General features: G+C 59.1%; 8 protein-coding genes across 9 annotated transcripts; 4 read left to right on the top strand and 4 right to left on the bottom strand.

Moving 5' to 3' along the window:
- The first annotated feature begins 26,110 nt into the window (after window positions 1–26,110).
- Window positions 26,111–28,812, top strand: EGR4 (early growth response 4). Its single transcript, XM_053975293.1, has 2 exons — window positions 26,111–26,567; window positions 26,871–28,812. Exons 1-2 carry the CDS (start codon window positions 26,429–26,431, stop codon window positions 28,199–28,201), a joined length of 1,470 nt encoding a protein of 489 aa, XP_053831268.1. The 5' UTR covers window positions 26,111–26,428; the 3' UTR covers window positions 28,202–28,812.
- Window positions 28,813–31,327: 2,515 nt separating this feature from the next.
- Window positions 31,328–34,520, top strand: LOC128806864 (splicing factor 3A subunit 2-like). The gene is made up of 4 exons (XM_053976697.1): window positions 31,328–31,529; window positions 31,665–31,947; window positions 32,177–32,525; window positions 34,359–34,520. Exons 1-4 carry the CDS (start codon window positions 31,328–31,330, stop codon window positions 34,518–34,520), a joined length of 996 nt encoding a protein of 331 aa, XP_053832672.1.
- FBXO41 (F-box protein 41) lies at window positions 31,494–51,826 on the top strand. Its single transcript, XM_053975291.1, has 13 exons — window positions 31,494–31,947; window positions 34,359–35,286; window positions 38,712–38,940; window positions 39,663–39,742; window positions 39,833–40,140; window positions 40,248–40,516; window positions 40,901–41,016; window positions 41,252–41,404; window positions 43,291–43,386; window positions 44,576–44,694; window positions 45,724–45,882; window positions 46,498–46,613; window positions 47,408–51,826. Exons 2-13 carry the CDS (start codon window positions 34,565–34,567, stop codon window positions 47,468–47,470), a joined length of 2,430 nt encoding a protein of 809 aa, XP_053831266.1. The 5' UTR covers window positions 31,494–31,947; window positions 34,359–34,564; the 3' UTR covers window positions 47,471–51,826.
- A 753-nt stretch (window positions 51,827–52,579) lies between these two features.
- Window positions 52,580–68,512, bottom strand: CCT7 (chaperonin containing TCP1 subunit 7). Its single transcript, XM_053975292.1, has 12 exons — window positions 68,405–68,512; window positions 66,680–66,833; window positions 64,663–64,769; window positions 63,875–64,000; window positions 63,205–63,257; window positions 61,505–61,676; window positions 60,374–60,538; window positions 59,313–59,501; window positions 58,729–58,826; window positions 57,963–58,095; window positions 56,135–56,341; window positions 52,580–53,350 (listed from the first exon to the last, which is right to left on the bottom strand). Exons 1-12 carry the CDS (start codon window positions 68,408–68,410, stop codon window positions 53,132–53,134), a joined length of 1,629 nt encoding a protein of 542 aa, XP_053831267.1. The 5' UTR covers window positions 68,411–68,512; the 3' UTR covers window positions 52,580–53,131.
- Window positions 68,409–71,630, top strand: PRADC1 (protease associated domain containing 1). Its single transcript, XM_053976696.1, has 6 exons — window positions 68,409–68,440; window positions 68,616–68,746; window positions 69,685–69,785; window positions 70,097–70,206; window positions 70,816–70,983; window positions 71,229–71,630. Exons 1-6 carry the CDS (start codon window positions 68,409–68,411, stop codon window positions 71,347–71,349), a joined length of 663 nt encoding a protein of 220 aa, XP_053832671.1. The 3' UTR covers window positions 71,350–71,630.
- Window positions 71,631–71,738: 108 nt separating this feature from the next.
- Window positions 71,739–81,717, bottom strand: SMYD5 (SMYD family member 5). Of its 2 annotated transcripts, none has more exons than XM_053975294.1 (13): window positions 79,644–81,717; window positions 79,357–79,465; window positions 78,328–78,467; window positions 78,015–78,136; window positions 77,321–77,390; window positions 77,057–77,161; window positions 76,574–76,636; window positions 76,333–76,403; window positions 74,909–75,015; window positions 74,631–74,687; window positions 74,271–74,365; window positions 73,940–74,010; window positions 71,739–73,473 (listed from the first exon to the last, which is right to left on the bottom strand). In XM_053975294.1, the coding sequence occupies exons 1-13, from the start codon at window positions 79,707–79,709 to the stop codon at window positions 73,290–73,292; spliced, it is 1,260 nt and encodes a 419-aa protein (XP_053831269.1). In that variant the 5' UTR covers window positions 79,710–81,717; the 3' UTR covers window positions 71,739–73,289. The 2 variants fall into 2 exon arrangements, with proteins under 2 accessions (XP_053831269.1, XP_053831270.1); XM_053975295.1 differs by having other exon boundaries at window positions 71,739–73,412; window positions 79,644–81,703.
- A 382-nt stretch (window positions 81,718–82,099) lies between these two features.
- On the bottom strand, window positions 82,100–84,389 carry LOC128806066 (homeobox protein not2-like). Its single transcript, XM_053975297.1, has 2 exons — window positions 84,098–84,389; window positions 82,100–83,306 (listed from the first exon to the last, which is right to left on the bottom strand). Exons 1-2 carry the CDS (start codon window positions 84,227–84,229, stop codon window positions 83,148–83,150), a joined length of 291 nt encoding a protein of 96 aa, XP_053831272.1. The 5' UTR covers window positions 84,230–84,389; the 3' UTR covers window positions 82,100–83,147.
- Window positions 84,390–98,971: 14,582 nt separating this feature from the next.
- Window positions 98,972–100,954, bottom strand: LOC128806065 (homeobox protein not2-like). The gene is made up of 3 exons (XM_053975296.1): window positions 100,756–100,954; window positions 99,677–99,861; window positions 98,972–99,206 (listed from the first exon to the last, which is right to left on the bottom strand). The coding sequence occupies exons 1-3, from the start codon at window positions 100,952–100,954 to the stop codon at window positions 98,973–98,975; spliced, it is 618 nt and encodes a 205-aa protein (XP_053831271.1). The 3' UTR covers window position 98,972.
- Between the last annotated feature and the right edge of the window lie 10,503 nt (window positions 100,955–111,457).

Below are 111,457 nucleotides of genomic sequence, written 5' to 3'. Positions count from 1 at the left end.
CCCCAAAGCCACGGGCTGTGACACTGCCAGGGGCAGGGACAGGAGCCCCAGAGCCACGGGCTGTGACACTGCCAGGGGCAGGGACAGGAGCCCCAAAGCCACGGGCTGTGACACTGCCCAGAGCAGGGACAGGAGCCCCAGAGCCACGGGCTGTGACACTGCCCAGAGCAGGGACAGGAGCCCCAGAGCCACGGGCTGTGACACTGCCAGCCCCAGAGCAGGGACAGGAGCCCCAGAGCCACGGGCTGTGACACTGCCAGCCCCAGAGCAGGGACAGGAGCCCCAAAGCCACGGGCTGTGACACTGTCAGCCCCAGGGCAGGGACAGGAGCCCCAAAGCCACGGGCTGTGACACTGCCCAGAGCAGGGACAGGAGCCCCAGAGCCACGGGCTGTGACAGTGCCAGCCCCAGAGCAGGGACAGGAGCCCCAGAGCCACGGGCTGTGACACTGCCCAGAGCAGGGACAGGAGCCCCAGAGCCACGGGCTGTGACAGTGCCAGCCCCGGGGCAGGGACAGGAGCCCCAGAGCCACGGGCTGTGACAGTGCCAGCCCCAGAGCAGGGACAGGAGCCCCAGAGCCACGGGCTGTGACACTGCCCAGAGCAGGGACAGGAGCCCCAAAGCCACGGGCTGTGACACTGTCAGCCCCAGAGCAGGGACAGGAGCCCCAAAGCCACGGGCTGTGACAGTGCCAGCCCCAGGGACAGGAGCCCCAAAGCCACGGGCTGTGACACTGCCAGCCCCAGGGCAGGGACAGGAGCCCCAAAGCCACGGGCTGTGACACTGCCAGCCCCAGGGCAGGGACAGGAGCCCCAAAGCCACGGGCTGTGACACTGCCAGCCCCAGGGCAGGGACAGGAGCCCCAGAGCCACGGGCTGTGACACTGCCAGGGGCAGGGACAGGAGCCCCAGAGCCACGGGCTGTGACAGTGCCAGCCCCAGGGCAGGGACAGGAGCCCCAGAGCCACGGGCTGTGACAGTGCCAGCCCCAGGGCAGGGACAGGAGCCCCAAAGCCACGGGCTGTGACACTGCCAGCCCCAGGGCAGGGACAGGAGCCCCAGAGCCACGGGCTGTGACAGTGCCAGCCCCGGGGCAGGGACAGGAGCCCCGGGCCGCGCAGGTCCCAGTGGCAGCAGCTCAGTCACTGTCCCCAGTCCCCGAGCTCCATCCCAGCAGCTGAACTCTCCTGCTGAGGTATCAGCTCTGCATCCCGCTGTGCCCACGGATCAGCTCCAGGCTGCCAGCCCTGTGCCCACACAATCAATAACTGCACAGGTTTGCGCCCTCCACGAGCAGGGAAGCTGAAGTAACTGGAAAATAAAGGTACTTCCACAGCATTTCCTTCTCCTGACGTCTCTGTTCTGCTCGGAGCAGCTCTCTGCCCTGGATCCAGCAGAACATCTCCCAGAAGGCAGCGTCTGCACTGGCTCTGCAGTGATTTGGGTGTTATTTTTCAGCACTAGATAAATGTGAATGCTCAAATACAGCAGGGCAAACATTCCTTAAAATAATTAAGCTGCTGACAAGAAAATGCAGCTTGATATTCAGCCCCATCTCCTGTTCCAAATCCAATTAAATGTGTTCGGCTGAGCCTGCCCCAGTGCTTGTTTATCCACATCCTTTAAAGCCGTCCCCTCGGAAGTGATGGGAGAGGCTAGAGGGAGCAGCACGCGTGGGGGTCACTGCGGGGGGAGAGGAGAGGCAGCGATCACAAAGCAAATGCCGCTGGAAGAGCAGCGATCCCACGCTTTATTCCCCTGGCAGTCCAAGGAGGGCTGTGCTCGGTTCCAGCGCCGCTTGGAGCAGCTGAGCGCAGCTGTGGTGCTGAGAACAGCTCCCAGTGTCACCTGAGAGGAACCTGCCAAGCGCTGCCACTGACTGAAGGGCTCCTCTCGTCACACGAGCCCGAAATTCTGTCACTGCCTTTATTTTTAGCAATTCACAGGCAGGGAGGGGAGGAGGAAGGGTTGGCTGAATGTTTATCGCTCGCACATCACACGGGAAGCTGTTCACATTTTTATTAATTGACTAACAATATCCAGAGACTTACTCAGGCTGAGATGGAATATGCTCAAATCCTTTCCAGTAAAATGTCACTTGAAATGAAAATGGCAGAGGAATTTTTAGAAAGGCCATCGCTGGGGGAGATTCTTGGAGAGAGAAGAACCTGCCTTCCCCCAAAACTCTGTCAACCTCAGGGGCTTTTAAAGGTGACATGCAGTCTATTAAAATACAGGGATTGATTAATGTGCTAATTGCAGGGGAGAATATAAAATACAATCGTGACTTCAAATACCTTGGAAAAAAAGGAATGTTTGAACATCAGGCCGTGGCTGGTGCCAGTGACATGTTAATTGCCAAGTTTTCAACGTGAGGATTTCTAAGCTCCAGGGTGGTTGGAAACTCATCATTACTGGGATCTGATCAACAGGATTCCTCAGCTGCTCTGGAAAACAAACCTCAGCCGGTTTAGTGTCTGTGTATTTCAGCATCAGGTAACTTAGGAACATTTACACCTGACTGAGCTTTTTCCCCTGGTTTGTGATTGAAAAAATGGACGTGGTTCCACATGTGAGAGATCCAGGTAATCTCTACATCCAGCTCCCATTAAAAAATTGAGAGGAAGAGGCAAGTGAGGGAAGATAAAGTGTGCCAGGAGGGTGGGCAGCGAGGAGCACAGCAGCGGTGATGAGGCAGGAGATTCAATTAGCGAGGGGCAGGGGGAGTTCCCAGCTGAAGGAGGAGCTGGATGTGTATTATCCGTGCCAGGGAAGGAGCTCGCTCCGGGGCTGCGGGACATGAAACCAGGAATTAGGAGAGGATGCTGCTGACAGGCAGAGCTCCTGAGCAGAGCGCAGGCTCGGGGAGGAAAAAGGAGAAAAAAGGGAATGAAAGCATGAATGGGGAGGCTGTGCTCCGTGCTGGGAACGCTGGGACACAGCAGCACAGGGCAGCCCGGCCTGGGAGGATTCCAGGCAAGCTGGGAGCACATCCTTCCCAGGGAAAGTGCCCTGCTTGCTGCAATCCGAAGGCTGCAGGGTTTATTGGCTGATTTCAGCTAAATCACATTGAGGGATAACTGGAATCTGGGCTTAGCTGAGGTTTCTGAGCTGAAAAGAGCAAATCAGGATTAAACCAGGCAAAGAGTTTAATGGGATGGAGTGAGGTGAGGAACTTGGGCTCAGCATCCCTCCACTGGCTCACACTGGGGTATTGAAGGGGCAATGGCAGCTGCCTGGCAGTCCACAGCAGGGGAGAGGATCATGGAGTGGTTTGGCTTGGAAAAGACCTTAAAAACCACCCAGCGCCACCCCTGCCATGGCAGGGACACCTCCTGCTGTCCCAGGCTGCTCCAAGCCCTGTCCAGCCAAGCCTTGGGCACTGCCAGGGATCCAGGGCAGCCACAGCTGCTCTGGGCACCTGTGCCTGTGTCCCTGTGCCATGGGGAAAGTGACTCCGAGGGTGCAGTCTGTGAGGGGACACAGCTCCTTCCAGTGAGCCCAGAAGGTGCCCAGGAAAATCACCCACCTGCTTTAGGTACTCTGGTAAGATGCCCAAAATTAGGGTAAACAGACACAGCTCTTGGGAACCTGGATCTAGAGAAAGCTTGGGATTCCTTCCTGTGAATGGTGTGTGAGTTGTTTAACATCTTATTCCATGTGCAGTGATGAAAGCCCTGCATTGGCAAGGCCTGGACCTGGGGGGAAAACACCCCCAGGAGGGGCCTGGGGATAAGCAGGGAGCCTAAGAGAGGGAGCAAGAGGACACAGCCCCAGTGAAGCTTTACCCTGAGGGCCAGCAGGCTCCGGGTGCAGTTTGGGGTGTGAAAGTGTGTGATGGTTTGTCAAACCAGGATGAAGTGTCAGCTGGGATGGGAGAAGGAACTCCAGCACTCTCCTGGGTAATGCTGAGCCCCGATTCCAGACAAAAGGGGAACTGTGGAGTTCCTCCTGTGACCCAAAGTGGGCTGGGAGCTGCTCTGAAACAGCTGGCCTGCCATCCAGCACAGCCCCTGCCACAGCTTCGGGACAGGTGTCTTGACTCACGTCTTATGCAATCCCTCTTCTCCCCAGGAAGCGAGAAGGAACCGATTAAATCTGCCCACACAGCGTCTCTAATGCCTGAGCTGAAAGTGGTGGGGAAGTATGATGGATATATGAAGCCCTTCCCCAGGTTTTCGGGCAAATCAGGGGAAAGTTCCTTCAAAAAATGTACAGCTAATTATGGATTTTCCAGCTGCGATAATGTTTGAAGGTCTAAGTCTTTAATGAAATCAGAGGTTTACGAGTGAGCATTCCTGGTAGGAGTCTGTAGGGAGTAGCCTTTGAATTGGTAAATCAGCTCCTGAATAAACCAGTTGTCAAGCTGAAACACTGCGTTCCCTGAGTTCTGTGCTAAGTTTAAACAGGAAAATAACTGAATTTCATGGAGATGAAAAATGGCAGTGCTGGGAGCTGGAGATTTTCTCTCACCCTCAGGTGCCGTGTAGCTCCTGCAGAACACTTTCTGTCTGTGCCACCCCATCAGCTGCTGCCAGTGCTCCAGCAGTGGAATCATTTGTGCTCCATCAGCCTCTGCTCTCTGTGCTGCCCCAGACACATCCACAGCCCCTGATTCCCTGTGAGGGTGTGAGGCCCTGGCACAGGGTGCCCAGAGCAGCTGGGGCTGCCCCTGGATCCCTGGCAGTGCCCAAGGCCAGGCTGGATGGAGCTTGGAGCAGCCTGGCACAGTGGAAAGCATCCCTGCCATGGCAGGGGTGGCCCTGGATGGTGTTTGAAGTCTCTTCTAACCCAAACCATTCCATGATTCTCTAATTGTACTGGAGCATTTTAGGCACTTCACACCCAGATGTGCCAGGACTGCCCACGTCCTCGGTCTGACCTCCCTGATCCAGCCTGCAGCAGCATCAGGGCTCTGGGCTGGGCCTGGGGAAGCCACAGCATCTGTTTTCTGTCTTTTATAGCTCTTTTATATCTGTTTTCTATCTTTTATATCTCTTTTATATCTCTTTTATTGTTTAATGCCTGAAACATTGACAAGTGTTGAGTTTCCAGCGTGCTCTTCCCCCGCAGCCTGACCAGGCTGCCCGTCACACCTGTGCCCTGGTGGCACTCGGGCTCAGAGCTGCAGAGCACACTCTGGGCTGAGTTCCCCGAGTCCTGGAGCCAGCTGCTCTCTGTCCTCACTGACCATCAGCCCACGGGCAGCGTGTCCACACTGGCCACGTGAGCAGCGTGGGTTCTGTGCTCAGCCATCTCCCCTCTGCCTCGTGCCCTACCTCTGACTGCCCTGTCCTTCTCCATCCCAGTCCCAGCTCAGCCCTGGAAGCTCTGCTCCATGTCCCGTGCAGGGAGTGTGGCTGGATTGGAGCACGGAGCTATGGAAAGTTCAATTCCCCCAGCTCAGACTAATCCGAACGCAGCTATGTGAGCTCTCTTTGTAATCTGTGGGGGAAAAGCAGAGTCTTTTAGGGCATGAGTCAGCTAATCTGTTTTAGTCTCTATTTTGGGAGGAGATGAAGCATGTCCTCAAATTTGCTGTTCTTCTCTGTTGACTTCAAAGGGAGCCCAACGTGACATGCTGGAATGGAGGTGTCTGTGCAAGGAAAGTCTATCTTTGGGCAGATGGATCTCACATTGAAGGGGAAGGGTGACTTCATCCATCATCTATGCATTCTTTTGAGGGATCCACTCAATTTCAAGCTCTGCTACCTGGCTGAGGCACTGCTCACTCCTCGGGGTCCCTTTCTTTGCTCTGCTTCTTGCCAAGGACAGGATCTCAACTACAACTCCCAAGGATTTATGGACAACATCTGTGGTGACCCTTCCCTGCCCTCCACCTGCCTCCCACTCTTCTCCTCCTGATGTGAGAGTTTCCTGATGCTCCCACCCTTCCCTCAAGCACCTCACGCTGTCTCCTCTGCTCTCCCTTTCGTCCCTTCCCTGCTCTGCCCCACACCCCATCTGTGACTGGAGAATTTCTGAGGAGAATTTCTCCTCACAGTCACACTTAGGTTCTCTCATGGCCAAAGGCCTCCACTCTGAGCCCCACCTGACCCCTCCATTCCTGCCCCACCCTCCTGTCTCCCCTCCAAGCTCCCTGAGCACAGGGAACATTGCTGCCACACGCTGAGGAGTTCCAGGGCTTGGCAAACCCACCTGCATCAGACTGCTCAGGACTTTGTCCAGTGAAGTTCTGAATGCCTCCAAGGATGGACATGCCAAGCCTGTCCAGGATTCTTCCAGTGCCCGTCCCTTCCAAGAGCTAAGGAATGCTCATTCCAGAGTCCCTCATGAAAGTTAAATCAATAAAAGGTTAAAAAGTTAAATCTCAAAACCAGAGCTTCATCCTCACCTTCCCTGAGCTGTGAGTCAATTCCAGATCTTGAAGTCTTGTCCTTCTCTGGAATCTTCTTTTTCTCAAGTGCCTCCTTAGGGCAGATGCCTTCAGTGTGGGCTTTGGAGGATTTTCTCTCCCCTTTAGGAGCAGGAAGACAACTGGACCTGCCCAGGCCGTGTGTGCTGGGACAGAGACCCCCCAGGCCAGGGCTGATCCCAAAGGAAAGGTGGGAATTGTGTCCCTGTGCCCCTCAGGTGAGAGCCCACCTGCAGAGCTGCCCCAGCCCTGGGGCCAACAGCAGGAGGACGTGGAGCTGCTGGAGAGAGCCCAGAGGAGAACCCGGAGCTGCTCCAGAGCTGGAGCCAAGCTGGGAGAGCTGGGAATGTTCCCCTGGAGAAGGGAAAAATCCAGGGAATCCTCAGAGCCCCTGAAGGGGCTCCAGGAGAGCTGGAGAGGGACTGGGGACAAGGGACAGAGGGACAGGAGCCAGGGAATGGCTCCCACTGGGAAAGGGGAGATTGGGCTGGGATCTTGGCAAGGAATTCCTGGCTGGGAGGGTGGGGAGGGGCTGGGCTGGAATTCCCAGAGCAGCTGTGGCTGCCCCTGGATCCCTGGCAGTGCCCAAGGCCAGGCTGGACACTGGGGCAGGGGCAGGCTGGCATGGGGGCAGGTTGGCAGAGGGTTGGAAGCTCCTGGTCCTTGGGGTCCCTTCCCTCAGCCCTTGCCTGGTTCCCCAGCAGCCCCAGGCTCTGCTCTGCTCCCCCCCTTCCCTCCGTGCTGCTCCAGCCCCTCCTGCCCTTCCCCAGTCCCCGCTGTGCTGCCGTTCCTGCAGGAGTCCCGGGGAGCAGAGCTGCCTGCCCTCCCTGTCCCCTCCCTGCTCCATCTGTCCGGCCCCATCTGTTCTGCTCCTCTGTGAGACACAGACTGTGCTTTTTCCTTCTGGCTCTGAGCAGCCAGAGCTGCAGCCTGGCCTGGCCGGGAGCTAACGGGCACCTTCGTGAGGAAATCCAGTAAATAAACCATTCTTTTATATCCTTTCTACAGAAATGAAAGTTCCTCTCATCGAACCCACACCACTGGCGGCCTGCATGAGAAAGAAGAGAAGCCTTGAATTTGTCCAAGACTTGACCTCCCCAAATCCTCCCCAGGGTAACGAGTGACTACCTCAGTTTTAACCATCTGATCATGCTGAAATTGCCAAAGTTATAATTATAAACCTCCAAAGTAAGAGCAATAACGTGCAACTGGAGCTCATTTTCAGACTTGGCTGAGAAAAGGCTGTAACCAGACTGAGCAATTTTAATTTAGGTAAATTAAGAGTTTAAATTTAGCCTGGTAGCTAAAATCCCACAAATCACAAACCATCGCCCCGTGTTAATTGCATGAGCATCCTCTTATTATTTCTTGGTTTCTGACCAGTCAGAAAATCCTCATCCCAGTATTAGTCATGCCCTGGGTGTCTGGGAACTTGTAATATTTTACATTGTGTTTCTTTCTTTCTTCATGGAAAGGTTTTTTATTGCTTTACTATTAAAGTACAGTACAGGGCTATTTTGGGACAGAAACCTTTAAATTAACTGAGTTTTTATACTTTGTAAAATGAGACCTACCTGAGGAACTATTTCAATGCTCATTCTTCAATTTAGTACTGAGTACCTGAAGCAGCAAAAGATTTTGCTCTTAATCATATTAATGAACTTGATTATTTTAGGAACCCAGGCTGCCAAGCAGGTTATCTATTTCAGTCTGTAACTGCATCACAAATTAACAGAGCAATTAAAGCAAACGTGGAGCCAATAACAAATGTGTGAAGGGTTTCAGAGCTGGGGTGGCTGGGCAGGGGGCTCTGCTGTGAGAGCAGCAGAGTCCCAGGAAGGGGTTTCAGAGGAACCAGTTGTCCCATTTGGTCATTCCCAGTGCAGGAACAAAGGAGATGGGATTTCCTTGCAAGGAATTGCAAGATGCTTTCTACACAGGCTATTTCTTTTATTCTCTCCTGAAGGGGTAATGGCTTTAAACTGAAAGAGGGAAGGTTTAGAGCGGATATTGGGAAGAAATTCCTCTTGTGAGGGTGTGAGGCCCTGGCACAGGGTGCCCAGAGCAGCTGTGGCTGCCCCTGGATCCCTGGCAGTGCCCAAGGCCAGGTTGGACACTGGGGCTGGAGCAGCCTGGGACAGTGGGAGGTGTCCCTGCCATGGCAGGGGTGGGGCTGGGTGGGCTCTGAGCTCCCTCCTAACCCAAACCATTCCCCAGTGCAATAATTAGGAAGAGTTCCAGTGGCTCCCACAGTGGGAATGCAGAGGAAGCTGCTCCCTAAAGCTTGGTTTGGTGGTGAAGCAAAACTTCCCAGGACTTTTGAACAGCCAAAGCCCCTGGAGAGGTGGCTGTCCCCAGCCCAGAGTGGAGCTGCTCCTGGTCCCGGGCTGTGGGGGAGAAGTGAATAACAAAACCCTCCTCCTCCCCTCAGCACTCTGCTGCTGGCTGGCACTTTACAGCCACAGACATAAATATTGCTTTTATTAGTGGCTTTCTCTGGAGTTAATTTGTATCCAAAACGTAAAACATTTCTGGGATAAGTACCCACAAATATGGAATCATGGAACGGTTTGGGTTGGAAGGGACCTTAAATCCCCTTAAAGGGACAGCTGCTCTGGGCTCCCTGTGCCAGGGTCTGCCCACCCTCCCAGGGAACAATTCCTGCCCAATATCCCATCCATCCCTGCCCTCTGGCAGGTCACCCTCACAAATTCCACCCAGCTGTGCTTGCAGAGTCCCCGGGGCTCTGCAGACATCGGCTTCTCCTGCAGCTCAGAGCCCAGAGCAGGGAGCCTGAGCTGTGCTCTTGCTGCCCACAAGGCAGCACCCACCTGTGTCCCTCAGGCAGCATTTATGTGGCAGTCCCAGTGACCCTCCAACATCTCCTGAAGGTAAGAGAGGAAATCATCCTCCTCCACCACAGCAGTTCCCAGCTCTAATGAAGGAATTCCTGCTGGGGAATGGGGAATGTTCCCATGGCAGTTTCCTCCCCACAGCCCCAGCTCCCCTGGAGCTCTGCCCGAGCCCAGAGCCTGCAGGGCTGTGATCTCCAGGCCTCAGCCATCCTTGTTCTAAACCATTCCTGCCCATCTCACGCCCCAGACGGATCCCAGAGTTTTCTACCCCGGGCTCTGAGCTGCCCAGGAAGAGCTGGGTTACTCACCCGTGCCACTGAGAGGTGATGAACGCTCCTAGCACTCCGTGCTGGGCTGCCAACCTTGAGCTGAAGGGTGATAAAAGAAAGATGAGAGGAAATGAAATGTGAGATGATTGATAAAAATATAATTCCGCTGATAATTCCTCTGTCAGACTAATAACTCGCTCGTAATGTTTTTTTAATAATAATAACTCCTGCTTACATAACAGCTCCTATATGTGGCTTTTTAAGTCGTTTGTAAGTATTAATTAAAGCCCAAAGCAGCCGTGTGAGGCAGATGGGAATTCACATCCCCTCTCCCTGTCTCCACTCCCGCGTTCCACAGGCAGGGAAGCCGGCAGGGCTGGCTGCAGGCGACATGCAGGTTGCTGTGAGCAGAGCAGCTCCTGTCCCCGCTGTGCAGGGACCCGGGCAGGAGCCAGGAGCAGGAGAGAGGGTTTGGGATCCCCTGCCAGCACTGCTCCCTGCAGGAATCAGATCCAGCAGCCCCGGGGTGACACTCGGCCCTGTGGAGCCCTGGGCACAGCTGGATGGGCACAGCTGTCCCCATCCTGCTGCCCCATCCTTGTTACCACCACTAGCATCATTATTTTTATCTCTGATGTTGTTCTTGGGTCCTGGCCATGGTCTAACAAAGAAAAGCTTTCCCTTGGGTTTCGGGGTGCAGAATACAGCTCCGCGTCACTCGGCCCAAGCTGAAGCAGAAGAGGCACACAGCGTGAGCAGCTGTGCTGGCCAGCACGTGGCTGTCCCTCCTGGATGGCTCTGAGCTGCCACATGGCCAGTGGAGCCTCAGGAGTACCCACAGCCCAAAACTGGCTAAACTGGGTCCTAAGCTGGGCCCTAAACTGGCTAAACTGGGCCCTAAACTGGCTAAACCGGGTGCTTCTCTTTGCTGGGCTCCTTTCACCCCACCTGAGCAAATCAGGGCACAGACACAGAGCCCGTGTGCACCAGCACAGAACTTCATCTCCTGATTTAAAATCGGATTTGTCACTGCCCTGTGCAGGTGCTGCTGCTGAGCCAAATGCCCCCAGTGAGTCCTTCCAGGTTCTTTTCACCCGCAAAGACAAAACTGCAGCCCCCAGTGCAGCGTTGGGAGGGGTCACACACTGATCCACAGCGGCGGCTCCTGGTTCGCACCCCAAAAGCCAGGCCTGGATTTGCACCCAAAATCCAAGCCTGGATTTGCACCCCAAAAGCCAGGCCCAGATTTGCACCCCAAAAGCCAGGCTGAGATCTGCACCCCAAAAGCCAGGCTCAGATCTGCAGCCCAAAAGCCAGGCCTGGATTTGCAGCCCAAAAGCCAGGCTCAGACCTGCACCCCAACACCAGGCTCAGATCTGCACCCCAAAAGCCAGGCTCAGACCTGCACCCCAACACCAGGCTCAGATCCCAGCTTTGTCCATCCCCACCCGGTGGCACTTTGGCTGTGCTGCCCCAACCTTTCTGTGCTCTCCCCCGCTCCCTTCGATACAGAAACCAATCTCAAATGGGGACTGATTTAAAAAGTGCATTTCATTTCTCTCCTGCCTGTTCCAGTCCCAGGCTGGGCCTTGCACACCCCTGTCAGAGCTGTCAGCAGGGACCTGTGATGGGACGTGTGTCTGGGAGGTCGTTCTGAGCGTGGGGGTGTGAAGCAGCACCTGGCAGGTGTCACCCGTCTGTCCTCATGCCCGTCTGTCCTCAGGGGCTGCCTCGGAGCCCCTGAGCTCGGCTCCCTTGGAAACCAGGCTCGGGTGGCTGCGCCTCCATCCTCTGCTGCTCGCCCTCCACGCTTCAGAGGAATAAAAGCAATACCTGGGAGCCTTGGGCAGCTTCAGCCACGGGCCACGAGGATGAGGAAGGGTCCAGAGGGAACCCACGTGAGGGATGGCTGAGGGCACGTGGGACGTTCAGCTGGAGCAGAGGACACTGAGCTCAGCGGGGGCAGCTCCCACCTCTGGGACAGGGAACGCTGGAGCTGGGCCAGGGCAGGTCAGGCTGGATAAAAGGAAAGGCTCTTCCCCAGAGGGTGCTGGCACTGCCCAGGCTCCCCAGGGAATGGGCACGGCCCCGAGGCTGCCAGAGCTCCAGGAGCCTTTGGACAGCGCTGCCAGGGATGGCCAGGGTGGGATTTTGGGGGTCTGGGCAGGGCCTGGGGTGGCACTGGATGATCCCTGTGGGACTCTCCCAGCTGAGGATTTTCTATCACTTTATAACCCAAATGTTGTGAATGTCCCAAGCATGGGACGATTTTTGTAGAGTCTCTTAATGAGAGCCCTAGGAAGTATCAGGGGACCCAATTCAGAGCTGCAGCTCTGCAGGACCTCAGACCTCCCTGGTCTCCCTAGCACTGCCCCCTGTTCACTCCCCTGCCCATCCCCACCTGTCCAGGCTGACATTCTCTCATCTCCCAGACCATTCCTTATGTGAGAAGTTGCCCTTTCCACCCCCATCTCCTTCTCAGCCCCACTTTCCCTCCGTTGCCCTTTTCCCTGTTGGGCTCCCGTTCCCTGACGTGCCCACGATGTGCCAACCCCAACCTGAGCTCTCTGGCACTGACTAAAGGGGCCGAGCTCTGAGTCACTGCTCCTGGCTCAGCACGGATCCAGCACCACGTCACTGCTGGACTCAGTTACAGCAGGAATTCCAGGAGCTGTGTCCCCTCAGTGGCTTTTCCAGCTGCCATTTTTGGCTACGGGATCACCCGGGATGTGCCAGTGGAAAATCAGCTCTGGTGGCCTGAGTGCTCTGGGTGTATGGGACTTTTCAGCAGTTCTGTCAGCAGGGTTTCTGTGCCTTCCCACCTGTGAGGGAAGATGCCCTTGGCTGAGCTGCTTGCCATCCACCCTGCTGGGATTTTAGAAGCTCCTCTGAAAATCCCTGTGACCCGAATTTGGGGTTTTCTGTAGCAGAACAAAGCCCAGGTCTGGAAGAGCCTGGAATCCCAGGAATTGCCTAGGAAGGAGAAGTCCCTGCCTTTTGGGACCTTTCCCTGCTGCAGTGGAGCTGAGCCACAAGGGTCACAATGTCCAAGGGACAGAGCAGGGCAGGCAGGGACCGGGGCAGCTGCACAGAGCACACAGGGGGATGTGCCCTACGGGGAGTCCCAGGATGGCTGGGGGGGAAGGGACCTTAAATCCCCCCCAGAGCCACCCCTGCCATGGCAGGGACACCTCCCACTGCCCCAGGTGCTCCCAACCCAGTGTCCAGCCTGGCCTGGGACACTCCAGGGATCCAGGGGCAGCCCCAGCTGCTCTGGGAATTCCAGCCCAGCCCCTCCCCACCCTCCCACAGAACCACCAGGCTGGAAGAGACCTTCAGGACCATCAAGTCCAGCCCAGCCCCAGCACCTCAACCAAACCCTGGCACCCAGTGCCACACCCAGGCTTTGTTAAACACCCCAGGGATGGGGACTCCACCACCTCCCCGGGCAGCCATTCCAGAACTTTCTCACCCTTTCTGGAAATCACTTTTCCCTCATTTCCAGCCTGTATTTCCCTTGGTGCAGCTCCAGGCTGTGACCTCTGGTTCTGTCAGTGCCTGGAGAAGGAGCCCAAGCCCAGCTGGCCACAGGCACCTCTCAGGAGCTGTGAGAGTGCTGAGGTCAGCCCTGAGTCTCCTTTTCTCCAGGCTGAGCCCCCCCAGCTCCCTCAGCCGTTCCTCACAGGGTTTGTGTTCCCAGCCCCTCTCCAGCCTCGCTGCCCCCTCTGGATGAGCTCCAACATCTCAAAGTCCTTCCCAAGCGGAGGGGCCAGAACTGGGCACAGTTCCAGCCAGGAATTCCTTGCCAAGATCCCAGCCCAATCTCCCCTTTCCCAGTGGGAGCCATTCCCTGGCTCCTGTCCCTCTGTCCCTTGTCCCCAGTCCCTCTCCAGCTCTCCTGGAGCCCCTCCAGGCCCTGCAAAGCCCCAGTGCTGCTGGTACAGAAGGGAAATGTTTCCAGTGATGTTTCCTGGATGTGAGGCTGATTTATTGTGCCCTGCATGGACAGCCTGCTGCTGCCTCCTCCTGCTCCAGCTGCTCATTAAGGCATCCTGGCTTTTCCCTTTTCCAACACCTCCTTCCAGCTCCTCAGAACTTTTGCCACACTAGAATTGTTTGGACAAGTATTTTCTGGGACAAATGTTCCTCCCCACCTGAGATTTTGTGTAAAGTTTCTGATAAAACGGTTCAGTGGTTTTTCAGGAATGAAAGGAGGAGGAAATAAATGTTGTTTTGCCAAATTAGAAAACGTTTTGGAGTGCTCTCAAATGTGGACACCTATCCCAGGAAAGTCCAGCTTTGGAAAACCTGGCTTTTCTCCTTGCTCAGCCGCTCCTGTGGCAGGTGTCCCTGCCACGGCAGGGGCCAGGCTGAGATGGGCTTTAAGGTCCCTTCCAAGCCAAGCCATCCCGTTCCTGTCCAGGACTGAAGCCTGGTGGCTCTGTGAGAATGCCCAGCAAACACAGGCGTCCTGCACTGAGCACAAAAGGCTCTGAACATCTCTGGGGAGCCACAGCCCCAGCGTGGCTCTTCCAGGGAAGGGTAACTCAGCACCAGCCAGCTCCGTGAGTCAGCCCCTCTGTGTCAGATGGCTCCAGGGCCTGCCTTGGCCCTGTGATTCCGTGGAAATGGGAATGTATTCCCTGTTTCCCATGACCTTAACCATGACAAAGGGGAAGTGAAACCTGGCAGTTAACAAACGTTCCAGGCTCGGCTCAGGCAGGAGCCTGACGCTTGGAAAGCAGCCCAGCATTTTATGGAGCACACAGAGAACCAGCAAACATTATCCATCACCTCATTCCCGAGTGCAGGGAGAGGCTGCAATCACCAGGAGAAAATGCCCACTCACCACCTCCAATGTCACTCCTTCAAACCTTGCACCACGGGAAGGTCACAGCAGTGCCAGCAAAATGTGACCTCATTTCATCTCCTGCAAATCAGGCACGCGTCTTCCTCGGAAATCCTCGAGCTTCCAGTGCTCCCTGGGATTTACAGCTTTTATGATCAGTGTTTGAAGATGAAGTCAAAAAAAAAAAAGAGGGAAAACAAGAAGAAAATGCCATGTGGAGGTTAAAACAGAAAATATTTAAATGTACTGTAGCAGAACCAGTTGTTTCAGAGCTAAGAGTAAATAGTCACGAGCATATTCAGACCCTGAGGACACAGGGATTATGCCTTGGACAAAGCAGGAAATTCAGAAAATGGGTATTTCCTGAGAAATCGACAGTATTTCTTCCACTGGGAAAAGAGGAAAGGAGAATTTCAGTCAGTCACTGAGGAAACACAGCTGTGCACAGCACCAGACGTCTGTGTGCGAAGTCAGAGGCAGGGCAGCATCATCCCAGGTGATCAGGGCTGGAATGGATGTTGGACATCACCCAGTCCAGTTCCAACCAAGTCCCCATCCCTGCTGGGTGGGGCATTTTCACCCCACAGTCCCCTCTAAAACTCTTCTCTGCATTACTGAATTAAATCTCACTGTGTTCCTCTGCACCAGGGCATCAGAAAACCTTCCTGGGTCTGCCCAGAGCAGCTGTGGCTGCCCCTGGATCCCTGGCAGTGTCCCAGGCCAGGCTGGACTTTGGGGTTGGAGCACCTGGGGCAGTGGGGGTGTCCCTGCCATGGCAGGGGTGGCTCTGGGTGGGATTCAAGGTCCCTCCAACCCAAACCACTCCAGGATTCCCTCCCAAAGCTGTCTCAGGGGAGGTGTCTGGAGCCTCAGCCGGCGGGGCTGGATAACCCAGGGCTCTGGAGCACTCACCTGATTCCCTCTCCAGAGGAGACAGGGCCTGGAGTGAGGATGTTCAGCCAGGTCCTTTCCTTTCCTGGACTGAGGATGTTCAGCCAGGTCCTTTCCTTTCCTGGACTGAGGATGTTCAGTCAGGTCCTTTCCTTTCCTGGACTGAGGATGTTCAGCCAGGTCCTTTCCTTTCCTGGACTGAGGATGTTCAGTCAGGTCCTTTCCCCTTCTGGAGTGAGGATGTTCAGCCAGGTCCTTTCCTTTCCTGGACTGAGGATGTTCAGTCAGGTCCTTTCCTCTCATGGACTGAGGATGTTCTGCCAGGTCCTTTCCCTTTGTGGAGTCAGTATTGTAAAGGCAGGTGAACCCAGAGGGAAGAAATGCAGATGTGTGACCCCAGTTCAGAAGGCTGAATGATTTCTTTATTATAACTATGCTGTAATCCATTAATATAGTATTTAAAGGAGATACTAAAACTACAAACCTACTTTTCTAACTACCAAATTTAACTCACTCACAACTCGTGACCCTGAGAGTCCAGCCACAGGTGGGTTGGGTTGGCCACCAGCCCCAAACAATCCTCACCAGAATCCAACCAAGCAATCCCCCCAGGTAAACAATTCTCCAAACACATTCCACATGGGAAAAACAAGGGGCAGGAACAGAAATTGTTTTCTCTTTCTTTCCTCTGTGCTGCTCTATGAAAAATCCTGAAAGAAAAAGAAATGGGCTTGCCACAGAGTGAGGATGTTCAGCCAGGTCCTTTCCCCTCACAGAGTGAGGATGTTCAGCCAGGTCCTTTCCCCTGGAGCACCAAGGCACATCCAGGTGTGGGACAATCCTGATTTCATCAGCAGAGCCCTCGGGGCAGGTCCTGCCCTGCGGGGAGGGTGGTCCCAGCGACCCTGGGATCAGCCATTGCTCTGGAGCTGAAATCCCTTCAGGAAAGGGCATTCCCAGTGCAGTGGGACACATCCACCGTGCCACTGAGCTGGCTGGCTGTGTCGCAGGTCCTGACACCCCCCAGAGCTCCCAGCCCACGCTGGTGCTCAGGGATGGGGCAGGGCCTGGCCAGGGTTCCCTGCAGCAGGAGCTGGGATGGAGCCAGAGCATGGGAGAGACACGAGCCAGGACTTCCAGAGGATTTCCCAGTTCAAATAAAGCCTCTGCTTGGCACAGAGGGACTGCCTAACCCAGATTCTGGGAATCACAACAGCCAGGGCTGAGGGTGAGCACTGCTCCCAGACCTGGAAGCAGAAAGCATTTAAAAATGGGAAATAAAATTATTTTATTCCTAAGCAGACCCAGCAATCTGGGGAGTCACCTTTGTGTTACCTGAACACTTTGGGTCCACAGCTCTGACTGAATCCTCATTTCTGGGTATTTCCCTGTGGTAAGGGAGGGAAATGTTTGTTTTTCACAGAGAATCACTGCTTGGTGATTTTTCCCTGGGCAGAGGCTCAAAGGGCCAGCACTAAAAAAGGTGATCAAGCTTTAGAAGTGTCTCCCCTCAGGAACATCACTTTTTATTTTTTATTTATCTATTGTCCCAGAATTCCTTGAAGCAGACTCAGCTCCTTCTCCTGTTTATTTTTAGTTGTGAACTGGAGCAGGGAAGGAGAAATCAGCGTGAGCTGAGCCTGCATCTGTCATCCCTGGCTGTCCCATCACCCCAGACCTGTGTCTGTGCCCTGCCCGCACCCAGCAGCTCCTCCAGCGACCACATCCCGCTTTCCTCAGGACAGCAGTGCCACAAGGGAGCTCAAGGAAGGAACTTTACAGCATCAACAGGCTCCAGCACTGCCCTTAAACCAGCACCAGGTTCTCCTGCCTGGGGTTTCCATGGAGGCACTCTGTGCTTGGGGCTAATTCTGTTTATTTGTGTTGGCAGAGGGCAGCGAGGGCCAGGCCCTGCTCTGTCCATGTGGGGTGACCCAGGAGCCCCCCTGAAATCCTTGTAGCCCAGGAGTCCCCCTGGAGCCCCCCAGCAGAGCTCTGGGCACAAAGCAGGGGGACAAGAGCATTTCCTTCTCCCTCCTGGAGATCTGATCAGGGCTTGGAGCTCCGGGTCTGCCCAGAGAGGAGAGTCCTGGAGGGCACCTGGGAGCAAACCTGTGCTGTGCCATGGTCTGCTGGGAGCTGGAGAGTTCCTGAGGGAGCTGGGAAGGGGCTGGAGAGTTCCTGAGGGAGCTGGGAAGGAGCTGGAGAGTTCCTGAGGGAGCTGGGAAGGGGCTGGAGAGTTCCTGAGGGAGCTGGGAAGGGGCTGGAGAGTTCCTGAGGGAGCTGGGAAGGGGCTGGAGAGTTCCTGAGGGAGCTGGGAAGGGGCTGGAGAGTTCCTGAGGGAGCTGGGAAGGGGCTCAGCCTGGAGCAAAGGAGGCTCAGGGGGAACCTTGTGGCTCTGCACAGCTCCTGCCAGGAGGGGACAGCCGGGGGCTCGGGCTGGGAACAGAGAACAGGGACAGGAGGAGAGGGAACGGCCTCAGGGGAGCCTCGGGGTGGGCACTGGGGAAATTCCTCATGGGAAGGGTGCTCAGGAATTGGGATTGCCCAGGGCAGGGGTGGAGTGCCCACCCCTGCAGGGATTTCACACCCTGTGGATGTGGCCCTTGGGGACACGGGGCAGTGGTGGCAGTGCTGGGGGACTCCACAGTCTTGGGGGGCTTTTCCAACAGAAACATTCCCGTGATTCCAGCCCCAGAGCCCGGAGGGTGCTCAGTGTGTGAGCACAGCAGGAGGAGCTGGAGCAGCCCGGGGACATCTCCTTGTCCCAGCACCTCGGGGATGGGGGCAGGTCCTGCACAGGGTCCATCGCTCCGAGTGCAGCTGAGGACAGAGCCAGCCACTTCCTCACCCCATGGGACTGTGGGGTAGGAAATGCCCTCTGGCATTTACACTTTTCAGCTGATGCTTTTCCCCTCTCCCCAGGCTTGGGCAGCCCAGTGGAGTGAGAGGGGAAATTCTGCTCCTCTTGTGGCTGAACCACAGGACAGATTTAATTTGTGTTCATTCACATCCCACACTAGAGCTCAGAGTTTTCCTAATTACACACCAAAGCAGCTCATTTGAGGAGTTCCACGGATATCCCTGCACTCCCAACCCTTGGCATGAATATCATTGAGTTTTGTTAATGTAATTAATGCTAAAAAAAAGGACTGCTCTCATTTCACTCCTGGATTCTGGAGTCGAGTCAGGATCACAACACTGCAGCCACAAGCAATCAGTCAGGGCTGGCTGGAGGACCTGCCTTGGTTACAGCCTTCAGATTTGGAGGAGGAATTGATGGCACAGAGCTGCCTTCGGAGCCTGATGGGTTTATTGCACGGAGAGCAGAGTTAATAAATCTCCCTGCTGCCCTGATTAACGATTCTGGAGAGCTCCTCTCCACATTCTTGGAAGCTTTCCTGAAAAGGAGCAATGAGCTGGTCAGGGAAGCAAATAACTCTCACAAATGAAAAGCTGCTGGATAAATTCATTTCCGAGCGGGGCCGGGCCAGGTGTGTGTTCCCTCCTTGTGATCCGGGGGGGGTCCACGGGCACCCCGGCATGTTCAGGGACGTCCTGGGCAACCTGCAGGACCTGGCACAACCCCCTCGAGCCTGGGCAGGAGCTCCCTGCTCATCCCCAGGCCGACCTCAGTTCCCAGTAATCCCCGTGGGCACTGCAAAACTGGGTGTGGAAACTGGATGGCTGCCCGGGCAAGGTGGGCAGGTGGGGACAAAGCCACCTGGAGGCTTTTTCCTGTCCCAGGCTGAGGAAAGGGCTCCTCCCTGTCTGCCCAGCTCAGCTTTTGTGCCCTGTCCCTCGCCAGGGGCTGATTCCGACGGCTCCTTAAGGAACACCTTGATCTGATTGCGGGGCTGGCGTTGGCATCTCACCCGGGCGGTGTCCCTGTGCACCTCGGGGTCCCCACACACCTCAGTGTCCCTGTGCACCTCAGTGTCCCCACACACCTCAGTGTCCCTGTGCACCTCGGGGTCCCCAAACACCTCGGGGTCCCCAAACACCTCGGGGTCCCCACACACCTCGGGGTCCCAGCACACCTCAGTGTCCCCACACACCTCGGGGTCCCCACACACCTCGGGGTCCCCACACACCTCGGGGTCCCCACACACCTCAGTGTCCCTGTGCACCTCAGTGTCCCCACACACCTGTGCCATCCCAGCACACCTCAGTGTCCCCACACACCTCAGTGTCCCCACACACCTCAGTGTCCCCACACACCTGGGCCATCCTGACATACCTCATTGCCCCTGTGCACCTCGGTGTCCCCACACACCTGTGCCATCCCCACACACCTCGGTGTCCCCACACACCTCGGGGCCCCCACACACCTCATTGTCCCCAAAACACCTCTGCCACATCCCAAAACACCAGTGCCATCCCCACACATCTCATTATCCCCACACACCTCATTGTTCCTAAAATACCTCACTGTCCCCAACACACCTGGGCCCTGCAGCACACCTGGCCTATCCCAGCACACCTCATTGTCCCCAAAACACCTCTGCCATCCCCACACACCGGTGCCATCCCAGCACTTCTCACCTTCTCTCCTGGCAGCCCCAGGGTCCCTGAGCCCCTGCCTGCCCTAAAACCCCTGCCCCAAAAGCCCTGCCCCAAAAGCCCTGCCCTAAAACCCCTGCCCTAAAACCCCTGCCCGGCGGGGCCGAGCAGGAGGAGCCAGGGGGCACACACAGCCCTCGTGGTTTGCATCCACGGGGGCACTGGGGGGCCTGAAGCTAATTAGGAGCCTAACGAGGCCCAGGGCTCGCTGGGGAGCTTCAGCTGAAAACTAAAAAATTAAAGTTCAGCGTTTTGCTCCGGGCTTTTTCTAAATAAAGCAGTCCAGTGATTTGGTTTAAAACATGGTTTATTTAAAAATATGCACAATTTGTTTAGAGGTGATTAAAATCAGCGTGAGATAAATGAAGAAAGACCTATTTGGGGCTCAATGAATCATTTCATTCAATCTGAAAGTCATGGAAATGCTTGCAGCTTCCCAGTCATTCCATCCAGGCACACAAACTCTCAGGATAAAAGGTGGTTTTAGAAAGAAGGTGAGAAAATTATCCCCTCCAATTTCTGACTTTGCTGGAGCCAAATCCTGGCGTTCCTGGGAGCCCTGGCCTCGGCCCCGTGCTCACCCTGGTTAATCCTCCTGCCCTGGCTGCTGTGTGCAAAACCACGCTAAAAGCACCGGGGTTAGGGCGTGTGGGGAAGGAGGGAAGAGGAGCCCCGCTCCTGCTGCCCCTGGCTGATCCAGGGCTGCCAGAATCAGCGCCGTGCCTTTAGCCCGGGCTGGGATTTGGTAGTTTGGGGGGCAGCAGAGATTATTTCTGACTGTTGCCTATTTTTAGGAGCGCTGCTTTGCCAAGCTGCTCTGCCATTCCTGTAGTCAGTGTCACTCCAGAACTGCAGGCAGCAGCCACATTTCAGGGGTTTTACCCCAAAATCAGCAGCTTGGGGTAAAAAAGCAAGGGTGCAGTGAAGGAATCCGTGAATTGCAGGGGCAGGGAGAGCTGTGGTGGCCAGCAGAGCACCCGGAGGATGTAGAGAGGTGCAGCAACCTAAAACCAGGAGGGAGATAACCATCCAGCCTGACCTGCACCTGGCCCGGGCTCTGAAATTCCAGCCTCGTGGCCAGTAATTAAAAATAAAGGGCCCCTTTGGGCAGGCATTTCACAGAGCCTCACGTGCTGAATCTGCTGAGGCTGCCCGGGCAGCCTGAGGAAAATCCTCCCGGGAAAAACCCTTGGAGCATCCCTGCCTCCCCCTGCCCAGGGCTGGGGACAGCGGGAGGGGGCCGTGAGCCCCCGGGCCAGCTCTGCAGGGTGTCTCCCGTGCCTCTGGAGCATCCTCTGCAGCACCAGGAACGGGCCCGGGGAGCCGCTGGGCCTGGGCCAGTTTCCATGGCAATGCCGAGCTCTGCCTTCTTCTGGAAGTTCTCCGGGAAGGGGAGATGGATGGAGCAGGAGAGGGAGGGCGGGGAGATGAGATCCGCACCCCAGAGGGCTGGATGGGATCGTGGGAATAAGGAATTCCTGGCTGGGAGGGCGGGGAGGGGCTGGGCTGGAATTCCCAGAGTAGCTGTGGCTGCCCCTGGATCCCTGGAATGTCCCAGGCCAGGCTGGACCCTGGGGCTTGGACCCACCTGGGGCAGTGGGAGGTGTCCCTGACCTGGGATGGGGTTTAATGTCCCTTCCCAGCCCAAACCATTCGGGGCTTCTCTGATCCAGTGCCCCATCCCTGAGCTCTCCGTGGCCACCCCGGCAGGAATCACTGTCACCGTGTGCCACCCAGCCCCTGGGACATCCATGGCCAGCTCCCAGAGCTTGGAATCTGCTCCTTCCCTTCTGCACCCCGAGACCCGGCAGAGGCAGCTCTGGGTGCTCACTGCAGGGTTTGGGCTCTGGGCTTGGCTTTGGTGTGGCTTCGGTGGGGGTGGCACAAAGGAGATGTTCTGGGGGGTGGGAAGGGAATTCCAGGGTTGGGTGCAGCACCCAAACAGCAGCTGCTGAGCCGTGGGTGCTGCAGGGCCCCTTTGGGTGCCCTCCCCTGCCCCTCGTGCCACGGGGGGAATCAGCAGCACTTCCACGGGAGATTCCTTTAAAATACCTTTAAAATAAAATAAAATTCCTTTAAAATGCCATCGGCTGCTCCGCCCCCTCTGCAGAGCAAACCTGGGCAGGGGCAGAGATTCCAAGGGACGCTGTTCCAAGAGGGATGGAAGTGCTGGGGAGGTGGGAAGTGCCGGGGGTTGCTGTCTTTCCCTCAGCTTCCAGGGCCAAAAACCACTTTGGAATTCCAGCAGCATCCTCTGGAATATTGAGGACCGGCAGCTCAGAGCCAGCAGAGCTTGTCTTGTCCGTGGGAGAAGCCTTGGAAGGGCTGTGTGTTCCAGCAGGGAATTGCCCAGCTCTGCCCAGCAGCACAGAGGGGTTCTGCTGCCCTGGAGGGGGGCACGAGCAGCCTGGATCCAGCACACAGCCGTGGCTCGGGGGCTCTTCTGAGCCTGCAGGGCTGGGAACACTGGGAACGCTCCAAAGGCACAGAAACAGGGATTTCTTCACACCTAAACCTTGCATCATCTCCCAGCACAGGAAATGGAGAGGGTTCCAAGAGGAATCAGGGGGAAAATGCCCTGAGGAGCGCTGAATGTGGGGCATGGGGTGCTGCAGAGGTGCCCGAGCCATTCAGAGCCTGGGGAAGACACCTGGGATTTGCACCTTTCCCCAGCTGCCTGTGCGCTCTGGGCACACAGCCCCGAGTTTGGCTGCCAAAGCAGCACTGCCGTGAACCAACCCTCAGCCCATCCCTTTGGAAAAATGAATTCCAGTCTCACATCAGCACTGCCCGTCTCTGCCCCTGCCTGGGGCTCGCGTTCCAGTGGGAAAAGCTATTCCAGAGCTTCCCCCGGCTCCTCTCTGACTCGTGGCAAGGCAAGGTGGGGGGAAGAGGATGATTCTCCTCCTTTCCGTGGTAGATTCTCCCTTAAACAGGGCTGGGAGTCCCGGGAGCATCCAACCCCTGCCAAAACCTGCCGGGTTATAACCAAGCCAGGCCTCCAAAGATGAAAACCGGGGGAGAAACCAGACAGAGCCAAGAACTGGGGCTGGATTTCCGTGCTGGAGCCCCGGCTGGCAGCACGGAGGGAGCTGGGAGGGAAGGAGGCGGCTGTGCCATCGCAATGGGGTGGTGGCAGCACAGAGGTGACCCTGGGGCCCAGCTGGCCCCGCTCCGGGCCAGCAGGAGCAGCGAGGAGCTGGCCAGGCAGGACCCGGAGGTGGGCAGGAGCCCAGCCGGGTGCAGATGGCCGCACCGGGGGAGCCCACGGAGCATTCGGGAGGGCTGGAGCCGCCCGAGCCCCTGGAAAGCCCAGAGACCCCCAACTCCATCTGGGGCACAGCCAGCCCCTGCTCTGGGGGCGTTCCGCTGCCCCACGGACGCTCCCAGCTCCCAAATCCCCGTGCCCGGCCGGCCCTGGGCTGGGAGCTGCCCCAGCGCTCTCCAGAGCCAAACACCTCGGCCAAAGCCTCCTGCAGCGTCCAAGAGAGGGAACCCCAAAAACCGAGCACAGCCCGGGCCTGGCCCCCGGGGCGGGAGCGGCGGGGGGAGCGGGACACGGCGCGGATTTCCTCCTGCTCCTTGTGACGACACAGTTCCCCCCAGGAAGGCAATCCCGCCTCCTCGGCAGCCAGGAGCCCCTTCTGGCACGGGGATGCGGTGCCAGAGCCCGAGCCAGCCTTGGCTCGGCCGCGGTCACGTTTGCCCATTAGCTCACGCCTGGTGTCACCTCCACGGCCACCCCGCTCCCGTCCCACAGGGACACTCCAGGCTGGTTCAGGGCTTGTCATAAAAAACACAACATAAAAGGCTTTTCGATAGAAATCTCTATTTATACCGGGCTTAAAGGATGAAAGCATTCATCCAGGGGGGGTGGGGACATCGGGCAGGGCCCTTGCAGCCCCTCTGCACAGGTTTATAAACCACACAACGAAGGCTGATTTTCTCCCCTGGGGAGCTCAGCCACTGCCACTGTTTCAGGACCAGCTCGGAGGGTGAGGGGAGGTTTATGAGAGCTGCCCTGTGGCTGTGGCAGGGAGGCTCCCGTGGTGCTGTCCCAAAGGAAGGACACTGTTTTCCATGGAAGGGAAGCTGCTGGCAGCAGAGCTGTCCCAGGGTGTGCTTGGAAAAGACCCAGACTGGAGACCCTGCAATCCTCTGACATCCCTGACAGGCCAGATGGGCACAGCCAAATCAGCCAGAGTGCCCGAGGCCTGGTGGCCCCAGCAGTGCAGCCAAGGAGAGGTGGGGAAGAGTTCCAGGACCCACAGCAGGTTGGGCTTGTCTTCAGGGGCCACAGGGGAATATTTCCAACCTGGTCACCATCCTGGTCCCCATGATGTCCTGAAGCTCCAGGGCCACCGAGCACTGCAGGGTGAAGTTTTGCCTTTGATTTACTGAAACCCATGGTCTGGCCATTGCCCTGGGCTCCCCTCATCTCCTGTGAGGGGACAAACGGGGAATGACGGGATGCCACTGAACACTTCCACGCTCTGGTCATTGCCTGCATCTCTCCATCCCCTCTTTTATTTCCAGCCCAGCCCTCAGGGCTCATTCCCTGAATGCCCAGGGGGGGTTTGTTGCCTCCTTGCCTCTGTGCCGGGGCTCTGGGTGCGATTGCAGAGGCAGCAGCTACCCGCGGTGAGGGGAGGTGCTGCGAGACACAAATCCCGGGGATCTGCCCAAGGTGAGGCCGTGACTCATCCTGGAGCCAGGAATAGCTCGGGAGCAGAGCCCTTCACCTGCTGCTGCCAGCTGGGCCGGGCCTGGCACGGCCCCGGGCACGGGGCACAGCCCCAGCACATCTGGGGCACAGCCCCAGCACATCTGGCCTGCCAGCAGGGCTGTAAAGCAGGGAACGGGCATTTCGGGAGGGGCCCCTCCTCTTCTCCAGCACAGCCCCCCCCCTGCACGCCGAGCTCACCTGAGCTGCTGTGTGCAGTATAAACAGCGGGTTTGCACCCCAAATATTTGTCTGAACATCCTTCGCCGCGGGTTTGAGCCCAAGCAGCCAAAATGCCCAGAGCAAACCTTCCCCTCCCCACCGCAGCCCTGCCGGGGGCCGGTGACAATCCGCTCCCCACAGCAGCCCTGCCGGAGGCCGGTGACAATCCGCTCCCCACGGCAGCCCTGCCCGTCCAGGATCAGCTCCAAAGCAATGCTGAAAGCTCCGAGCAGCCGAGCAGGGCAGGCGGCACGGCCAGGCCGGCTCCCCGCAGAGCCTTCACCCCGGCAGGGCTGAGGATGCTCGGGGGTGGAGGCGCTGCCAGGATCCCTCCCGATCCTGCCGAGCCCGCTCGGAAAGCTTCCCCCTGGGAGCCGGTGGGCTTTGCAGCACGGATCTGCCTTCCGCAGCCCAGCTCCGAGCCTGCCTCACGCCGGGCTGGGTGGGAGCCCTGCGCTGGGGTGGCTGAGCGCTGGAGGGAGGCAGCTCCTCACGGCCTTTGCCTTCTCCTCCCGGCCGCTCGCTCTGCCGCGGGAGGAGCCGGCATCCACCTCCCGCTCCGCAGCCCGCAGCCGCGACAGGCCGGCGGAAAGTATCGCAAAATCCGGCCGGGAGAGGAGCGGAGGGGAGGAAGGGGGGGAGGAAGAGCAAACCCGGCACCTTTGGCGCTTCTAGAAGGAGCAAGAGCAACAAAAGGGGGAAAAAATAGCACAGGGCGAAAGAGAGCCTGGGGAGATGCAAATCCGAGAGAGGAGCAGCCCACGGTGGGACGGGAGCCAAGGCTGCGGAGCAAGGGCCGGAGCCGCGGGGATGCCCCGCAGCCTCCCAAAAACCGAGGGAAAGCAAAGGCTGCGAGCGCAGGCTCCTTCCTGCACACCCGGGGCTTGCACACGCGTGTGCACACCCGCGTGGGGCCGCGGCTGCGGGAGGGGATGCTGGGCGCACAGAGCAGCAGAGATTTGTTAAAAATATCGCGATTATTAGTTAAAAAGAGAGAAGGAAGGGGAAAAAAAAAAGAAAAACAGAGCGAGAGAAAAGGGGGAGGGGAGGAGGGAAGGGGGAGGGAAGGGGCATCGCGTCACGGGAGAGATTTCCTTATTGGGACTCCCTAGCCTACATCCTGAGTCCATATATGGGCATTTACGTCACGGCAGCCTCACTGGGGACTCCAGAAATGGCTGCGGCGGAAGGTCGGAGCAGCCCCGCTCCCGCTATAAAGGGGGCGGCGGGGAGGGAGCGCCGGGTGTCCGCTCGGGCTGCGCCGCCGCCGGGCCCTGCCTGCCCCCCCCGCCCCGGCCCTGCCCCCGCAGCGCCCCCGGAGCGCCGGGGCCCCCCGCCCCAGCACCCCCCGCACTGCCCCAAGCACCCCAGAGCATCACCTGCAGGGTCCCCGGCACCTGCCCCGAGCATCCCTCGGAGCAGTCCGGGCTCCCCGAGCGTGGCCCGGCTCATCCCCGAGCATCGCTCGGATCGGTGCGGGCACCCCGAGCGTTCCCAGCTCGTCCCGGGCTCGCCCCGAGCATCCCCCGGCTGGCCTGGAGCACCTCCCGCCTCGGCCCTGAGCATCCAGCGGCTCTCCCTGGGCATTCCCCGGCTCATCCCGAGCGCCTCCCGGCTCTCCCCGAGCATCCCCGGCTCGTGCCAGCCCTGCCCCCTTGCTCCGGCCGCGTCTCCAGGGAAGATGCTCAACGTTATGGATTTCTCCTGCCCGGATCCGCTTTACTCCAAGTACGAGGAGAGCTGCGAGATGAAAACCGGAGACCTGCAGGGCTTGGGGCAGCCTGAGCAGCAACTTCTGGCAGAGGCCGATTTCCTTGGAGGTAAGGGCGGGCGGGAGCCGGGCAGGGATGAGGGACCCCGCTGGGAATGATCGCTGCATCCAGGAATCGGGAACCTTCCCTTCCTCCGCCCTCAGCCCCGGCCTGGCGGTTCAGCAGTCCCCGCTAGCTCAGGGCGGGGGTCCTGAGGGTCCCGCTGGGGGAGGGGGATGAATCCCAGGGCTCCCTGTGCGGTTTCAGGGACGGAGACCTCGCAGTGACGCAACAGCTCCCGCTGCTCCCTGCATCCCGCCCCCAGCCCCGCATCCCTCCAGCCCTCTCACCACGGTCTCCTCTGTTTCCCAGGTGAGCTGCTGGGTGTCCCCGGCAGCGGCGGGGCCGTGGATTACTCCCTGCTGGGCAGCCAGCCCTCCCCTTCCCTCAGCTACACCGGCAGCTTCTTCATCAAGGCGGTACCGGAGCACCCGCAGGACCAGGAGTCCCTCTTCAACCTGATGTCGGGGATCCTGGGCATCTCCCCCTTCGCCTCCCCCGAGGGCCACCAGAGGCACCTGGACGCTCTTTACCCCTGCCCCGAGGTGGCTCAGAGCCAGCTGGACCTGTACCCGTCGTGCCAGCCCGAGATGAGCGGATCCAGCCCAGCCCCGTTCCCGGAGCCGGGCTACGGCGCCTTCGCCGCGGCCGAGGGCGCTCAGCCCCTGCAGGCGCAGCCCGCGCTGGGAAACACCTCCCAGTGCTTCTTCCAGCCCAAGCTCCTGGACAGCAAGCAGGACATCAAGCTGTCCTCCGGCTCCCCGCCCCTGGACAAGTTCAAAGCCACCTGTGCCCAGTGGGAGCCCATCTCCCAGCAGCACCAGGCCTACTTGCCCGCCGGCTTCCACTCTCCCGAAGGCTTCCCGGCCACCGAGAGCGGCCAGGGGCTGTTCCACCCTCTGGGCTCCAAGATGGAGAGCGTCTTGTCCGTCAGCTGCCAGCCGGAGCTCGGCAGCCTGGCAGAGGACGCCGCCTGCTTTGGAACCCATCTGGGCTTCGGCTGCGAGCCAGAGAACTTCCCAGCCCGCGGGGACTTCGCCGACAGCAAGATCCACAACCTCCCCGCGCCGTTGCTGCCGGACTTCGACGCCTCCCTGGCCCAGCCCGACGTCCTGCCGGGCCTGATGAGCTCCGCCGAGCTCCTCCATCCCCACCCCTCTCCTTCCGTGCCCCCCACGGACTTTCTGGGCCACCCCACGCCCTCCTCGCTGCCCTCCCTGCTGCCCGCCAACCCTCCCGCGCTGGCCGAGCCCAAGAAGAAGACGCGGCGCAGCAAGTGCTCCTCCAAGTGCTTCTGCCCCAAGCCCCACGAGAAGGCGTTCGCCTGCCCGGTGGAGAACTGCATCCGCAGCTTCGCCCGCTCCGACGAGCTCAACCGGCACCTGCGCATCCACACGGGCCACAAGCCCTTCCAGTGCCGCATCTGCCTGCGCAACTTCAGCCGCAGCGACCACCTCACCACGCACATCCGCACCCACACGGGCGAGAAGCCCTTCTCCTGCGACACCTGCGGCCGCCGCTTCGCCCGCAGCGACGAGAAGAAGCGCCACAGCAAGGTGCACCTCAAGCAGAAAGCCCGGACCGAGGAGAAGCTCAAGGGCTTGGGGTTCTTCTCGGTGGGGCTCTCCTTCGGGACACTCTGAACCTCCGGCCTGAGCGCTGGCAGGCGGCGTTTCCCGAGGTCCCCCCGAGCGTCTCACGGGAGAGCCGGGGTGGGAGCTCCCTCCCGGGTGGCCCCGGAGGAGAGGCGGCGGCGGAGCAGCGGAGCGCCCCGCGGGGAGGCGAGGCGATGCCGCGGGGCCGGGCCGCTCCCCGCGGGGATGGCGCGGGGCAGCCCCGGCCGGCCGGAGCCGCCTCCGGAGCGCGGGGACTGAGCCATCTCACAGCTCCTGTTGCAAGGAGGGGGAAGGAGAGCCCGTGTACAGACAGACATCGCCACCGAGGTGGGTGTTGTGGACACTCGGCGTTCGTAGCGCCCGGCTGTGATTTCCCAAGGCAGCGCTTCGCAGGATGTTCCTGCCTGGAGATTTTCCGGCGGGCACGGTCGGGGCTGCGGCCACTCCCGTCCTTTCTCCCCAGGGAGAGAGACCCCACCGGGCTCTGGCAACTGGTGCTAACAGGCCCTTAGGAAAGGTGATTTCATTATTATTATTTATTATTATTATTATTATTATTATTATTATGTTTGTAAAAAGAAAAGGCCTCTATCAGGAATATTTAAAATTTGTGTCTATTTTTCTAATTAAAGATTTGAGCTGATCCAAGCCCTCGCTGAGGTTGCTCTCTGCCTCTCCATCCTGTATTTCCGTTCGGTTTTTGACCTCTGCTGCTGCATTTTGGGAAAGAAAGGTGCTTCCATAATTAGCAGGGAGAAAAAAAATCCATCCGTGCAGAGAGCTCCTGAGCGTCCCCAAAGCCCAGGTGGGAGCTCATCCCGGGAGGAGGGTTTCATCCCGGGGCAGAGCAGGGATCCCTGCTCCCCGTGCTGGGTCTCCCTCCAAGCACAGGACGTGGCTCTGGGTTTGTTCTGATGGGGCTGAGTCCTGGAGGAATCTGCCCCTCTCCTGTGGGGACCCCAAAGCCCAGCCCAGAGCCCCCATTCCAGGATCCTGCTTCCCAGTGCGATGTGGATGTCCCCTCCCACAGCTTCACCCTCGGGAAATGGGATGAGGTCCCCGTTCCCCGTTTCCAGCCTGGCTCAGCCCCGGGGTTGGAGAGATCCAGGCAGGATGGGGACCCCTGCACAAAGACAGGCTGTTTGCTCCCTCCCCTTTGGGATTTTGGATGGCAGAGGGATGCTGGTTCCCCTCTCCTGGGAATGGCCGGGGCTGGATGGCACAGGAGATGCTGCTGCAGCCAGGAATGTCCTTCCCATGGAAGAACCTCCCTCTTCTGGTGGTTAAAAATCAGTCTCAATCACGAAATCCCAAAATCTCGTCCTTCCAGGGGAGATGCTTTGGTCTCCCGAATCAGGAGAAGGTGCCTGTGGCAGTGGGGGCAGCAGGGCCAGGGCCATTGTCATGGATGCTCAGGTGATTTAGGGGCGATGCTCCTTTGCTGGCAGAGGCAGGGAAGGGGCACAGCTGCAATCTTCTCTTTCCTTTCCTGATGGGTTTTGTCCCCTCCAGCAGCCCTGGAGGGGGGGATCTGGCCCCCAGCCTTACTATGAAGGAGAGAGGGGTAACCCTGTCATTCCCTCATGCCCCTCAGCCCTTTGTCAACATGTGGGGTGGAGCATTCTGGGCCTAAACACCTGTAATCCCAGCAAATCCAGGGTCCCAGTAATCCCAGCAAATCCAGGGTCCCATGTGTCCCAGCAGAATCCGAGGCTGTGGAAGCCCTGTGGATTTGGGGTGGGAAGATGGGCAGGGCATGGGGGGTTCGTAGCAGAGATGGGATGTGGGAAGGGGCCAGGAGAAAACCTGGCTGAGGGGGAAATCCCAAATTTCCCCTCAGATGTGTCCCTAAAATCTCACACCCGATAGCACCCACGGGTGCTCGTGACCCTTGGGTGAACCCTCCCAGCGTGTGGGAGCCTAATCCTGAGCCAGGACCACGCCAAGGGGTGCAGGTGACCCCAGACACCCAGGAAAAGGTTTTTCTAGGGGGACAGCCCAGCTTTTATGGTCAGTAAGGACCCCAGGTTTCCTTTGGGAAGGGCCTGGGTTGCCCCTCTCTGGGGGATGCCAGATCCCGCCGGGCAGCAGAGCCGAGCTCTCCCTGCACCGCTGGCCATGAATGATGCAGGAGGCCTTGATTAATACCCCTCAGGAAGCCATCCATAATTGATGGGAGCCTGGAAGCTCTGCAGAGGCACCGCTCCAGCCTCGGCCCTCTGCTCCTCTGGCCAGCGCTGCCAGGGAGGTGGGAGGGATGGGACACACCCCAGAGCCTCCCCACAGCCACCCCACAGCCTCCCCACAGCCTCCCCATAGCTCACTCACAGCCACTCCACAGCCACCCCACAACTGCCCCACAGCCTCCCTATAGCCTCCCCACAGCCACCCCACAGCCACCCCATAGCCATCCCACAACTGCCCCACAAACCACCCCACAGCCACCCCACAGCCTCCCTATAGCCATCCCACAGCCACCCCGTGCCCACCCCGTGCCCACCCCGCAGAGAGGAAACACGGCAGTGCTGGATGCCTTTGGCACGGGCACCAGGCTGAGGGGCTCAGGAACTGGATTGGGATCAATCAATCAAACCAGAGGGCTCGGGGACCATGTGGGGAGTGAGCCAGGGCCAAACCTGGATATTCAGGGGTTCAGTCAGGACAAAGGCAGGGATTAACCAGGGCAGCCTTGGACCAGGTCAGGACCAAGCTGGGAACCAGCCCAGGGTACTGAGGGACTGGACCAGGATCAAGCCAGGGATTAAGCCAGGATGATCAGGTACCAGCTCAGGACCCGGGCAGGGACCAAGGCAGGGTGTCAGGGACTGGAGCAGGACCAGGGCAGGGACACAGCCAGGGTGCTCAGGGACACAGCCAGGGTGCTCAGGGACACAGCCAGGACCGAGGCAGAATGCTCGGGGACTCAAGTGGGATCGAGCCAGGGATGAAGCCAGGATGGTCAGGGACTGTCCTGGGACCAAGCCCGTGTCCTGGCACCTGGGTGCCCAGCCCGGGATGGGGCAGGAGCTGCACGGGTGCCCAGGCTGGGCACACGCCCGGCACTACAATCCCCGGGGAGGATTCTCCGGGGGATCCCGGCCAGGAGCTGCCAGGGGCGGTGGGGGACAAGGGGGTCTGGGCCCGGGGGCTGCCATGGCAGCCGTGTTCGTGGGGAGACAGGCAGAGGGAGCTGTGCGGGAGGAACCGGCGGCGAGGCAGCCCCGGCTCCGGCTGCAGGGGAGGAGGCGGCTGCCGGCGCTCGCCCTCCGCCCTCCTCCATCCCTGCATCCCTCCCTCGCTCGCCATGCTGAGCCCGCGCTGAGCCCCCAGCGCCCCGGGGACCGCCATCCCCAGGGTGCCCAGAACCGCCACCCTCCCACCACCCCGCCGGGGCCTTCAGCCTCGGCCTCCTTCCTTCCTCCTCCTCCCCCGCCTCCTCCTCCTCCTCCCCCCACCCCGCAGCCAGCGCCCTCCCTCCCTCCTTCCCCAGGGCCTGCCTGGCATGGAGGTGCTGGCCGCGGGGAGCCGGATGCTTCCCGCGGGCTGCATCCCCCGTGCCCCGCATCCCTGTGCCCGCATCCCCCGTGCCCCGCGTCCCCCCGCCCCGGCACAGCCCTGAGCCGCTCGGCAGCCGCCTCCTTTGTGCGGCGGAGCGGCTGTGCGGGCTCCGTCCCCCTCCGCACCCCCCGGCTCGGGGGTGGCCCGCGGGCGAGCGGGAGAGATGCTGCCCTCGCCGGAGGAGCCCAGCGCGGCAGGTCGGCGGCCAGAAGCAGGTATGGGGCGGCAGGGGATGGGATGGAGAGCGGATGGTGCCCCGGGAGGCGGCGGCTTGTCCCCAGGATGCTCCTCACCCAGGGCCCCCGGGAGCAGCGGGACGCAGCGGGGACAAAGCCGCTGCCAGGATGTGAGGACGGACCCGCCGCTCCCTGCTCCAGGGGCTGGGGGGACAAAAAATCCATCCGGATTTTCATGCCCACCTCCCCCGAGCCCTCTGCGCCTCAGCCCCGGCCGTCATCGCCCACCACGGTGCTCCCAACCCCGCTGGAGCGCCGGGGAAGGATGGGACCAGCGGCACGGGCATCAGCCTGCACCCGGCATCAGCCTCACCCTCCATCCCGGCATCAGCCTGCACCCCGGCATCAGCCTGCACCCCGGCATCACCCTCACCCTGCACCCTGGCATCACCCTTACCCTCCATCCCGGCATCAGCCTGCACCCCGGCATCACCCTCACCCTCCATCCCGGCATCACCTCCACCCCGCAGCAGCCCCCACCAGGTCCCCTCTCCATCCCCCCTCCCTCTCCAGCCAGGCAGGGGAGCTGCCTGCCGCTGGTGTTTTTTGGGGGGTGGGTGGGCAGGAGATCGTTAGACAATGCGAAGGAAGGCTCCATGATGGATCGCAGGTGGCGGCGCTGGAGCAGCCCGGGGATGCTGCAGTCCCGGCGGTCGGCAGCGTTTCCCGGCTCCGGATGCCCGTGGGTTTTATTAGCGTACTAATGACTCCACGAACCTTCCCTCAAATCCTGCTTGTTGCCGTGGAGATGGGAGTGAGGAGAGGTTTGCGGCCGCGCTAGGACCTGCCCAGGACGAGGAAGCTCCGTGTGCTTCCCGATCCACCTGGGCCGGATCCTGCCTTGGATTTCGGCCGGGAAATTCGGGCTGAGGCCGCTCGGGTGCCCCGGGAGACGCGGGCAGGGATCCAGGCCTGAGGCACCACGGCACGATTCCCCATCCCTGCGCTGGAAAAGCGCTTTCTCATCCCCCCGGCAGCGGCCGAAGTTGCCGGACGTGCTTTGTGCTCGCCGCGGTTCGGGTTCCGGCCGGGCCGAGCCGGTGGTCGCCCGGGGGGGGGGGTTGATGTGGGAGGGTGTGTTTGGTAACGACCCCAAAACGCAGCCAAGCGGGTCACAAACCCTCCCGGCTCATCCTGGGTTTATTTCTGGCATGGATTTCTTGCCGTTGCTGATTTTTCCCTTAAAAAAATGGTTTCCCAGCCTCGTGGCCTGGTTGTCCCTCTGAGGGGATGCTGAGCCACCAGGGATGCTGCCCTGGGGACCAGCAGGGATGGATGGAGGTTCCGTGGCAGTTCAGGGCTCACCAACTGGTGGTTATGGGATGCAGGAGGGCTCTGAGGGTTTTTAGGGTGGTGGGAAGAGCCCTTTGTGGGATATTGCAGAGGGATGAGCAGGGGATTCTCCCACCCACGGGTGCCCTCGGTAAAAGCATGGCCGTTTTCATGTTTGAATGACAAATGAATGGAAAATGAAAGCATTGTGCCCTGAGGTGTGTCTGTGCCCTCGAGGCTGGAGGGGACCTCGGCAGCCTCCCCTGGGCAGATTTTCACTGGTTTATCCCATTTCACAAGGGTGGGGTTTCCCCCAGTGGTGTTGTGGAGGATTTTGTGAGTGGGGGATGAACCAGGTCCCACAGGGACCCTCACCCACCCAGGCAGGAGAGGCCACCATGTCCCCTGCACTGGACAGCCCAGGGATGGATGAGCACTCTTGGGATGAATCCCTCTCCAGGCTTCATGGGCTGATCCAGCAGGAGTGGCTTGGCCTTCTCTTGGAGAAGGGAGATCCCAGCACCTGCTCCTGGTGTTGGGCACAGGGATGGTCCTGGCCCTTGGGGACCCCTGATGCTGCAAGAGAGCAAAAGGGTCACCCCTGCCACCTCCTGTGACAAGCTCAGGGTGGATGGAGCGAGATTCCCATGGGATGTGCACCTTCCTGGTGGCTGTGTTCCCCCAGGTGGTTGTGAACCTTCCCAAGGGGTGGGAGGCCTTCCCAGCCATTACAGATCTTCCCGAGGGTTTGTAGAACCACAGGATCATTCAGGTTGGAAGAGCCCTCTGAGATCATCAAGTCCAGGAGCTGTGGAGCTTCCCAAGGGCTGTGGAGTTTCCCGAGTGCTGTGGGTCTTCACGAGGGTTGTGGAACTTCCCAGTGGCTCCGGAGCTTCCCAGGGCTCTGCACATTCCCAGGGCTCTGCACATTCTCAGGGCTCTGCACGTTCCCAGGGCTCTGCACCCTCTTTAGCACCATGTGCCCTTCCAAGGGACGCACGTGGGTGGGAGGAACACGGGAGGGTGGGATGCAGGCACAGAGGGCGCCCAGAAGAAGGACCAAGGAGGGATTTTTGGGGACCCCCCACCCCCGTATCGCTGACCCCCATCTCTTCCAGCGCCCGGTGCCGCTCGATGCTGACACCCCCCCAGGACTGCCGGATCCCCCGCGCTCCATCCCGGGCCGTCCCCACGCCATGTCCCAGCGGAGCCGCCACCCCTCTGCCGGGGGCTGCCCGGCCGGCCCCGCGCGTCCCCGGAGCCTCGGCGCCGCGCCATGAGCGGGGCCCCGCGCGTGCCCCGCGCCGGGGAGCAGAGCTGAGGGATGGCCTCGCTGGACCTGCCCTACCGGTGCCCGCGCTGCGGCGAGCACAAGCGCTTCCGCAGCCTGTCCTCGCTGCGCGCACACCTGGAGTACAACCACACCTATGAGACCCTCTACGTGCTCTCCAAGACCAACAGCATCTGCGACGCCGCCGTGTTCCCGCTGGCCGCCGACGGGGCCCTGCTGGCCCCGGCCGCCCGCAGGGACTACTTTGAGAGCACCTCCTTCCAGGGCAAGGACCAGCGCTTCTCCTGCGACCTGGTCCCCGCCGACGAGCTGGAGCCGGCCCCGTCCTCGTCGCCCTCGCCCCGCTATGTCCACGAGATCGAGATCCCGCTGACCGAGATCTTCACGCGGGGCAAGGCCGTGGCGCCCGCTCCCGTCCCGCCGGCCGCCATGGACTCGGCCTACGAGGAGGGCCTGGCCCGCCTCAAGATCCGCGCCTTCGAGAAGCTGGAGGTGGACAAGAGGCTGGAGAAGCTGACGGAGGAGGTGGAGCAGAAGATCGCCTCGCAGGTGGGCCGGCTCCAGGTGGAGCTGGACCGCAAGAGCTCGGAGCTGGAGAAGGCCAAGCAGGAGAGCCTGCGGCTGAGCCGGGAGAAGCAGGAGCTGGAGGACCGGGCGTCGGAGCTGTCCCGCCAGGTGGACGTCAGCGTGGAGATGCTGGCGTCCCTCAAGCAGGACCTGGTGCAGAAGGAGCAGGAGCTCACCCGGAAGCAGCAGTGAGTCCTTGGTCCCTGTCCCAGCCGCGGGGTGGGAGGAAAGGGGTGCCTGGCAGTGAGTCCTGGAGAGCCTGTGGCTGCCCCGTCCCTGGAGGGGTTCGAGGCCAGGTTGGACAGGGTTTGGAGCATTGGGGAATAGTGAAAGGTGTCCCTGCCCATGGTAGGGGGTGGAATGAGATGAGCTTTGGGGTCTCTTCCAATCCAAACAATTCCACGAGTCCAGAGGAGCCCAATACCACCACCAAGCCCTCAGGGCCAGGGCTCAGGCACAGCCCCTTGGTGATGCCCACCAGCATCCTCCCTTATCAGGTTCTGCATCTCCTCCCACCCACTCAGGGTCCACACAGACCTGGGCCCTCCATGGCTGGGTCATGGCGAGCCAGACCTTGTCCCAGGTGGGCCACCAGGACATGGCCAGGCTGGGGATCACCGAGCCACAGACTGGTTTGGGTTGAAGGAACCTTAAACCCCACCTCGTTCCCACCCCCTGCCATGGCTGTGCCAAATTCCAGGTTTTTCTCCCAGAGGGAGGGTGGGGCAGCCCGAGCAGTGCCACCTCCATTTGCTGCTAAGCCTGTGGCACTGCCATCCTCATTTCCACCCCATATTCCCCACTCAGCAGGCCCTGCCCACCCCAAGGCTGCTCCTGAGCTTCCCTCCAGTCCAGCACTGGCTCATTCTGCCCTTTGGTGCTGTCCAAGCAAACCAGACCTCGCTGCTCAGGAGTTTGAGCAAATCTGGAGGGGCCCAAGTCTGTGAGGAGTTTGTGGGGGACAGGCATGGCTGTGCTGGGCTGGGAGCACTGCTGGGATTCCTGAAGGAATTGTTTTGATTCCCATCATCCTCTGCACGTTTGTGAATGACTTTGACTCCAAAATAATGACCTGGCTCAGAAACGGGGCTCCCAGGATGGGGGGATGGCCTAGGTGAGGAGCGGGGTGACCCTGGGGCTAGATAAGGACACCTCCAGGTTTGGGGGCACGTTTGTGGGACAGGCAATGAGGGGTTTGGGGGCTGCCTCGTGGGTGTTGTTCAGGGGCACCTTGGGGATGTGTGGTGAGGGAATTAAGGACACCAGTGTGGATGAGTCTGGAGCAGGGCCTGGAGACAGCTGGGCAGGGTAAATAGAGGGTCAAATGTCTCTTGGTGGAACCTGGGCAATGTTACCACCTAAAACCCTGGGTTTATGCCCCAAAACTACCTCCTGGACCCCCCATTCCTTAGAGAAACCCTCCCACCCCTCAACTGTCCCTATCAGGCCCCAGACTCCTCCACCCCAAGGGACAAAATCCCTTTTGAGGCTGCAGGGAGAGCATGGGAAGCGCTGGTGGTGGGAGGAGGTTTTCTCCTGGATGTGAGGAGGTCATCAGAAACCATTTTCATCAGCAAAGCCTTCCCTGAAAACATTGTGGGGACATTTCCCAGCCCTGCCAGCTCCAGGACACCATGACACCATGTCCTCCTGGGAGACCTTTGGCTCCTGGGCTCCTTTTCCTCTGCCAGGAGTGTTTTTCCACCCAGTCCATGGGAATGAGAGGGAGGCAGGTGATAACCATCAGCATCACCTTACAGCTGCTGCCCAGCTCCACATTTGCCTTCCAAATCCCCTGGGGCCCCTTCCAGGATCCTTCCCAGAGCATTCCCGGAGCTCCCAGGCTCTGCCTGCAAGCGGCAGGTTGGGGAGAAATTAATTGAAAATTAATTGATGATTAATTGGTAATTGATAGCCAGCAGTGGGAATTATGTCACTAAGAGCTGCCCCCTCCTTTTCCTTCGTGCTTCTGAGCAGATCATTGTGTCCAGGTGTCCGAGGTCAGTGTGCACGGTCAGGTTTGGTGTCCAGGTGTGCACAGCCAGGGCTCTGAGGTCAGGTGTGTGTGATCAGGTGCCTGAGGTCAGGTGTGTGTGGTTGTGTTTCTCTGGTCAGCTTGGTGTGTCTGGGTGTGCCTGGGCCGGGGTCAGGTGTGCCCCAGACAGGCGTGCAAAGCTGGGTTTGTGCCTCTTCAGGGGTTCCTGGATGCTGAGGGCAGGTGTGAGCAGCTCTGTGGGTGTGTGTGCACCACCAGCAGTGCAGGTGTGAGCAGCTCTGTGTGTGTGTGCACCACCAGCAGTGCAGGTGTGAGCAGCTCTGCCTGTGCCTGCGGTGTGTTCACCTGGGTGCCCGTGGGGCTGTGGAATGGTTTGGGTGGGAAGGGACCTTAAATCCCGCCCAGTGCCACCCCTGCCATGGCAGGGACACCTCCCACTGCCCCAGGTGCTCCCAACCCAGTGTCCAACCTGGCCTTGGACATTCCACGGGCAGCCCCAGCTGCTCTGGGCACCCTGTGCCAGGGCCCCACACCCTCCTGATGCTGCCTGTCCGTGTGTGCTGGTTGTGCCTGGCTGTGTGTGTGTGTGCCATGCTGAGTGCTGGCTTTGTGTCCACCTGCAGCTGGTGTGGAACACTCAGGTGTGCAGGACAGGGCTCTGTGTGTGTGTGTGTGTGTGTGTGTCTGTCCCTGTGTGCCATGCTCTGTGTGTGTGCCATGCTCTGTGTGTGTGTGTGTGCCATGCTGAGTGCTGGTTTTGTGCTCTCCTGGGGCTGTGTGGGGCTCTCAGGTGTGCAGGACAGGGCTGTGTGTGTGTGTGTGTGTGTGTGTGTGTGTGTGTCTGTCCCTGTGTGCCATGCTCTGTGTGTGTGCCGTGCTCTGTGTGTGTGTGTGCCATGCTGAGTGCTGGTTTTGTGCTCTCCTGGGGCTGTGTGGAGCTCTCAGGTGTGCAGGACAGGGCTCTCTGTGTGTGTGTGTGTGCCTGGTGCACACCTGGGTGTTCCTGGAGCACGTCGGCGTGCAGGGGTGTGGTGGCCACGTGTGTTTGGGCCGTGTGGCCTCACTGGCGTGTCTGTGCCCGTGCCCTCGTGTGCTTCCCTGAGGACAGTGGGCGTTTGTGCTGGGCTGGGGTCAGCTCGGGTCACGGAGCTGCTGTCACACATTTTGGGGGAAACAGCCCTGCCGCAGCCTCAGAGCTCCCGAGCACCTGCTAATTAATATGTTAATGAGGGAGCCGGGGCCCTGCAACCACCGGGCTGAGCAGGGTTTAAGGGTGTCACTGCCATCCTCCTCCCTCACGCTGTCGCACCATCATCATCCCCTCCCCTCTGCTCCATCGTGTTCAGGAGCCCGATTCCAGTCCTGGCAGCGATGGATGAGGTGCTGGGGATGTCACCTCACCCCTAAAACAAGGTGGCAACACCCCCCTGCAGGCTGGGAGCATCCCTTCATCCCTGTCCTGCCCCAGCCCATCCCTGGGGCCACCTGGGCTGGCACAGACCCACACCAGGCTGAGGCTGGAACAATCCAGGTGTGCTCGGGCGTGTCCCAGCCGGGCACAGGGCTGGAGGGGACGGGCGGGCAGCGCTGGGGTGTCACCGCGGGTCCCTCTGCCAGGGAGGTGCTGCAGATCGACCAGTTCCTGAAGGAGACGGCGGCGCGCGAGGCCAACGCCAAGGTGCGGCTGCAGCACTTCATCGAGGAGCTGCTGGACCGCGCCGACCGCGCCGAGAAGCAGCTCCAGATCATCAGCAGCAGCTGCGGCACCACCCCCAACGGCAGCCTGGGACGCTGCGGCACCCCGGCCACCAAGGCCATCGCCAGAGCGGTACCTCTGCGGGCACAGGCACGGCACGGCTTCGGGAGTGCGCCCGGGGCTGCGGGAATTCACCCTCTGCTTCGGGAGTGCGCCCGGGGCTGCGGGAATTCACCCTCTGCTTCGGGAATGTGCCCGGGGCTTTGGAATTCACCCTCTGCTGCGGGAATTCACCCTCTGCTTCGGGAGTGCTCCCAGGGCTTTGGGAATTCACCCTCTGCTTCGGGAATGTGCCCGGGGCTCCGGGAATTCACCCTCTGCTTCGGGAATGTGCCCGGGGCTTTGGAATTCACCCTCTGCTTCGGGAGTGCCCCCGGGGCTCCGGGAATTCACCCTCTGCTTCGGGAGTGCCCCCGGGGCTCCGGGAATTCACCCTCTGCTTCGGGAGTGCTCCCAGGGCTTTGGGAATTCACCCTCTGCTTCGGGAATGTGCCCGGGGCTTCCCTAATGCAGCGCCGGCTCCAGGAGCGCGGCCCTGGCTCTCCTCCGCAGGGCCGAGCGGGGCGGTGCAGGGTCCCCATCTCCTTCCCAAGGGGAATGGGTAATCCTGGGTGTGGGTCCCAAAGAGAAGTTGTTTCTCCGTGGGTCGGTGCTCCCGTGGCGCGGGGTGATGCCGGAGGTGCTGCTCTGCATCCCGCTGGGCGAGGGCGTCCCCCCGAAACGCAGCTGGCGCCGGCGGGGTGGCGGGGTGGCCGCACGGTGCACACGCTGGGTTGTGCCACGTTGGCTCCTCTTGTCCCCTGTCCCTGCAGAGAGAGCGGCACCCGGGGCCGGCGGTGGCCGCGCACGGTCCCTACGGCGTGTCCAACCAGCGCTCCTCCTCCAGCACCGGGTGAGTGCCCGGCCCTGCCGCCTCCCTGGGATTTTACCGGGATGACGGCAAGGGGATGCGAGCCCTGAGCCGGGACATGCCCGTCCCCAGGGCCTCGAGCCGGGCCAAGGCCGTGTCGCAGAGCTCGGGCTGCTACGACAGCGACAGCGCGGAGCCGTGTCCCACGGACGACACGGCCGAGGGCCACCCGTACGCGGCGCGGGACGCGCGGGGCTCGGGGCTGCGCCGCCAGGCCATCCAGAACTGGCACCGCCGGCCCTACCGCAACAGCACCGAGGGCGAGGAGGGCGACGTGTCCGACGTGGGCTCCCGCACCACCGAGTCGGAGGCCGAGGGCTGGGAGCCCGAGGCGCCGGGATCCGCCGCGTCCCGACCCCCCGGCGGCTGCCGCCTGACGGGTGAGGGCAGCGCGGGGTCTTCGGGCGGGGAGGCGAAGGGTGGGGCAGCTGGAAGCTGTGGCACGGGGATGGAGCCCCGCTTACCCGCTGCTCTCCCCGCGCACCAGTGGCCACCGACGCCGGGTGTCCCACGGCCAGGCCCGAGGGGGCCGGGGGCAAGGTGTGCCGGCTGGAGCGGGGCAGCCCGGGCCACTCCAGCGAGGTCATCAGCCCCGAGATCCTCAAGATGCGGGCGGCTCTCTTCTGCATCTTCACCTACCTGGACACCAAGACCCTGCTGCGCGCGGCCGAGGTGTGCAAGGACTGGAAGTTCGTGGCCCGACACCCGGCCGTGTGGACACGGGTGCTGCTGGAGAACGCCAGGGTCTCCTCCAAGGTACTGGGGAGGGGGTGGCACCGCCGGGGGCGCGGCCTTTCTTCCAGAAGGGCAAAGCTGGGCGAGCATCTCCCTGCTGGCCGGGATGGTTGTGCCATTACGGTCATGGGGGACACAGGTGGGCACTTGCTCCGGTGCTGGAGGTGTTGCAGGTGCACAGGTGAGTGCTGGAGCAGAGGCGCTCACGCCGGCACGGGCTTTCATGTGCTTTTGTTGTCACGCCCATGATTTTGTGGTCACGCCCATTAATTTGTGGCACATGCTCTGCTGTGGCCTCGTACGTGCATCTCCACCCATTTCTGCCACGCGTGTGCACGGCCTGGGGTGGGTGGTGTGGGACGTGCTGGGGTGTCCCTGCCGGTGAGTGCCACCCCTGTGCCCCAGTTCCTGGCCATGCTGTCCCAGTGGTGCACCCAGATGCATTCCCTCACCCTCCAAAACCTGAAGCCGCGCCAGCGGGGCAAGAAGGAGAGCAAGGAGGATTACATGAAGAGCACACGGTGAGTCCCCGTGTCCCTCTGTCCCCGTGTCCCCCTCCCACAGCCGGGGCTGCTGCTGCAGCTCCCTGAGCCCCAGCACCCGCTTCCACGACGAACTCCAGGGCACGCCGGCCCCCGCTGTGGGACTCGGGTGTCCTGGAGCCACGGGTGCCCGTGGGACGTGTCACCCTCCTGGGCCGGCCACAGGGCGGGTGAGCGTGGGCTCCTGTGCCTGACCCTGGCTCCCTCCTGGCAGGGGCTGCCTGGAAGCGGGGCTGGAGTCCCTGCTGAAGGCGACGGGCAGCAACCTGCTGATCCTGCGCATCTCGCACTGCCCCAACGTGCTGACCGACCGCTCGCTCTGGCTGGCCAGCTGCTACTGCCGGGCCCTGCAGGCCGTCACCTACCGGTAAGGACGGGCACCGGGGACGAGCCTGGGGGCGCCCACGGTGCTGAGACCGCCCCCGTTCCCTGGCAGAGCGCAGCCCACGTGGGTGCAAAGGACCTGCCTGTCCGCGCCCCGCCCCAGTGTCCCCGGTGCCAGCTGTCCCTGCAGCTCCCGTCCCTGCCAGGGTGTTCCCATGCCGGTGTTTCGCTTCCAGCTCCCTTCCCATCATCCCACTGCTGATCTGATCCTGGCTGGAGGCATGGCCTTGGCAAGGAGGCACCACTTTGTGGTAGAGAAGGGCGAGGAGGAGGTGCCCAGTGAGGTCCCACCTGGCTGTCACCCCCGATGAACAATCCTAGTGGAGAGAAGAGGCTCAGGGTCGCTCTCTCCTGGGAGGGAGGAACAGCTCTGCCAAGGGACAGCTAAGATTCAGCTTGGACACCTTGCCTGAGGTCAAGGACACAAGACTCATGATCCTGGAGGAGGTCACAGGTCCTGGAGGGCATCACTGGCCACTCCTTAGTTTTGGCCACCTGTGGAGACAGGATTGGCCTTCCCTCCACCCTCCAGGAGGATGATCCTTGCTCTGCTGCACCTGCAGACAACCACCTCAGCCTTGGTGTCTGTTCCACCTGGTCCTCATCCAGCCAGGACAGGGAATCCTCCAGGTGGGAAAGCACCTCCAGCCACTCCCCTGGTGTGACCCCCAGGAGCTCAGAGCCACACCAGGAGACAGGAGACAGCCCAGAGCTGCCAGGTTGAACTCCAAGGCTGCTCCTTTGGCTGTTCCAAGGGCAGCAGAGCGAGCCCCAGCGCTCCTGGCACATCCCGAGCTGTGCCTGAGACTCACGCTCTGATTAACCTGCTGCTCTTGGCACCCTGCTCCAGCACACGTGTGTGAGGCACTCGAGATAACACCCAGCCTTATTTTTAGGCTTGCCTGAAGTTCTGAAGTGGGACATTTAGACTTGGGAAGCGTGGCCTCGGTCCCTGGAAGGCTCCTGGTGTGGTGGCACAGCCTGGGGACTGTTTGGGCTGGTGGCAGCAGGGTGGTGCTCTCTGGCACCTCTCCTCGGAGCTGGGCTCCACCCCAGCTCACGACAAACCCACGCCTGCCCCAGTCCCTGCCCGGGTCCAGCAGTGGCCCAGAGGCCTTCCTGGTACCTCCGAGGACACCAAGGAGGAGCCACAGCAAACCCTGCAGGGACATCTGGCCAAGAGCCACCTACAGCCACAGTGGCACAGCCACAGAGCAGGGGGAGGCCACCGTGCAGCCCCTGCCCCTGGCTGGGGTGTCCTTCCCCCCCCCCGGCGCTGTCCCCATCCCGGCCAGGCAGGTGGCGAGGGACAGCAAGCCAGTGTGACCTGCAGGGACAGGGACAGGGACAGGTTCTGTCCCCTGCAGGGACGCACGGCCTGGCAGTCTCAGCCAGTCACTTGTCACCTTGGCATGTGGAAGAGGCACCTCCAGCACCTTCCACATTCCACCTCCCCTTCATCCCTCCCGCCCCTCTTCACATCCAGAACCTTCATCCCTCCTGTCCCTCTTCACCTCCAGAACCTTCATCCCTCCTGCCCCTCTTCACCTCCAGAACCTTCCAGAACCTTTATCCCTCCTGCCCTCTTCACCTCCAGCACCTTCCAGAACCTTCATCCCTCCTGCCCCTCTTCGCCCCCAGCCCCAGCTGCTGCCCCTGCTGCCGTTGCCATCCACAGGCACATTCCCGATGGGAATGCCTCCAGCCCGGAGCACAGGGCCCTGCCTGCTCCAGGGGCAGTCCTGGGCTGTAGCTCGTGGCCAGACTGGTACCTCTGGGTGCTCCAGGGAGCTCCTGGGGGATGCAGAGCCAGCCCAGGGGTGGCACCGCTGCTGCTGGGGCCGTCACGTGTCCCCTGTGCTGTTGCAGGAGCTCCACGGACCCCGTGGGCCATGAAGTGATCTGGGCCCTTGGAGCAGGCTGCAGGGACATCATCTCCCTGCAGGTCGCACCTCTGCATCCCTGGTAAGGCCTGGAAGCACAGGATGGGCTGGGTGGGGAGGGAATCCCACCCAGAGCCACCCCCACTGCCTCCCACTGCCCCAGGCTGCTCCCAGCCCCGTCCAGCCTGGCCTGGGACACTCCAGGGGTAGAACTGGGTTAGGAGGAGGCCACGCTGAGTGTGGCCTGAGCTGGAAAGGAATGGAAAGGAATTCCACTGGGCTGGAAAGGAATGGGGTGCCAGACCCTGGTTTGCTATGGGGGATCTCCATGGGATGAGCAGCAGTCCCGGAGCCCAGCCCTGGGACAGGAGCTCAGCCCATCCCTCCCTGTGCAAACTGGGAGCTGCTGGGTGCCTGCACCTCCCTGCTGAGCCGGGAATGTTCCAGGCAGGCTGCTCACAAGGAGATGAAAGGCATCTGCGGTGGGTCTGGGAGGTGGCACTGAACATCAAAGGCCTGTGTGAGCTCTCACTGCTCTCACAGCCGCCCTGCAGGGCCTGGGTGTGGTTGAAAGGGTGTCACTGCTTAGGGGGGGCCACAGCAGTTGCTCTCATTTTGGGAAAGCATTGGGGAGATGCTGGTGGGGTCTCATCTCCACCCCACAGTGTCTGGGTGCTCGGGAGCTGAGCAGGACACTCAGCTCTGTGCCTCAGGACAGTGCCCTGGGCATTGTGCATGGCCTTGTCACCCCCAGGGGATGTCACCCCCAGGGGATGTCACCCCTGGGTGTCACAGCCTGGTGGCTCCATGTGGCACGTGGCTTCTCCACCTGAGAGGCCCAGGCCCCGCTGCTGCTTTGCTCCCTGCAAGCAACAGAGTTCAGGGCCTGATTTGGGTCTCCAAGGCTGGAATCACAGAATCCTGGAATGGTTTGGCTTGGAAGAAACCTTAAACACTGTCCAGTGCCACCCCTGCCATGGCAGGGACACCTCCCACTGCCCCAGGCTGCTCCAGCCCCAGTGTCCAGCCTGGCCTGGGACATGCCAGGGATCCAGGGGCAGCCCCAGCTGCTCTGGGCAAGGTTTGGGGCGCTGGGCACAGGGAGCTGCCCTGTCCCAGTGGTGGCACAGCCCCGTGGTGCCCACACGGGGACTCCCCAGGGTGACGCCCGGGCTGGTGGGGTGGGAGAGCTCGCAGTGCACCCCGTGCCAGGGGTGCCTGGCGGGGCTGAGCGGCCGTGCCACCCCAGCTGTTGTCCCTCGTGTCCCCAGCCAGCAGCCGACGCGCTTCAGCAACCGCTGCCTGCAGATGATCGGGCGCTGCTGGCCCCACCTGCGGGCGCTGGGCGTCGGAGGGGCCGGCTGCGGCGTGCAGGGCCTGGCCTCCCTAGGTAGGCACTGCTCGGCTCACACCGCGGCTCTCTGCGCTGGGAAGGATCTCTGGGGCCACCACCCCGCCCAGTGCCCACCTTGTCCCCAGCACAGCACTCGGGATCACGGGTCATGGGGCTTGGGAAGGATCTCTGGGGCCACCAACCCGCCCTGTGCCCAGTGCCCACCTTGTCCCCAGCACAGCACTCGGGATCATGGGTCACTGGGTTTGGAAAGGATCTCTGGGGCCACCAACCCGCCCTGTGCCTACCTTGTCCCCAGCACAGCACTTGGGATCACAGGTCACAGAACGGGTCATGGGGCTTGGGAAGGATCTCTGGGGCCACCACCCTGCCCTGTGCCCAGTGCCCCCCATGTCCCCAGCACAGCACTCGGGATCATGGGTCACAGAATGGGTCACGGGGCTTGGAAAGGATCTCTGGGGCCACCAACCCGCCCTGTGCCCAATGACCACCTTGTCCCCAGCCCAGCACTCGGGATGATGGGTCACAGGGCTTGGAAAGGATCTCTGGGGCCACCAACCCACCCTGTGCCCAGTGCCCCCCATGTCCCCAGCCCAGCTCTCAAGATCATGGGTCACAGAACAGGTCACTGGGTTTGGGAAGGATCTCTGGGGCCACCACCCCGCCCTGTGCCCAGTGCCCACCTTGTCCCCAGCCCAGCACTCGGGATCACAGGTCACAGAATGGGTCACTGGGCTTGGAAAAGGTCTCTGGGATTGCCAAGTCCACCGTGTGCCCAATCCCCCCGTGTCACCAGCCCAGGGACACTGAGTGCCACCTCCAGGCTTTCCCTGGCCACCTGCAGGGCTGGGGACTCCAGTGCTCCCCGGGCACCACCTCCCTCCTCCTCTGATGGGACAAGGAGAGGGCCCCTGCCGTGGGCAGGGAGGCGCTCCCTGGGCTCTCCGTGGAGAAGCCCACCCACCCCAAGCTCCATGGGTGCTCCGTGCCCCCCTTGTGCCACCCACCCCTCCCAGGCCCTGTGCCCTGGGCTGTCCCCGTGGTGCTGACGCCGTGTCCCCGCAGCCCGGAACTGCATGAGGCTGCAGGTGCTGGAGCTGGACCACGTGGCCGAGATCAACCAGGAGGTGGCTGCCGAGGTGTGCCGGGAGGGGCTCAAGGGGCTGGAGATGCTGGTGCTGACGTCCACCCCGGTGACCCCCAAAGCCCTGCTGCACTTCAACAGTGAGTAGCCGTGCCAGGAGCTGGCACCCAGCCCCGCCCGGGGGAGCTGCTGGCACTGCGAGCTGCTGGGAGCTCGGTGGGGCAGGAGGGGATCCAGCATCCCCCAGCAGGGATGGGCCAGGGAGAGCTGATCTTGCCTTGGGCCACGGGGAGGACGGAGCCGCTCCCTCCATGGTCCCCGGGGTAACCGAGGCCTCGGTGGTTGGGACACACCTGAGGGTTGGGACACACCTGAGGGTTGGGACACACCTGAGTCTGGCTCACACCGCTGGCTGAAGTCAGTGGCCAGGGCAGGAGGTGCACAGCCTCAGGGGGGGCTGTGCTGGTGGTCACAGCTCGGGTGGCTGTGGCTGGACCTGCTGGGAGCCCACCCCGGGGATGGCAGAGGCAGGGGTCCCCAAGGGTCCCACCAGTTTGGGACGGGGCAGCCGGGGCCGTCTCACAGCCCGTGGTCCTCCCTGCAGAGACCCTGGCCAGGCCCCCTCCATCCTCAGGGTGAGGAGTCCCCGCACACAGGCGGCCTGGAGGAGCACAGGGTGGGGTCTGGGGTCCCTGCTGGCCGGGGGCAGGCTCCTGTCCCCGGCGGAGGAGATCAGGTGGTGTCTGTGTCCCCAGGTGTGTGCCGCAACCTGAAGTCCATCGTGGTGCAGGTGGGGATTGTGGACTACTTCAAGGAGCCCCACAGCCCCGAGGCCAGGAAGATGTTTGAAGAAATGGTGAACAAACTCCAGGTACAGGACCCCAGTCCCAGCTCCCACGAGTGCCACCAGCCCTGCGTCCTTGCCATGGCAGGGGTCAGAAATGCTCCCCCTCTCCCTCCCTTGCCCCTTTCCTTCCCAAGGCAGGGACTGGGGATGACGTTCCCCCTCTCCCTTCCCCACCCCGTGTCTTCCCTGAGGCAGGGATTGGAGATACCCCCATCCTTCCCTTGCCCTGTGTGCTTCCAGTGGCAGGGATTCCCTTCTCCCTTCCTCATCCCAAGGCAGGGATTTGAGGTGCTCCCCCTTTCCCTCCCTCACTCTGTGTCATTCCCAAGGCAGGGATTTGAGGAATGCTTTGTGTTTTCCATTCCCTGTGCCTCCCTCACCCCATGTCCCTTTCCCATGGCAGGATTTGAGGTGTTCCCCCTTTCCCTCCCTGACCCCTGGCAGGATTTGGGGCATTCCCCCTTTCCCTCTCTCACCCCTGGCAGGATTTGGGGCATTCCCCCTTTCCCTCCCTGACCCCTGGCAGGATTTGGGGCGTTCCCCCTTTCCCTCGCTGACCCCTGGCAGGATTTGGGGCGTTCCCCCTTTCCCTCGCTGACCCCTGGCAGGATTTGGGGCGTTCCCCCTTTCCCTCTCTCACCCCTGGCAGGATTTGGGGCATTCCCCCTTTCCCTCCCTGACCCCTGGCAGGATTTGGGGCATTCCCCCTTTCCCTCCCTGACCCCTGGCAGGATTTGGGGCGTTCCCCCTTTCCCCCTCTCCCCACGGAGCAGTGGCACTGCTGGCTCCCCCAGGCCCGCCGTCTGCTCCTCTTCCAGGCCCTGAGGAAAAGGCCCGGCTTCTCCAAGATCTTACACATCAAGGTGGAAGGAGGCTGCTAGCCCTTCAGGGACCCCAAAGCACATTCCCTGCTCTGGAGCCCGAGGCCCTGAGAGCAAACCCAGGGCACCCCCGGCTCGGGCACCAGGAACCCCAAACTCTCCAGGCCTCCGGGACCGGCGGCCGGGGCCGGCCCGGGGCCGCTCGCGGGCGAGAAGGTGCTACTTAAGGACAAATTTTGGCTGCCCCGAGAGCCAGGGCTCTTTCCCAGGAGGGAAGATGGCTTTGAAGGCCAAGGCTGCGTGTTTGGGGGTGGCTGTGAACTCTGTCTGGGGCTCTCTGAGCGCCGGAGGATGCCCGGCCCGGCCGGGGGCTCCTGGCTGGGCTCGGCCCCTGCAGCCCCAGCCTGTCCGTGGGGTGGGAAGGGGCTGCTCCTCCCCCAGCAGTCCCGCAGGGTTTCTGCTCCTTTTCATTTGGGGTTTGACAGAGGGGCGCCCAAACCCGGGGAAACGCCCCCAGGAACCAGCAGCCACCACAGCACAAGCCCGGGAGCAGAGCTGCACCCCGGGGCTCTGGGAGCCAGAGGACACCAGGAGAGATGGGAGCTCTTCCAGAGGTCTCCAGCCTCACTTCCTCTCCACCAAAACCCTCCTGCCAAGGCAATAAACCATCTCCAAAATCCTCATCCACCGGGAAACGGGTCACGCTCCTGTCCCCACCATCCACACCCGGACTCCATCCGGGGTCAGTTGTCCCATGTGGAGAGAGAGACTGTCACGGGACACCCACGTTTGCCTTCCCGAGCAGCCTGAAGGAGAAACCCTGGCCAGATTATCCTGAAATTATCCTGGGAAAAGCACCGACCAACAGCCCTGGCTGACCCTTATCTACAGCCACCATTTTCTAAATCTGATTTTTCTTCTGAGTGTCCTCAGCCTGCAAGGACATCATCGTCCCCAAAATATCCTTTTGCCATGGGAAAAGGCTTTGGAAAGGCATCCAGCAGGGTCAAGCATCTCCATCCTCCGCCCTGGGGAGAGGGTACCAGGAGGTGGCCCCAGAAGTGGGGACACCCATCAGAGCACTGCCAGCAGTGGGGACACCCCAGCCTTGGGCCCACGGGGCTGAGCGGAGAGGAAGCGACTGGGAAAGTGGATTTGGGGCTTTTCCCTCTTCTCTGGGCCAGCGCTGGAGGTTTTGGTGCCTGCTGGCCAGCGTGGCTGTGAGGGGACGCCTCGCAGAGCCCGTCCCCTCCCCAGCCCTCCTGGAGCCATGGGCTCACGTGGAGCGTCCCCCGGGAGGGGCCGGGCTGCAGATCCAGCCCCACGGCCCTCACCTACGGCACGAGAGCTGCCGACCTCAGCTGGGGCTGCCACAGAGCCCGTGGGGACCCCCAGGGCAAGGAAAATCACCCCCAGATGGCCGAGGCTGGTGTGGCTCTGGAGGCAGCTCCCGCGTCTCCAACCCCACCTCAAGACCCTTCAGCCACCCTTCATCCCACCTGCGCTGTCTGCTCTGAAACAGGGCCGGGGTTTTGTGGCCCTGCTCCCCTTCCCATGCAGCTTTCCAGGAGAATGCACAAAATGTGGGAGCCTGAAAATGCCTGCGAGAAGCTCCTGCACCCACCACGTCCCACGGATGAGCTCCTGGCGGCGGGGCCAGCTCCCTGCCATGCCCACCGTGGGTTTACCTCCACCCCGGGGAGCCTGGGACACTCCTAATCCAGGGGCAAAGGAGCAAGGGATGCCCCGACCAGCAAAAAACCACCCAGCAGAGCCACCACGCCCGGGGACCATCCGGCCCCAGGCAGGAGCGTGGCCCAGTGGAGATGGCACCACCTCAGTGCCGGGACTTGCGGAATTCCCTTAAAAACAAAAACAAAACAAAGTACGTATTTATTTCTATAAAGAGAAGAAGGAAAAAAAAAAAGATTTTAAAGGAAAATTATATACTCAGCATGTTCATACACTCTATGCTTAAAGACTCTCGTGGCCCAGAGTGGTGGCCCAAGCCTGGAGGTGGCTGCTCCGGGTTTGCCGGTGCCTGGAGCCTCTCCCGGCTCCTCGGGCCGTGGGGAAGGTGAGGATGAGGTGATGGAAAGAAGGGAGGTGTGAGGACTCTCAGAGAAGCCTTCTGTGCCAGAGGGGTCAGTGGCTGCGTGTGTGGTGGCTCTGTGACATCCCCACCCCTCCGCTGGCTTTGGAAGCCACGGCAGGACCCTCACCTGGACTCGGTGCTTTGGGGCATCCCCAAGACAGATCAAACTGCCACCTCTCCTTGGGGCATTCCCCAAAAACCCAGCTCAGCAAAGCCACCTTTTTACAAAAATCCTCTGATGACACAAGACCTTGAGCGGGTTCAAGGATTAGAAGATGGAAAGTGGGGGTTTCTCCCTGTTTGGCTTGGGCTTGAATGGATCCCTTCCTCATCCTCCTCCTCCTCGGCTGGGGATGAAGGCGGCTGGCACAGTGACAGGAGTGGTGGGGAGGAGGGCCCTCCTGGTGGCTCCTAATTGCCCAGCTTGTTAACGAGCTCATTAACGGCTCTGAAATGTCAGAGGGATCCTGCCCCTGCTGCTTTCTCTGCCCTGTCCCGCAGGAGTGTGGCCCCCCAAGGCCCCATCCCCGCGGGATCCCCGGCCAGGCTGTCCCTGGATTCCCCCCTGGCTCACGGAGCCTCAGCCCCATGTCCTCTGGAAGTGATGGGAACGCCCAGAAATGCCGAATTTCCTGGGAAAGCCTTCAAACCACACAGCACGTTCAGCTCAGCCCCTGAGGAGAAGTGCCAGAGGGGCTCTGCGATGACAATCCCAGTAAAATCCACGGAGCCGGGGAGAGGATTGGGGTCCCGGCGATGGCAGAGCTGGCAGGGCTGGATGGACGGTGGCTCTGAGCCTGGCTCCTGCAGGACACTTCTGGGGAGATTTATTCCTTGTCTAAGGCGTTTTCCCAAAGTTTCCCCATGGCTGACGTTGCCAGCATCTCCCTTCAGCTGAGTTTGGGCGCTGGTCAGAGATTTCAAGAGGAACATCACCAAAGGCAGCTCGGGGGCCAAAGCCATCCCAAATCCTGTTTCTGTGTCTCCCTCGTGTTGGATTTCACTCCTCCTCATCGCTCCAAACCCCAGGAGCTGTGGGGATCAGGGGCCTCCTCCTGCCTTATCCCTCTGCCTTGGGGCTCCAGGGTGTCAGGGACTGAGGGAAAAGGGAGCCCCAGGCTGGCTCTGCCCCACGAGGATTTTAAACCTCTTTGTCCCTCTTCTTGCCGTGTGTCCTGGTCCCCGCTGCCACCAAGGGCATGGCCATGGCAGGGGCTTGTCTGGATCCCCCAAAAGAGCCTGGATTTAGGGAAAACAGAACAAAAACAAACCCAGGAGAAGTGTTGGTAATGGCTCCTAAAGTGGTTAACAGATGTTTTCCTTCAGCTTTTAGGGGAGGCCCCAGCCCAGGAGCTGGAGCATTGCTTCAGCCTCATTTTGGGGTGAGAAAGCAGGTTGGGGTGGAGCAAAAGCATTTGGGAACTGGTGCCAAATGAGAAAGTGCTTTAAAAGGGAAAAGATCCCAGGGAGCAGGGGGATTTTGGGAAGCAGAGGTGGTTTGTTGTGGCCGAAGCATTGCAGGGTGTTGTGAGGTGGTGATGGACCTTCCCTATCAGCGGGAGGCAAAATAATCCCTGGGGAGGGTGGGAGAGCACTGAGGAAAAGCTGCTGCAGCAGCGAGGAGGGAAAACTGCCCAAAAGCAAGGGAAAAAAAAGGGATTTTCTAATGCAGCCTCGGGATTCAGCCCCAGGGAGGGCAACGAGGCAGGTTGGGGCCGGGGACAAGTGGGTGCAATGGTGCGGGGCAGTTTTTGGGATGCAAGAGGTAATGCACAGTTGCTTCGAGATAATCAGAGGAGATAATCAGTGCAGAGAAGAGAGATATATAAATCAGGAACTGGACTCATTCCCTACAGCCCTGGACGGCAGCGGTGTACAGCGACCTCCCCTCCCCAGAGGTTCCCGTGGCCTCCCAAGTTATTTTTTTAACTCTCTATAAATTTAGGTCTATTTTAGTCTTTCCGCAGCGATGTGCCAGTGTCTGGAGAACCAAACGTCCCTTTCTGCCCCCGCCCCGTGGTCCCCTGATGCTAACCCGGGCCCTGGTGCGAGACCTGCCGGAGCAGCCCTGGAGGGGAGCGCTGGGATGGGGCAGGGCAGGACCTGGGGCTCGGGGGAGCAGGCCCAGCTCCGGCCAGCAGTCCGTGGTTTTAGCACTTTGGTTGGAACTCTCACCTGTAGACGCACTTTGATGTTGTTGCTTTGAACCTTTGGCAAGTGTAAACAATGTGTATTTAAAGAATTGCAGAGAAACGAGCCCCAGCGAAGCGTGTAAAGAGCTATTTTATGATTCAGTGTTGAATAAAGACTCTGGAGATCGAGCTGGGTTTTCTCTCTCCCCGGGGTCGCACTGGGCCCACACCAGTGAGACCAGTTGCTGTCTGGGGCCTGCTGGAAGTGTCCTCCTGCCTCCCTCTGCAGCTCCGTGGGCTCCACTGGTCTGGCATCATGGGCCATGGGGACAAAGGGGGATACAGGGACCAAGGGGGCAGCATGGGGGGAGCACTGAGAGCAGGCAGGCCCTGGCACAGGATTCCCAGAGAAGCTGTGGCTGCCCCTGGGTTCCTGAGGTGTCCAAGGCCAGGCTGGATGGGGCTTGGAGCACCCTGGGACAGTGGAAGGTGTCCCTGGCTGACCTTTATGGTCCCTGCTAACCCAAACCATCCCATGATTCTGTATTTCTTTCACTGTCCTCCTCTTCACTTGTAACCCACCAGACCCAGGAGTCTCCTCATGTTCTCCCAGCACCATTTTCCTGTCTGAGTCCCCCCAAATGCTTGGATCCATCCTTGGAGCCATCACACAGCTGCTGCCCTGAACCTCCTTCCAGGAAGCAAAATGGAGAATGAAAATGCCCCACTGAGCAGAAGGCAATGAAAATGTCACTGAGCAATATCCAAGAGTTTCAAGCACACACAGGGGTGCTCCATCCTGGAGGCACTCCTGGCATGTGCCCAGAGTCTGCCCTGCTCTGCAGCACAGGACCTGCTTTGAAACGGGCCAAAAACCAGCCTGAAAGGCTCATTTTTAACCCTCGTGCAGAACGAAGTGGAGAACAGAGGACAAGCCCAATCTGCCACTGAGACAAACTCGTTTTATTGTGCTGGAGCCAGCAGAACAAAACACAAACCAGTATAAATAGGCCCCAAAGCCCTCCCTGCGCTGGCTCCAGCCCGGAGGAGGGAACGGTCTGGAGGAGGGAAGGGTCTGGAGGAGGGAAGGGTCTGGAGGAGGGAAGGGTTTGGAGGAGGGAATGCTCCCAGGGAGGGAAGGCTCCCAGGGAGGGAAGGGTCTGGAGGAGGGAAGGGTCTGGAGGAGGGAAGGCTCCAAGGGAGGGAAGGGTCTGGAGGAGGGAAGGGTGCTGAGGAGGGAACACTCCCAGGGAGGGAAGGCTCCCAGGGAGGGAAGGGTCTGGAAGAGGGAAGGCTCCTGAGGAGGCAACACTCCCAGGGAGGAAAAGCTCCCAGGGAAGGAACGCCCAGGCCAGCGAGGCAGCGCCGGGCAGGGCAGCACCAGGCAGGGCAGGGCAGCTCCAGGAGCCGCCTGTGCCCGCAGCCAGCCCGGGGCTGCCGAGCCCTGGGAAGGGGAGGGAGCAGGCGCCGGTTCCAGCGGCTTTTCCCGAGCGCTCAGTGGTTGTGGGGCCGGGCCCGGCCGCGGCCGCGGGGAGCGGCGTCCACGGTGGAGCGGGGGTTGCGGATGGTCTCGTCCACGGACACGATGAGGCACGCGGCCTCCGAGGCGGCCGTCAGCGCGTTGATGCGCACCACGGCCGGCTCCCACACGCACGCCGAGAAATTGTCTGCAATGTCCTCGTTGGTCACGTCCACGCCGTACCACATCCCGCCCTGCGGGACAGAGGGACAGCATCAGTGCCACATCCTGCCCTGCGGGACAGAGGGACAGGATCAGTGCCACATCCTGCCCTGCGGGACAGAGGGACAGCATCAGTGCCACATCCTGCCCTGCGGGACAGAGGGACAGGATCAGTGCCACATCCTGCCCTGCGGGACAGAGGGACAGGATCAGTGCCACACCCTGCTCTGGGGGACAGAGGGACAGGATCAGTGCCACATCCCGCCCTGCGGGACAGAGGGACAGCATCAGTGCCACACCCTGCTCTGGGGGACAGAGGGACAGGATCAGTGCCACATCCTGCTCTGGGGGACAGAGGGACAGGATCAGTGCCACATCCCGCCCTGCGGGACAGAGGGACAGAGGGACAGGATCAGTGCCACACCCTGCCCTGCGGGACAGAGGGACAGCATCAGTGCCACACCCTGCCCTGTGTGACAGAGGGACAGGATCAGTGCCACATCCCGCCCTGCGGGACAGAGGGACAGGATCAGTGCCACACCCTGCCCTGCGGGACAGAGGGACAGGATCAGTGCCACACCCTGCTCTGAGGGACAGAGGGACAGAGGGACAGCATCAGTGCCACACCCTGCCCTGCGGGACAGAGGGACAGCATCAGTGCCACACCCTGCCCTGTGTGACAGAGGGACAGGATCAGTGCCACATCCTGCTCTGGGGGACAGAGGGACAGGATCAGCGCCACATCCCGCCCTTGGGGACAGGGATTGGTCAGGGGCTGGGTGGGACTTGGGGAAAGCCTGGGAGGGAAGGCCAGGCAAGGTGAAGGGAGAGGCTGGAGCCTCCCTCACATTCTGCTGTGAAGGAAAACACAAAAACTCCAAACTGAGCAGCCTTTGCTTTCAGCCACCAGTGCCAGCAGTGCCTCATGAAGAGCAGGCTCCTTCCAGTTTAGGATCACTGAGTCACCGAGGCTGGAAAAGCCCTCCCAGCCCATCCAGTCCAAGCTGTGCCCGATGCCCACCTTGTCCCCAGCCCAGAGCTCTGAGTGCCACCTCCAGGGATGGGGACTCCAAACCTCCTGGGGCAGCCCCTGCCATGAAGCTGCAGAAGCCTCACAGCCTGACTCCCCCTGTGCTGCTGCCTCAGTGCCCAGGGTTTGCACCCTCATTTTGGGGCACTCCCCCCAGCCCCACCACCAGCAGCAGGGTGAAATGTGCTGGGAGTGACAGAACCCAAGGAGCAACCTCCGAGCCCTGGAGTTGGGATCTCCACAAGACCAGCACTCAGGACCTTCAGCCTGCAGCTCCCGTGCAAAACGCTCAGCTCAGCCGACCCTGCCCTCTGCTTCCTTTAACGTTTAACACAGCAGCTCCTTCCTGACAAATGATGCGCTTTTCAGGAGCAAATCAGAACTCCCAGCTCAGGAAGTCACCCGACAGCTGGGATCAAAGGGAAAACAGCTCCTTTCCATTTATAGCAACCTGTGCCAGGCCCACAGCTGATGTGGAACAGACACGGCGTTTCATCACAGGGGACACGGCTCCAACATGGCTCTGAGCTCCCCTGGCCCTGACAGGCTCCAGGAGGGAACTTTCACTGTAGAAGGGACTTTTAATCCCTCTTTCTGATCAGTCTGTCCAGTTTCACAGGGGATATTCCAAGAGCTAAAAAGTCTATTTCAACTTTTATGAACTACTGTATTACTTTTTAAAAAACATGAGTCAATTTCCATTTACAGTATGACCTTAAAATATTCTTAGAATCTTTCATGTGTGTTAGAGAAATGTCTCTTTCTTAATGGTTTCTGAAGAAGTAATGAATCTTTTCCTGAAACTGTTGAATTGTTTCAATAAATCATAGAATCATAGCATGGTTTAGGTTGGAAGGGACCTACGATTGCTCTAGAGAGAGCGATCACACACACTGCCTCTGGGATGCCCGGTGTCTTAGGCTGAAAGATGTGGCTGGGGGTGTGTATTCTATTCCCACCTGTCAGAGATGGGGCAGTTCTCTTCTGTTCATTGGGCAGTTTTCTTTATCTCTCCCACAGCCCGTCCTCCCTCCAGGACATAGATCTCTTCTGTTCATGGGCCATTAATTATTAATTATCTCCTGTTCATGGCCAGTGAGTGTCCCTGCATGGCTGAGAAAATTCCATCATCCCATGGGGAGATGCTCCGCCCAGGGGAGGAGCCAAGCATTCCTACCTGGATACAATCTGAGATTTTGGGACAACACAGCAGCCTTTGCCCACTGCATCCCCAGAGGAGCAGCTTTCTGCCCCACTGCATTCCCAGAGGAGCAGCTTTCTGCCCCACTGCATTCCCAGAGGAGCAGCTTTCTGCCCCACTGCATGCCCAGAGGAGCAGCTTTCTGCCCCACTGCATTCCCAGAGGAGCAGCTTTCTGCCCCACTGCATTCCCAGAGGGAGCCCAGGCCCATCTCCAGCAGCCCTGGAGCTTCAGAGGAAAACTCCAGCCTTATCCAGGATCCTGCTCCAGCAGAAGCACAGCTGGCACTGCAGGAGGGCTGAGCCCCCATGGAATGGGACTGCTGCCACCAGCCTGACCCACAGCCTGCCAGGGCCTGCTCTGACTCTGGCAGGGTTGTTTTCATTTGTTTGTACTATTGCATCTGTATTTTTAATTTTCCTAGTAAAGAACTGTTATTCCTGCTCCCGTATCTTTGCCTGACAGCCCCCTAATTTCACATTATAATAATTCAGAGGGAGAGGGGTTTACATTTTCCATTCCAGGGGAGGCTCCTGCCTTCCTCAGCAGACACCTGGCTGTTCACACCAGGAGAGCTGGCCCTACCTGGGCGTGCTTGGCTCGCAGCTTGTTGAGGATGTTGGTGGCGTCGAAGCCGGCGTTGTCGCAGAGCTGCCGGGGGATGATCTCCAGGGCCTTGGCGTAGGCGCCGATCAGCAGCTGCTGCTTGCCCGGGATGGTGCGCGAGTAGTCCCGCAGGAACTTGGAGAGCTCCATCTCGATGGCCCCGCCGCCCGCCACCACCGAGTCGTTCTGCAGGGACACGGCACAGCACAGGGCTGCCAGGGCGCTGCAGGCACGGCAACCCTCAGCCCTGGCAACCCACAGCCCTGGCTGGCCACGGCAACCCACAGCCCTGGCTGGCCACGGCAACCCTCAGCCCTGGCTGGCCCAGCCCTGCCAGCCCACGGCAACCCTCAGCCCTGGCTGGCCACGGCAACCCACGGCCCTGACTGGCCACAGCAACCCACAGCCCTGGCTGGCCACGGCAATCCATGGCCACAGCAACCCACAGCCCTGGCTGGCCCAGCCCTGCCAGCCCACGGCAACCCTCAGCCCTGGCTGGCCCAGCCCTGCCAGCCCACGGCAACCCTCAGCCCTGGCTGGCCACGGCAACCCACGGCCCTGACTGGCCACAGCAACCCACAGCCCTGACTGGCCACGGCAACCCACAGCCCTGGCTGGCCATGGCAATCCATGGCCACAGCAACCCACAGCCCTGACCGGCCATGGCAACCCACGGCCCTGACTGGCCACGGCAACCCACAGCCCTGGCTGGCCACGGCAATCCATGGCCACAGCAACCCACAGCCCTGACTGGCCACAGCAACCCACAGCCCTGGCTGGCCACGGCAATCCATGGCCACAGCAACCCACAGCCCTGGCTGGCCACGGCAATCCATGGCCACAGCAACCCACAGCCCTGACCGGCCATGGCAACCCACAGCCCTGGCTGGCCACAGCAATCCATGGCCCTGCCAGCCTCAGCCCTGCCAGCCCACAGCAACCCACAGCCCTGCCAGCCCCAGCCCTGGCTGCCCATGGCAAACCACAGCCCTGGTGCTGCTGTCCCTGGGACTGTCTGACAGCAGAGGCAGGGACATGCCAAGAACCTCTAGCGGCAGCTCCAGCAGCTCAGCCCAGCTGTGCACAGGATAAAGGGGGGTTTGGGGACACTACACCCAAAGGGAGGGATTGCAGCTCACAGCCAGCTTGGGCCAGGGAAACTTCCTCACTCCCATAAAGCGTCCAGAACTAAAGATAATGGCAGCAGCACCTTGCAGCTCAGTTCTGCTGCTTTTCCAGGAGAGAGATCAGAATGTTCTTTCTAAAAGCAAAAGCTCCAAAACTCCTGATGTGCTTCTCCCCAGTCCCGCAGGACATGCAGCCTCAGAGCTGCTTTTAACCAGAAGCCCTTCCTACAGCGACACGTTTTTGTGTAACCCAGAAACACCCAGAGCTCAGCAGCGTCACCCAGGATCAAACACACATCCAGAGAGCCCTGGTGCCCCCAGCCTGCCCTCAGAGCCAGGGGACTGCCATGCCCTCAGGATGGGCACCAAGAGGGGCTCTATGGGCATGGACACACATGTGCCATCAGTCTGCCGTTCCATCTCCTGAAGATGCACCCAGCACAGCCAGGAGATCGTTCCCTTTAGGGTGGAGGATGGAGCAAGCACGAGGTGCAGCTGCACGAGCTGCAAACGCTGCCAAAGCCATGCTGAGCCGGCCCAGGAACTGCACTTGAGCGAATCCACGAGACATGCTCACTCTCCAGAGCCCCCAGCCGAGCCCTGCTGTGTGAGGAGGTTTCCAGCAGCTCTGGCCGTGCCAATGCCCTGGCAGGGCAGGGCAGGGCAGGTGGCAGGCTCACCTTGATGGCCCTCCTGACGATCATGATGGCGTCGTGCAGGGAGCGCTCCGTCTCCTCCATGAACTGCTCGGCGCCCCCGCGCAGGATGATGGTGCACGTCTTGGCCTTGGGGCAGCCCGTGAAGAAGTTGTACCTGCCACAGGGAGGGTGTGGGCATGCAGGAGCTGCTGCTGGCCAGGCAGCGTGGGGACAGAGCCGGCCCTGCACCCCTGGCAGCCCCAGCCGAGGAGGAGCAGAGCCAGGGAACACACAAGTGATGTCCAGATAATCCAGGAAAATCTCTTCCCACTGCAGGGATCACACTGAACTGGTGCTCCCAGTTTGCACTTGGCAGCAGCCAGCCCCGAACAGGACTGCTCCTCCAGCAACTGGAAGGACCCCAGTGTACTGTCCCCAGCTTCTCCTGCACTGACAGGGAAGTGTCAAGCTGGAACATCACAGAAGTGCCACAATCCACCCCAAAATGTGGTGGTTTTCCATCACAAATTCAACAGTACCACTGTGCTTTTTACAAGGCACTGCAGAATAAACATGTATTTTTAAAAGCTTTTACAAGAGGTAGGATCTCAATGAAATCTTGCTCCTGCCCCCTCCCCCAGCCTCAAAAAGCAGCTTCTGGCTACAATAAAATATACATTTTGTAACAGCCTTGTTTTCATCTCAACAGCTTGAGAGATGTTGACCCTCCCAATGCTTTGATCCCAGCTTTTCCACCTGCTAGGAGAGGGCTTGCACAGCACCCCAGGTTTGCAGCTGGTGTTTTTACCTCTCTCCCCCAATCTGGGTCTCCTCAAAGAGCTCACAGCGGCCCAGCACGTCATCAGACAGGGCATTGACACTGGTCTGGATGGATCCCCCACAGGCCTGCAGGGAATGGGGACAAACATGGGATTACCACTGCTGACAACCCACACCAACCTCCCAGCAGGCTCCACTCCTCAGGGACAGCCCAGCTGCTGAGCTGGTGCAAACCCATCCTGCAGAGTCAGGAAAACCCTTCTCCCTCCCTCCCCTCTCATGGACCCAGGCCACCCCTTGACAGCAAAATAATGCAGCTTCAAGGTGCTGACTCAGAGTCCAGGAGATACACAAAGAAAGCTCAGGAAAAAAAACCACTCATGATGGAACAGGGAAGAGCTCAGGAAAATAAACCTCTACTGATGCACTGATCAGATGTTTACATGTAACACCAGGCTGTCAGGGTGTGACTGCTCACCCCAGCACGGAACAGCCTTGTCCTTTCAAACCCTTGTGAGGAGCAGTGAGATCAGTGAGCAGCTGCTTGGGATTGCCCAGCCTGGGGTGTCAGAACCGAGTCCAAAGGCTTTCCTCCAAGCCAGGGGAGCTCACCATCATGGTCCTCTTGAGATCCTCGTCCGGGACGCGGCCGGCACAGAACATGTCCCTGTCTGCGAAGTACTGCGTGGCCACGTCCCCAATGGGGAGCTTGGACAGGACCACCTTGGCTCCTGACTTGTGGATCTTGTCCAGTTTGTCATACAGGATGTTCCACTCTGCATCCACGATGGCCTGGTAATCCTGGCAGGAGGACAGGGGACAGGTGTTCCTGTGCCAGGGGATGCCCCACGTGCAGCCCTGGCCCAGAGCTGCTCCCAGCACTGCAGGCAGGAGGGCCCTGCTCCACGGCACTGCCCAAATGGCTGCTCCAACCCCAGGGGCTCTTGCAGCTCTCCAGGCACTGCTGGATGAGCTGTCCCTGCAAGGCCACTTGTTAGGCCTGAGGCAGTCACCCCAGAGCTGGTGGCTCAGCACAGCTGGGGCACAGTGACAGCTCACAAACGTGTCCTGACCCTGCTGTGCTTCCCAGTCTGCTGCACCCTCGTCCCCACAGGGCAGCACAGCCCACCAGGTGTTTCCAAAGGTGAAGGATGGGCAGGAGGCAAACTCATTTATCATGGAATGGTTTGGGTAGGGACCTTTTAAAGGTGATCCAGTGCCACCCTTGCCATGGCAGGGACACTTCCAGTACCTCAGGCTGCTCCAAGCCCAGTGTCCAACCTGGCCTTGGGCACTGCCAGGGATCCAGGGGCAGCCCCAGCTGCTCTGGGAATTCCAGCCCAGCCCCTGCCCACCCTCCCAGCCAGCAATTCCTTGCCAAGATCCCAGCCCAATCTCCCCTTTCCCAGTGGGAGCCATTCCCTGGCTCCTGTCCCTCTGTCCCTTGTCCCCAGTCCCTCTCCAGCTCTCCTGGAGCCCCTCCAGGCCCTGCAAGGGGCTCTGAGCTCTGCCTGGATTTTTCCCTTCTCCAGGGGAACATTCCCAGCTCTGCCAGCCTGGCTCCAGCCCTCTCAGCACCTCTGTGCCCTCCCACCTCGTCCTTGCCCAGGGGATGAGCAGCCCCAGGTGTCACAGGGATGGGGAAGCAGGCCAGGCTCTCCTGTGGCTCTTACCTCCACCGTGTTGACTCTGACCTCGGCGTTGTCCTTCTCGGCTTTCAGCTCCAGCTCCACGTTGAGCAGGGCGATTTTGGGGGACTGGTACTTCTTGGGCTGCATCTCAAACCCAGCGTAGGAGAAGGTTTTCTTGAAGGCAACTCCAGCCACCAGCTGTGAGTCCTGGAACACAGGGATTTGCCTCAGGCTCAGCCCCCAAGGCTTTCTGCACAGGGTTAATAACAACTCCCACAGGACACTCCCTGCTTCCAGAGGCCTCATTTACCAACCCTTCCCAGCACTGTCTCCTTTGATTAACCCACTTCTAGAGGAAATAAGCAGCAAGGATTTCTTTCAGCTCACAAAAGCAGCTTCCTCTCTCCCCCTCAAAACTCCACAGCCAAGAATTCCTCACACAACCTTAAGATCAAGGAATGGAGCAATCAGCTCTCTCCCTGATCTCTTTCCCATTCTCCCCCTTTGAACTTTTAGGTATTTCTCATCCACAGCCCCACTGGGGGCTGGTTTTTGCTCTGGTTTGTCTTTCCAAGTTTCATCACCACCTCCTGGATTTTCTGCAGCAGGACAGCCCTGTCCAACACCATTCCCTGGCATGAGCTCCTCGATTTCCTGGGTGAAGAAATCAGGATTTGAATCTCTCTCTCCACAGGGGCTGTCCCACAGCCAGGATCAATCCCCTCATACAAATCCAGGTGCAGTCCCAGACACAAGAGGTTCTCCAGCACAGAGGCATAAACCACACATCCCACCTGCCCTGCCCACCAGTAAATCAGCTCCATGAGGTTTGCCTTGCATTTTTCCCAAGCCAGTAATCCTACACGCAACCAGGACTTCTGGATCCAGAAGTAACAAAGACTTCCCACCAAAAAAAATATTAATTATTTGCAGAGAGATAAATGGAACTCTATCAGTTACAACTTTTGTTGCAGTGAGGTGAAGAGCTCAAAAACCAGAAAGAAAGAAACCCAGCCCTACCTGCCAAGCTTCCTCCTCACACCAACAGTTTTGTTCCACTTTGGGAATTCCCCAACAGGCACTGTCAAGCCAGGCTGCACTTCTGCTAGAGCCCAGGCACCACCAGAGCTGGGATCCCTGTCTCCACCCCTTCAGGAAGGCTCCAGCACTTACTTCCAAAGCTCCTCCTTGCACCTTCTTTATCCCGATCATCTTGAGCTGCAACAAGTCATCCAACATCATCACAGCATCTACAACCATCTTAGAGAAAAACTCCTTGCTCTGGGAGATGAGCTTGGAGCTCAGGGCTGTGGCTGCACATTTCTCCAGGAGACTCCTCTGCTCACTGCAGAAAGGGAAGGAAAGAAAAAACAAAGGTTTGGTCACCTGCCAGACCTTTTCACAAGCCCCAGACACCGTATGTGGCTTTGTTAATCACAGGTTTAGGCTGTAAAATAACTTCGAGATCATTCAGTCCAGCACAGCCAAGGCCACCACTGCCCATGTCCCCAAGTGTCACATCCACAGGGCTTTGAAATCCCTCTGGGGATGGGGACTTCAGCCCTGCCCTTCCCATGAGGAATTTCCCCAGTGCCCACCCTGAGGCTCCCCTGAGGCCGTTCCCTCTCCTCCTGTCCCTGTTCCCTGTTCCCAGCCCGACCCCCCGGCTGTCCCCTCCTGGCAGGAGCTGTGCAGAGCCACAAGGTCCCCCCTGAGCCTCCTTTGCTCCAGGCTGAGCCCCTTCCCAGCTCCCTCAGGAACTCTCCAGCCCCTTCCCAGCTCCCTCAGGAACTCTCCAGCCCCTTCCCAGCTCCCTCAGGAATTCTCCAGCCCCTTCCCAGCTCCCTCAGGAACTCTCCAGCCCCTTCCCAGCTCCCTCAGGAATTCTCCAGCCCCTTCCCAGCTCCGTTCCCTGCCCTGGACACACTCCAGCCCCTCAGGGTCTGTCTTGTCATGAGAGGCCCAAAATCCTCTCTGACAGAGGCAAAGATCAGCCCCCTCCTGTCAACGGGGAGAACAAGGCACAAACCCCAGACTGACAAATCTCAGTCTCCTTTTTAGAGCTCGAGCATCAGCCCAGCACTGACGAGGCTGATTGACTTTTATGCACCTAAAATCAGACAAGAGCAGGTGCTTTCCTTCATCCCAAGGCAGGAAGATGTTTTTGAAACCCCCTGAAGGCAGCACATTCCCTGAAATACTAATTCAGGTAGTGTATGTGACACAGGGAGGTGTGGATCCAGCTGCCAGGCTCTGTCCCCCATGGGAACCACTCTATTTCCCATCACAGGACCACATTTGGGTTTTTTTTTCCCAGCATTTTTTTAGAATTTGGTTTGGACAAGCCATTTTGGTTTATTCAAGATGCTTATGAAGTTGAAATACTTCTAATTAACTGCAGGTATCAGTAAGGTCAAGTAGACAAGAGCTTAAAATCCAGGGAGAAAAGGAACTGCAGTATTCTCACCTCAGCTGAAGGGATCACTGCTATGAGCTATCTACCTTGTGTGTGACAGCTGAAAGGGGATCTGATCCTCAGGGAACTGCTGAGATTTAACACTGCCACTGACTGCAGCAAGAGCTCTAAGACTCCACCGCTGCAAAAAAGAAATCAGGCCACTTATTTTGGTGCCCAGCTTCCTCCACGAGCACTGGGAGACACTGCCCTACATCATCCCTGCAGCCAAGTGGGAGCACAGCACTGCCCCTGGAGGAGCAGGAAGTTCCAGGGAAACTGGGAATAACCCCCGTGCGGGGCTGCAGCTCCAGGTGCCCCCTGGAGATGTCAGCCAGAGCCAGAGAATTCAGGAGCACCCTCACAGCAGTCAGCAGGAGCCCAGAGCAGAACCAGGTCACCTCCAAGGGAAACTTACTCTTTATCCTCCTTCTTCACGGAGACAGCGATGTCTTTGATCTTGTTCACAGCCTGGCAAAAAGGCAACAGCTGGATTAATGATTTATGCTCCTGAACTGGTGAGACCTCCATCCTCTCTCTCTGTATTTTCTCTTTTGTTCTCTGCTTCAACGTCACTGAAGTTTCAAGTGTTTAAGTTATTCCACCCCTGCCAGAGCAGTAATTCCAAGGAATACACCAATATGTAGGAGTGGGAGGAGGCTCAGAGCTGCTCTGCTGTTTCTGTTTTCAGCAGAGACCCTGGGAATCAAAGGGCTACTGAGGAGTGAACCTCCAAAAATCAGCTTAATGGGATCAGCAGGCTCCAGGAGACACACAGGTTACTAAGAAGCAGCAGAGAACAGGAGGAGCAGGAGAATGGGAAATGAGTTTTCCCACTTATTCCTTCCTCCTTGGAAGAAATCCCAAAGGAAGTGAGAGCACTCCAGAGGTACAGACTGCTAAGAGCAGGCCTGGCACGGGAGAGGCAGTGCTGCTGGCGGGGAGGCAGCAGGAGATGGCTGCTGGCACTCCCCACGCCCATTGCCCAGCGGCTTCACCCTGGCAGCGTGTCCCTGTCCCGGGGTGGCTGGCACAGCTGGCACAGCTGGCACAGCTGGCCCGGGGAGCCGTGTCCCTGCGTGCCTCACCAGCTGCGTGGCCGTGCGGAAGGCGCGGATGATGATCTGGGGATGGAGCCCCTCCTCCACGTAGGGCTTCACCTGCTTCAGGAACTCGGCTGCCAGCAGGGTCACCGACGTGGTGCCATCACCCACCTGCAGGACAGGGGACACTGTGTCACCCCCACGCTGTGCTCCCCCCACTGCAGACACCACCTGAGAGCAGCTGCAAAACCACTCCGGAGCTTCCAGGGAAACCAGAGCTCAGGATTTTCTCTGCTCACAGATTTGTGGCTGAATTCCTCAGTGATTCAGAGCGGTCTGGGTGGGAAGGGACCTCAAAGCCCATCCAGTGCCACCCTCTGCCATGGGCAGGGACACCTTCCGCCATCCCAGGCTGCTCCAAGTCCCATCCAGCCTCACCTTGGACACTTCCAGGGATCCAGGGGCAGCCACAGCTGCTCTGGGAACCCTGTGCCAGAACCTCCCCACCCTCCCACGCCAGGAATTCATTCCAATATCCCATCCATCCATGGCCTCTGGCAGTGGGAGCCATTCCCTGGCTCCTGTCCCTCTGTCCCTTGTCCCCAGTCCCTCTCCAGCTCTCCTGGAGCCCCTCCAGGCCCTGCAAGGGGCTCTGAGCTCTGCCTGGAGCCTCCCCTTCTCCAGGGGAACATTCCCAGCTCTGCCAGCCTGGCTCCAGAGCAGGCAGAATGAACCCCAGCACTCCATGAGCAATTCCCAGCAGCTAACAGCAAGCCCAGGGCAGCAGTGCCACTCAGGCTGCTCCGTGTTCCCCTCCCAGGCTCCCCTCCCACCTCAGCATCCTGGGACTTGGCGATGTCCACCAAGGTCTTCGCGGCCGGGTGGACAACGTCCAGCAGCTTCAGGATGGTGGCCCCGTCGTTGGAGATGGTGGCTTTGCCTGGGGTTCGTGGAGAAAAGGAAGTTAAAGGCAGCTTTACACTAGCAGGGGTAAAGCCCTGTCTCTGGGGGCTCTCAGGAGATCTCAGCAGGTTCCTCTGCTCCACCAGAACTCAGTCCTGTCAGCCCCTCTGCGGAGCAGGTTCAGTGAAGTCAGTCTGAGAGCAGAACAACTTTCCACACCAACAAAGGTGTGGAATTCATTTCCCTCTTCTCAAAGGCCTCCCCAGACAGATAAAACCATATTCTAGTCTGACACTCTCATGAAGAAAGAGCCTAGAAATCATGTTAGTTATTGTAAGGGAAATTTAAATCCAATTCTCCTTTTGAACAAGGATTTATTACAGTTCCTACTTGTAACAGCTACTTAAAGACAATACTAAGCCTTTCCACTCCACCCGTCAGTAACAAAAATAATAAATAATAATTATTATTATGGTGACTTCATACCAGTCTTTTCAGAGTGATGGCAAAGCTCATCTCTAAATCACACTTCAAAAAAAAAGATTAAAAATCAACCCAGGAACATCCACTGACCTCACACTCAGCCACAACTGCTGAGTAACTCCACAGGTATCATGAGCCTCATTTAAAAATAGAGATGACCAAAAATACCTGAAGACAGGTTCAAGCCTCTCTGCTTCTCCTGTCTGGCACAGACTTACACTGGATGCATCCAACTGATGCCTCAGTTTTAGCTTTGATATTTTTCACACTCTGTGCTGCTTTAGTGTGTGGGTCTGGGTTTCATTTTAGGGGATGGGGAGCTCTCTGCACAGAGCAGGGAGACAAAACAATTCCTGCTCCAGCTGGGCACCAAGGACAAATGATCCAAAGCTCAGGCCCAGGAGCACAAACAGCGTGGGCTGGAGAGAGAAAAACAAGCAGGATGGGAGTGCATGGGCTAAAGCTGGAATGGGACAATGAACTGCAAGGTGCAAATGGAGCAGAGCTGATCCCAGTGAGAGCCCCCGGGAGCGCTCGTGCATTTTGGGACCATTTTGGTTCATCCTGGGGCAGCCCTCGCTGGGCTCTGGTGCTGCCCAAGGTGGATCCATGAGGAGATCCTTTAATAAATCCCTGCTTTATTCCTTAGCTCTGTCCAGCCTCTGCTCTAGGGCAGCCTGCACAAGGCAGCACAACCCCCCTGAGTCTGCACCTCCTCAGGTGCCCCTGGGGAGCAATCAGGAATCCTCAGGCTGGACTGGCAACTGTCCTGCCTTTACTGGGGACACCGAGGTGCTCCAGTGACACCGAGACAGAACTGAAGCTCTGCTGGGAGAGCCGAGCCTGGCACGGGCTGAGGCTGCTGAGACTGAGGCCGACGCCAAAGCCGGGCTTAACCGATTGTGAGAGACGCTCCGAGGTTTCCTTCATTTGCCTCACGGCCACCAAAAGGACCCTGCAGACCCTGACAGGAGCTCTGGCCTGGCCCAGGTGGTTGTTTGCCCAGTGACTGTCAGCAGGTGCGCTCGCTGTGCTCCTGCAGAACGCTGCATTCCAGCAGGTTGTGACCAGCGGTGCCTTGTCCCTACGTGCCAGCACCTGCTTCACACAGCAAGGGGCTCTTCACAATGGCCCATCAGTCTCGCCCACCTTCTGGCCAGATGCCACCCGCTTCGGCTAAAGAATAAAAACTGTAACTTTTTGGGAAGACCCCCATGGACGACGGCAAATCCATGTGGCTGGACCATCGAGGATCTTGTCTCAACGGTGGTAGCTATAATTCCCCTTCCCCTCTTCTCTCTCTGTTCTTTATTTCCCTTTTCTGCCCCCTCTATGGCATTTGCTGTTGGTACCACAATAAAGGTGATCAAACTGACGGTCCCCCGCCCTTTGCCTTTTTGCACTTTTGGGATGGGTTAAGGGACCACCACGGCGCCCCGCACGAGGCAAACGCGCCGTACCCACCCCGGTCGTCCACGATGAGCTTGTCCATGCCGCGCGGGCCCAGCGTGGTGCGCACGGCCTCGGCGATCACCTGGCAGGCGTTGATGTTGCTGACCAGCTGCGGGATGCCCTGCGAGGTGTCCGTGCCCTCCTTCAGCAGGATAACCGGCGTTGGCTGCAGGGAGGAGCACAGCGCGGCCGTTATCCCAAGCCCAGGAGCCCGCAGCAAACTCCCGACGGCCCAAAAGACGCCCGCGCGCAGGAGCGAGACCGAAAATACGGACTCGCTGGAATTCCCCTGCTCCACGCCACCCAGCTGCTCTCCACAGCTCCCACAGCGCTGGGAATTCACACAGCTGCTCCACCACAGGCTGGGGACCACACAGGAATTGTCCCAAAAAGAACAGGGGTTTTTGGGGCAGCGTGGCCCACTGAGGTTCTGATCTGATGCTGGCCTGGAGGAGACAGAACTTGCAGGAATCGCAGAGACAGTGAGGAACCAAACAAGTCTGGGTGGCCAAAGCCCCAGAGCAGCTGTGGTTGCCCCTGGATCCCTGGCAGTGTCCCAGGCCAGGCTGGACAGGGCCTGGAACAGCCTGGGACACTGGGAGGTGTCCCCATGGCAGGGGATGGGCTTTAAGGCCCCTTCCAACCCAAACCATTCCATGAGTGCTGCAACCATCTCACAGGCAGAGCTCAGGCAAAGCCCAAACACTGCCCAAATTTGGGATGCACTGGCTCAGAGCAGCTGGTCAGAGGCAGAACTAAACTGAACTAACCAACTAACTAACTAACTAACTAACCAACTAACTAACTGCTGAAGCAGTTCAGCAGGCACACAGCAGAACTAAACTGTGCTTGCTGCACTGAGGGGCCACAAGCACAAGCAAAGGAGCTACTGCAGAGGGTGATGGGCAGTGATGGGCACAAAGAACACGCTCGGGGTCTGGAGCGTCTCTCCTCTGAGGAGCTGGGCCTGCTTCGGCTGGAGAAGGGGAGGCTGAGAGGGATCCCACCAATCCACACAAATCTGTCCGAGGCAGTGCCAAGAGGCTGGTGCCAGGCTGTTTCTGGTGATGCCCAGTAACAGCACGTAAATGAAAACACAACGAGTTCCACCTCAACAGGAGGAAGAACTTTCCACGGAGGGTGACAGAGCCCCGGGACAGCTGCACAGGGAGGGCCTGGAGTGTCCCCCCCCGGAGACATCCCAAAGCCACCTGGACACGCTCCTGTGTCACCTGCTCCAGGTGACCCTGCCTGGCAAGGGCTTGAACTGAGTGATCTCCAGCCCTGACTATTCTGTGATCCCCGAAACCTGGAAAGATTCTGTGGAAGAGAGCGTACAGCTTTCCTCCACACCCAGCAGCGCAGCGATCCCACGGGAAAAGGAACCGTTTATCCCCGGGGAAATCAGACACACCCAGCTCCCGCATCACCGCGGGGCTCGGGGCCGGAGGGGACGCGCGGCCGGGCTCGGGATGGAGCTCGGGGCTGCCCGCTCCCATCCCCTGCGGCCAGCGCAGCCCGGCGGCGGCGGCCGCGGCACAGCCCCGGTACCGCCAGGCCTGCGCGCTCCATCCCCGCCGGGGCGGCCCGGCCCGCCGCGACCCCGCCGCAGCCGCTCGCTGGGGGCCGGCGGGGGCCCCGCGGGCAGGGCAGGGCGGCGGGACGCGGGGACGGCGGCGGATGGCGGCGGATGCCGGCGGGACGCGGGGATGGCGGCGGAATGCGCGGCTCACTCACCATCATGGCGGCGGCTGCTCGCTCCCGGCCCACAATGCACCGCGCACGCCCAGAACCTTCCCGGGGGCGGGCCGGGGGCGGGCACACAATTTGGCAGGGAGGGAAGAGGGCGCGCAGCGTGGGGAAACGCAATGGAGCACTATTTGGCAGCGAGCACCGCGGCGACAGCGAGCCGCCCCCGCCGGCTCGCGCGTGATTGATGGCGGCGCAGACCAATCGGAAGGAGCGCGGTGAGACCATCCGCCAATAGGGAGCGCGGGGCGGCCCGGTGGGCGGGGCGTGGCGCAGCCATGCTGCTCTGGCTCTGGCTCTGGCTCTGCGTCTGCTGCTGCCCGGCCCGCGGTGAGTGAGGGACGGAGGGAGGGACGGAGCGGGGACAGCGCCGCAACCACCTGGACCCCGCACCCGCACCGCGCACACGGCCCCGGCATCCCGGGCCGGCCGCCTCCCCGCCCGCCGCACTGCGATCCCGGTGTATTTCCCCTCACGGCGCCCCGGCCCCGTTGCGGTTCCCCTCCTGTGTCTCTGTCCCGGTGTATTTCCCCTCACGGCGCCCCGGCCCCGTTGCGGTTCCCCTCCTGTGTCTCTGTCCCGGTGTATTTCCCCTCACGGCGCCCCGGCCCCGTTGCCGTTCATCTCCTGCACCCGTGTGGGAGGACGGGGACGTTTCCCCTCGGTGCGCCCCCACCTAATTGCGTTTCTCCCCCTACATCCCGATCCGGGTGCGTTTCCCCTCCCGCATCCCAATCCCGGTGCAGTTCCCTCGGTGCACCTCGACCTAGTTGCATTTCCCCACCCAGCTCCCCAGTGCAGCAGCGTTTCCTCTCGCTGGGCTCTGAGCCCCTTGGGTTTCCCTGTGATCCGGGTACATTTCCCATTAGTGCACCCCAGCTCCACTGCATTTCCTGCTGCATCCTAATCCAAGTGCGTTTTCCCTCCCATTTGTGATCCTGGTGGGTTTCCCCTCTGTTCCCCTCGGTGCCCATCACCCCTCTCCCCTCCCTGGTCCAGCAGCATTTTCCCCTTCCCCTTGAGCACCCCAATCCCGGAGCTTTTCCTGCCCCCATCCCCTCTCAGTCCCTGGGAAGTGCCACATCTGCCTTTGGAACACCCCAAAACCTTTGGGGAATTTCAGGAGCTGGGCCCAGCCAGGATTTGGCAATGCTGGAGGGCGTTTTCTCTCCTCCCTGGTTCAGGAGTGATAACTGGGACTTTCCCCCCTTTTTCAGGGATTTTTGCCTTTAGTTTCCCTTGCCTCAGCTCTGTCCTTTCACCCCCAGGATTACGCATCCATGAATATTTGTACTTCCAAGTGCTGAGCCCCGGGGACATCCGCTACATCTTCACTGCCACCCCAGCCAAGGATTTCGGTGGCGTGTTTGTAAGTATTAAAAACTGAATTTGCCACTTTGGGTCCCTCCATGCCAATATTGCTCCTTGGTGGGACTCCGTGACTTGGGGCTTTGAATGAAATGGAGCTCATTGCTCTTCCACAAGCATCCCTGGCCTCAGCAGGATTCCAGAGGCAGGGACTGGCCCCAGGGCTGGCTCTGAGCATCCCTGAACCTGGGATCTCAAAATCTCCCCCAGAGCTGCCCCCAGAGGGATGGGCAGGGCGTGGGACAGCTGGGCAGGGCTGGGGAGGGGGAGCAGCTCCGTCCCTCTGGCTCACCCCTGCCTGTCTCCTCGGAGAACACAAGGTACGACCAGATCCACCTGGTCCCGGCGGATCCTCCCGAGGCCTGTGGAGAGCTGAGCAATGGGGTCTTCATCCAGGACCAGATCGCCTTGGTGGAGAGGGGGTAGGTCTGGCATCACGGCAGCTGCTGGGGGACCCTGCCGGGCAGGAGGGGAGCCCTGGCCCCATCTCCCCATCACTTCCAGATTCTTCCTGGGCTTTCCCCACATAGATAAACCAGAAAAATGCGAGGGAGTTCCTACTCTGGAGAATTGCACCTTGTATTTTTTAGCCTGTGGTAAGGTAGAAAAAACGCTGTCTGAGTTCAGATTGAGAGTAGGTTTAGATTAGACAGGGGCAAAGAACTCTTGTCTGTGAGTGGTGAGGCCCTGGCACAGGTTGCCCAAAGAAATTCTGGATGCTTCATATCCCTGGAGGTGTTCAAGGCCAGATTGGACACTGGGGCTTGGAGCACCCTGGGATAGTGGAAGGTGTCCCTGCCATGGCAGGGGGTGGCACTGGACGGGCTTTAAGGTCTCTTCCAACCCAAACCATTCCAGGATTTTGTTTTATTTTTTTTTAGGAGTGTGGGTGGCTTGTACCTAAAATACAGACTCAGAGGGGCAGGGTTTGGAGACAATCCTAGTTTGGGTGTGTCCAGGCCAGCTCTGGCAGGCTTTGGAGCTACCTGTGGCCACCCCAGGTAGGTCAGCGTGGTCCCTGTGTGCCGCAGGGGCTGCTCGTTCCTGTCCAAGACACGAGTGATCCAGGAGCACGGCGGGCGGGCCGTCATCATCGCCGACAACGCCTACGACAACGACAGCTTCTACATCGAGATGATCCAGGACAGCTCCCGGCGCACGGCCGACATCCCCGCGCTCTTCCTGCTGGGCAGGGACGGGTACGTGCCCGGGCTGCCTTGCCAGGGTGGGACAGCTCAGGGGAACAGCGAGTGGCAGCCTTGTCCCTCACAGCAGGGAGCTCCCAGCATCAGCGTGGCCCCGCCAGGCTTTGGGAGCCACATTTTGCACGGATTCAGTCGCGGTTAATGGGCACTTTGAGCTGGGTTGTGGTTTGTGCTCGGGTCTGGCTCCGCTCTGCCAGCCCTGGCAGCTCGGGAACACCTGGCACCCTCCATGCCTACAGGTACATGATCAGGCGCTCCCTGGAGCAGCACGGGCTCCCCTGGGCCGTCATCTCCATTCCTGTCAACGTCACCAGCATTCCCACCTACGAGATGATGCAGCCCCCCTGGACCTTCTGGTAGCAGCGAAAGGCTGCGGCGGATCAAGGACTTCCTGCTGCATCCCAGGATCTTGCCCCAAGGACCCGGGTTTGAGGAAAGGATCCCAACACGCTCCAGAGATCCCGCTGGATTTGGTGACAGGGAGATCTTTCTGCTGGCACCGGTGTGTGGCCAAGGGCAAGCACCAATGCCAGGGGGAGCCCTGAGCCTGGCACCGACCTGCGACTGTGTGGGAGGGAGGTGAGGGCCCAGAGCAGGCCAGCACTTCCCAGGAAACATTTGACCTCGTGCTGCTGATTTGGAGGGATGAGGACTGGCAGGGATGGGGGGGAGAGTGATACAGGCTTGGTCTGTACCAGCAGGGCTCACCCGATGTCTGTATATTTTTGTCTGAGCTAATGAAGTCTGAGTAAGTTTTAGAAAAAGGGAAGTTCCTCTTTTATTTCCAGCAGTCAGTGGATGAAGGGATAAATCTCATCCTCAATTTTTTTTCCTAGTAAAATTCTCCAAGTACCTCCTGCAGCTGGGGCAGGGCTCAGAGCCTCATGGGACAGCACAGCCTCCAGCAGCTGTCCCCAAGGGTGGGCTGGTCACAAATCCAGAGCCCACGCTTGCACAGGTGTCTGTTCCCCCAGCCCTGTGTCCCCACAGGAGCAGCCCCTGGGTCACAGCCCTCTCTGCACTCAGCAATACAAAGCACAGGTCCTCAGCTGTCACCAGTCTCGGTTTATTAGGAACACTGAAGGGGATGTGGCCCTGGGATGGCTGGGGACAAGCAGCAGGAGGCAGGGCTGGTGGTGATGGCAGTGCCACAGGTGTGCCACCCTCGGTCCCACAATCCAGCTGCCACGGACACGGCAGCAGGAAAACAGCTCCCCAGAATCCATGGGGGAAGGAAATAACCCCAGGTGCATCCCTGACCTGCTGCCTGTCACTTGGAGCCGCTGTCCCTCCAGCCACATGGTCTGCACACAGGGACAGCACTGCGTGGCGTGGCCTGGAGGGTGGCAGCGTGGGATGGATGACAAGGGGACATCCAGTGGGGCCACTCAGCACTGGCACATCTCCGTGTGGGAGCACTGGGTGCAGGGAAGCACCCAGCACATGCTGCATCCCCAGGCACAGCCTCGTCCCACGGCCAGCTGGAGGGAGGGAAACTCCCTCCCTACAAAACCCAAAATGCCTTCTGGGTTTGGGATGACACCCCAGCCCACGTCAGCTCCTGGCCATTCTCCAGCCCCACACGGTCCTGCAGTCACTGCCAAGGGCTCTGTCATGGGAAGGGTGGGCCAAGCTGGGCAGGAGGTGTCTGCAGGGTCAGCTCTGCTCTCCCTGCTGGACTCGAGCTCTGGGCCACTCTCCAAGGCATCCCCTGCAAGATCCCCCTGCCCCTCACTGCTGGCCAAGGCATGGAATGGAGGATATATGAGGGCCCCAGCTCCATAGTGTGTAGATAGTGCTAATATAGACATTAAATAGTACCCTCGTGCACAGACACACGGACACACACACACACACACACACACACACATTTCCCTCGTCCCTGCAGGGTGGGAAGGACAAGCTCCTCCACATCCACAGCCTGCACAGACACGGCAGAGCGACCTCACAGGTGACCAGCGTGGTGTCCCAGGGGCTGGCTGGATCCCACTCTCCTCCAGCCTCCCCTGCGTGCACCAGCCAGCCCTACTGGGAACTGGGATCTGCTGAAGGGCCACTGGCTCACAGCTTGTCCTCACAGGGAGGACAGGGACAGCCTGACACACACACACACACGCACAGGGACAACACGGACAGGCGGGAGCAGGGCCTGCCTCCGGCTCCCGGCTGCCCCGCTCCGACCCCACAACACAACCCTGTTCTAAATTAAAGCTGCTGCCTCTTGGAGGAGCCTCCAGGCCCTTCCCATCCCATCCCATCCCTCTCCTCTCGCCCGGGGCCAGGATCACACATCAGTCATCTCATCCTCCAGCTCTGCATCGTCCGTCTCTCCTTCGCCCTCCTCCTCTTCGTCCGACGTCACGTCGGCGTCGTCGGCTTGCGCGAGGCACTTGGGACACGAGCAGGTAAACAAGTAGTTCTCCCTGGCAGGTGGGCAGGCAGGAGACAGAGGGATGGTGTGGAGACAGGTACAGTCCCACACTGCTGCTGGGCAGGGGTCGGGAAGAGAACAGCCAGGAAGGGGCTAAATGTGTCGGACCCGGAGGAGTTTGGGGGTTCCATCCTGCTGGCTCAGGCAGGGTGAAGGTACCCCAGGTGGAGAGGGGGATTTCTCAGCCCCACGGGGGTGATGGGACAGGGACAGTGACCCCCAGCAGGAACCTCTACCCCTGAGGGACAGAGAAGGAAAAGGAAGGGTCTGCAGGTGTAAACCTGCAGAGAGAGGGGGGATCCAAATCCTTTGTCCCCAAGGCTACAACACGTTACAAGGAGCTCGAAGCACCACATGCTGTACACAGCCCCTGCCACGGGCCCACTGAAGCTCACAGCAGCCCGTGCACAGCCACAGCCCAAGGCACACACAGCCCCGGGGTGGGGATGCTGCCCTGATGGACTGTTTGGGGTGTCAAGGGGTGTGAGGGCCCCCCAGGTAGCTCCAGGCAGCCCCTACCTGAGTATCTTGTTGCGGCTGTGTCTGCTGCGCTCCCTCTGACAGCAATCTAAGTAACTGATGCAGATTTCCTGCCAGCAAACACAAATGGGTTGGGCTCAGAATCACTCCCCATGGTCCCAAAGCAGCAGGATTTCTCCCAGTCCCTCTCAGAATCAGGCAGAAACAGGGGTCTGGCAGCCCCTACATGGGATGGGGATTGAATTCCTCTGCCAAGATCATGCAGGACACAGGAGGTTTTGGGGCTGGGGTCCATGGAGGATGTAGGGGACACAGGGATGATGCCAAGGTGTGATGTCACCTCAGGTCCACCCAGGCCCTGCTGGCTCACCTCTCCTGCTTCGATGTCCTCCAGAGCAGTGAGATGCAGGAGGAAGTTGTTTTCTGGGAAGGATGTCTCAGCATTGGGGATGCAGCTGTGGTTACCTACGGGCAATACAATCTCTGCTAAACGCCTAAGTGGCTCCTGGAACCACATCACATCTGAGTGCATGCAAGGCAGGACTGGCCATTCCACAGCTGGGCAAAATGCCAGGGAACACTGAGAGAGCAGTACCCACCACATCCACCCCACCCCATCCCACAGATGGCAAGCACAAACCCCTTTCTCCAGAGGAAGAGATGAGCCAGCCTAGCACGGGACATTTCCCTCCTCACTACTGGTTCTCCTCCCAGTCCTTGTGTTACTTACAGCAGCTCTGCAGCACGTAGAGCCCTGATCCCTCACAGTTGAGGAACTCTCCTGACTCTGCAGCAAAGAGAGAGGGGTCAGAGCTTTGCATAGTCCATTCCTGCTCTTCCACACACAAGCACGAAGGACTGTCCATCAACATGAACACCCACAGCCAGCACAGATTGGGTGCTGCAGGGTGATCTCCCAAGAGCCCTTCCCTCCCACTGGGAGGGGACGGAGGACAAAAATTCATTTCCGAGGCTGCCTGCCCCATCCCTGCACTGCCAGAGCCTCACCCTTCTCAATGTCCTTGTAGAGCTGGTCGATGAAGGCGTCCAGCTCCTCCCGCTGCAGCATGGGCAGATCCAGCGCGTCGCACGCGTGCACCCACTGGCTCAGGGAGCTGGGGGGAAACGGGACACTGTCACAGCCCCACGGTGCTACAGGGAGCAGTGGGACACTGCCACAGCCCCACAGTGCTTTGGGGAGCAGTGGGACACTGTCACAGCCCCACGGTGCTTTGGGGAGCAGTGGGACACTGTCACAGCCCCACGGTGCTACAGGGAGCAGTGGGACACTGTCACAGCCCCACGGTGCTTCACAGAGCAGTGGGACACTGTCACAGCCCCACGGTGCTTTGGGGAGCAGTGGGACACTGTCACAGCCCCACGGTGCTTTGGGGAGCAGTGGGACACTGTCACAGCCCCACGGTGCTACAGGGAGCAGTGGGACACTGTCACAGCCCCACGGTGCTACAGGGAGCAGTGGGACACTGTCACAGCCCCACGGTGCTACAGGGAGCAGTGGGACACTGTCACAGCCCCACAGTGCTACAGGGAGCAGTGGGACACTGTCACAGCCCCACGGTGCTTTAGAGAGCAGTGGGACACTGTCACAGCCCCACAGTGCTACAGGGAGCAGTGGGACACTGTCACAGCCCCATGGTGCTTTGGGGAGCAGTGGGACACTGTCACAGCCCCACAGTGCTTTGGGGAGCAGTGGGACACTGTCACAGCCCCACGGTGCTTCAGGGAGCAGTGGGACACTGTCACAGCCCCACGGTGCTACAGGGAGCAGTGGGACACTGTCACAGCCCCACAGTGCTACAGGGAGCAGTGGGACACTGTCACAGCCCCACGGTGCTTTGGGGAGCAGTGGGACACTGTCACAGCCCCACGGTGCTTTAGAGAGCAGTGGGACACTGTCACAGCCCCACAGTGCTACAGGGAACAGTGGGACACTGTCACAACCACACAGTGCTACAGGGAGCAGTGGGACACTGTCACAACCACACAGTGCTACAGGGAGCAGTGGGACACTGTCACAACCACACAGTGCTACAGGGAGCAGTGGGACACTGTCACAGCCCCACGGTGCTACAGGGAGCAGTGGGACACTGTCACAGCCCCACGGTGCTTTAGGGAGCAGTGGGACACTGTCACAGCCCCATGGTGCTGTCAAAAAGGACAGCAGGACATTTTTACAGTCCCCCAGTGCTGTCAAAAAGGACAGCAGGACATTTTTATACTCCCATAGTGTTGTCAGCACACGGTGAGATCTCGCAGAGGAGATCCAAGGTGGCCCTGAGCAGCCAAGGTCTGGCAGAGGGATGTGAAAGGGTTGGACACAGCCAAGATGAAGTTTTTTTCAAGTCTGCCTCTCTGACCCCGTCTCTTAAACCCAGCCATTCACATAACACATCTCCACAAAGCCCCATTACCTGGTTCCTATGCCTTGGCCATTGGTCCCGACGAGGGCAAAGAGGGATCGAAAGCCTTCTGGAGTGAACCACTGCAGCAGGGACAGGACAAAGGAACTGAGGCCAGGCCAGCCTGCAGAGCACCTCGCTCTGCAATGCTTCGAATGCCACAGGGAGCTTTGGGGAAAGCAAGGAACGAGCAGAGTCCCAGGGGAAGCCCTGGCCAATGCTCCTGGGCTCTCTGGGAGGCAGATCCACTCACCCTGCTGAGATATTCATCATAAAGGGCTTCGGTGAAGAGCAACCGCAGCAGCTCCAGCTGGCCCTGGCAGGACACAGAGCACGGTCAGGGTGGGGGTGCTGGGGGTGAGCCCAGCACAGGCCAGAGGCTCCAGAAGGACCTGGGCTCCCCGGCCTGTCCTGCACGGCTGGAGGCTGCTGCCCTCACAGCTGTGAAACCCACCCATTTCAGCAGCAAAAGCCACCTACTCAGCAGCTAAATATCACGCTGTCCCAGCCCACAGCAGGAACATCTTCCCCACAGGAAGGAGCAGCATATCCCATGAAAGCATCACAAGGCCAAAACCCTCTAAGCAACCACTTCCTCACTGTCAGGGCCCTCCCTTTAAGCCTGGAGTTTCCAGCATTTCCTATTCCCACGTAATGAGGCTTTGGCATCTGTGGGCTCACAGACACAGGCAGGAGAAGGAAGGCTCGAGACAATTTAAGAGCTGCTGGGTCTTACCTTAAATTTGTCCCCCAGCAGCTTGTGCACAATCTCCTCTTCTTCATTTGCTGTCTTGTTGCAGAACTGGGAGAAGGCCTTGATCCACCACTCCTTGTCTTTAGCCTGACAAAAGAATCAAGCAGAGGCATTGCACCAACACCACTTTCCTCCCCAGCCCAGAGAGAGGGAGGATTGTCAGAATAAATGCTGAGAGAGCCAGGCCAAGGAAACAGAGCCTTGGGAATAACATCCACAATGGGGTAACAAAACCACCCACCGTACCTGTTTGATGGTGGCAACCATCCTGGCCATCAGCATGATGCTGGAAGTCTCTGGAGGGTAATGCATGTTTCTGGGGGATTAAAATGCAGAAGAGATGAGCAGATCAGGGCTGGCATGGGAATGAAAAGCTGGAGGGAGGCAGAGGCAGCTACCATAGGTGTGGTCAGGCCTGCACTGATCCAGCACACCAAATGGTCAGCGCAGCATCGCTGTGTGGGGGTCCAGTGGAGAGAAACCTGCACCCACCTTCCTGCTCCACCCATACAAACAATCCCCCTCCATCCTGCTCACTCTGCTGGGGCGTGGGACAAGATTTGGGTCAGGGATGTTGCTCATCCCATTCTGGAACTATTTTTTTTTTAAAGCAGGGACAGAAATGGACCCATGGGATGCTACAAGGAGGATCTCCCAGAGGCTGGAGATCCGCAGGAGCACCAGAAAACTGCAGAAGTGAGGGATGTGCATAGCTCTGCACTTTGTAGCTCTTTAGCAGGAGAAAAATAAGGAGTGCTCAGCTGTGTTGTCCAAACCCTGGGGCTGCCAACACCACAACACCCAACCAGGAGAAAGAGCTGGGCAGTGTCCCACGGCCACCCCCACCCTGCAGCCACCTCGTGCAGGGATGCCCAGCAAGGAGCCAGCCCAGCAGAGCCACCTCCCTTGCCCGTGCAGCCAGAGGCAGGGCAGGCCCTACCTCCACGCCTCCTGCAGCTTGTTGAGGGGGTGCGTGGGGTCGTCCCGGGACGGGCCGAGGCAGAGGACCTGGTGGTACTGCTCCAGCGCCGCCTGCCTGCATTCTGCACTGCAGTACGTCACCTAGAGCGAGGGGACAGCGCTGCCATTGGCCGTGGCAGCAGGAAAAGGGGCTCCTAGATCCGCCTGAGCCAGCTGTGCCCCCTCCCTGACCAGCAGAGCCCTGGCTCTTTGGCCCACAGCACAAGAGCCCAGACGGATGGGAAGGACTCAAGATGCCAAGGAGAGCACGGTCCCTCCTGGCAGTGCCGTACCTGGCAGCGGGGACACTGCTGGTGCAGGTCTTTCCGGGTGCTGCACTGCTCCGGGTGAGGCAGCACCAGGGAGCTCTTCCCCAGCAGGCGCTGGGCGTTCTCCTCCGCCGTCTCCAGCGCCCGCAGGCAGTGATCACAGGCTGTGGGGAGACAGGCAGGGTGGGGGCGTGGGTGGCTGGGTGGGTGGAGGGATGAGGGATGGATGATGGATGGATGGATGGATGGATGGATGGATGGATGGATGAGGGATGGATAATGGATGGATGATGGATGGATGATGGATGGATGGATGGATGGATGGATGGATGGATGGATGGATGGATGGATGAGGGATGGATAATGGATGGATGATGGATGGATGGATGGATGGATGGATGGATGATGGATGGATGGATGGATGAGGGATGGATGGATGGATGGATGGATGGATGGATGGATGGATGATGGATGATGGATGGATAGGTGGATGGATGGATGGATGGATGGATGATGGATGGATGGATGATGGATGGATGGATGGATGGATGGATGGATGGATGGATGAGGGATGGATGGATGGATGGATGGATGGATGATGGATGATGGATGGATGGATGGATGGATGGATGATGGAATGGGTGGATGGATGCCACAGGAAAGCTTTTGGAAAGGAAAGGGACCAGAACCCAGGGCAACCCAACACAACTGGTACCAACACCAGAGAGGAACAAGGGGATGGGGCTTGGAGCAACCTGGGCTGGGGCAAGGCGTCCCTGCCCATAGCAGAGGTGGAATATTATCTTTAAAGCCCCTTCCAACCCAAACCATTCCAAGATTCTATGGTGGCACCTGGCACATTCCTCCAGAGCTGATGGATGACACCTGAAGTTGTCAACAGTTTAGTGTGGAGGCAGAAAAGGCAGCAGGGCCACCTTTATAGAGGCGCTAAGACAAACCCAAACCCTTCCCTGGGTACCTCTGTGGTCCCGCGGTCACCCCACCGGGACAGGTGACAGGGATGGGGACATGCCGCCAGCGCCAGCCGCTCACCTCGGTAGTTGTACAGGGCATTCCAGAGGAACTGGGATGACACCACCGGCCTCTCCACGAAGACTGTTTCCCCTTTGCGGATGTTTCTGGTGGCGAACAAGCCCTTTCCCTGCCGAGGGACAACCGCGGGTCAGGGACGCGCCCGAAGCCGAGTCATACCGGGGAGCTGAGGGAATCCCTCCATCCCCTCCATCCCGAGGGGACCCTGCGGGCTTCTCCTCCCTCCGTCCCCCAGGCTGGGCGGGAAGGGAGGGACCCTCACGGAGGGGAGACCGCGGGCCGCTCACCTTGGCGCTGCTGATGAACCGCGCCTCCGCCGCAGCCCCGGCGTGTGGCCCCGCCGCGGCCGCCATCTTCGGGCGGCGACTTCCCCGCCCTGACCCGCCGGGCAGCGCCTCTTCCTCTTCCTCCTCCTCCTCCTCCTCTTCCTCCTCCTCCGCCCCCGCCCCCTGCGCCCCTCAGGGGCCCGCGCTCGCCATCGCCCCCCTCAGCCGCGGGGCGCGCGGGGGCCGGCGGCCATGTTGGCCCCCCTTCCACAGCCCCTGGGCAGCGTCTGAAAACAGCGCCAAAACACCGCCAAAACACCGCCAAACCGCCCCAAAAACACCGCCAAAACACCCCAAAACGGGGCCGGGGCGCTGCCGCTGCCACCCCAAATCGTACACGAGTTTGCTGCCTCTCCCCAGTCAGTTATCGTTGTTTAATGGGAGAGGAATAGCCGTCACAGCCCTGTCAGGCAGGAGCACAAGTTCCCCCCTCACTTGAGGTCGCCCCTCGTGGAGAGTGGAGGCGTCGGCCACTGCCCTGCGCACCCAAAACCGGCCCGACTTCCCCCAGAAAAGCCTTCAAAACACGCTGCTCTGGCCACTCTGCCCTCGCCACCTCCTGCTCGGGGGTCCGCAAAGCCTTAAAGCCCACAGACATGGGTGTTTGGTTGTATTTACTAATTCACAGCGCTGCGGCTCAGCCCGGCTCGTCGCTGGCCAGGCGGCGGGAGTGTAACAGGAGCAGGGTGCGGAGTTCGGGACGATTCCTTATTCGGGGCTTTGGGGAGTCATTTGGTGTCACTAGATGTCACTGTCGGCTCGTGGCGGGGACACGACACCGGGTGACAGAGCCGGAGCTGCCACCTCCGTGCCCGGGCCGGCAGCTGGAGCGTGGCCTCAGGACTGGCCGCTGACCCACAGCGTGGCCGCAGGGCTGGCCACTGCTCCGGCCACCCGGCCGGGGGACAAGGGACAAACAGGCTGCCAGGGCCACGTTCCCTGGCCGTGCTGTGGGATCCAGAGCCGGTGGAGCCAGCGCAGGCCGCGCTCCATCACACAGTGCCCGTGGCAGGGACAAGGACAGGGCACAGGTGGGACAATGCTGCCGTGACTCCTGCTGCCGTCACACCCTCAGCGATTCATGGAATACTTACGTGGGAAAAGCACACTAAGACAAACGAGTCCAATGTTCCCCAACACTGCCAAGGCCACAGCAGAGCCACGTCCCCAAGTGCCACATCCACAAGGCTTTGAAATCCCTCCAGGGATGGGGTTTCCACCACTGCAGCTGTGCCCGGGCTGCACAGCCCTTCCTGTGAATGAATTTTCCCCAACATCCAATATAAACCTCCCCTGTCACAACCTGAGGCCATTTCCTCAGAGATTTCTTCATGGAAAGGGGTGGAACGGGCACTGGAAGGGGCTGCCCAGGGAGGTGGTGGAGACCCCATCCCCGGAGGTGTCCAAGGAAGGCACTCAGAGCTCTGGGCTGGGGACAAGGGGGGATCGGGCACAGCTTGGAGGGATTTTCCAGCCTCAGTGATCCTGAGATTCCTCTCCTCCTGTCCCTGTTCCCTGTTCCCAGCCCGACCCCCCGGCTGTCCCCTCCTGGCAGGAGCTGTGCAGAGCCACAAGGTCCCCCCTGAGCCTCCTTTGCTCCAGGCTGAGCCCCTTCCCAGCTCCCTCAGGAACTCTCCAGCCCCTTCCCAGCTCCCTCAGGAATTCCCCAGCCCCTTCCCAGCTCCCTCAGGAATTCCCCAGCCCCTTCCCAGCCCCGTTCCCTGCCCTGGCCACGCTCCAGCCCCTCAGGCTGGCAGAGCAGGAGCTGCAGAGTTTTGGCCACATCCACCTGCAGACTCAGGTTCTTGTTCTCCCGGAGCCTGAGCACCCTCCACTCACCAGGCATGACTGCTTTTACTGAAAATGTAGTTTATCTCAGCAGGAACCAGTGCAAAGCAGTAACTCCCTTCATCTACTTTGATATAGGGTCATCAATCAACTGAAAAAAAGATCTTGAGTATGTATTTTGTCCAAAATAGTTTATTAAGAAAAAACCCTCAAACTCTTTTGAGAAGGATGAACATACATTTGTTGTTGTTTTTTTGTTGTTGTTGTTACTCATTTCAATTGAAAATTAAAGTGAGTACTTGGAAATTTTTCCATCTGTTTTTTGTTTTTACACTCATTCCATCTCTCTTTTTAAAATTAACTCAATTTTTATCAAAAAAAAAAAAAACCAACAAATAAATAAGTGACACGTATTAAGGCAAAAAAAAAAAAAAAAGGTATTTCTATAAATAACAATATAAGAGTAAAGTGATATACAGTGTTCTAGGTCAGAAAGAGACGGAATAAATTATCCTGAGCTGATGGGCCGTGGTGGCTGCTGCCCTGGGCAGCCATAGGAAGGCAAGGTGACAGCCTGAGTCCTTAGTCCTGGCCCCACAAAGCCCTCCCTACCCCCAAAAATCCAGCTGTTAACCGCATCGGGCTGCTCCAGATGTGCTCGGAGCGCTCCGGGTGCTGTGTCCCAGGGCACCTGCAGGGATAATGAGGAGAGAACAGAGCAGCAGCTGTGTCTGGGCCACAGTGGCACATCTGGCCGCGGGGCAGGGGGCCCTGTGCTGCAGCAGCTGAGGTGTGGGAGCTGCTTTTTACTGCAGCCTCCAGCAGCCCTGCACCTCGGGCAGCCCCGGGGCAGCTCCCTGCAGCAGCAGCAGCACACGCACACCCTGGGCAGGGACAGCAGTGCCAGGGGACACGCAGCACCGGGGGCTGGATCCAGGTCTGGGGAGCCCTGGGAAAGGCACGGATACAGCAAGGCACTGACTGGAGGAGGCACTTCTGCTCCAGGGCAGGCTCGGACGCTGCTCCTCAGGAGTCTGTGTGTGGCAGCACAGAGAAAGGGCTTCCCCTTTTGGGGTATTTTGGTTGTGATTGGTCTGAACATCAAACATGGGAGTCAAGTTGAGAAGAAAAAGCCATCAGGGAGATTCTCCTCCTTCCTCCTTGGAGCACAGAGACACACATAAGTGACCCGGGCTGGTTTGAAATGTCCTTGTGCTCAGAGCCATCAGAGACAGATCCCATTGCCTGCCCAGCATCAGAGACTCTCTGATTGTCACCCCAGCATCAAAATCATCCTCTGATTGTCACCCCAGCTGCAAAGTAACCCTCTGATTGTCACCCCCACACCACAGAAACCAGCAGATTGTCACCCCAACATCAGAATCACCCTGATTGTCACCCCAGCACCAGAGACACCCTGATTGTCACCCCAGCCTCTCTGCTGGAAACTGTTTGTGTGTCCTGGTGCTTCATGAGCAAACAGGAGATCACCTGCCACTAAGTGATGAGGAATTACAGCACTTGGCTACCGAGCAGCAGCCAGTGAAACCTGGGGGGTTCCTTCCAGCCAGCTGCAGTTCAGTCCTGTAGCTCCAGCTCTCAGATCAGTCTCACTTGGACCAAAGCAGCACAGACACGTCCCCAGGCATCAAAAACCAGCCCAGTCTCCTCGGCTGTTCAAAGCTCCACGTCCACAGGGTCCTCCTCGTGGTCCTTGCTGCCGGTGGAGTCGGCGCTCGCAGGCTGGATCACCCCAAACTGCGACAGCTTTGCCGCCTTCTGCTCCATGCTCTGCTTCCTCCACTTGATCCTCCGGTTCTGGAACCAGACTTTGACCTGGATGGGAAGTGGCACAACAGCTTAACCCAAAGGCTCCAGGAGCCCTTTTCCAATCCACGTGCTCCCGAGGTGCATATCCCCAAAAAGCAGAGCTCCTTAAAGTGGGAAGGTGCATTATTCCTTAGAAGGAGGTGAAGCTACGGAGGGCAGAGCAGTGATGGGAAAGGATCAGGGGATGGGGGAGGCAGCTGCACTGAGAAGGCTCTGGCCAGGGAAGTGAAGGAAGCAGCTCCCTAAGGAGCCCCTGAACCCATCCCCAGGACTGCAGTTGCCACAGGGCATGATGAGACTCCCGATAATTATCCCTTGTCCCCCCAGAACTGGCCTTGTTTTGCTCTCCCTTTTTCCCAGCTGAATTTAGATCCCACTGTGGAAGATCACCTGGCTCCTTCTTTCCACACTCTCCACACTAAACAAGCAATTTACTGTGGGAGGAGCAGGAACTCACACGGCAGAGCAGGGAAATAATTATATCCAGTGTCATAAAAGGACACTTGAAACAGTCTCCAGAGGATCGTGACAATGCAGACACAGCAACAAACCCAGCTCCAACTCTAAAGCACAGCAGGGTTGTGCTCCTGAATGCTTTTTGTTCCACTTCATGGATTCAGAAATCTTATCCAGAAACCATCCAAACTCCAGGCACATCTCTTCAACGTCACCTGGCAGCAGGGTGAGCCACGGGTCACTTTGCACCGTGCCCTCCTCCCACCACACTTCCCAGTGGGACCATCAGCACAGAGCAGCCCCGGGATCAGTTCCACCAGCTCGGCTCCCCCATCCCTTACCTGGGTCTCTGTGAGATGCAGAGTTGCAGCCAGGTCCACCCTCTCCGTGCCCACCATGTACTGCTGCTTGAGGAACTCCTGCTCCAGCCGCTCCAGCTGCTCTGGTTTGAAGACCGTGCGGACTCTCTTCATCTTGCAGGGCCCCCCCGACCTCCAAGGCCCAGCAGGACCCAGCGGGTTGGTCCCGACACAGTGAGACAACTCCAGACCTGTGAGAAAGCAGCAAGAATTGAAGGGCTCTGCACTAAAGGAGCTGGGAGAAAGCACAAACCCAGCAGGGATGTCCCTGCCCTGTCCCTACCCAGAAAATCTCATCCAGGCTCCTTTTCCCATGAAAAGCTGGAGTAGAAGAACTTTTGAGGGCCTGTTCTATGGTTTTACCCTCAGGGTCCACCAAGGACAGTCCTGGACATGCAGCCAGACCCAAAGAAATCAGCACTCAGTGAGGTGGGCAGGATGTGACCTTTGCCTGCACAGGACCTTTGTAACAGGACAATGAATTGCATCAAGAGCTGCAGAACACAGAAATCCCACCTCTGTCTCCAGAACCCCCGAATCACAGATGTTCAAAGTTTGGGGGAGTTGACCCCAGACTGGCCCCTGGTTTTCCCCTTCCCTTGGCACACCGGCTCAGTGTCCAGGATGCAGCTCTCATGCAGGACCACATCCTGCACCTCTGCTCCCCGTAAAGTTCCCAGGGGTGGTGATGATTTAGCAGGACTAACAAGTGTATCTGACCTGTCTCCTCTCCAGCTGTGGCCCGAGGTTAACCTTAATTAGCATAAATTAACATACAATCCAACACCTGCACTGCCACTGGCACCTGACTGAGAGCAGGTCTCCCCTTCCCCAGTCCCTCATCCTCCCTGATCCAGCTGATGTCCCTGCTCACTGCTGCTCCTTGCAATCCCTTCCCAGCCCAGGCACCGTGAGTCCCTGCCCAGGTGATTGCCCTGGAGAGCTCCTCCAGGGCTCACAGCACAGCCTGAAGGGTTTAGGAGCCATTGGAGCCACGGAAGGCCAGCACTGATGGCACCGCGGCTTCTCCGAGCACCAGATTCACTTTAACATAACCACTAATTACAACCAGTGGGATTTTCCCTGTGGAAAGCACTGGCAGGATCAGGCCATTAATGGTCCCCATCTCTGCTGTTCCAAATTATTGTGGCAAGCCAGGTTTCTCTAGCTTTTATGGAAATACTGCACATAATGATCCCCATTCACACCTGCTACTTATCTCTCCTTTAATGACTGATCTTGTCACGTTCTCCAGGCACAAACCTGCACCTTGACCTACTTATTTTCATTAATTGGGTGTAAGTTCTGCGTGTGTTTAAGGATTTGTGGGCCGGAGACCTGACAGCTTAACAGCCGTAATTGCACTTAAAACTATTTTCATCATTAAAATCTTTTCACCCATCACTTTTTGTTTCTATTTTAACACTGGAATAATAGCAAGTGTAGTTTCCAACATGAAACGCTGAGTGGAAATCGCTCTGCAAATTGTTTAACTGTGTTTTCATACCTGGATGTTTGATATAATATAAAGATTAACACAATTCTGCAGATGCTGTCTCGTGAAAGAAATAATGTATTAAATAGTTCTGCTAAGTACTTAATAAAAGATCAGCAAATGCTTTTGGTGCCTGAATATTGTAGCAGCAGGATCAAATCTGGAGTTCCTTATACACAGGGAATATAGGCTTGGCTGCAGGTTTTGCCTGGACAACAGCAAGATCACGCTCTGAATGCTAAAAAGGAATACTTAATTTCAAGAAAAATACTCTGGATAGAGATACTTTTGTTAAAATCACTTGGTCGTTGTCCTTATAAAGTTCCAGTAAAAACAGATCCTGACAGATCAGGCAGTATCATCCATCACCACGGTGTAAATTTTCCCCACGGATCAACAAAAACATTTTCCTTAGATGCTTCTGCACTAAAAATATGAAGTTTTGGGGGCCAAGTGCCACAAAACACTTGACAGTTTCACTTCTGTGAGTGAAAAATTGCAGGGAAAGCAAAATTAGAGAGGGATGAGGGCAAATTTGGGAGAAGAGGGACCCACACAGCAGCAGAGGTGAAGAAATTAATTTTGGGAGCGAGGCTTTGAGAAATGACAGCCGGTTTTTGATTAAAACTCTGGCAGTGAAGTGCCTTCCTGCTATATGAAAGGAGAAATAAATGCCAGTGTGTGCAAAGTCACCCGTAAGATCTCATGGAACCACGGACTGCTTTGGGTTGGAAAGCTCCTTAAAGATCATCCAGTTCCCACCTCCGCCACCTTCCACTAGCCCAGGCACTGGAATACTGCTTTGAGCTCTCTCACTTTACTGTTACATCTATTCCAAGTTTCTGGCTCCATCTCAAATGCAAACAGTGAGTTTGGATATTCTGCACCAGGTTCTGGGCTGGGGACTGAATCATGGATTAGTAAAAACCTGTAGCATCTTCAGGAATCAACCACGGGCTCTTTCTTTGTCAAACTGTTCAGAGACATCAGGTCTGTTAGAAACTGCCTCGCAATATAGCAAAAATTAACAAATAAACAAAAAAAACCCCACATAAACCCGTCCTTTTTGGTCTCGCTATATCGATCACCTACAGAAGGGAAAAAAAACTCCAAGGAAAGTTTTCCCTGTGCCTCGTCCCTGTCCCGCAGCCGCAGCCCAACGCTTCAGCTCGGGGCTGCTCCAGAGGCTGCAGGAACGAAACCACACCGGCAGCGGGGACCGCGGCGCTTTGGGGTGACCCCGACCCCGTTATTTCCCAGCGGGCCGGTCCCGCATCCCGTCCCCGTGCGCGGCATCCCCGCTCCCGCCCGGCCGGACCCCGCTCACCTGCCCCGGGCCAGGGCCAGGGCCAGCCCCACGCTCCGGGCAGCGGCCCCAGCCCCACCGCTGCCGCCGCCGGGACCGGCCCGGCTGCGGGTCCCGCCGCGGGCCAGCGCGGGGCCGGCGGCCCGGGGCTCACGGAGGCGGCGGGGCCGCGGCGCGGCGGCTCCCGGGCGAGCAGCGCTTCGATGTGGAACGGGGTCTTGGGGGGCGGCGGCCCGGGCCGGGGGCGCGCCGGGCTCTGCAGCATGGCCGGGCCGGTGCGGCCGCCGCCGCCCCGGCCGCTTATATGGAGGGCGAGGGGCCGGGGACAGTCGCACTCCTATGCAAAGCGGCGGCGGGGGGGCGGCGGGGGCTGCACACACCCCGCTGGCCGCCAGCGACACCCCTGCCTACACCCCTGCTTCCCCACCGACACCCCTGCTTCCCTACCAGCACCCCTGCTTCCCTATCAGCACCCCTGCTTCCCCACTGACACCCCTGCTTCCCTACCAGCACCCCTGCTTCCCCACCGACACCCCTGCTTCCCCACTGATACCCCTACTTCCCCACTGATACCCCTGCTTCCCTACTGACACCCCACCAACACCCCTGTTTTCCCACTGACACCCCTGCTTCCCCACCGACACCCCTGCTTCCCCACTGACACCCCTGCTTTGCTACTGACACCCCTGCTTCCCCACTGACACCCCACCCACACCCCTGCTTCCCCATTGACACCCCACTGACACCCCTGCTTCCCCACTGACACCCCTGCTTTGCTACTGACACCCCACCGACTCCTGCTTCCCCACCAACACCCCTGCTTCCCCACTGACACCCCACTGACACCCCTGCTTCCCCACTGACACCCCACTGACACCCCTGCTTTGCTACTGACACCCCTGCTTCCCCACTGACACCCCACCGACCCCTGCTTCCCCACCAACACCCCTGTTTCCCCACTGACACCCCACCCACATGCCTGCTTCCCCACCAACACCCCACCAATGCCCCAGTCTCCACACCGACACCTCTTCCTCCCCACCGACGCTCCCATGGAAACCCTCCTTGCACTCAAGCTCTTCCATGGACACCCCTCTTTCCACACCAGCACCCCCATGGAGAGCCCTGCAGTGACAGCCCCACGGATCCCGTTCCCAGGGACAGCCCCACAGTCACCCCACGTTCCATGGCAGCACTCCCACAGACACCCCTCCTTCCACCCTGGCACCCCATGGACACCCCTCTTTTCCTGCTGCCACCTCCAGTGTCACCTGCCCTGCATCTTCCCCTACAGTGACCTGTGGGGGTCTTTGCCCGTGGACCACCGCTGGCCCTCCGTCCTTCCCGAGGATGCCCCATGGATAACGGTTCCTTCCTCATGGACCCCTACACCAACAGCTGTTCCTTCCTCAGACATCCAAAACAACCTAAACTCCTTCCCAATGGACACCTCACAGCAGCACCAATCCCCTCCCCACGGACACCCCCAGGGACACAAACATAACCCTCAGTCCCATTCCCAAACTCACAGGAGCCCCCGCAGCATCTCCTGGCCGCACTCCTCAGGGCACAGCCTACGGGCCCCGGGCTGTGCCAGCACATCACATCGTGCCCCTGTGCCGAGGGGAATGTGTCTCTACCTGTCCAGGTGTGCCACAGTGTGTGGGAATATCTGGGACACGGGACAAGCACCTCAGGAGCCTGCCAGGATCCGAGGTGACCGTGTCCTGGGAATGGAACTGGTGCCATCCCTGTGTGACACCCTCGGAGCTGGGCACAGCCACGTGGGCTGATGGGGAGCTGTGAGTGGCACAGACTCCTCTCTCAGGTGGGATTCCTGCTCAAATCCCACCAAATTCTCACTGGAAATTCACTCTGGTGTGTACAAACACAGAGAAACCCCAGGGTCTCCAGGTTAATATACACAGAGCAAAAATCCCCTGTGGTTTAATAACCTGGCATTAACCATCCCTGCATGCACAGGCTCACGGGCCATATCCACTAAATCCTGCCTTCAGCAGGGATTCATGCCATTTAAAGTTTCTTTTCCCTGCACAATGCATAGAAATAATTACAAAAATCTCTGTATTTTTGAGCATTTCAAAGCAGATGGGAATACACAGGCAGGATTATCCTGCTCACGAGGAGGCACCCTGGTGATGGCTACAAGATCCTCAGGGAGGAGGATGCCCACAGGACACAAAAGAGTCCCCGAAGTTTGCCTTTAAAACATGTTTTCTCCTGTCTTTTAGCATCCTGTCTTCCCCAGCAGCATCCAAATAAGTGAATAAATACAGCTGCTGCTTTATTGCTCCTTATCCAAACAGGCAGCTCCAATCCTGCTGCCGTGGAACCACGGCCTTAATTGGAATCACACGTTCAAAGCTGGGTGAGTGCTGAATCCTCTCTCAAAAAAAAGTCACCTTGGGAAAAAAAAACATCCTTGGAGATTCACAGCTCCTGGCTTTGCTGGCACAGAGTATGTGTGGGATTGAACATGGGTGTCATTAGATGAGGTTTGGGGTTATTAAAAGGTTATTAAATCAATTTATGATTTTTGCTCTTTATACTAAGTCCTGACTGGTGCTGTGATTCCCAGGGAAAGCAATGTCAGAGCTGCTGCAGTTATTAAAGGATCTGTGTTGGGGTTGTTGGGATGGGCGAGCTGCAGGCAGGGCAGGGACGCTGATGGATCCCCCTGGCAGGATTGATGGACAGACAGATGGACAGGCAGCAGCTGGGATGGACAGGGAGCTGCAGGGATGGACAGGGAGCTGCAGGGATGGACAGGGGGCTGTTGGGATGGACAGGGAGCTGCAGGGATGGACAGGGAGTCCCTGGGATGGACAGGGAGTCCCTGGGATGGACAGGGAGCTGCAGGGATGGACAGGGGGCTGTTGGGATGGACAGGGAGCTGCAGGGATGGACAGGGAGCTGCAGGGATGGACAGGCAGCAGCTGGGACGGACAGGGAGCTGCAGGGATGGACAGGGAGTCCCTGGGATGGACAGGGAGCTGCAGGGATGGACAGGGGGCTGTTGGGATGGACAGGGAGCTGCAGGGATGGACAGGGAGCTGTTGGGATGGACAGGGAGCTGCAGGGATGGACAGGGAGCTGCAGGGATTTACAGAGAGCCCCTGGCATGGACAGGGAGCTGCAGGGATGGACAGGGAACCACAGGGATGGACAGGGAGCCCCTGAGAGGGACAGGGAGCTGCAGGGCTGGACAGGGAGCTGCTGAGATGGACAGGGAGCCGCAGGGATGGACAGGGAGCTGCTGGCATGGACAGGGAGCCGCAGGGATGGACAGGGAGCTGCTGGCATGGACAGGGAGCCGCAGGGATGGACAGGGAGCTGCTGGCATGGACAGGGAGCTGCAGGGATTTACAGAGAGCCCCTGGCATGGACAGGGAGCTGCAGGGATGGACAGGGAGCTGCAGGGATTTACAGAGAGCCCCTGGGATGGACAGGGAGCTGCAGGGATGGACAGGGAGCTGCAGGGATTTACAGAGAGCCCTTGGGATGGACAGGGAGCTGCAGGGATGGACAGGGAGCTGCAGGGATTTACAGAGAGCCCCTGGCATGGACAGGGAGCTGCAGGGATGGACAGGGAGCCCCTGGGATGGACAGGGAGCTGCAGGGATGGACAGGGAGCTGCTCTGACAACAGGAGCCCCTGGGATGGACCGATGGATGCACCTCCAGCCAAACCCTGGCTGAGTTTTCCCTTCCCTTCTCCCCCTGGGCCGCAGCCGCTGCCTAATGACATGTCCTGTTTCCCATTAGTGCTGTGTGCTCAGCTAATGCATTTTGGTGGGAAAGCTGGAAATTTTCACCCGCTGGTAATGACTTGGGAAATGTAGCACCCAGCAGCCAGGCAGGGCGGGGGACTCTGGCCAGGACCCCCCACCTCCCCTGCCCACACCAGCTCCAACCACCAGCCCAGACCCTCCAGAGAGGGGACATGAAAGGATGGGATGTGATCCTCTTTGGTTTTCTGCTGGTGGTTATTTTATTTATTTTATTTTATTCACTATATTCTATTCATTATATTTTATTCCCGTTTTGTTTTTCAAGAGTGTAGAAAATAAAAGGGGAAGGGGGGGTGGAAATCTCTTAGGGGGAGTTTCTTAGAGAAGGGGTAAAAAAAATCCCAACAACAAAACAACAACCCAAAAAGCCCCCCAAAAAGCCCCCAGCCCTTTGTAAACATCCCCCCTGAGCAAAGGGAAGGAGGTGAAAAGCATTTCCTGATAACTCCATTAAAGAATGAGGCTGCATTAACATTCCAAGTCCCTCGACAAGAGATGAAAGTGGGGAACTCAGTTCAGCCTCTCCTGCTCCAGATGTTATTATGGGCTCCCTGAAAGGTTTTTTTATTTCTTTTTTTGCAAAGAGACAAAGATGTTGCCTACTTCAAACGGGGCTAATTGATGCTAATGACTATCAGATAGAGGGGGGGCCCTTTTTCCCCCTGCCAAGGGGAAAGAGAGAGCGCATTTTACAATCCCCCCATAGAAAACGCCCCACTCTTCAATCCAGGTTGGTGCTTTAGGGATTTTTGTTCCTCCCTGGCTGCTGCTTTCTCTCCTCCTCCTCATTCCCCCCCCTCCCCGCTTCATCTTTTCTGTCCCCCTTCTTCTGGGCACCCCGCAGCTCTCACTTGTTTGCCCATGAGAAATTTCACACCTCGCCTCTCGGCCGGTGAGGAGAGCCCGGCTCCATTTCCATCCCTCTCCCAGCCGCAAACCCATCCCAGCGGGGCCAGAGGGGTGGCGGAAATTTCCCCAAACCCACAGCAAGCACACGCGAAAACGTGACGGGGATTTGGTGCATCTGTAATCCGAGGTGTGAGTGCTCCTGCCAGAGGGGAAACACCGCTGGGATCGGGAGCATCCCTGCAGTCAGGGAGAGGATGGATCCCAGGCTGCCTGAAATCAGAGGAGGATGGACCCCAGGCTGCCTGAAATCAGGGAGAGAGGATGGATCCCAGGCTGCCTGAAATCAGGGAGAGAGGATGGATCCCAGGCTGCCTGAAATCAGGGAGAGAGGATGGATCCCAGGCTGCCTGAAATCAGGGAGAGAGGATGGATCCCAGGCTGCCTGAAATCAGGGAGAGAGGATGGATCCCAGGCTGCCTGAAATCAGGGGAGGATGGATCCCAGGCTCCCTGCAATCAGAGAGAGAGGATGGATCCCAGGCTGCCTGAAATCAGGGGAGGATGGATCCCAGGCTCACTGAAATCAGAGGAGGATGGATCCCAGGCTCCCTGCAATCAGGGAGAGGAGTGATCCCAGGCTGCCTGAAATCAGGGGAGGATGGATCCCAGGCTCCCTGCAATCAGAGAGAGAGGATGGATCCCAGGATCACTGAAATCAGGGGAGGATGGATCCCAGGCTCCCTGAAATCAGGGGAGGATGGATCCCAGGCTGTCTGTGCTGCTGAGCCAGGAGCTGCTCCTGCTCATTGGAATAAATGGCCCAGCACCAACAGCCTGAGGAGGCTGAAATCCTGAGCTATTTTAACGAAAATTGCCTTATAAATGGGATTCTGAGCACCAGGTTTTGGCCTTAGGTGAGATTTTTGCAAAGGTTTCTCCCGTGCTGTCCAAAGTGACAGTAAATAATAATCCATGAACCAGTAATGGGCAATTAGGAATGTTCTCGAACCCCGTGGCTCCTTGAGCTGGTGATTTACCCCTTTCCAAACCTATCCCACCAAATCCTCCAGGAGAAGGGAATGGGGGTCTCTCTTTGCAGTGGGAAGAGGAGCACGGGTTTTCTCCGAGGGGGACAATGGATGTGTTCCTATTCCTCCAGGCTAGCACCTAGGAAAGATAAATTCCTCTGGCTCACAGCAATAGCTGTGGGTGCTCTGTGCACCCCGAGCACCTGGAGCTGGGTGCCAAGGAGCCACCCTGCCAAGAAGCCACCTCTGTCACCCTCAGGCAGGCCCGGGGAGCTGCAGGGAGCTGCAGACCGCGGTGCTGGAGCTCAGTGCTCCTGGTAAATCCCATCTCTCCTGTTGCAGGAGGATCCAAGTCTCCTTCTGGATCCCCAGCACCTCACAGGGTCCCACCAACAGCCCCAGACTGGGCGAGGACAGGAGCCCGGGTTCCAGGTGACAAGGGCAAGGCCACCCCCCAAGGACCCTGCCGGATCCCGGTGTCAGTACAGCACGGGATGGACAGGACAATTTGGGGACGTGCCAGTTTCACAGAAAAACGTCATCCCAAACGCTGGCCTGAAGAGGAATCTGTGCCGGTTCTCTCCATCCTCGTCACCTCATCGTGTCTCCTGCCTGTCAAACCTCCCCAGGCTGACTCAACCTGTCCAAGGCCAGGCTGGAGGGGCTTTGGGGCAGCCTGGGGTAGTGGAAGATGTCCCTGTCCATGGCAGGGGGTGGAACGAGATGGTCCTCAAGGTCCCTTCCAGCCCCAGCCATTCCATGATTCTGTGTTCACGCAATGGAAAATTCCCCCTGCAAACCCCAGGGCCCTCGGTTTGTGCTCGGGGGGAGGCAGAGGACAGCAGCCCCCGGAGCCCAGCCCAGACAGCCAATACACACCCGAGCCGCCCCTCAGACACCGCTCCCCGGCTTCATTGTCAGGTTAATTTGGGATAATGGCCTGCAAAGCACCTCAGCCCCATCCAGGCCTCATTAGCACTTGATAATATCGAGCATCCTGAGGAATTAGGGCTTTTCCCCCTCCTCCCCAGCCGGGGCTGATTCATCACCCGGGCATGTCCAGGCAGGAGGCGCGGGCAGCCCCTGCAGCCCGGCGGGGCAGGACCGCGTTCTGCCCCAGCTTTTCCCTGGGGACAAATCCCTGATCCCGGCGGGCTGGTTCCTGCGTGTCGCGCTCCTGGCTAACACATCTGGCCCCGTAGCTCAGCCAGATGTGCAGTGAGGGAGCGGGACGTGCTGCACCCCCGCCCTCGCCCGCCGCGGCTCCCTGGGGTCCCTTCCCACACCGCGTGCCTGGAGAGCGTGAGTTGGGCTGGATGACCTTTAAAAGTCTCTTCCAAGCCTAGAATTCCGTGATTCCATGGGGCTACATCCAGCTGACGGCAAAGCCTGGGAGAACCCCCAAAAATCAATTATGGCTCAAGACGCCCCGTGCTCCTCCCGTCACGCACAGCCCCGGAGCCCCTGCTCACAGGGGTTGCAATTCCAGGTGTCGGGAGCATCCCAAACCTGCGCATTTCAAATTAATTGGGAATTCTAAACAAACTAAGCATTGAGGCGGCGCTGGGCCGGGCCTGAGTGCGCCATCAGCCCGCTGCTCCCTTCAATTATCTTTTTTTTCCCACATTGTTCTGTCCTAATGAGGAGACTAATGACCAAAGGATGGTTCATAAGTGGTTCCCAGACTCTCCTTGCCCAGGGCAAACACCGTCCACAATAGGATCACAAATTGTAGGGAGAAGCCCCGGCTGATCACATCAGAAACGGTGCAGGGATTTATCTCTCGGCCTTAACAATAACAGTATGTTCTTAATCGCCACTCCAAAGGGACAACTGGCGGGGGATCTGCCCGGCCTCATCATTAAAAGCTGGCAGCATCTTTGCTAGCGCTGCCCCTTTGTTCATCTTGCATTATTCCAATGCTCCGGCCCCGTTAATTCCTCTCCATCTTATTAAATCAATAGAGATGGAGTGGGGGGAGGATGGGGCAGATCCAAGGCTCGGATCCGGCTCGGCTCTCCGCAGGGGAGCGGGCTGGGAGCGGGGTCACACCCGGCCCGGCCCCCGAGGGCCCGGGGCTGGGCTCACCCAGCTCCTGCGGCGGGGGAAACTGAGGCACGGGAGCTTCACAGCCGAGCTCAGCCCCAGGACGAGGTTTTAGCAGGGTTGGGAAGCGCTTTATCTGCCCGCCAGTCCCACACCTTCCGTCAGGATCCCCGTATTCATCCCACAGCATCAGCGCTCGCTTATTTAACGATTTAATCAGTTTTTACAATAAAATCAAACAGATTTTGTGCAAAGATGGTGCCAAGGTCACCCAAATTCATCCCACAGCAGCAGACATCACTTGATTGAATGATTTGTTCAGCTTTTACAATAAAATCACACCAGGCAGAGGGGGGGGTCTGGTGCCAGGTTCCCCCCCAGGGAATCCTGACTCATCCGTGCTGGGATGACAGCGCTACAGGGACAAGGGGTTATTGTTTGGTTTTTTTTTCTTTTTGGGGGGGGTTTGGTTTTTTTGGGTTTTGTTTGTTTTTTTTGTTTTTTTTTTTTTTTTTTTTTTTGTTTTTTTTTTTTTTGGTTTTTTTTTTTTTTTTTTTTTTTTTTGCCACAAACCGTTTGCAAAGAGGGAGATTGTGAAATTTCCTTTTTTTTTTTTCTTTTTTTTTTCTTTTTTTTTTTTTCTTTCTTCTTTTTCATAACAGCTCATTTCACCAGAACTGGTTTAAAGCCAGGATTTGTAAACCCGAAGATTTTGGTCACTGCAATGCTCAGTCCAGAGGGGAATCCTCAGTTTACCGGTTCCCCTGCTGCATTTCCAGGCAGGTCACTCCATTTCATCCTTATTGTCATGTATCCAGGAGAATTTCATTTAAAATGTGGTGCCTTTGCTCCCTGCGCAGGGCAGCTTGGGGTAAATTGATCCCAGACAGTCTGGAAAATAGGGGATGTAGTGGGATTTCCTCCCGTTGCTCATGATGTCTTTTTTATATTCCCACTGAAACCGGGCAGAGCCGGGAAACTCATTTGATGTTTCACCCGGGAATTAGCGGGGAGGGAGAAGCAGGGGAAACGCTCCCTGACCATTTAATAAGATTACACGAGGGGATGGAGCCCGCAGCGCGCACGGCCGCCCCCGGCCCGGCCCGGGCTCTGCCTTGAACCTCTGCCCGCGGCTCCCGGTCCCTGCCGGCAGCCCGGGCCCGGCTCGGGACTCGCTAATCCCACTGAGCGACCCCCTGCAAGCGGGGAACGGCGCTCCCAGCCCGGGGAAGGGACGCGCCGGGTGCCGGGGCACGGGACGGGGGTGCGGGGTGCCGCTGCTCCAAACGCCCCAAATCATCCCGGCAGCAAGGGGGGGCAGGGAGGGGCACCCCGAGAGCCTGAGCGCTCGGCTCCACCTGGTTATCCCCTCTCCAGTCTCTCCGCGCCGGTCCCATCCCATTTAGCCAGCCGGGCATTTGCACCTCTTCAGCAGCGCCCTGCATTCATCCCCATCAGCCACTCGCGGTCCCTCGGGGAAACACCTCTCCCTGATCAGCCTTCAGCCACCGCTGCCTGTCCCACGAGCCTCCCGCTTATCTCTGGAGCCGGGAGATTTGCCGGGAAGGGCTCAGCGCTGCATCTTTGGCAGATAACCTTTATCCCCTTAATAAAGCTGCTTAATTCTCACTTCCTTTTAATTATCTGTCACTGAAAGCCACCTCGGGTTTTGCAGACAGGTGAAAAGCCAGCGTCTTTCTGAGAGCCGTGGATTGGGAAGAGACTGACAGGGTCTTTGGGATGTGGGGGGATTTGGGTAAGGACACGCAGCTCTTATTCTTTCTTTATTCTTCCTCTTTTATACACAGGTTTCCTGAGGGATGAGAGGACCAAGGCTCTGTCCTAAGTGGATCGATCCAGCCCGAGACCTTCGCAATGGTCTCTCTCCCTTATTTTCCACAGCGCCAAATCACAGCGCCCAGCCTTGATCCCAATCCGCGTGCCCCGGTGGAGCTGCCAGGAGCTGGGCTGAGCTGCAGACAGCAGGGTCGGAGAGGAAGGAAACTGCATTCCTACCCCCTGCCCAGGCTGGCAGGGCCAGCCGGGATGAGTCCAGCTTTTTCTGCAAGCCATCAACTCCATCCCATAATCGGGGGCAGAGCTGGGGGCTCGGCTCTCCTCATCCCCACCGCAGCAGCGATCCCCGCTTTGTCCCGCGCAGTCCCTTCCCCACCCCGAGGAAGCTGCGAACAGGTCAATCTTGGCCGGGAGGAAGAGAAGGGATGGCATTCCCTGTGACTCAGCCGTCCCGAGGGGACAGAGCCATCCTGAGCCCTCAGGGGTTATCACCCCCCCATGGCAAAAACCTCCCGCTCAAATCCCGAGGTGCCACAGGAATGTGATTTAATCCGCCTCATACACAAGTACATTTTAAAAACCCAGCAGTTTTAATTAAATCATTCCCGGGTCGGACATTCCCCGCAGGGGGGGCAGAGCCGGGCAGACCCTGCGGGAGCATCCCCGGAGCGGGGTCGGGTCCCCCACTGCTCCCGGGAGGAGCCCGCTCCTGAGCCCCGCCAGCTCCCGGGGGATTAAAGGTGTCCTGAGAACAACGAAACGGCCGCAATCAGCTCAGCCCCCGGCCGGGCGGGATTGAAACAGCCCCGAGAGCCCTCTTGTCTCGGGGCTGATTGTAATGAACCACCGGCATGCGAGATTAGCGCCTTAAAGCCGCGCCCAGGCCGGGCTCCCGGCAGACATGTGAAGACATTAGCACAGTTTGGGCTCTTTGAGATGTGCCGGCTAATCCCTGCAACAGCCGGGACAAAGGGCAGCTTCCTTCACAGCGTCCCCTCCTTCTTGCACTGTCCCTCTCTCCCTGCACTGTCCCCTCCTCGCATTGTCCCCCTTTCCCTGGATCACCCCCCTCGCGCACTCCCCCTCTCCTTGCACTGCCCCTTCTTATATTGCCCCCTTCTCCTGCAGCTTCCCCGTTTCCAGGCGTCATTCCCCCTCCCCGTGCACCATCCCCTTCTCCTGATATTGTCCTCTCTCCCTGCACCATCCCCTTTTCTGTACACCATCCCCTTTACCCTGCACCATCCCCTTTACCCTTCACCATCCCCTTTTCCCTGCACATCCCCTCTCCCTTCACAATCCCCTTTTCCCTGCACCATCCCCTTTTCCCTGCACATCCCCTTTTCTCTGCACCATCCCCTTTTCCCTGCACCATCCCCTTTTCTCTGCACCATCCCCTTTACCCTTCACCATCCCCTTTACCCTTCACCATCCCCTTTACCCTTCACCATCCCCTTTACCCTTCACCATCCCCTTTTCCCTGCACATCCCCTCTCCCTTCACAATCCCCTTTTCCCTGCACCATCCCCTTTTCTCTGCACCATCCCCTTTTCCCTGCACCATCCCCTTTTCTCTGCACCATCCCCTTTACCCTTCACCATCCCCTTTACCCTTCACCATCCCCTTTTCCCTGCACCATCCCCTTTTCCCTGCACCATCCCCTTTACCCTTCACCATCCCCCTTTCCCTGCACCATCCCCTTTTCCCCCACATCATCCCCCTTCTCCTTGCACTGATCCCTTCTCTTTGCACCATCCCCTCAACTGTCCCCCCTTTCCTGGACTGCCCTCCTGTCCTTGCCCCATGTTTCACACCTGCCCAAATAAATCCTGCACCTGAGGCTCTTCTTCCCCCAGCTCCAAAGGCAGGCACGGACAAAGCCCAGCTCCAGGAGCTGGTGCTGCCCAGCTGAGCACCCCATGTCCCACTGCTGCTCTTCTCTGGGACATCCCAGGTACTCGCTTGCTTTGCACCCTTCAAGGAGCTCCCCAGCCTCCCACCTCTGGCTCATCCCCTGCTCAGTGTCCATCCCAAAACTGCTGTTTTTGAAACCTCCACCTCTGCCTAAGCAGAGCCAAGCAATGAAAATCAAAGCCTGGCTAATCCTTGCCCAGTTGAGATGTCACCCAGGAGCTCAGGTCAGAGCTCCCTCCAGCTCTGCCTCCAGGTGCATTTCCCCGCTGTCCTGGCTCTGAAATCCCTGGAGAGGAAGGCAGCACCGGGATTTATGAGCTGTGGGCAGAGCAGGGTGTTGTGGTGAACAGATCCTCTCCAGGATTCAGGGGCTCTGTGAAGCTCCTGACACCTCTGGGATGAGCTGAGGCTGCAGTGACTCCCACTTCCCCAGGTCAACTCCCAGGAAGAAGCCCTGCAGGAATGGGGGTTATTCCTGCAAAGACGAGCCCAAGAGTTGCATAAATAATTTATTTCACCCCCAAGCCGCAGGGGTGCCCTGTATATCCTGTATATATTAGATATTGCCAGCTATGATACATCCTATAATACACACAAAGGGCCCGTGGTGGCTCAGCAGCTCTTTGTCACAGTCTCTGCAGGGGCTGTCCCTGAGCCCGGGGACGAGGACGTGTCCTCCTGGCTGTCCCCTGACTCTGCTGGGAAGTCCTTGTCCTCCTCGTGGTGGCTCTGTGAGTCTGGGCTCCTCTGCGGGGTGCCCAAACCCATTTTGGCCAGTTTGGCTTGTTGCTGTTCCAGGCTTTGTTTCCTCCACTTGATCCTCCGGTTTTGGAACCAGACTTTCACCTTGGAAGCACAGAATCATGGAATTAAGTCTGGAAAGGTCACTGAGTCCAGCCATTAACCCAGCACCACCACGTTCACCACTAACCCCTGTGCCCAGGTGCCACACTCGTGTTTTTGAACGCTTCCAAGGATGGAGATTCCCCCAGTTCCCCTTGGGAAAGGGTCAAGCTCGGCTTTCCAACCTGGCTGCTCCATGGCCCCTGGGCTCAGGCAGCATCCCATCCATCCCCGGCAAGATGGAAAACTGCTCCCTGCATCCCAGGAGCTGCACCTGCCAGTGCTGGCAGAGTCTAGCCTGAAGAGGGACACAAGGTCCTGGCTCTCAGACAGCCGCGCTGTGCCTCAGTTTCCCCACCCGTGATCCACCACCCTTTTAACGGAAACTCCGTGCCAGGCTGGGGGACAGTCCCAGCTCCCTGGGGAAGCTCCCTGGAGCTGCTGGTGGCCGCAGGAGGGGAGGTGGGGCTCACCTGCTCCTCGGTGAGGTGCAGGGAGGAGGCGAGCAGGCAGCGCTCCTGCCCCACCAGGTACTGCTGCCGCGCAAACTCCTGCTCCAGCCGCGCCAGCTGCTCGCTGCTGAAGATGGTCCGGACTCGCTTGGCTTTGCCAGCCTTGCCTTGCAAGAGGGGGAAGCAGCACTTGGAGATCAGGAAGCCTGGAGGGGACACAGACAGGGGTCAGGGTGGGGAGGAGCCCTTGGAGGGGACCCCTCTAGAGTGTCCTGGGGTCCTTCTTTCCTGGAGAGGCAGAAGGAATCTTCCCATTTGGAGGTGTTCCCTTTAAAGAGGGTTTTTCTTTTTCAGGAGGGCCCTGTGTTTCCTGAGGGTCTCCTTGGAGAGGTGGACACAGATCCCTCACGGAAAAAAGAATCCCTTTGAGGGAATTTCCCATGTAGAGATGGAAGGAGGTCTCCCACATTTGGAGATGTCCCTTTTGGGGGTGTCCCAAGAGAGATGGGCATGGATTCTCCTGGAAGAGATCCCTTTGGAGGAATTCCCCCTTGGAGAGGTGAAAGGAGATCCCCATTTGCAGACGGCCCCACGGGAGAGGTGGGTTCAGGCCCCGTTTGGAGACATTCCCGTGGGCAGGACCCTCCCTGGAAGAAGTCCCCTTGAGAGGGGTCCCTGGGAGAGGCAGTGATCAAGGATCCCCCCTGGAAGGGATGGAAGGAGGTCCCATTTGGGGATATTCCCACTGGAGAGGGGGCTGGGGATCCCTCGGAAGAGATCCCCGTGAATGATGGGATCCCCTAATGGGAGAGGTGGCCAAAGGTCCCCCCTGGGAACGGTGGAAGAGGGTCCCCATTTGGGGGTGTCTCCCTGGGGAGGAAGGCCCCCGTTGCGGGGTGTGCCCCGGCAGAGGAGGATCCGTGGGGAGAGGGGGTCTCTCCTGTGGGAGCAGGGAGGAGCCCCCACTGCGGGCGTCCCCGGGAGAGGCGGGTGCGGGTCCCCGAGGGAGAAGGAGCCCCCTCGGGGGGGCGGGCCGGGGTCCCGTGGCGGGGTGTCCCCGAGCAGGGGAGGGTCGCGGGGCGGGCTCGGGGGAGCGGTACCTGTAGCCCCGAGGCGGGCGGCCCAGGCGGGGGGCAGCCCGCAGGCGGGGGCGCAGAGCGGCGGCAGCGGCGGCCCCGGGGCCGGGGGGCAGCCCCAGGGGGGCGGCGGGGCCGGCGGGGGGGGCGAGGCCCGGCCCAGCAGCGCCGCGATGGTGAAGGAGCGGCCGGGGGGCGCCGGGGCCGGGGCCGGGGGCGGCATCGCGGGGCCGCGGGGCAGCGCCGCCCGCCCCTTTATAGGGCCCGGGGGCACCGGGGGCGGGACCGCGGCGTCGCCCCTGCCCCGCCCGGCACCCGCTCCCTGTCCCCTCCTCGTCCCGCTGCCCGCCGCGGGGGTGTCCCCTCGCCGTGCCCGCTGCTCTCCATCGGGTGTCCCCTCCGGACCCCCGGCCCTCAGTAGGGATGTCCCACCGCGGTGTCCCCCAGATCTCGGTGGCGATGTCCCCCGCCGTGTCCCCTTACCCTCGACTGGGTGTCCCCTCCGTGTCCCTCTGCCTTCAGTGGGGTAACTCCCCGTGTCCCCCCGCCCGTGACTGGGTGTCCCTCCGTGTCACCTTACCCTCGATGGGAGGACACCCGCCACGGCCCCTGTCCCCATTTCAGATGTTGTCCCATGTCCCCCTGCCCTTCACTGGGTGTCCCTCCGTGTTCCCCTGCCCCCCATTGGGATGTCCCCCCATGTCCCCCCACCCCCGGGGCAGAGACCCCCCCCCCGTGTGGGTGACATTGGCCCTGAATTACTCAGTGGGACCACACAGGAACCCAGTGTCACCCCAAGGCCACCGAATTCCCGGGGCAGGGACTTGGGGTCCCCCTTGGCCCTCTGAGCTCTGTCCCCAGCCTGCACCCCCTGCACAGCTGCTTTTTGGGGGGTCGGGGTTCGGGTTAGCGAGGGGAGGGGAGCCCCAGGGACGTGCTGGTGGCAGCGGCAGAGGCGGCGGGGGGCTCTCCCTGCACCCCCCAGCTCGGCTGATGGGATTCAGATGGTCATTAGGGTCTGAGATTCTTAAAAAATCCCGCAGCCTGCCCTAACGAGCTGGGAAAAGTCACACCTCGGCCGGCGCGGCGGGGGGCGGCCGCTCAAAGACTCCCCCGGGGCTCGGGGCTTTACTGGGGAGGAAATGGGGCGCGGGGGAGCCGGCCCGGGGCCACATCTGCGCCACAGCAGCCCCCTCGTTCGGCTTTGCCGAGGGACAAACCCCGAACCTGCTCCGGGCTGGGAATAACCCCGAGGATCGCTGGAAAAGTCATCAGGGGCTGAGCCCTGGCCGGGAGCACCCCCTGCTCTGCGGCCACCCGGCACCTCGGGGATGGACGCGGGCACGGGCACCCCCAGACCCGCCGTACCGGGGCACCCCCGGCCGGGAGCCTGCAGGTGGGAACTCCCCAGGGTGGGTCTGGACTCCAAAAAAACCCTAAAATCCCGCGGTGGGCACCGCATTCCCTGGAGCAGCACAGGGACCCCTCCCACCGTCACCGCCGCTGCGGTGCGGGCAGATGAAGGCCCTGGGGAGGGGGCAGAGATGAAAGGGTGGCAGATTTGGTGTTACCGAGTCTTAATGACGGCCTTGGAAAGATAAAAAGGCAGGAGGCCCTTGGTGGGCTCGGCTGTGTTTGGATAGGAGGTGCTTTCCCTTTTTTTATTCCCTTTTTCCTCCCCTCTGTTTGATGGAGCTCAGGACGGGGGGTGCTCGGCGTCCCTGAGCTGGGTGTGACGCCGGTGGCACCTGTGGGATCGGGATCCAGGTGATATGGGGCCAAAATGGGGATACTGGGAGCCGGTGGTGCTTTGGGATCCACGGGGGGATCGGGTCCTGGTGCTCGATCGGGAGCTGAGATGGGGCTACTGGTGGCCAGTGGTGTTTGGGATCCACGGGGCTGGGATCCAAACCTCTCGGGGTGAAATGGAGGTGGAGGCACCCAGCAGTTTTTTTGGTTCAGTTCTTTTCCAGGTGGGAGAATCCTGTCCTGGAGAGAGGGACGGGAGGTGTCAGAAATGTGGGGAGGTGCTGCGGTGCAGACAAGGAGCAGGGAGAGCTGGAATTGGGGTCACTGCCCACAAACACGGTGTCTCCTTTCAGCAGGCCCGGGTCCACAAGTGGGATGTGAATCCAGGGATGGCTCGTGCCTGATTTTGGAGGATTAATTGCCGAAGGCTCCCGAGCTAATTAGTGACAAAGCTGCTCGTTAGCCCTGGGCCGGGTGTGCACTGCAGAGGGATGGAGCCTCCAGGAGCCCTGGGCAGGCTCAGGGTGATCCCGGAGCCCCAGGACCCCCCTGGGCTTTGTGTCCATCCCCTGTCCTGCAGCATCCCTCTGTCCACTGTCCATCTGTCCACGTGTCCATCCCAGCTCTTGGAGCCTTTCACCCACAAAACCCCTTTGCGCTGTGGGGCCGGGGACACCCCCAGTTTGCCAGGAAAAGGGACATTTTCTACCAATTCAGCCGAAATTACCGGAAAAAAGGGAAGTGTTCGGACACCCACTGCCATCAAGTGGCTGAGGAGGATCCAGACCTGACCCTAGTCCTTTGTGGGATCGTTTTATCGGAGTTCCACATCCGCCCCCAAGAAAATCCTCTCTTTTTCCCAGTTATTAAAGGTCTCACACCCGCATTTGGGATGCAGAGCAAAGCCCTCCCTTAAGCATGCTAAGATATGCAGCTCCACTTCTTCTCTCCAAAGACCTGACCCAGCTCCAGGGAGGTTTTCCCAAGCAGGACTTGGATATGCACAGGTCACCCCAGCTGTTTGAGGGTGAAAATGCAGGAAAAATAAAGAAAAAAAAAAATTGTTTAAACCCTGGTAGATTTGCCTGACCTGAGAAACACCTTGCACAGGAGATTTTGGAAGTTGGGAGCTCCAACAGAGGAATTTCTGCAAATAATGACATCCATAGCTGAGCAATATGGGATTGAATGTGCCCAAAATCCTGAACTGGGGTGTCCTGCAGCAGAGCTGAGCAGCTGGGTGCTGGGAAGGGGACCCTTGGCACTGGGACAGGAGCCCCTGGGCTGGGTTGGATCACCCCAGGAATGGGATGGGTTTCCCAGGGCTGGGATGGATCCTTCAGGAACTGAGGCAGCAGGGGTATGTAGTGTTCAAAGCTTTTTCCATGCACCTGAAGGAAAAATGATGGTTTGGGTTTTTTCTCCACAATCTTCCTCATTTCTGTTCTGGGGATTTGGAACTGTGGCTCTCCTGGGGTTCCTGTCCTGCCCTTCCCACTCTGCTTTGGTCCTGCTCCCTACCCAAACTCCTTTGGATGCTGACAGTGCCATAGGAGCCACTTCCAGAAAAAAATTCTCTTTTTGGAGCATCTGGGTCCGAGTCCCAAAGGTGCCTGAAGTGCTGAGCATCTCTGATCCACAGGGATCCAGGGAGCCCAGTTAGCAGGGATCCCAGTCAGGGAACATCCCAGTTAGCAGGGATCCCAGTCAGTGACAGTCCCAGTTAGCAGGGATCCCAGTTAGGGAACATCCCAGTTAGCAGGGATCCCAGTTAGTCACAATTCCAGTTAGCAGGGATCCCAGTTAGTGACAGTCCCAGTCAGTGACAGTCCCAGTTAGCAGGGATCTCAGTTAGGGAACATCCCAGTTAGCAGGGATCCCAGTCAGTGACAGTCCCAGTTAGGGAACATCCCAGCTGGTACCACTGCAGTCAGCTGCCAGCTCCCATCACCAACCACCCCAATTAACAGGCTGCTAATTACTGGGGATACCAGTCAGGGCCAATCCAGAGACCCCAGTTATGGGGATCCCTGAGGATCCCGGCTGGGAGGGGCCACAGGGCAGGGCCCCAAAGCAGGATCCCAGTGGGGTCCCAGGAAGGTCCCAGTGGGGTCCCAGTTAGGTCCCAGTGAGGTCCCAGTGAGGTCCCAGTTGGGTCCCAGTGGGGTCCCAGTGAGGTCTCAGTGGGGTCCCAGTGAGATCCCAGTGGGGTCCCAGGACGGTCCCAGTGAGGTCCCAGTGAGGTCCCAGTTGGGTCCCAGTTGGGTCCCAGTGAGGTCTCAGTGGGGTCCCAGTGAGATCCCAGTGAGGTCCCAGTTGGGTCCCAGTGAGGTCCCAGTTAGGTCCCAGTTAGGTCCCAGTGAGGTCCCGGTGAGGTTCCCGCGGAGCCGTTCCCGCAGTGACCGCCAGAGGGCGATCCCAGACCGCGCTGGGACCCGGCGGCACCGGGAGGGGACAGAGGGATGGGGACAGAGGGATGGGGACACTGAAATGGGACAGAGGGATGGGGACAGAGGGATGGGGACACTGAAATGGGACAGAGGGATGGGGACACTGAAATGGGACAGAGGGATGGGGACAGAGGGATGGGGACACTGGAATGGGAGAGAGGGATGGGGACACTGGAATGGGAGAGAGGGATGGGGACACTGAAATGGGACAGAGAGATGGGGACACTGAAATGGGACAGAGGGATGGGGACAGAGGGATGGGGACACTGGAATGGGAGAGAGGGATGGGGACAGAGGGATGGGGACACTGAAATGGGACAGAGAGATGGGGACACTGAAATGGGACAGAGGGATGGGGACAGAGGGTTGGGGACACTGAAATGGGACAGAGGGATGGGGACAGAGAGATGAGGACGCTGGAATGGGACAGAGGGGTAGAGACAGCAGGATGGGACAGCGGGATGGGGACAGTGGGATGGGACAGTGAATTGGGACAGAGGGATAGGGACACTGGAATGGGACAGAGGGATGGGGACAGAAAGATGGGGACAGAGGGATGGGGACACTGGAATGGGACAGAGGGATGGGGACAGAGGGATGGGACAGGGGGTGGGCACAGGGAAATGGGACAGAGGAATAAAGCCAGCAGGATGGGACTGAGCGATAGAGACAGCAGAATGGGACATTGGGAGGGGACACACCAGAATGGGACACACCAGAGTGGGACACACTGGGCTGGCACAGTGGGCTGGGATACGCCAGGGTGGGACACACCGGGATGGGACAGTGGGATGGGACACACTGGAGTGGGACACCCCAGTGCCAGGAGGTTTTTCCCAGGATGTTCATCACGGAGCTTTATCCCGATGGATAAAGGGGGGTTCTGAGCTGTCCCCTCGCCGTGCTTTGCTGCCATAGATCCACACGAGCTCTGGCTGAGCCTTTGGGTGTCGATGTGGGACATGTCCCCACCACCCCGAGGGACAGCAGCAATGGGGACCACGGGAACGGGGAGATTTGTCCTTCACGTGCTGATTTTGGGACAGCAGGACCAAACTGCTCCGACTTCCCCCTGGAGTCTGCTTCGGGGGGGCTGCAGCATCCCCAGGGCCACCAGCCCCTCGGCGGGTCCCCCTTCTCCCGCCATCTGCCCCCCAAACGTGGGAGGGTCAGCGCCCCTCCATCTGCCCGGCGGGAAAGTCACACGCGGTGTCATTGCCAAATCCAGAGGCGCCCGCGGAATTGATGGCGCCGGATTTCCACCCTGCTTTGTCAACAAGGCTCCTTGGCCTCCCGGGAGCCCCCTTAATCCCCCACACAATTGCAGTTTGCTGTGCAAACAGCGCGGGGGGGGGGGCTTTGCATGAGAAACGTGTCCTTCGGGGGGGCTGCGGCCGCGGCGCCGCGCCGGGAGCGAATCCCGGCATCGCTAACGCGGGATTGAGGCGCTCCGGAGCGGCGCCCCCGGCTCACCCCGATCCCGCCGGGAACGGGGGGGCCGCTCTCGCCGCCTTATTATCCATTGATTGACTTCTAGGAAGGGTAATAACACCCAGAGATTGATGCTCTGAATCCCAGCCCGAGATCAAACGGAGCAAATTTTCCATGTGGGATCCGCTGGATAAACCCAGAGCGTCGATTTTGCCCCCTGGAAGGGCGGGTGAAGGGGACAGGGGGGCAAGGAGAAGGGAGAGGGGAGGGAGGAGCCTCCCGCCCTCCCCATTCCACCAAACAATCAGAATAAAAGCAAATTATTTCTCCCATTTCCCTTCCCGAGATGAGCGATAAAGCGTCCATCCCGAAAAGCGCCTGATAACGCTTTAATTTCACTGCGAGGCCTAAAAATGCCATTTCTACGCAAAGCAGGGCCCCGCTCTCCTCCCCGGCCAGCTTTTGATAAATGTTGGGTGATTTTTTCCTCCCCTTCCCTTGCCCATTCCCGGTGCGCTTGGCGCAGGGGAAATGCCCCCGGAGCTACGAGCGCCGCACAATGAAGCAAAATCATATTTTAGTCAAAATAGGCAGACGGCGCTCGCAGCCAACTTTCAAATTAGCATTTTGAGGGCAAATATGCAGCAATTTGAGATAATGAGGCCTGATTATTCAATCCAATGAATGTTAAATAGGCAGCGAGGGCGCCCGCGCCTTATCTCCCCCGCTTTCCATTTATTTGACTTTAGTTTAGTTTTAATCGTTTCCCATTTGAACTCTTTATTTGTCTTGGCTCAGGCCCCTTCCCCCACAGCCCCACTCCCCTCCTCTCCCTGCTTCCATTCCCGGGCATCCCGCGCTGCCAGCTGGGATTCTGCACCGCCAGCCCCTTCCCAGTGGATCCAAACAAGTTTTGCTGCTTGTATTCCAAGGAGTTGGGGCTGGGGGAGCTTTGGGTGTTGCTGTCGGTCCCGGTCCGTGTGTCCGGGTTTGGGGGGTGTCTTGATGGTGGTGGGAATATTTGCAGGGATGGGCGTCCTTGGGGAAGAGATGCCATGGAGCCGTGGAACGTTTTGAGTTGGAAGGGGCCGAAAGGATCATCCAGTTCCACGGGCAGGGAGAGCTCCCTCTATCCCAGCTGGATCCAAGCCCAGTGTCCAGCCTGGCCTTGGGCACTGCCAGGGATCCAGGGGCAGCCACAGCTGCTCTGGGAATTCCAGCCCAGCCCCTGCCCACCCTCCCAGCCAGCAATTCCTTGCCAAGATCCCAGCCCAATCTCCCCTTTCCCAGTGGGAGCCATTCCCTGGCTCCTGTCCCTCTGTCCCTTGTCCCCAGTCCCTCTCCAGCTCTCTTGGAGCCCCTCCAGGGACTCTGAGGATTCCCTGGACTTTTCCCTTCTCCAGGGGAACATTCCCAGCTCTCCCAGCCTGGCTCCAGCCCTGGAGCAGCTCCGGGGCCTCCTCTGGGCTCTCTCCAGCAGCTCCACGTCCTCCTGCTGTTGGCCCCGGGGCTGGGGCAGCTCTGCAGGTGGGCTCTCACCTGAGGGGCACAGGGACACAATTCCCACCTTTCCTTTGGGATCAGCCCAGGCCTGGGGGGGGTTTTGGGTCATTTCCAGCCTCTCCCACCTTCGAGGTGCTGCACTCCCAGCTCTGGCTCTTCCTGCAGCCCTTCCCTTCCCTGCAGCGCTGCCATCGCTCCCGCCCCGGCTCTCGGCTCCACCCCAAAACTGATCCAAAGACCCAACGAGCCCTGGGAATGGGATCCCGGCCCTGGGAATGGGATCTCATCCTTGGGAATGGGGTCCCAGACCTGGAAATGGGATCCCAGACCTGGGAATGGGATCTCAGCCTTGGGAATGCGATCTCAGCCTTGGGAATGGAGTCCCAGCCTTGGGAATGGGATCCCAGCCCTGGAAATTGGATTCCAGTCCTGGGAATGGGATCTCAGCCTTGGGAATGGAGTCCCAGCCTTGGGAATGGGATCCCAGCCCTGGAAATTGGATTCCAGTCCTGGGAATGGGATCTCAGCCTTGGGAATGGGATCCCAGACCTGGAAATCGGATTCCAGTCCTGGGAATGGGATCTCAGCCTTCCCAAGCAATGTCTGGCTCAGCATCCCCAATCCCAATCCCAATCCCAATCCCATCGTGCAGCTGCCAGTGTTCCTGCAGCGCTCTCCTTCTCTCCCATGAAAATCCCATTTCTCTGCAGCCCCAACAAGGAGCTTCTGCCATCCCCAGGGAGGAGCAGCTCCAGCCTGGGAGGCTCCTGGGGTGAGCTTGGGATGGAGATCCCCATCTCCATTGGGATGGAGAGCGTGATTTTGGACCAAAAGTATGGGAAAAGAGATAAAAAAATCAGTGTATTTGTGTTGTTTTCCAGCTTCTTCCCGGGATGGGAGCTGGGTTTGTTGGGAGTCCACATCCAGTGTTTTAGGGGAGCGTCAGGGTGAGCTGGGGGAGGGAGATTCCATGGAATACGAGGAGGAAGAAAAAATTAAGTTAATCAAAAATTGAAGGAACGGTCAAAGTTGAAGGAGAAATGAAAGGAAAAAACGAAAATAAAATTGATGGGGAAAGAAGGACAGCAGAAATTAAAGCCAAAGCAAAAAAAAAAAATGATGTTAAAACAAAAATTAAATGTGAAGGAAAATTTACAGCAAAAAAAAATTAAAGTTGGAGGAAGAATTAAAGGAAAATTTCACTCAGCCCAGGCTTGCTGAGGATGCTGCAAAGGATCCCTGTGTTCCCTTTGATTCCAGAGTGGAATAAAAAATACAGTAATTGATTTAGGGGTAATTAAAAACCCTCCTTATGCATCAAATGCAAAGGTGAGCGTGAAATCAAAGAGATGAATAAATACAAGACAAATAAATAGGAGCAGGCCAGGGAAGGTGAAGGGAGATGGAAAAAAATCCCAATTATGGAGGTAAAAGATGGGAAGTGGCAGAGAGGAGGAGGTGTGCTGAGAGTAGAGATAATCAGCATTAAAAAAATGGGCAAAAACAATCAAAAGAAGGGAAAATCAAAAGCAGATGCTGAGGAGGGATAAGGGGCAGCCTCTGGAGCGGGAGCAGGCCCTGGACTGGAGGGATAATTGGATTTTAGTTCATCTCGGGGGTGATAAGAAATTCCCGCTGCCGGTTTCTTATTCCCGTATGAAGCATATTTTAATGGGACATTTGAATACGGCCGGGGCAGCACCCCCGACAGAGAAAACCCCGGGCTTTCCGCAGCTCCTGCCTTTGCTTGGAGGCTTTTTGGGGTGAAATGTGGCTCTTCCTGCACCCGGCAGCTTCAGCCCCGTCAGCTGCGTCTGGGGCAAGCGGGAGCCCCAAAGGCAAGGGAAGGGACGTGGGAATCACGGAATGACGGGGCTGGAAGGGATCTCAGAGCCTGCTGGGTGTCCCCTCTGGGTGTCCCCGCTCGGTGTCCCTGCTCCGTGTCCCCAAAAGCAAGGGAAGGGACGCGGGAATCACGGAATGATGGGGCTGGAAGGGATCTCAGAGCCTGCTGGGTGTCCCCTCTCGGTGTCCCTGCTCAGTGTCCCCAAAAAAAAGGAAAGGGACACGGGAATCACAGAATGATGGGGCTGGAAGGGACCTCAGAGCCTGCTCAGTGTCCCCTCTCTGTGTCCCCTCTCAATGTCCCCCTCAGTGTCCCCTCTCTGTGTCCCGTCTCTGTGTCCCCCCTCAGTGTCCCCTCTCTGTGTCCCCTCTCTGTGTCCCCTCTCAGTGTCCCTGCTCAGTGTCCCCCCTCAATGTCCCCCCTCAGTGTCCCCCCTCAGTGTCCCCTCTCAATGTCCCCCCTCAGTGTCCCCTCTCTGTGTCCCCTCTCTGTGTCCCCTCCCGGTGTCCCCTCCCTGTGTCCCCTCCCGGTGTCCCCGCGCCGGAGCGGAACGGGCGCGCCGGGAGCGGTGGCAGATGGCAGCGATAGGGCAGGGCTGGCCCGGCCCCGCCGCCCCGGCCGCCCCTTATCGCGGCGGGATCGCGCCCGCCCGGGCTGACCTTGCTGCGGGCACGGAACGGCGGCGGGGCCGGAGGCGCCGGGGCTTAACGGCGTTTAACGGGACATTGGCACCGCGGCCCGGCCTCACCTGGCCCGGCCTGGGAGACGCTGCCCAGGTGGGAGGCGTGGGCGGCGGCAAGGCTGAGCCCGGCCCGGTGCCACCGGGGCCACCGCGGGGACACCGGGAAGCTGCTCCCGTGGGCACCCGGCCGCGGCAGAACGGCCCGGGGGGCTCCGGCAGCCGGGGGGGCACACGCAGGTGTGGGGTGTGGGCAGGGCACACCTGGGCATGGCACACTGGGAATGGCACACCTGGGAATGGCACACTGGGAATGGCACCCTGGGAATGGTACACTGGGAATGGGCACAGTGGGAATGGCACACCTGGGAATGGCACACTGGGAATGGGCACAGTGGGAATGGCACACCTGGGAATGGCACACTGGGAATGGCACCCTGGGAATGGCACACCTGGGAATGGCACAGTAGGAATGGCACACTGGGAATGGGCACACCTGGAAAGGGGCACAGTGGGAATGGGCACACTAGGAATGGGCACACTGGGAATGGACACACCTGGGAATGGCACACTGGGAATGGCACCCTGGGAATGGCACACCTGGGAATGGCACACTGGGAATGGGCACACCTGGAAAGGGGCACACTGGGAATGGCACACTGGGAATGGCACACCTGGAAATGGGCACACCTGGGAATGGCACACTGGGAATGGCACACTGGGAATGGGCAAACCTGGGAATGGGCACATTGGGAATGGGCACACCTGGGAATGGCACACTGGGAATGGGCAAACCTGGGAATGGGCACATTGGGAATGGGCACACCTGGACATGGACACACCTGGGAATGGCACACTGGGAATGGGCACAGTGGGAATGGCACACTGGGAATGGGCACAGTGGGAATGGGCACAGTGGGAATGGGCACAGTGGGAATGGCACACCTGGGAATGGGCACACCTGGGAATGGGCACACTTGGGTACAGACACACCTGTGTGCTTGCATGTACATGGCACACCTGTGCAGGGACACACCTGTGCAGGGACACACCTGTGCAGGGACACAC

The sequence above is a fragment of the Vidua macroura genome, chromosome 4 (assembly GCF_024509145.1).
Source record: "Vidua macroura isolate BioBank_ID:100142 chromosome 4, ASM2450914v1, whole genome shotgun sequence".
Lineage (NCBI taxonomy): Eukaryota > Metazoa > Chordata > Aves > Passeriformes > Viduidae > Vidua > Vidua macroura.
Note: the sequence above shows the minus strand (reverse complement) of the source record. Positions and strands in the feature narration are given on the sequence as shown.

Excerpts from the sequence above, each read along its gene's own strand:
- PRADC1 (XM_053976696.1), top strand. The coding sequence starts at position 68,409 with ATGGCGGCGGCTGCTCGCTCCCGGCCCACAAT. Across the intron at positions 69,786-70,096 it reads AGGATTTCGGTGGCGTGTTT|AACACAAGGTACGACCAGAT; the intron begins GTAAGTATTAAA and ends GTCTCCTCGGAG. Across the intron at positions 70,984-71,228 it reads TTCCTGCTGGGCAGGGACGG|GTACATGATCAGGCGCTCCC; the intron begins GTACGTGCCCGG and ends CCATGCCTACAG.
- LOC128806066 (XM_053975297.1), bottom strand. The coding sequence starts at position 84,229 with ATGAAGAGAGTCCGCACGGTCTTCAAACCAGAGCAGCTGGAGCGGCTG. Across the intron at positions 83,307-84,097 it reads TGCATCTCACAGAGACCCAG|GTCAAAGTCTGGTTCCAGAA; the intron begins GTAAGGGATGGG and ends CTTCCCATCCAG.
- EGR4 (XM_053975293.1), top strand. The coding sequence starts at position 26,429 with ATGCTCAACGTTATGGATTTCTCCTGCCCGGATCCGCTTTACTCCAAG. Across the intron at positions 26,568-26,870 it reads AGAGGCCGATTTCCTTGGAG|GTGAGCTGCTGGGTGTCCCC; the intron begins GTAAGGGCGGGC and ends TCTGTTTCCCAG.
- SMYD5 (XM_053975294.1), bottom strand. The coding sequence starts at position 79,709 with ATGGCGGCCGCGGCGGGGCCACACGCCGGGGCTGCGGCGGAGGCGCGG. Across the intron at positions 79,466-79,643 it reads GGTTCATCAGCAGCGCCAAG|GGAAAGGGCTTGTTCGCCAC; the intron begins GTGAGCGGCCCG and ends GTCCCTCGGCAG. Across the intron at positions 73,474-73,939 it reads AGCCGCAACAAGATACTCAG|CAGTGTGGGACTGTACCTGT; the intron begins GTAGGGGCTGCC and ends CCTGCCCAGCAG.
- LOC128806065 (XM_053975296.1), bottom strand. The coding sequence starts at position 100,954 with ATGCCGCCCCCGGCCCCGGCCCCGGCGCCCCCCGGCCGCTCCTTCACC. Across the intron at positions 99,862-100,755 it reads CGCCCGCCTCGGGGCTACAG|GCTTCCTGATCTCCAAGTGC; the intron begins GTACCGCTCCCC and ends TGTCCCCTCCAG. Across the intron at positions 99,207-99,676 it reads TGCACCTCACCGAGGAGCAG|GTGAAAGTCTGGTTCCAAAA; the intron begins GTGAGCCCCACC and ends TGTGCTTCCAAG.
- LOC128806864 (XM_053976697.1), top strand. The coding sequence starts at position 31,328 with ATGGCAGCCGTGTTCGTGGGGAGACAGGCAGAGGGAGCTGTGCGGGAG. Across the intron at positions 31,530-31,664 it reads CGGGGACCGCCATCCCCAGG|GGCCTGCCTGGCATGGAGGT; the intron begins GTGCCCAGAACC and ends CTCCTTCCCCAG. Across the intron at positions 32,526-34,358 it reads TGGTGTTTTTTGGGGGGTGG|CGCCCGGTGCCGCTCGATGC; the intron begins GTGGGCAGGAGA and ends CATCTCTTCCAG.
- CCT7 (XM_053975292.1), bottom strand. Across the intron at positions 64,001-64,662 it reads CCAAGTCCCAGGATGCTGAG|GTGGGTGATGGCACCACGTC; the intron begins GTGGGAGGGGAG and ends CCTGTCCTGCAG. Across the intron at positions 58,096-58,728 it reads ACCCAGATTGGGGGAGAGAG|GTACAACTTCTTCACGGGCT; the intron begins GTAAAAACACCA and ends TCCCTGTGGCAG.
- FBXO41 (XM_053975291.1), top strand. The coding sequence starts at position 34,565 with ATGGCCTCGCTGGACCTGCCCTACCGGTGCCCGCGCTGCGGCGAGCAC. Across the intron at positions 39,743-39,832 it reads CGCTCCTCCTCCAGCACCGG|GGCCTCGAGCCGGGCCAAGG; the intron begins GTGAGTGCCCGG and ends GCCCGTCCCCAG. Across the intron at positions 43,387-44,575 it reads GTCGCACCTCTGCATCCCTG|CCAGCAGCCGACGCGCTTCA; the intron begins GTAAGGCCTGGA and ends TCGTGTCCCCAG.